At 45.2% G+C, this 144,179-nt stretch overlaps 2 protein-coding genes across 6 annotated transcripts; one reads left to right on the top strand and one right to left on the bottom strand.

The window, feature by feature from the left end:
• Positions 1-20,628: 20,628 nt before the first annotated feature.
• LOC143767619 (uncharacterized) lies at positions 20,629-34,685 on the bottom strand. Of its 4 annotated transcripts, none has more exons than XM_077256057.1 (7): positions 34,499-34,680; positions 33,716-33,865; positions 33,407-33,586; positions 33,200-33,323; positions 33,016-33,116; positions 32,691-32,781; positions 20,629-22,394 (listed from the first exon to the last, which is right to left on the bottom strand). In XM_077256057.1, the coding sequence occupies exon 7, from the start codon at positions 22,161-22,163 to the stop codon at positions 21,426-21,428; it is 738 nt and encodes a 245-aa protein (XP_077112172.1). In that variant the 5' UTR covers positions 22,164-22,394; positions 32,691-32,781; positions 33,016-33,116; positions 33,200-33,323; positions 33,407-33,586; positions 33,716-33,865; positions 34,499-34,680; the 3' UTR covers positions 20,629-21,425. The 4 variants fall into 4 exon arrangements, with proteins under 4 accessions (XP_077112172.1, XP_077112173.1, XP_077112174.1 ...); XM_077256058.1 differs by having other exon boundaries at positions 20,690-22,394; positions 33,716-33,931; XM_077256059.1 differs by having other exon boundaries at positions 20,712-22,397; positions 33,716-33,931.
• A 45,409-nt stretch (positions 34,686-80,094) lies between these two features.
• LOC143767597 (uncharacterized) lies at positions 80,095-123,122 on the top strand. 2 transcript variants are annotated; one of them, XM_077256018.1, is made up of 7 exons: positions 80,095-80,125; positions 111,962-112,111; positions 112,241-112,420; positions 112,503-112,626; positions 112,710-112,807; positions 114,576-114,666; positions 117,426-123,122. In XM_077256018.1, the coding sequence occupies exons 2-7, from the start codon at positions 112,040-112,042 to the stop codon at positions 118,784-118,786; spliced, it is 1,926 nt and encodes a 641-aa protein (XP_077112133.1). In that variant the 5' UTR covers positions 80,095-80,125; positions 111,962-112,039; the 3' UTR covers positions 118,787-123,122. The 2 variants fall into 2 exon arrangements, with proteins under 2 accessions (XP_077112133.1, XP_077112132.1); XM_077256017.1 differs by having other exon boundaries at positions 117,423-123,122.
• The last annotated feature ends 21,057 nt before the right edge of the window (positions 123,123-144,179 follow it).

Below are 144,179 nucleotides of genomic sequence, written 5' to 3'. Positions count from 1 at the left end.
AGCTCTCAACCCACATACACATATACTCCCCTATCCTCATTGTTCTCATTTTATGTATCAACCTTTTGTGTGGCACCGCATCAAAAGCTTTTGAAAAGTCCATATACACCACGTCCACTGTGTTTCCTAGGTCCAGTATGGAACTTACCTCTTTATAGAAGCTTATCAGATTAGTTTGACAGGAACGTTCTCTAGTAAACCCATGTTGATATTGGGTCATGAGGTTATTCCTCTTCAGATACTCCAGTATAGCATCTCTTAGAATGCCCTCCAGGATTTTACCCACAGTAGAGGTTAAGCTTACTGGCCTATCATTTCCAAGTTTAGTTTTTGTCCCTTTTTTGAATATTGGCACCATATTTGCTATACGCCAGTCCTGTGGTACAGACGTGTTACTATGGAATCTTTAAAGATTAAACATAATGGTCTATCAATGACTGTACTTAATTCCTGTATCCAATCCGGGCCAGGGGATTTGTCAACTTTAGTGATTTTTAGACGTCGCCGTACATGCTGCTGGGTTAAGCAGGTGACATTTAATGGGGAATTTTTGTTATCACTGATCATATTGTTCGTCATGGGATTTTCTTGTGTAAATACTGTTGAAAAAAATTCATTTAGCACATTGGCTTTTTCCACCTACCAAATACCACCTTTGAGGTCCTTGCTTTCAGCTTGCAGCCTAATACCCGGAAATCGTTTTTTAGGACCTTCCACCTACCTCTAACTTAGTCATTTGTGCCAATGTGCACCATGACCACTGGGTCCTCACCAGCCCCCCCCCCCCAGTAATCTGTCAACCGATCAGTGATGTGTCGGACTCGATCGCCAGGTAGGCAGCACACTGTTCGACGATCCCTGTCTTTGTGACAGTTTGCCCTATCTGTTACCCTAATAATTGAGTCCCCCACTACCAGCACCTGTCTGGCCTGCCCTGCTCTCCTATTTCCCCCTTACTGGAGCAGACACTCCTCCGGCTTTCAGAGGACATGCCTGGATGCAGCAGTGCTACCCCGGCACTGACGCCCCCCTCATCTGCCAACTTAGCAAACTTATTGGGGTTTGGCATTTTGGCACCTTGTTGACAAACTTCTCCTGGCGAAGCTGCACCCGGAAGCGATATGCATGGGGTCCTTCCTTACATCCCCGTTCCCTTGGGGCGAAATGTTGATTTTGGCTCTTACATGAGCCTTCCCTCAGCAGACCAGGTGGCCATTATCATTGGCATTTGATTCTATACTCCTGCACTATCTCGTCCAGCAAGCAATTTTATCCTGCTGCTCTGTCAGGTTGAATACTCCTGTCTTTCTCTGTCCCATAGGACCTGGCATATGGCCATTGAAGCCTAGGGTAATATATATTGATATTGTGGTTATATATCTAGAGAAATCCTTTTTCAGTGCATTGTCCAACATTTTCAGACATATCTCTGCATTTCAAGTGATAACTATACTGTGGTATGTGCATCTACTTTGCATGTTGTTTTGTGGACAATTGATACGGATACAGGTCTTCATAGCAAGTGCCTCAGTCTTTCACCAGGTTCTCTTGCTCTATTGCATAGCTTGGCTCTATATATGTCCCACATTGTTTACATATAGGGGTGTTGTATTATTGTCATGCTTCTACACATGGTTTTAAGTGTTTTTAATTTTGCTATGTCTTTAGGTGTCTAAATAAAGGTGAAATTTTGAATATTTATACTATTGTGTCATGTGTGCACACCATTATTCGTTCTGTCTTCTTTTCTCCATTTTACAAATGGGAAACCTCATCGTTACTTAAAATCTTTGTTTTTCAAGGATAAAAGGTGTGGTTTTAAGTGTCTTCTTCTTTGGATGGTTATCCAGCAGAGATCAGGATATAATTGGAGTCCCTTGAAAGTCAATTGTATGGAGAGTGCGGGCTTTAGACACTATGGCCTTCTGTAAGGCTACTTTCACACTAGCGTCATGCACTGCAGGTCGCTATGCGTCGTTTTGTTGAAAAAACGCATCCTGCAAAAGTGCTTGCAGGATGCATTTTTTCTCAATTGACTTGCATTAGCGACGCATTGCCACACGTCGCAACCGTCGTGCGACGGTTGCGTCGGACCGTCGCCATCAAAAAACGTTGCTTGTAACGTTTTTCGGTGCGTCGTTCCCGTCTTTTCCGACCGCGCATGCGCGGCCGGAACTCCGCCCCCGCCTCCCCACACCTCACAATGCGGCAGCGGATGCGTTGAAAAACAGCAACCGCTGCCCCCGTTGTGCGGCGCATTCACTGCTAGCGTCGGTACGTCGCAACGACGCAATTCGTCGTGTGTCGTCCGACGCTAGTGTGAAAGTAGCCTAATTGAAAGTCATATACACAGCAGATCACATCACGCGGTTGAGCCTGAAAGCCACTAGGGTGGAGTGCTCTGTGTGCTTTGTTTAGTTTTTTTTTATGGGATGCAGGTTGACACAGAATGGAGTTGAACACCAATTCCCGTGTTGTATGATGATCTTCAGGTCTTGTAGCCTCAGGAATGCCTCTCACCCTTATGTTTTTGCTCCGACCCCTATTGTCCAAGTGCTCAAGATGTTTGTTTCATCCAGAGTAGAGATGGTGAACCCAAACAGTAAAGTTTGGCATCTATACCAAACACCTACTGTTCGGGCACGGACACTGAACATGGACTTCACTAGGAAGTCTGTGTTACTGTTTGTGTTCGGCCCACCGAACACTGGGTGTTTGTTGTGCTGTCATGTGCATGACAGCACGGCAAACACTGCTTCTGATCGGCAGTAATATCATCATGGCCAGTCAGATAGCCACAGTTCCCATGCTGGCAAATGACAGCATGAGCCCGCAGCTGTGATCGGAGGTATAAAGTTTACCTCCGGTTACTGGTGTCGGCTGATGGGACTACTGCTCCTATCAGCTCCCGCTAATAACTGTGATAAATAATTTAAAAGAATGGTGTGGGGTCCCCCCATTTTTGACAACCAGCCAAGCTAAAAGCAGACAGATGGGAGTTGGCATTCTCAGGCTAGTAAGGGGAGATGGATATAGCCCCCAAACCTAAAAATAGCAGCCCGCATCTGCCCAGTAAAGGGGCATCTATTAGATACGCCAATTTTGGCGCTTTGCCCAGCTCATACAACTTGCCCTGTAGTAGTGACAAGTGAGGGTTCATATTTGTGGGGTTAATGTCAACCTTGTATTGTCAGGTGACATCAAGCCCATGGCTTAGTAATGGAGAGGCGTCTATAAGACGCCTCGCCATTACTAATCCTATAGTTATATGGTAAATAAAGACACAGCCAGAATAAAGTCTTTTATTTGAAATAAAAAAAACACACTTTTCCGTTTTTATTTGAAAGTAACAAACAGTTATACTCACCTAACGCCTGATTCCACTTAATCCCTTGTCTCCTGTAATAAAACAAAAATAAAAAACAACAATATCTCTCACCTCTCAGTTGTTCTGTCCCACGCCGTAATCCACTTCTGGGGATTTATAGTTTTCAACCTGGACAGTGCCAAGATGCGATCGTCTAGGCTGGGAACCACTGGTGAATGAGCTGCTGCGAGCACAGTATCGGTGACCAGCAGTGACATCATAGAGTGCGGTGACCTCAGTGAGATGCCCGCTTGCACAGTGAGAAAGTCTCAACACGGTGCAGAGGCGAGTTCACCGCAGTTCAATTTCACAGCAATTAAATTCCGCGGTGAATGTGGCCTTCTGATTTTCCACTAAAACCCATTTTTATAACAAATGATTTTGAGGAGCAAACATTCCCTGCGGAGGCTGCCACACAGTTTTTGCACAATCTACTTCAATGCTGGAAGATCGATTTCACACAGGACAGGATCCTATCTATTTAAATGACAAGTTCACTTTCAGCAGCAGCACTAGCGCATGAGCGACCTCTCTGCACTGTGACAATAGCGCCAGCAAAACAAGATGTCCGCTTTTTATATGGCCAGGGACATGTGACTTTGGTAGCCAATCACAGACCTTGTGTCATGAGTTTGTGGATAATTTCTGCGCCGATTGACTGACGAAGTCAACACAAAGTTAAAGGAAAAAAGCACAAGTCGTTCCTCTAACTTCTCCACAGACCCTCCCCTCATCAAACGAGTCTCCCTGTGCCCCTCCCTCATCTTCCAGCAACACTATACTAGACAAAGTTATAACAAAAGCATTAGTGGAAACGCAATGATTTACCGAACTGTGACCGAATTTTGACAACTTTGAGTAAAAATGCTCGTGAAGTGAGCACGAATCTCAATGTGGTACATTTGTGCCGAATTTGCGATTGGCAAACGTTTTCTGAACAAGTTCGCTCATCTCTACACCGGACACACACGGTAAAACTGCGGTGATCAGTTTCTTGTTTCTCGCACATATATTGATAACATAAGATGAGTCAGAGGAACCCTCCTACAAAACGTGAGAACAAAGTCATTACTACAGGACTGTGTGAGAAAGGGATTTATTCCCCAAGAAACGCTGGGGCCACAAATGAGAGAATCCGGGCCCCATGGCTGGATACTCCAGGCCCCCTGTGTGTTGGGACCAGATGGGGTCTTTGTCCCTGTAGCTTCTCTACTCGGTATAATGAGACTCTGATCTTGGTCATATGAAGAGGGTTGGAGTAAAATAGAAGCTGCCTAAAAATGAGACCTTGTCTGATCTCTGTGTCCTGTGTAAGAACTATGGAGATAGCGCTATTCTTCTGTATAATGGGGCATGGTGTTGGGGCCCTAATATTTCTGTACAAGGGTCTCTGTAGAGATAATCTGACCCAAGCATTTTGGATTAGGAGAAGGGAAAATGGAATTGGGGACATTTTATCGTAACTGCCTTTAAAAAAACAAAACAAATAAAAAACTGTAATAAAACATAACTGATTAATAAAAGTGTTTTGTTCCTCCCCATTTTGACTGTAGGAGTGGAAAAGAGTGAGGCTGAAGATGCTTTATCTCCAGAAGTCTACAAAAGAGGGAGGATTGGCAATGCCGAATGTCCTTGTCCATTTTGGGAATGGGAGTTAGGAAAAGGGGTAGGAGGACATTTTGGGTTTTGTTTCGGGGGTGGAGACAAGAGATGCAATATTTGTTCATATAATGTAAATATATGAATACATTTAGAATCCAGAGATATTTGGACAGTCACTGAATCTTGATTTCAGCTCAGCAGGCCACCAATTTAGATTTAACATGAAACAACTCAGGTACAATTGAAGTGGAGACTTTCATTTTTTTTTAAACAGAATTTTTATTGAATTTTCCAAAACAATATACAAATAGTATAAGCCAAAAAGAAGATTTTTGTGACATATTGTTATTCATGATAGTAGTTAAAATGTTTTGATATAACTCTCATTTAATTGTGGAAATAAAATGGAAATTTGGCAAAAATTAGCAAAATGTAGAAATTTTCAAACTTTGAATTCTTATGCCCTAAAATCAAAAAGATGTCTCACACAAAATAGTTCATAAATGACATTTCCCACATGTCTACTTTACATCAGCACATTTCTGAAACAACATTTTTTTCTTAGGAAGTTATAAGGGTTAAAATTTGACTCTTTCTCTCTTTTTTTTTTTTTTATTTCTCCTTTTTCCAAAAAAAATTAAAAACCATTTTTTTTAGGGATCAGCTCACATTTGAATTGACTTTGAGTCGCTTATATGACAGAAAATACCCCAAAAAGTTACTCCATTCCAAAAACTGCACCCCTCAAGCTGCTCAAAACCACATTCAAGAAGTTTATTAACCCTTCAGGTCCTTCACAGGAATTTTTGAAGTGTTGAAAAAAAATAAACATTTAACTTTTTTGCCACAAACATTTTTACCTTAGAATCCAAATTTTATATTTTCACGAGGGTAACAGGAAGAAAATGGTCCCCAAAATGTGTTTTCTAAATTCTCCTGAGCATGACAATACTCCATATGTGTGTGATGCGGCTGCAATGCAGTATAGCACGACCTCCACCAGGGGGTGCTAGTGAGGGATAAGAGGTTGCACACTAACAGCGTAGCAACACTGAGCAGCCACACAGGTGTCACAGGTAACGAAAGAGTGGTTAGATGAGCAAGGTCAGAATATGTCAGGTACAGAAGTACCAGAGGTCACAGCAATGCACATAGTCAGAGACAAGCCAGAAGTCAGAGCAAAACGGGGGGCGCGGTATGCAAAACGTCAGAGGTAAGACGAAGTCGGGGTACAAGCAAGTGAGTCAAAGCCGGTGTGGGAATGTGGTATCAGAGACGGAAAACAAGAGGTGGGGTACAGGGATCAGGCCAAGTCATACACTGTAAGGAAACCATCAGACGTACACTAAGTCAAGGATAGGGAGCGAGTCTCACACAAATATGAGAAGTCAGAGGCAGAAGGATCACCAGGGAATATGGGTCAGCTGTTCTAGCCTGGAAGGATGAACTTTCACTGATGCTGGCCAACAGACTGCAGAGGACAGAAAAAGCCCAGCCAGCTCCAAAACGAGGCAGAGGGGATTAACCCGCGCATGACCAGTCCAAAGAGAGGATGGCAGAAAACAAATCCCGGACCAGATCATGACAGTATCCCCCTCTCAATGGGGGTCCACAGGACCGCCAGGCTTCCCTGGACAACGAGCATGAACGGCCCAGACCAACTGATCCACATGAACTGAGCGCACTGGCACCCATGACCGGTCCTCAGGACCGTAACCCTACCAATGGACCAAGTACTGAAGTGAACGGCGGAGCATACGAGAATCCACCACCCGTTCCACCTCATACTCAGTCGGGGCATTCACCAAAACAGGTGGCAGGTGCGAGGGAGACTCACCTGAGGAAGGCACCGATGGCTCCAGAACCGCCTTATGGAACACATTGGTTATCCGCAACGACGGAGGCAAGCGTAGGCGAAAGGCCACAGGATTAATGAACTCTAAAATTTCATAAGGGCCAATAAACTTGGGACCCAACTTAGCAAAGGAAATCCTCAATCTTATATTCTTGGTGGATAACCATACCTTATCTCCTACCTAGTAAGCCGGCCCCACAGAACGTCGTTTACCAGCAAAAAAATTATATTTGCCCTGAGCCTCCTCAATGTTTCTCTGAATCTCCTTCCAGACCTCCCTCAACCGCAGAAAGGCTGAATCAGCCCCTGGACACCACTAATGCAGTTGTGAAAACTCACGAAAGTGAGGATGAAACCCATAGGCTTAATAAGGTTGAGACCCAACTTCGCAGAGGAACTCCTCAATCTTATATTCTTGGTGGATAACCATACCTTATCTCCCACCTGGTAAGCCGGCCCCACAGAACATCGTTTACAAGCAGAAAATTTATATTTGCCCTGAGCCTCACCAATGTTTCTCTGAACCTCCTTCCAGACCTCCTCCAACAGAAAGGCTGAATCAGCTCCTGGACACCCCAAATCCAGCTGGGAAAACTCACCAAAGTGAGGGTGAAACCCATAGTTGCAGAAGAATGTGGATGTACCAGTGGACTGATTGACACGATTATTGAAAGCAAATTCCGACATGGGTACCACAGAGCACCAATCATCCCATCTAGATGTGGCAAGACACCGCAATTTCTGTTCCAAAGACTGATTGGTCCTTTTAGTCTGACCGTTGGTCTCAGGATGGTACGCTGATGAAAAGGTCAGCATGATACCCAGCCTTTTATAAAGAGCCCTCCAGAATTTTGCCACAAATTGCAGCCCTTTATCAGACACCACACTGAGAGGCACACCATGGACAACATGCTCAATGAATAGTTTTGATAGTCTCAGCATTAGGGAGGCCCGCTAGTGGTACAAAATGCGCCTGCTTACTGAACCTATCAACAACTACCCAGATCATGGTTTTGCCATTAGAGGGGGGAAGATCTGTGATAAAATCCATGGACAGATGAGTCCACAGTCTACCTGGAATTGGCAATGGCATCAATTCTCCAGCCGGCCGGTTACGGGTTTTTTTTGCAAGGGCACAAGTTTCACAGGAGGACACAAACCCAGTGATGTCAGAAGCCAATGAGGGCCACCAAAACAGCCTAGTGATGGCTTTACGCGTGTCTGAGATTTCAGGATGCCCACTCAAAGCCGAGTCATGGAACTCCCGAAGCACCCTTAATCGATGCTGAACAGGCACAAAGAGCTTATTATCAGGTATTGACGAAGGAGCAAGAGATTGGGTCTCAGGAATCCCTCGTTCCAATGCCGAGGACACTGCAGCCACCAACACTCCGCGTTGAAGAATGGAGGAAGGAGGTTCAGGAGGTGATATTGGATCTAGGCTTCGAGATAAAGCATCAGCCTTCACATTCTTGGACCCTGGTGTGAAAGTAATAGAAAACTGAAATCGGGAAAAAAAGTGACCACCGACCTTGCCTATCTCGGAGTTAAACGTTTGGCGGACTCGATGTAAGACAGGTTCTTGTGATCAGTAATGAAAGTGATATGATGGACAGCCCCCCCAAAAAATGCCTCCATTCTTCAAATGCCAATTTAATAGCCAATAACTCCTGGTTACCTACACCATAATTCCTCTCAGCAGAGGAAAATTTTTCGAAAAGAAGGCACAGGGTCTTAAGTTAGTCAACGTGGTGGGTCCCTGAGACAACACAGCCCCCACTCCCACCTCTGAGGCATCCACCTCTACGATAAATGGTTTATACAAATCAGGTTGAACCAATACAGGGGCAGTCATGAAACAGTTCTTCAAGGAAGAAAAACGCCTCCACAGCTGGAGCTAACCAGATCTTGAGATCAGCCCCCTTACGAGTTAAATCCTTGAGGGGTTTGAACACCTGAGAAAACCCCTTAATGAATTTTATAATAAATAGCGAAACCCAGAAAACACTGAAGACCCTTGAGATCTCTGGGTTGCACCCAATCCACAATAGCCTGTACCTTCCTAGGGTCCATGCGAAACCCCTCAGCAGACAAAATGACCCCAAGAAAGGACAATTCTTGAGCAAAAATGCACACGTCTCTTGTTTAGCAAATAGTGAGTTCTCCCTAAGCCTCTGAAGAAACGCCCGGAGATGGCCCATCTGACTGTTTGTCAGAAGAATATATGAGGATGTCATCCAAATAAACTACCATGAAACGCCCAATGAAATCTGAGAAAACATGATTCTTGAAATTCTGGAACACTGCTGGCGCGTTAGTCATGCCAAAGGGCATAACCAATTTCACAAACAAACCCTCAGAGGTGAGAAATGCAGTTTTCCACTCATCCCCCTCATGCATAGGAATGAGATTGTATGCTCCTCTGATGTCCAACTTAGAAAACCAAGCAAATAAGGCAGCACACTGCAGCTCTGAAAACTGCAAACATGAAACACGAAAATTGAACTGCATTACTGCACTAGAAATATGAAAAATGAGAGCGTTTAGCGCATAAAAATGGCCAATTTTATGTGTACCTGGTAGCCACTTTCCGGCATCTCTCTTATACAAGGTCCTACGCTTTCCTTTCCTCGCTGAGAATAAAGTCTCCATGTCAATGGGTACCTATGAAAACCTCTTCTTAGACTAACATTCTCTCTCTCTGTGGAGGGGTAATGGACCTGCTGCAATTAAAACTCCTGTGGCTAGGAGGCGGAGTGCTCGGTCAGAAGGCTAAATAATACATTTGAAAAAACTGACCGTCACATCCAAACATAGACTAAGTGTGAACAGGTGCTGAACCTAGAGTCACCAACTCTTATATAGTCAAGCAAATAAGGCAGCACACTGCAGCGCTGAAACATGCAAACATGAAACCCGAAAATTGAACTGCATTACTGCACTAGAAATATGAAAAATGAGAGATTTTAGCGCATAAAAATGGCCAATTTTATGTGTACCTGGTAGCCACTTTACGGCACCTCTCTTATACCAGGTCCTACGCTTTCCTTTCCTCGTTGAGAATAAACATCTCCATGTGAATGGGTACCTATGAAAACCTCTTCTTAGACTAACATTCTCTCTCTCTGTGGAGGGGTAATGGACCTGCTGCAATTAAAACACCTGTGGCTAGGAGGCGGAGTGCTCGGTCAGAAGGCTAAATAATACATTTGAAAAAACTGACCGTCACATCCAAACATAGACTAAGTGTGAACAGGTGCTGAACCTAGAGTCACCAACTCTTATATAGTCAAGCAAATAAGGCAGCACACTGCAACACTCTCATTTTTCATATTTCTAGTGCAGTAATGCAGTTCAATTTTCGTGTTTCATGTTTGCATGTTTCAGCACTACAGTGTGCTGCCTTATTTGCTTGACTATATAAGAGTTGGTGACTCTATGGACACTGAGGAGGAGTCCTCGCACATTATTGACCCAGCTAAAATCATCACACTTGCTCCAGTATCTATGACCTCTTTACCTCCGGGTAAGACTTTCGTTTCTGAGAGGAACAGGAGACGTGTGTTACTCTGGGGACATGCTTCCAAGCTAGCGGGACATGTCGGTTTCAAGAAAACTCTTAATATCTAATATCTCGTTACTACTGGTGGCCGACTCTTTTGAAGGATATCCAAGCTTTTGTGGTCTCTTGTACTTCCTGTGCCAAGAACAAAGTACCCAGGCGGCTTCCTTCCGGGCTTCTTCCTCTTCCAGTGCCTACCGCTCCGTGGCAACATATCGCAATGGATTTCTTAACTGATCTGCCTCGTTCCTGTGGTTGTACCGTCATCCTCATGGTTGTGGACCGTTTTTCTAAAATGGCACATTTCATTGCTCTTCCTGGTCTGCCTTCGGCTCCTGAACTGGTGAAGATTTTTGTTCAACATATTTTTCGCATTCATGGTCTTCCACAACACATTGTTTCTGACCGGGGAGTTCAGTTCACCGCTCGTTTCTGGAGATCTCTCTGTAAGTCATTGAACATTTCGCTTGATTTTTCTTCGGGCTATCATCCACAGTCCAACGGCCAAGTGGAGCGTACCAATCAGATCCTGGTTACTTATCTCCGGCATTTCTCCAACACTCATCAAAATGATTGGTCTGACTCACTACCATGGGCCGAGTTTTCTTATAATAACCACACCAGCGAAGCTTCAACCAAATCTCCATTTTTCGTTGTCTACGGACAACACCCTGGTCTTCCTCTACCAGTTCCTCCTGTCTCTACTGTGCCGGCGGCAGATCTTCTGTCTAGAGAATTCTCCAGGGTTTGGCAGGAGACCAAGTCTGCTCTCGAACTAGCTCAGCATAGGATGAAGAGGCATGCATATAAAAGGCGTCTCGATTCTCCTGTGTTCCATCCTGGGGATAAGGTCTGGCTTTCTTCTAGATTTATTTGCCTTAAAATCCCTTCACATAAACTGGGTCCCCGTTATATTGGTCCTTTCGAGGTTTTGGCACGTATTAACAACGTTTCTTACAAACTTAAGTTACCTGCCTCTCTTCGTATCCCTAATTCCTTTCATGTATCTCTCCTTAAGCCTGTAGTTTTTAATCGGTTTCATACCTCAACTCTTTCTTCACCTTCGCCTGTTTCCGCAGACAATGTTTTTGAGGTTACGGACATTTTGGCCATGAAAAAAAATAGAGGTAGAACTTTGTTTTTGGTCGACTGGAAGGGTTTCGGTCCTGAGGAGAGATCCTGGGAGCCTCGGGAGAATATTCAGGCTCCCCGAATTTTAGTTAAGTTTCTTTCTGGCCTAAAGAGGAGGGATGTAAAGACGGGGGTACTATCATACCGCTGCTGCCGCCTCCTCGCTCGCTCCCGGCCTCTGCTTCTCGTGCGCGTGCGCATACCAGGTTCAGTGCTGCGCGTGTGCACTTCTGATCTTCTGTTGGCGCTCCTCTTCGTCTCCTCTATGGTCCTGGAGGACTAGTATCTGGAAGTAGGTCCTCCTTATTGTCCTCTCTATGGTTCTGGAGGTCTGTTACCCGGAAGTGCTACCCTGCCTTTAGGTATTTAAACTGCTTCCTGCCATCCCTCTGTGCCTGGTTATCATTTGTTCCTTCAGGTGTTCCTGGCCGCTCTTAGTCTCTGTGAAGTTTGTTTTCCCTCTGACTTTGGGTTTATCCTGTCTTTCCTGTATCCAGCTAGCCTCTGCGTTTCCTCAGTTCCTCCGCCAGTCCCTGTACTGCTGCAGTTTACCCATCAGTCCTGTTTTACCCATCAGTCCTGTTTCTCTGCAGTAATCACCTTTCCTGTGGTCCTACTATCTCCGCCTCTTCTTGGTCTTCTCCCGTCCTGGTCCTCCAGCTTCCGTGGCAATAGTCCCTCACGGGCCTGCCCCTAACTCTCCCTGTATAGGGGGCAGTCTATCTGGTCAGCTCGTCCGTTAGGGGTTCGTCGCCGCGGTCTAGAGGGTCCACTCTAAGTTTTTCCTCTTTGAATCATCACACTTAAATAGGACTGCACTCGGGTGACATCTGAGTGCAGCCTGATTCTTACAGCATAACAATAGCTTCCTCCAATGAGCTGGGAGGTGGATGGAGAGCCAGAGCGTCCTTCCGGTATTCCGACAGTCCACTCCTGAACTGACGTCTCAGTGCGGAAACATACCAGGACACCTCAGTGGACCATCAATGGAACTCGGAGCTGTACCACTCGGCTGAGTGCTTACCCTGAACCAGACCCAAAATGGTGTCCTCTGCCAACTTGACACGGTCCGGTTCGTCATAGATAAGTCCTATCTACTGACATCCGTTAAGGAGCAGTAGGGGGCAGCGAGAAAGCCCAAGGTTGGGGACCCTCCCTAAGTAAGGAGATAATAATCCCTACCCGCTGAGTCTCATCCCAAACGATCGGGGTCTAAGAGAAAACAATAATTTACAACTATACCTGAAAGTACGAAATTTATCTTTTTTGCTAGTAAAGGTGTCAGGAAGCTTAACCAAGGGTTTGGGAGAGTGCAAAACAACATCTACTGAATCACCAGGTCAACTAACAGCATGAGGGGTGGTTCCCTGCATAATCTTAGCAGTCTCTGTCAGCTTTTGTCTTAAGTGAGTATGAGATGTGGCAAGGGTCCGATGTTCCACCGAAAAATCCCGTATCATGAGATGTAAGATGAAGTTGGGGTACAAGCCAGTGAGTCAAAGCCGGTTGGGGAATTTGATATCAGAGACGGAAAACAAGAGGCGGGGTACAGAGATCAGGCCAAGTCATACTCTGTAAGGAAACAACCAGATGAACACTAAGTCTCACAGGGTATACGGGTCAGCTGCTCTAGCCTGGAAGCATGAACTATCACTGCCGCTGGCCAGCAGACTGCAGAGGACTGAAAAAGCCCAGCTAGCTCCAAAATAAGGCAGAGGGGATTAACCCCCGCATTACCAGTCCAGAGAGAGGATGGCAGGAAAAAAATCCCGGACCGGATCATGACAATGTGGAGGAAAACTGCTATTTGGGCGCACAGCAGAGCTTGGAAGGGAAGGAGCACTATTTGAGTTTGTGAATGCAAAATTTGCTGGAACAATTAGCGGACGCCATGTCGCATTTGGAGAGCCCTTGATGTAACTAAACAGTGAAAATCCCCCACAAGTGACACCATTTTGGAAACTAGACACCTCAGGGAAGTGATCTAGATGTGTGGTGAGCAAATTGAACTCTCGAGTGCTTCACAAAAGTTTATAACTTTGAGCCGTGAAAAAAAAAAAAATCACATTTTCCCCACAAAAATGTTACTTTAGCCCTAAATTTTTCAGTTTCATAAGGGGAACAGGAGAAACTACACCATACAATTTGTTGTGAAATTTCTCCTGAGTACTTCGATACCCCATATGAGGAAGGACGTTTTTAATATAAAACTTGCTGGAATCATTAGCGGATGTCATGTCCCATTTGGAAAGCCCCTGATGTACCTAAACAGTGGAAACCCCCCACAAGTGACCAAATTTTAGAAACTAGAATGCTAAAGGATGTGTGGTGAGCACCTTGAACACCAAGGTGCTTCACAGAAGTTTGTAACGTTGAGCTGTGAAAATAAAAAATAAAATTTTCCTCACAAAAATATTATTTTAGCCCCTATTTTTTATTTTCACAAGGGTAACAGGAGAAATTGCACCATTCAATTTGTTGTGTAATTTCTCCTGAGTACGTCGATACCCCAAATGTGGGAGAATACTACTTTTGAGGCACAGTGCACAGCTCAGAAGGGAAGAGGTGCCACATTGTATTTCAGATTTTGCTTCAATGGTTTGAGGGTGCCATGTCACATTGCCAGAGCCCCTGAGATGCCAGGACAGAAACTCCCCATATTACAAACTACACTTCCTAATGAATTCATCTATGGGTTCAGTGATCATATTGACATTATATGTGCCTCACAGAATTTTATACCATTGAGCGGTGAAGAAAGAATAAATTGCATTTTTACTACTAGAATGTTGTTTTAGCCCCAAGTTTTTCATTTTTCAAAGGGCTAATAGAAATTATTTTTACAACAAACTGAGGTCCATTTTTTCCAGAGTGTGCCAATACTCTACATGTAATTGGGAAATATTTTTCAGGCACAGTGAAAAGCTCAGAAGCGATGGACCGCATACTATAATGCAGACTTTACTGTTATGGTTTGTGGGTGCCATGACCCTCTAGGAGAGCCCCTGAGTTCCAAGAAAATTAGAACCCCCAGGGCCGTATTTGCCACTAGGCACTTGAGGGCACGTGCCTAGGGCGGGGACAATGCAGGGGGCGGCACCTGAGCAAGGTTTGTTTTTTTTTGTTTTTTTTTATAAGTCCTGGGTGACCTCCCAACTGACCAACCCCCGCCAATGAAGTCGATACTCACCTTGCTCCAGAGATGCCTGGTCTCGGCGTACACAGCTCGTCCTGAATGAGCGGTCACGTGGTACCGCTCATTAAGGTCATGAATATGCGCAGTAATGAGCGGTATCACATGACCGCTCACGCAGGAAGAAGGTGCTGCGCCAGGAGTCGGGACAGAGCGAGAGGGATGTCGGCGCGGCCGCGCGATGTGGGACAGGTGAGTATGAGGGACGGAGGGATGAAAGAGGACATAAGCCGGCATCCCATGCAAGATGGGAGCAAGAGCGGGAGCGGTGGGTGGAGAGATAAGCCATGCATTCAGGGGGGGGGAATATGAGCCATGCATTCAGGGGGGGGGAATATGAGCCATGCATACAGGGGGGGGGATATGAGCTGTGCATTCAGGGGGGGGGGAATATGAGCCATGCATTGAGGTGGGAATATGAGCCATGCATTCAGGGGGGGATATGAGCCATGCATTCAGGGGGGGAATATGAGCCATGCATTCAGGGGGAGGAATATGAGCCAAGCATACAGAGGGGGAATATGAGCCCTGCATTCAAGGGGGGAATATGAGCCATGCTTTCAGGGGGGGGGGGGAATATGAGCCATGCATACAGGAGGGGGGGAATATGAGCCATGCATACAGAGAGGAATATGAGCCATGCATTAAGGGGGGGGATATGAGCCATGCATACAGGGGAGGGGAATATGAGCCATGAATTCAGGGGGGGGAATATGAGCCATGCATTCAGGGGGGAATATGAGCCATGCATTAAGGGGGGGGATATGAGCCATGCATTCGGGGGGGGGGAATATGGGTGAAATGGGTGTGGTCAGAGGCGTGGCCTAAAATTTGCCGCGGCGCACTACACGCCCCGCAAACTTTATGCCTCCTTCCCTTCTTCAAAAGTTGGGAGGTATGGTACCGCATTTGCCAGATCATGGCAAGTACCGCAAATCCCATAGGGAATGAATGAGGCCGAACGCAGTGTTGCCGTAAGTGATCCGTTATGCGGCAGATGCAGAAAAACTGCCGGATCTGCTGCAAAAGGCGACTTTCACATTAGCGATTCTTGCCAAAGTCACTGCCGATAGTGTCATACTCTCCAAAGGGGGAGGCAGCACTAAAAGTGCCCAGGGCAGCAGTGTAGTGATCATGTTGATTCCACACGTGTGTCACAAAATTTTATATCATTGGGCAGTGAAGAAAAAACAACTACATTTTTACCACCAAAATTTTTTTATCCACAGGTTTTACATTTTCACACAAGAAGTGAGTAAAAATGACACCATAATTTGTACTGAACGTGACAATACCCCAAATGTGGTTGTACAGTACTACATGGTCATATGGAGAGACTCGGGAGAGATGGAGCGCTATTTGCCTCATGGAGCACAGATTTTTCTAGAATAGTTTGCAGACTCCATATACAGAGCCCCTAACTGCTAGAAGAGCAGAATCCCCCCTCAATTGACCCCATTTTGGAAATTATACCCCTGTGGGAATTTATCTACAGGTGTAGTGACGATTTTGACTCCATTCACTATAATGCAGCAGCAGAGTTATTCTGGACTCCGTCTGGACTCTGTTCAGCATTGTCTTCTTTTCAGTAGTGCACAAAACTGTGGCCGATGGCACTTTTATACAATCCTAAAAAGACGGACACCGCTGGTCCACAGTGCCTCCATCTGCCTCACTTTAAGGAATATTCCACCTGGGTCCCATCTGAGTCACATATTTCAGGGATTTACATTGGTGTAAGCGCTCAGCACAGAGTGCAGGATAAATGTGAGCCGATCCTTACTGCGATCTTTTTGTCTTTTTGAGACAAAATGAACAAAACAGCAGGTGAAAAATTGTTTTTATTTATTTTTAACAAAGTTTCTTGTGCGGTATAAGTGATTAGGCAAATTTGTTCTTCGGTTCAGTGCGATTACAGTGATATGAGATTTATATTTTTTTTTGTTTGGCTGCTGTCACACACTAAAAAACGCTTTTTATTTCAAAAACTAGTTTCTCCATTGCAATATTTTGAAGGCTAAAATTTTTCCATATTTCGGCCCACAGAGTGATGTGATGGCTTGTTTTTTGCAGGACGAGTTGACGTTTTAATTACATTATCAGACACGTGACACTGTTTGATTGCTTTTTTTGGGAGGAAGAATGAACAAAAATCAGCAATTCAAGAATTTTTATTTTGTAACATTTGTTATGTTGTTCCTCGTGTGGTAAAATTGTAAAGTCAGTTTTATTCTTTGGGTCAGTACAATTACAGCGATACTACAGTTTTATCTTTTTTATGTTTTGGCGCTTCCACATAAACTATTTTAAAGAAAAAATAATTATGTTTGGATTGCTTTATTTTGAGAGCTATAACCTTTTTACTTTTACTGCTGATGGAGCTGTATGATAGCTTGTTTTTTTGCGGGCAAGATGACGTTTTCAGCAGTACCATGTTTATTTATATTTGTCTTTTTGATCTCGTTTTATTCCACTTTTAGTTCAACGGTATGATAATAAAGCATTGTTTTTTGCCTATTTTTTACGGTGTTCACTAAAGGGATTAACTAATGGGACAGTTTCATAGGTCTGGTCGTTCTAGACGCGACAATACCAAATAAGTGTACTTTTATTGCTTATATATATTTCTTAATACAAATATTTATTTGTGGGTACAATATATTTTTATTTTTCTATTATTTTATTATTATTATTCATTTTTATAGCGCCATTTATTCCATGGCGCTTTACATGTGAAATACGGGGCAAATATAGACAAATACATTAAACATGAGCAAAAAACAAGGCACACGGGTACATAAGGAGGGAGGACCCTGCCCGCGAGGGCTCACAATCTGCAGGGGATGGGTGATGATACACTAGGAGAGGGCAGAGCTGGTTGTGCGGCGGTTCAGTAGGTTCAGGATCACTGCAGGCTGTAGGCTTGTCGGAAGAGGTGAGTCTTCAGGTTCTTTTTGAAAGTTTCTATGGTAGGCGAGAGTCTGATGTGCTGGGGTAGAGAGTTCCAGAGTATGGGGGAAGCACGGGAGAAGTCTTGGATGCGGTTGTGGGAAGAAGAGATGAGAGGGGAGTAGAGAAGGAGGTCTTGAGAGGATCGGAGGTTGCGTGTTGGTAGGTACCGGGAGATCATGTCACAGATGTATGGAGGAGATAGGTTGTGGATGGCTTTGTAGGTCATTGTGAGGGTTTTGAACTGGAGTCTATGGGCAATAGGAAGCCAGTGAAGGGCTTGGCATAGGGGAGAGGCTGGGGAATAGCGGGGAGACAGGTAGATTAGTCGAGCAGCAGAGTGTAGGATGGATTGGAGTGGTGCCAGAGGGGAGTCCAGAGAGTAGGAGGTTGCAGTACTCGAGGCGGGAGATGATAAGGGCATGCACTAGTGTTTTTGTGGTGTCACAGTCAAGGAATGCGCGGATCCGGGAAATGTTTTTGAGTTTGAGGCGGCAGGAGGAGGCAAGGGCTTGGATATGTGGCTTGAGAGGGCAGAGTCGAGGATCACCCCGAGGCACCGGGCGTGTGGGACTGGGGAAAGTGAGCAGCCATTGACATTGATGGATAGGTCTGCTGGAGGGGTAGAGTGAGATGGGGGAAAGATGATGAATTCTGTTTTGTCCATGTTCAGTTGTAGAAAGCGAGCAGAAAAGAAGGCTGAAATAGCAGACAGACAGTGCGGGATTTTGGTATGTAAGGAGGTGAGGTCAGGTCCAGATAGGTAGATCTGCGTGTCATCAGCATAGAGATGGTACTGCATACCGTGGGATTCTATGAGCTGTCCCAGACCGAAGGTGTAGATGGAGAAGAGTAGGGGTCCTAGAACAGAGCCTTGAGGAACACCGACTGACAAGGGGCGAGGTGAGGAGGTGGTGTGGCGGAGGGAGACACTGAATGTCCGATCTGTCAGATATGATGAGATCCAGGAAAGGGCCAAGTCTGTGATGCCAAGAGATGAGCGGATTTGTAGCAGAAGGGAGTGGTCCACAGTGTCAAAGGCAGAAGACAGGTCCAGGAGAAGGAGGACAGAGTAGTGTCGTTTGTTCCTGGCAGTTAGTAGGTCATTGGTGACTTTAGTTAGGGCAGTTTCAGTTGAGTGATGGGAACGGAAGCCAGATTGTAATCGATCAAAGAGGGAGCAGGAGGAGAGGTGAGAGGACAGTTCAAGATGGATGTGTTGCTCCAGCAATTTGGAGGCATAAGGAAGAAGAGATATCGGGCGATAGCTAGACACAGAGGATGGGTCGAGGGAGGGCTTTTTGAGGATGGGTGTGATCTTGGCATGTTTGAAGGATGAGGGGAAGACACCTGTTGTGAGTGAGAGGTTGAAGAGGTGCGTTAGGGTTGGGATGAAGACCGTGGAAAGGTTAGGGATGAGGTGAGATGGGAGCCGGTCGAGCGTGCAGGTGGTGAGGTGTGATCTCGACAGGAGGGTGGAGAGCTGATCTTCTGTCATGGTGGAGAAGCTGGTTTTGGAGGAGCAGGGGTGAGCAGCTAAGAGGGGCAGTGGGCCAAAGCTTTCTCTGATCGTATCGATCTTCTGTTTAAAGAAAGAGGCAAAGTCTTCAGCAGAAATGAGAGGGGAGGGAGGGGGTGCAGGGGGACGGAGTAGAGAATTGAAAGTGTTGAAAAGCTGTTTAGGGTTGTGAGACAGGGAGGATATGAGAGATGAGAAGTAAGTTTGTTTTGCGGCAGTGAGCGCGGACTTGAAGCTGGCGAGGGACTGCTTGTATGCGGTGAAGTGGTCAGCAGAGCGGGATCGCTTCCATCTTCGCTCAGCGATCCTGGAAGCCCATCTCAGTTCTTTAGTCAGGCTGGTCAGCCAGGGCTGCCTGTTGACTGCACGAGTTTTGCTATGCATGAGCGGGGCGGCCGAATTGAGTGTTGCTGTTATTGTGGCGTTATAAAAAGCAGCAGCAGCATTTGTGTCATGAAGGGAGGCTATGTCGGTAAGAGGGAGAAGGGACTCAGAGAGTGATTGTAAGTTGAGATGTTTGAGATTTCAGTGAGGGAGTTTGTGGAGTGGGGGTTGCACACTAGGAGAGGAGAGGGAAGAGAATGTCAGTAGGTTGTGGTCAGACAGGGGGAGGGGTGAGTTAGTGAGATTAGTAAGGGAGCAGAGGCGGGTGAAGACGAGGTCCAGCGTGTGGCCATCTTTGTGAGTGGCCTCAGAGGACCATTGAGTGAGGCCAAAGGAGGCAGTCAGTGATAAAAGTTTAGAGGCAGCTGAGGTGGAAGTGTCAATCGGGATGTTGAAATCACCCATGATGATAGTGGGGATGTCAACAGAGAGGAAATGAAGTAGCCATGTGGTGAAGTGGTCGAGAAAGGTGGAGATGGCTAGTTCTGGGGGGCGGTAGATGACAGCCAGCTGGAGGTTGTAGGGGGAATAGATGCGGATGGAGTGCACCTCAAATGAGGGAAGAGTAGTGGAGGGTGGTAGCGGGATTGGAGTGAAGGAGCAGGTGTCAGACAGGAGCAAGCCAACCCCTCCACCACGTTTGTTGGTGGAGCGAGAGGTGTGAGAGAGGTGGAGACCGCCGTAGGAAAGCGCAGCTGGAGAGGCTGAGTCAGAGGGGGTGAGCCAGGTTTCCGTGATGCCAAGGAAGGAGAGTTTGTTGGTGATGAAGAGGTCATGGATAAATGGCAGTTTGTTGCAGACGGAGCGTGCGTTCCATAGTGCTCCAGGTAAGGGGACCGGGGGAGTGGGGGCTGGATGAATGGGTATGAGGTTGTCATGGTTGGGAAAACGTGCGGAGGATCGAGGTAGGGGGTTAGAAATGAGCGTGGGGATGTGTTGAGGTGGGCCGGGATTTGGGGATACATCACCGGCAATGAGGAGTAGCAGACAGAGCGTTAGAAGGTGGGAGCTGATAGAGCTGATTAGAGATAGATATATATATATATTTTTACCATTTTTTTTAAACTTTATTTTATAACTTTTTCACTTTGTCCCACTATAGGACTTTCATTTTTTTTCCATGCTAATCACTTGTATAGCATGTGGATGCAGGAGCATCCCTATGCTATGTAAACTGTCAGCACTGCTCTGACAGACAAAGTTGCCGATTATGCTGTGAGCATGATCAAGCAACTTTGCTAGCTCTGGTGATCCTTATGTCATCGTGACAACATTGGGTCACCATGGCAACGATCGGGAGCCCGAAATGACATTGTGGGGTCTCTGCTCCAAGGGCAGAGGGGCTGTTTACTCTCTGCCTGCTCCTGAAATGATGTGATCAAGTTCGATCACATTACTTAGAGGATTAAAGTACCGGGAGTGGTGCGGGACTAATCCTTGCACTGAATGTCGGGTGTCAGCTGTCAGAAACAGGTGACTCCCAGTGTTGATCGCGTGCACAACCCGTGTGGGTACAAAATCACCAGGTCCCATAGGTCCCAGATCAATATGGGCCAGATCACAGGGACGTATGGATACGTTCAAGGTGGGAAAGGGGTTAACGAAGCCAAACATGAGGAATGACAAGGGATTGCCTTAACACTTTAAGAAAACACAATTATTGGTTAAAACATCTCGAACATTCTGAACATGGAACAGGCTTCTCCCCTGTGTGACGCCTCTGATGTTTATTAAGAGTTAATTTCCGTGTAAAACATTTTCCAAATGACATGAAAATGGCTTCTCTCCTGTGTGAATTATTTTGTGACTAACAACATCTGATTTCTGTTTAAAACATTTCCCACATTCTAAACATGAAAATGCCTACTCCCCTATGTGAGTTTTCTGATGACTAAGGAGATTTGATTTATTCACAAAACATTTCTCACATTCTGAACATGAAAACGGCTTCTCCCCTGTGTGAGTTCTCTGGTGATCATCCAGATACGCTTTTCGGTTAAAACATTTCCCACATTCTGAACAGGAAAAAGGCTTCTCCCCTGTGTGAGTTCTCTGGTGATTAACAAAACTTGATTTCTGGTTAAAACACTTCCCACATTCGGAACAGAAAAAAGGTTTCTCCCCTGTGTGAGTTCTCTGGTGATTAACAAAATTTGATTTCTGGTTAAAACATTTCCCACATTCTGAACAGGAAAAAGGCTTCTCCCCTGTGTGAGTTCTCTGGTGATTAACAAAACTTGATTTCTGGTTAAAACACTTTCCACATTCTGAACAGGAAAAAGGTTTCTCCCCTGTGTGGGTTCGCTGGTGATTAACAAAACTTGATTTCTGGTTAAAACACTTTCCACATTCTGAACAGGAAAAAGGCTTCTCCCCTGTGTGGGTTCGCCGGTGATTAACAAAGTTTGATTTCTGGTTAAAACATTTCCCACATTCTGAACAGGAAAAAGGCTTCTCCCCTGTGTGAGTTCTCTGGTGTCTGACGAGATTACATTTATGTTTAAAATATTTCCCACACTTGGAACAAGAAAATCTTTTCTCCGTTGTGTGAATTTTTTGATGTTTAAGAAACGAATTTTTGAGGGGAAAAAATATTTCCATATACTGAATGTGAAAATGACTTGTTTTCTTTGGGAGCAGATTGCTTTTTAATGCTTATTTTGTAACTTTCATTTTCCTTAGTAGTCACTAATAAATCAGAAGAAATGATCTGTTTCAAAGGATCAGATGACAGAATGGCATTCACTTCAGTTGCATCCTGTGGGATTTCGAGATCATCTGATTTAAAAATTGAAGATGTCAGCTGTTCTTCTGACCTCCTGGTACACTCATCTGCTAAGAAAAAAAACAATTATTTGTGAATAAAATATCCTTGAATTTTATATTTTTGAAAATTTCTACTTAAGCTGACTGTAAAAATGGCAAGGTAAAAATACTGAATTATTGACCAAGAGAATGACAGTTCACAGTCTAATAGAAAAACTTAAGAGGATTAACCAGTTGAGCATGGTTCAACTGTTTGTTCATTCTGCCTCCCAATTATGGAATAAAAAAACACCAAGATTTTATGTATGAAGAAAAAAGGTACTCTAGCGTAGAAAAATATGAAACTTTGTCTGTAATGAAAAAAAATCATAAAAACAGGCACAATGCGGACAACATATAGATCCCAGAGAGCTACCAACCAATGCATTTTAACACTCCGGTCTTAATCATGAACCATGATTAAGACCGACGTGTCGAAATGTGTCGGTTGGTTGCTCTCAGGGATCTATATTTTGTCTGTATTGTGCCTGTTTTTATGATTTTTTTTCTGACTAAAGATGACGTTTTATATTTTTCTACACTGGGGTACCTTTTTTCTTCATTCTTTGGAACTTGCACGCCCAAGCCCAGACCTCTCCGTGCGCAGAACTCATTCTTGGAAAGAGACTGAAAATGGTGAGCTGACTTTTCCCATTCCCTATTCCTTTTTTCATACATAAAGATTTTAAGTAGGTGTAAACTATACCAATAACAACTTCTCATCTCACAAAAAAACATGTCCCCACTCAGGTGCATAATCTGTTAGAGGAAAAACAGGTGTCCACATTATTAGTGCCTCAAAGACTCTTGAAGAGCAACATAGCTTCCGTAAACCAATACAGAAAAATCTGCACTTTCAAAGTCAAATCTAACCCTCTCTTCTGAGCCATGCAATGTGTCTAAACCACATTTGGCATCAATATAATGAGAAGAACCCACTTAGTTTTCAATGTGCATGTCTCCTGGAGCTCAATCTGGGCACTATATGCTGGGTATTAAAATGGCATATTTGTAATTTTCACTCTCCAACATCCACTGCGAGATAATTTCCGCAAAGTGCCTGTAGAGTCAAAATAGTCATTACTCGTATAGATTAATTCATAGAGGGTTATAATTTCCAAAATGGAGTCACTTTATGAGGATTTCTACTCCTCTGGATTTCTGCCATTTTGTTACATTAGGACTTCCGCAAATGGTGTGTCCCATTTTTTCTGGAATCTGCTATCGCGACATCTGCTTCTGTCACCAATCGCCATCTTATTCATTCTGTGCGCAGCATCGATGATGGAGGAGACGTTAGAAACAGAAGCTCTGGGTGGCACAGGTGTAGAAATCCAGTAAATATCTACAGTAGATATGCGCTACATACACAAATGACACTGATATATGAATTACTGAACGTCTACATGTATGGCTGGGTAGAGTAGCCTAGGGCACATGTATATGTAAGAAAATAGGTGCGTAGAATGCTGTAACACACAGGAGGCAGAACAAGGGTTAACAGGTTTCTTTATAATAAACAATGGGGAAAAAGCAGGGGGGTAAAATATGGATTCACGGGTGCAGGGAAGAACAGTAAAGAGGAAACAACGGTTCAACCTATCAGTCTCTGGGTCCTGGAAGAAGGTGGATGGAAGATCCCTCGGTGGTGGCGCAGGCGGCACGAGATGTCTCCTATCCGGTCTCATAGAAAAGAAATGCACTGTCTCTGCATGGTGACAAGTCCTCTGGGTCTTTTGCCGCGTGGTCTCCTGGTCCGGGTACGAGATGCTGTACGGGGCAGGCACGCGACACAGCGGGTGAAGCAAACAGTTCAACAGTCAAGGCCACAGGTGAAGCACCCAGTTCAGCGACCGCAGCTGCAGGCGCAGTCCAGCACTCAGCATCCACTGCAGGAATATTACTGAATGGGGCCTCCGCGAGAGTCAGCGGAATGGTGTTGTGAACCCTGTCTCGGTTACAGTGGGGTGGGGGTCTCTCCGAGCTGTGCAACATTCGTCTGGATAGGATTGCTAACCTGGTAAAGCGGCCTGGATAGCCGGAGTGGTTCAGTCGAGAGGGTGTCAACCATCTCTGTACTCACACGCTGATTTCCCGCCCAAAGTCCCATCTTTTTGCGCTCAGTTCTATTTAAGCCAGACCCGCCCCCCTCTGTCAGGTGTCCTGGACTGCTCCCGTCAGAAATCTCTTCCCCCAGGAATAATGGTGACAGCCCCGACAGTTCCAGTCCAGACACGCAAAAGGGACCGTTAGCCCGGTCCACCTCCCTACACTCTTCCACTCTTTTTGTTTACCATTCCACGGGCGAGGTTCTTTGAGGAGTGCGTGGCTGTCTTTTCTCCTTGTGTATGTTTTGCTGCCAGATAAAATGTTCTTGATCATAATGATTGGGAGGCTTGCCAGCCGTTGTTCGTTCAGAGCGCCTCAGATTAGAAGAAGTAATGGAATCCTCTTGTGGAGCAGAATCCAACCATAGGGAGCGAGTCATAGATGAGCCTGTGTTCTCTGATTCTAACCTCTCGGAGGTCCCGGAGCTTAATTCATCACCCTCTTCCTCTTCTTCTGCCCAAATTGTCTCAGGGGGCTCAGACCCTACTTCCACTGGTACAGCATGTTTCGGGAAGAGTTCGAGTGGGTGCATTCTATTTTCCCTCAAGCTGAACGTTATATACAGGTCCCTCAGGACTAAGTTTCCTCTTCACCTGGTACAGGTCTTTCTCCCAATGATTTTCTAGTTTGTCCCAAGGACGTTTCTCCCGCACTAGGACACGGTCCACAACTTGAATCTCTTTTCCTCCAGATGGGGTCTTCTCCACATACTCTAACTCCTGTAGTCTAGTCTGTACCAACTAGTGTAAGGTTGGTAGGCGATGACGATGTTCCCGAGCCCAGAAGGACACCCCCTCCGTGGGTAGTCCTCTTCTGGATCCAATGCCAACTCAGTGATTTCTTTTCCATCTCGACCAAACAGAAGAGAGTAAGGTGAATATCCTGTGGTTCGATGTTCTCGATGATGGATTGGTGTGGTGCAGGACTTGTCGATCCGGTACATGAGATGTAGCTCATCCATTACTTTCCCTAAGAAACAGGCTCTTTGATCAGAGTGAATCCTCTTCAGACATCCATAGAGTTGGATGAAGTACTTTCAGATTGCGTACGCAGCAGATTCTGCTGTCTGATCCTGAGTTTGAGTCACCACAGCAAACTTTGTAAAGTGATCCACCATCACCAGGCAGTGCTCATAGCCCTGATGGGCTGGGCCAATGTTCAGATAGTCTATCATCAAGAGTTCTAGAGGGTCGTAGGTTACAATGGACTGGATAGGAGCTCTCTGTTCCGGTGGCTTAGCCAGTTCACATGTCCGACACGTCCTTCCACTTTTGTTTTCAACTGGAGGTGGTAGATGAACCCTTTTAACCATTGGAAGGTCTTTTCTGGGCCAAAGTGGGCCCCTTGCTCGTGTGCGGCAACATCAATCTTGGGTAACAACGTTGTAGGGGACTACGACTTGCCATGTCACTCACCTCAGTCTGTAGTTGTACTTTTCGATATAGTAACCCGTTCTTCATCCGAAGTTGTTCCCACTCTCAAATCATCCATAGTGCCTTTGGAGATAGAGTACATCTTTCTGCCGAGCTGGGGAGTCTTTGTGAAGCCACACACCATCTCAGCAAAGCTAGTTCACTATCTTCCAGTTGAAGTTGAACTCACTCATCCAGTGATCGTCCCAGAATGCCTTCCTGGGCGAAGTGTGTATTTGTTCCTGCGTTGCCATCATTGTCCTGGTGGGTCTCAGGATCTTAGGGATTTCTTCATCTTCCAGCTCTTCATCTCTGTCCTGCCCAGTCTCGCATTTTTTAGGTTGTTGTCAGTGCACACCAACAGTTCAGAGCCAGACAAATACTCCGCAAATCTCTCCGTCATAGCCCACACCAACGCCAGCAGCTCCAACTTAAAGGAGCTGTAGTTGTCTAGATTACGTTTGGAATTGTGAAGGGACAGGCTCGCGTAAGCGATCACCCTCTCTTTTCCGTTCTGCATCTGCTACAATAAAGCCTCAAGTCCCAGCAGACTCCCGTCGATGTGAAGAATGAACGGTTGGGAGAAATCTACATAAGCCAAGACAGGAGCTTCCGTGAGTGCTCTCTTGAAATCCCAAAAGGCCTCTTCCTGAGACTCCTTCCAACAAATCTTCCAATTCTTGGCACTCGAAGGTACCCCTTTCAACAGCTCCATTAAAGGTTTTGCTCTTCGAGTGAAGTTCTTCACAAAGCGCCTGTAATATCCGGTCAATCCTAGGAAAGGCCCAGACATCCTTCAAGGTCTCTAGAGTGGACCAGTCTTGAATCACGGCAATCTATTATCTGGATGGCTCCACTTCTTCGTCGGAGACAACAAGACACAAATACTCAATCTGCGTGTGGAACAAATGGCACTTCTGGGGCTTCACTTTTGGTCATTGTCTCAGAAGACGGCCCAACACTTGTTCTAAGCACTGCAGGTGTTCCTCAAATGAAGCCGCATAGACTATAATGTCGTCCAAGTAGATGAGTGTGGATTCAAAGTTCAAATCTCATAGACACCTCTCCACGAGACGTTGAAAAGTTCCAGGAGCGTTGGCTAAGCCGAACGGCATTCGATTGAACTCAAACAGGCCCATGGGAAGAATAAAGGCAGTCTTCGCTTGATCTTGATCCGACATGGGTACTTGCCAGTAGCCTCTGGCGAGGTCCAATGTAGAGAAGAATCTGGCTTTTCCCAATGCAGATAGGGACTCTTCAATCCTGGGCAATGTGTATGAGTCTCTCATGGTACAGGCGTTGAGCTTTCGATAATCCACACAAAAATGCAAAGTACCAACTGTCTCCTGCACTAACAAAATTGGGGCAGCACACAGACTCTGGCTTTCCCTAATTACACCCGCCTGCAACATCTCGTTCAACATGGTCTTCACTTCCTGGTATAGCTGTGGGGGAATTAGTCGGTAACGCTCTCTTATGGGAGCGATGCTCCCAGTTCGTATTTCATGTGTAATGGCTGTGGTGCGGTCAAAATCATCTTCGTGGAGAGCGAAAACATCTTCATACCTCCCCAACAGAGCTTCCACCTGCTGCACCTGGGTGTGCATGAGTTTAGCCAGCTCGGCCCGCATCAGTTCCAGTATGGGTCGACCCTCTTTGATGTGATGAGGCTCTGGTATCGAAATGGAGTTTACGGACACAGGCCAGGGATCCCCCTGGTTGTATTTCCAGTTGTACCGTTTGGGGGGTATTATCTCTTCGGGTGGACTCACTACTCGGGCTATCACACTTTTAGGAACGATGGTAATGTCCTGATCTCCTAAATTAATGCATCGTACAGGAACAGTCCCTTCTCGTACAATGGCTAACGTTTGCGCCACTAGGAGTCACGTAGGTAATTTTTCTGAAAGAGATGGTTCAATTTGGACTTCAACCCTCTCCAAGGGGACACGGGCACGGATGGGTAAAGACAGTACCATTTGTCCTGGTGGAAGAACAAGTTTGTTGGAGACAGGGACGATCACTTTTCCCAACACTCCTCCCTTATGGCCAGACTCTTGTACTTGTGCCACTTGTGCTAGTTGTTGAAAGATTCTTCTCTGGGGGTATGCGGGCCCCACCGTTTTAGAGTCTCATTAGAGGGCTCACCGATGAGAAGGCTTCCGAACTCCTTTAGCACATTCATCCCCAGGGTTACGGGGTGTCCGTTATTCACTTCTCCCTGGTTCAGTACCACACCTTTCCGTCCAGGTCTTTCCCACAAATGGACACTTGCATCCATACCACCCTTGCAATCGGAATGGGCAGTTGCTTGGCCGCCATTAACTTTATCACAGGGCCTTACTCCGGTTGTTTCGCTCCGGGAAAATGTTGCCAGAAGTAAGCCTCTGACATCGTTGTCACCTGCGAGCCCGTGTCTACTAGGCATTGCACTGCACGACTGTCCATCTCAGCCCATATCAGACGGCATGTTGATACTAAACTTGCGGGACTTCCACTACTCTTCCTCACTTGTTCTTGCTCTGGGCGGCGTCCCTCGGCTCGGAGCCCTCTAGTTTAACGGGCCGCAAGATGTCCCTCTTCCTCGGCGGGTGTTTCAGCTCTCTCCGCAGTTGAAGCAAGCGAGGAGTCTCGGCCGGCGAACCATTTTGGAGTCATGGCGAGGTTCCTGGTCTTCTTTGCCCCCCTGGTAGGTTGTTAGGAGCCTCCACTTTCTTCTTGATGCCGGCCAGTTCTCCCCTTATACTCATAAGTTCTTTCCTTAGTTCTTCCACCCATTGGGGTTCAGTAATTGCATTTACGGACACCTCCACGCTCTGAACCTTCCCCACCGTGATTTACTTGCACAAGCTCTCGCAGGGCTTGTTTTGTCAGCGCGTCTCGTAAACCAGTCACTAAGAGGTCTCGTAACATTATGTCCGTGAGACCTACTCCCATACCATCCTTTCTAACAATTGCAGTGTGTAACTCCTGCAATGCATTCATATATTGGGTTACAGTCTCCCCCCTCTGCATTCTGCTAAAGAGACGTGTCCTCAGTTCCCCTACGTCTGTGGGGTCTCCGTGAGTCTCTTCTAGAATTTATTTATCTCGGTCTCTGGGGGTCCGCAACATCACTGAATCCCTGGCTTCCCCATCCAGTGCCATGATTGCCACCTCAGCCTCCAGCGCTGGGGTCATGGGGGTGCATTCTCATCATGCCCCTAATGCGCTCAGTCCAGCTCCACAGCATAGTGTTGTTCCCCGTGAATTTTGGCAAATTACTCAACATGGCTCCCAGTGAAATACTGGCCCTGGGGCTACCCCCAACTGCTTGGACTGCCGCCTGCATGCTGTTGGACTGCATCCTGCCGAATACGCCAAGTGTAGGAAAATAGCAGGTGCGTACAATGCAGTGACACACAGGAGGCAGAACAAGGGTTAACAGTTTTCTTTATAATAAACAATGGGGAAAAAACAGGGGGGTAAAATATGGATTCAGGGGTGCATCAAAGAACAGTAAACAGGAAACCACGTTTCAACTTATCAGTCTCTGGGTCCTGGAAGAAGATGGCTGGAAGATCCCTCGGTGGCGGCGCGAGATGTCTCTATTCCGGTCTCGTAGAAAAGAGATGCACTGTTTCTGCATGGTGACAAGTCGTCTGGGTCCTTCGCAGCATGGTTTCCTGGTCCGGGTACGAGATGCTGTACAGGGGCAAGCACGTGGCACAGCGGGTGAAGCAAACAGTTCAGCAGTCAAGGCTGCAGGTGAAGCTCACAGTTCAGCAGCCGAGCTGCAGGCGCAGTCCAACACTCAGCATGCACTGCAGGAATATTATTGAGCGGGGCCTCCGCGAGGATCAGCAGAACGGTGTAGTGAACTCCGTTTCGGTCACAGTGCGGTTTGGGCGTCTGTTATGAACTGGTGGTTTAGGAGCAACATGGGACGTGCTCTGGAGGAGGTGGTACCTGTACTGACCGCAGTTCCTGAGCTTAACACAACACTAGAAGTAGCCGTGGGATGTTCCTGTCACTCCCTAGACACCTCGTCACAGCCGGAGGACTAACTACCCCTAAAGATAGCTTTCCAGTTTCTATCTTGCCTCAGAGAAAATTCCCAAAGGACAGACAGCCCCCCACAAATATTGACTGAGTGGAGAGGGAAATGACATACACAGAATGAAACCAGGATGTAGCAAAAGGAGGCCACTCTAGCTAGATAGATAGAACAGGACAGAATACTGTGCGGTCAGTATTAAAAACTAGAAAAATCCACCACAGAGTTTACAAAAATCTCCACACCTGACTAAAGGTGTGGAGGATAAATCTGCTTCCCAGAGCTTCCAGCTTAACTGAATAAATCCATACTGACAAGCTGGGCTAGAAAAAACATATAATGTGCTGAACGATTAAGTCCACAAAAAGTGGACTGCAAAAGAACAAAGCAAGGACTTATCTTTGCTGAACTGGTCAGAATATCAGGGAAATCCAAGAGAGATGTGAATCCAACCAGGAACCATTGACAACTGGCACTAGCTGAAGGATAGAGCCAGGATAAATAGCCGAGCCAGAAAGACGATCAGTGGAAGCAGCTGCTGACTGCTAAATCCAAGGAGCAGCAGTTCCACTTAAAACCACCGGAGGGAGCCCAAGAGCAGAACTCACAAAAGTGCCACTTACAACCACCGGAGGGAGCCCAAGAGCGGAATTCACAACAGGCGTCCCTCTGGTCTGTGCAACATTTGTCTGGATAGGATTACTAACTGGGTAAAGTGGCCCGGATAGCTGGCGTGTGTAAGTCGAGAGGGAGGAAACCGTCTCTGTACTCAGACGCTGATTCCCCACCAAAAGTCCCATCTTTTCGTGTTCAGCTCTATTTAAGTCGGACCCGCCCCCCTCTGTTAGGTGTCCTGGCCTGCTCCGGTCAGAAATCTCTTTCCCCAGGAATAATGGTGACAGCCCTGACAGTCGCAGACCAGACACGCAAAAGGGACCGTTAGCCCAGTCCTCCTCCCTACATACATTTGATCAAATCGATGATGAAGCCGTACCGTGTCCTGGATTTGTACTAGTGAGCAGCGTTCCAGCCGGCTGCGTTTATCCTACCACCTGCTTGAAAAGGAAAAAGCTGACGCCTTATGTCTGCATGATGTCACACTGCTCTCTTCTATTGCAAAGAAGAAGGGATCCCTGACGCAGGATACTGAAGCCTCAGAAACGCATTGGATAATATCACTATTTTTTGCAATAGAAGAGAGCCCGCAGTGTAGTGACTTTATGCAGACACAGGGCGGCAGATTTTTTCTCTTCAAGCATGTGGCAGGATCAACACAGCCTGCTGGAACGCTGCTGATTCTGCATCATCCAACATAGTATAAATCCAAGACACAGTATGGCTTCATCATCGATTTGATTACCTCCTTAAGCGTACGTGTGCCCCTGACTACTCTACCAAGCCATACACAACATAGACGTTTAGTAATTCATATAACAGTTTCATTTAGTGTATTTAGCACATATCTATAGTATTTATTAAAGGGGTTGTCCAGTACTAGGACAAGCACTTCTTAAAGTAAATGTTTGTCCCCGATAAAATAATAAAGCTTAAATCCACCTGCCTTGCTGGCTCCGTTCCAGTGGTGTTGGCACTTGCTGCACCGGGATTGTGATGTATTGGAATGACAAGTGATGCCCAGCACCCAATCAGCGCTGGCGTAACTGTCTCCACCTTCAGACAAACTGAACATGAAGAAGTTCGGGATGAGCTGCAGCTCTGTCTTCCTCTTCATCTTCAGTTTGTCCAAAGATGGAGACAGTGACGCCACCGCTGATTGGGTGCCGGGCATCACGTGTCACAACACCACATCACAGTAGACAACTCCTTTAAATGTATATTATAGCCATCAACCACGCACAGCTTAGCGATATATCCTGGCATAGGTGTAATGTGTTTTAGAGTTTGGAGTCCTGGGTTCAAATCCGACCAAGGACAACATCTGCAAAGAGTTTGTATGTTCTCTCCGTGTTTGCGTGGGTTTCCTCTGGGTACTCCGGTTTCCTCCCACATTCCAAATACATACTGATAGGGAATTTAGATTGTGAGCCCCAACAGGGACAGTGATGATAATGTGTGCAACCTGTAAAGCGCTGCGGAATATGTTAGCGCTATATAAAAATAAAGATTATTATTATTATTATTTTATGTAGTTTATCACAATCCTGTTTCAAGTTAGTCGGTTTAAAAAAAAAAAATTGAAAACTCAAGTTAGGGGAAACTCTGTTGTTATTTTACAGAAATTCACACTTGGCCCTTAATGTTGTCGATCATAAAAGTGAAGTTTGGCCAGAAAGACAGGACCTGGTCTTGTAGGGACCATATGAGCACATTCAGCAGCACAGAAGGGAGAGAAGGTAGATTCATCCAATAAGATATCAGGGTTCTAGAAAGCCAACAGCATCATTACCCTCCACTTTCTCTTACAGGCCCATCATAATATTTTTCTTTAAGTGATTTTCTAACTTGTCAGCAGATTCTACGTACACTGTCATTTGGCTTTGTAGTTTACAGATCTGGGCAGGTAACAGTCAGTGTCTTCTAATCCCAGAGGGTAGGTGGATCCTCCAGGTTGTAAGTTCTATAGAAAAGGGCCTTCAATGCCCAAAGTCATTAGAACAGTTTTGGGTGGAGGAGAATGTTGTGGTGTAGAGGCAAAATGGTGATCACACGTTTGTGATACGACCGGACTACACGACCGATAAAGCAGCCATAGCCGGTGACTGAGAAGAATCTGTAACTTCTCTGCATTTAGTGGTTACTACTCACCTCGGTAGTCATATGTAGGAGTCTCCTCTTTACACCGCTCATCACTCCTCACATATGTCTCTGTAGTATTAATATGGGTCAGATCTTCACCCTGAAACAAATATTGTAAAAATCAGACAGATGGAGAATTCACATCTATGATCAGCTCTAATCCTGCCATCTCCACCGTTCTCATTACACAAGTATAAAACATATAATACTGGTGGATAAAACAAGACTGAGCACAAGACCTTCACAGCAGTCTACACATCATAGGAGAGATCTCATGACACACAGCAGTCTACACATCATAGGAGAGATCTCATGACACCTTCTCTCCATCTACCTGATCATTCTGAGGAATGTTGGGATCCTCTTGTTTACAGTCCTGTGGAAGAAGAAGAGGACGGGGACATCTCTCTGGTGTTGTCCTCTTACTGGATAGATCTGGAGGAAACACATACAGGGACTGAATTAATTATTTACATACAGATAATTATAGGCCGTGTGTATTTAGTCCTGTCTATTACCTGGTGATGTGAGGGGCTGGGGAACCTCAGTCATGACGTCCTTGTACAGATCATTATGTCCTTGTAAATACTCCCACTCCTCCATGGAGAAATAGACTGCGACATCCTGACACCTTATAGGAACCTGACGCATACAATGTTACCGTCATCCCCCCGATCCCTTCGTAGCGTTAATGTATATTGTCCCAGAATTCCCAGCAGTGTCACCTCTCCAGTCAGCAGCTCAATCATGTTGTAGGTGAGGTCTAGGATCTTCTTATCACTGATGTCCTCATGTATCAGGGGGTGAGGTGGAGGCCCCGTCATTGGGTTCAGGGGTCTTCCCCATCCCTCAGACACAGGGCCCGGACAGCGCTCACTAGAGGTCTTCTTCACCACTGTGTAATCCTGGTTATGGAGAGACACATTAATAAATCTCACTATAGACATTTCCAGAGTCTTCGCCTCTCCAGTTCTGTCCATCTGTTATTCCCATAGATAAGAATGATGTAATGTGACGTCATCAGAATCTCTCACCTCTCCAGTAAGCCGGAAGAGGATCTCTAGGGTGAAGTGTAATATCCTCTCCGCCATCTTGTCTCTGTCCATATCCATACTTGAGGGGTAATCGAGAAAAATTCTCTTATATAGAAGATCTTCACTGAGAGGATCCGATATTGTAGAGGCCTGAATGAGAAGAAGAGGAGCCGATGTTTCCAGGAATCTTCTTGTGGGAATTGGCTGCGATATCCCCTGTGCAATATATTTCTAGTATTAATGCGCCAGTAATGGGGAATTGTAAGAACGCTAGAGGAACTTCAAAAGGTGGACCCGCTAAACCATGACAGCGAACCCCCCAAGGGCAAGTGGACCCGGTGGACCACCCCCTATACAGGGAGCGTTCGGGGCAGGCCCAAGGGAGACTACTGTCGTGACAGCTAGTACCTGAAGGGGAAGTGTAGAGAGAGAGTAACATGGCACAGAAATACGGACAGGCCGGAGATCAAGATAAGATCAGAAGGAGTACCAGGAAGACCGCGGGACTGGGATGCAGACAAGAACAGTAAAGAATGCTGGAATATCAGACACAGGGAGTGATAGTAAACGCAGGGAAGATGGAAAGAAGGGAACACAAACCAGAGAGTAACGGAAGCCACTGGGAACCAGACAGGTGGAATGTGTGGCGCAGGAAGAGCCGAGCATGCAGGAAGAGCCGAAGACCGGAGGCGAGCAGGGACGCGCCGGGATGCCGCAGCGTGGCAAGTATGAGACACATGCGGCGAGGCAGGCTGGAGCATAACAGGAATCTCCACCACCTACCTCCACCTGCACACCACATAGAGATTAATGGAGCCTCCAGCAGCAACCTTCACCCGCAGAGCCGCACTCCACATATATGGCCACTCTGTGCACACAGGACCTGTGATGAGGTCAAAGGAGGGGAGGAGTCAGGGGTCACATGATCAGGGGCCTCAGTGTATGCAGGACTCTGCTGTGCTGACAAGTATTCAGCTCCTCTGTTGGTGCTGCTCCTTTAAGAACAAGTAACGTTACAAAAAGTAGAACATTCCCCCCATTACGTGATTGGATCCTCCCAGATTTTAATGATATTACAGACGGGAGATTCCAAGAGCGCTGGATTCAGGGGTAATCCTAGTGCTGACTGAGCCGTGCGCCTCCATCTAAGAGAGCGGCCACAACCCCAGACGATGCAGCGGCCGGAGCAATGTTACTGATGGAGGGAATTTCTGAGAGCAGCAAATTAATAAGAATGTTTTACCGGAACCTCCTGGGGCATCAAGGAGAACAGTCTCCCATTTCCACCTGGAATCTGAGCCATAATTGCCAAATCCCCCGATCTGTGGTCATCAACCAGAAGAGACTTATTTACTGGGACAAATCCCCTCACCTTTCCCAAATCCTGGCTTTTCTCTCCCAGAATATCTCTGCCCATAACACACAGGCTGGTGGAGCTGGTGCCGGTGACCTGATGCTATTAGAGGGTCACTACTGACACATTGGCTCCTTTCTTCTAGAGTCAGGAGGACTGTGCTGGATCTGTCGGCAGTGACATTTATGGCTAAGTCCGGATGACCTCTCCTGTGCTCTCTATGGATATCTCCTCTAGGATATTCTGTGTATTTGTCCCACAGAGCCCGGGGATTGGAAGGTGCACAGGTTGGAGTTATTATAGGGAGCAGGTTAGAAGATGAGGAGGAAAGCGAGTGAGGGACGTCTCCTGCAATGTCAGGTCCCAGTGTGGACCATCCTCCATCAGACCACGCTTTGGGCATGGCCTCCCTGTAAGTGTTTGTTGGTTCAGCTGTACGTACAGAAGACGCTCGCTCTCCACCTTGGCATACAGATCTACTATACATTGATGAGAAAGTTGCCTCCATTGTTGTCTGATCATTATTTGGTAGTTGTAGAAGTCCATAGCTGATATGTTATTGGTTGGTTTATTGGTTGGCCTCGCAGTGTTGGGATCAGTCTGTTAGATTATAGTGATCGCCATCTTGGCCATTCCACAGTATTTTAGGATATTGCAGAGCATTATATGATCTATATGTTTCTATAATATGCTGAAGACTTTCGTTTTGTCGCTGAATAATTATATCTCGGCTTAGAAAGTCCCGTCCAACCATTACAATAGCTCCTTCACTAACACTGGGGGAAGTAAATCTCCTTTTGTGTTCACCAGCCAGTGTCTTGTCTGCTCTTATTACAACCTGATATTCCGCACTTGGCATTCTTTCTAAGGCTGTTTAAGGGATCCAAGGAGTATCGTTTCTCCTTGCGGAGAGTGACATGTTAAGCATGCTGAGGTGAGGAGACTTAAAGGGAACCTGTCACCTCGTTTTTTCGGTATGAGATAAAAATACTGTTAAATAGGGCCTGAGCTGTGCATTACAATAGTGTAGTTTGTGGACCCCGATTCCCCCCCTATGCTGCCGAAATACGTTACCAAAGTAGTCGTTTTCGCCTGTCAATCAGGCTGGTCAGGTCGGATGGGCGTGGTGTCTTCCCCCAGATCTTGCGTAGTTTTCCGTTGGTGGCGTAGTGGTGTGCGCATGTCCAAGGTCCCGAATCCTGCACAGGGGTGTGAAAATAGCAGCGATGTCCGTTATTCCATTGGTGGTCGGTGGGCGCGGCCATCTTGCTTTGGCCGCGCGTGCGCAGAAGCGGCGCTCTGCTGGCCGCGGCTTCAGGAAAATGGCCGCGGGCATCCGCGCGTGCGCAGATGGCTATCGCGGCGGCCATTTTCGAGAAGCAGAGTTCGCATCTCGGCTTCACGAAAATGGCCGCCGCGATAGCCATCTGCGCACACGCGGATGCCCGCGGCCATTTTCCTGAAGCCGCGGCCAGCAGAGCGCCGCTTCTGCGCACGCGCGGCCAAAGCAAGATGGCCGCGCCCACCGACCACCAATGGAATAACGGACATCGCTGCTATTTTCACACCCCTGTGCAGGATTCGGGACCTTGGACATGCGCACACCACTACGCCACCAACGGAAAACTACGCAAGATCTGGGGGAAGACACCACGCCCATCCGACCTGACCAGCCTGATTGACAGGCGAAAACTACTACTTTGGTAACGTATTTCGGCAGCATAGGTGGGGAATCGGGGTCCACAAACTACACTATTGTAATGCACAGCTCAGGCCCTATTTAACAGTATTTTTATCTCATACCGAAAAAACGAGGTGACAGGTTCCCTTTAAAGCCGCAATGCTCCTCTGGGAAATATGCAAATTGTTTCTTCAGAGAGGAAGAGGACAAGAACTCTAGTGCCACCTATTGGAAATGGCAATCCTAAGTCTGGGATCACACACAGCGAGATACGGCCGAGTCTCACAGGTTAAAACCCAGCTCTGGCACCAGCACTCCGGAGTGGAGTGGGCAGCCACATAGCAATACATGGAGCCGCACGCTCCGCTCTGGAGTGCTGGTGCCAGAGCTTGTTTTTAACCTGCGAGACTCGGCCGTATCTCGCTGTAGTGTGACTCCAGCCTAACCCATTAATGAGCCTTGTCACATGACTTAGGATAAAAGCCAAAGCAGAATCTCAATTTGCAGACACTGTGTTTCGGGGTACTGCCCCTCATCAGTGCAAAGTGGAGATCTGGTTTGGCTGAGTGAGAGGTGTCTGACCAGGATCCAAGAAGTATCATTTCTCCTTGCGGAGAGTGACATGTTAAGCATGTTGAGGTGAGGAGACTTAAAGCCGCAATGCTCTGGGAAATATGCAAATTGTCTCTTCAGCGAGGAAGAGGACTAGAACTCTAGTGCCACCTATTGGAAGTAGCAATCCTAACATAATAATAAATCTCATATGTTTCCCTTATTATTTCCAGTAATTGTATTATTACACAGGATTTTTATTATGTTACATCGGCTCATCTTCTCATTCAGGTCTCTACAATATCGGATCCTCTCAGGGAAGATCTTCTATATAAGAGAATTTTCCTGATTTACCCATCAAGGATAGATATGGACAGAGACAAGATGGCGGAGAGGATATTACACCTCACCCTAGAGATCCTCTTCCGGCTTACTGGAGAGGTGAGAGATTCTGATGACGTCACATTACATCATTCTTATCTATGGGAATAACAGATGGACAGAACTGGAGAGGTGAGGACTCTGGAAATGTCTGTAGTGATATTTATGAATCTGTCTCTCCATAACCAGGATTACACAGTAGTGAAGAAGACATGTGCCCAGTGGCAAGCGGTCAATAATAGCTTGAAATGCCTCTAATGAAGACCAATCATCATCTACACCAATCTGTCAGGCCTTGAACATTCCCTGAGAGATCCAAAGTCTGAAAACAGGGTGTGACAGACCAGGGGAGAATTTCAGAGAGCCCATAATTATACTAGGCAATAAAGGAGAAGGTATGGGAAGAAGTTTGCGTAACTCTGGTCTGGAGCAGCATTATAATGTAGTACTAATTATAAGATGAGATTTCAATGTAGTTTGGGAAATGGAAGGTTATCAGAGTGACCTCTGAAAAGTTTTGTTCTATTTGTACTTATGGCTTCCCCGAAGTGTGCCTGCACCAATCTCACCTCTAGACATACAGTATGAGCAGACAGATAACACTGCGCAACAAATTTCAAGGAAGTTCTTGTCCCCTGAGAAAATTTTATTGTATCTCATAGATTTTGATAAGCTGAACACGAATATGTGCTTCAAAAGTCTGTATCATGTAAGGTTTTTAACCCTTTCATGACCGGAGCTTTTTTCGATTTTTCATTTTTGTTTTCGCTTCCCTTCTTTCCAGAGGCATAACTTTTCTATTTTTCCATCAATATGGCTGGTTGTGGGCTTATTTTTTGTGGGACTGTAATGCCCACAGGGTGTGACAAGGTATAGTGGACTCACTAGACCACTGATAGTGCAGTGGCGGCTGTATACCCAATACTCAAAAGACAGGAGAGTGGATCTCAAACCAAAAGATATTTATTAACAAGGTAAAAACAAAAAGGGAAAAGGTGTCAGAGGGAAAAAACCTCTGGACCACAACACTGAACCACGTAGTGGAGCACTGGGCAAGGTGTACCCCTATACAGGGATTCCCCCGTCACAACACCAGGTGGCCTGAATGCTGCGAATCCAGGACCAGAGGACGACCCGTACTGACAAACTAGCAACACTGTAGAATACTTGGACCTGCTGGTGGAGAGAATCCCAGAAACTCAATGAAATCCAGAAAGGTTGATCCCACCGGTAGCAACTTGAAGTGGGAACCGGAGAAACCAGAGAAGCTGAGGCAACAATCCAGAGAATTAACACGTTGCCCAGGCACCTCCCTTAAGGGGAGGGTGCTTTTTATGCACAGAGCATCATAGCACAGACAGCCATAATAGCGAACAGGTGCCCTGCTGTTTCAAGTATGTGCAGGAAGCGGGGCGCGGCTCCTAAGAGTATTTCCAGGAGACCTGCCAAGAGGATGCAGGTTCTTAGCAGAGAAAGGAGCCACTGATCGTCTGGAGCCACGGACAGGGTGAGTAAGGCTGTGTGATAGGCGCCGGTCTCCCTGCGCAGCGGAGACTGGACCTGCGGCTGAGGGCATGACAGGGACGAGCTATCGTTTTTACAGTAATGATACCACTTTTGTGCAGATACTTTCTTTTTATCGCCTGTTATTGCATTTTAATTCAAAGTCGCGGAGACCAAGAAAGCGTAATTCTGGCGTTTTGATTTTTTATTCTCGGTACGCCATTTAGCGATCAGGTTAATCCTTTTTTTTTTGATAGCTCGGGCGATTCTGAATGCAGTGATACCAAATATGTTTAGGTTTGATTTTTTTTATTGTTTTATTTTGAATGGGGCGAAAGGGGGGTGATTTGGACTATTTTTTTTTCATATTTTTAAAAACATTTAACACAACGTCATTGCCTCTGCTACATAGGAGCAATGTTCAGATCGCCCCTGGGTAGTAGAGTTACAGCATTGCTTTGAGCATCGACCACAGGGTGGCGCTCACTGCAATCTGGCATCAACAACCATAGAGGTCTCAAGGAGACCTCTGGTTGTTATGCCAACGCACCGTTGACCCCCGATCATGTGATGGGGGAAACCGGTGCGCGGATTTCCAGCCGGTTGGCAGGAAGCACTTGTTAGATGCCGCTGTTAGAGTTTGACAGCGGCATTTAACTAGTTAATAGGCGTGGGCGGATTGTGATTCCACCAGCGCCTATTGCGGGCACATGGCACATAATAAGTGCTTGCATATGTGTAGATCAGCGATTTATGTTATTTCAGTGGAAAATTCAGAATATACTGTTTCAGAAAAAGTTCATATATGAGTTTTTAGAATTATAGAAGAATATTATGTTTCGCATCATTTCTCAAAACTCTCACATGATAGGAAAAATCTGAAGAATCTGAAATCAGCATGAAAAAATCTATCCGGAACACTCAAAATTGTCCAAAGGACAAAACCTTTGTAACACAGTGTAAGGCTGGTTTCACATTTGCATTTAAAAACGCAGCGTTTTAAAAAAAACCGCATGTGGTGAAAAAACGCATGTAAACGCGTGCAAACGCTGCGTTTTTTAGACGCATGCGTTTTTGCATGCAGAAAAAAAAACGCGGCGTTTTGCCGCGTTTACATGCGTTTTTTCCTGCATTTGCGTTTTTTAAACGCATGCTGAGAAGTGTGTGACAGCTGCCAATCATCAAAATCAACTAGAAAACCCACTATAAACAGAAATAGCTAGGGTTAGGGTTAGGATCCCTAGTAACCCTAGGGATCCTAACCCTAACCCTAGGGATCCTAACCCTAATCCTAACCCTAACCCTAGAGATCCTAACCCTAACCCTAGAGATCCTAACCCTAACCCTAGGGATCCTAACCCTAATCCTAACCCTAGGGACCCTAACCCTAACCCTAGGGATCCTAACCCTAACCCTAAGGGTTAGGATCCTAACCCTAAGGGTTAGGGTTAGGATCCCTAGGGTTTGGGTTAGGATCCCTAGGGTTACTAGGGATCCTAACCTTAGGGTTAGGGTTAGGATCCCTAGTACCCCTAGGGTTAGGGTTAGGGTTTTCTTGTTTTTTCTTGTGTTTTTCTATAGAAACGCATGCAAACGCATGTGCTTAAAAACGCATGCGTTTACATAGACAGCAATACATTTTTTTGCCGCGTAAAAACGCATGCGTTTTTTTGCGGCAAAAAAACGCCGCTAGAAATTACTACAGGTTGCATTTCTGCAACAAAACGCAAGCATTAAAAAACGCATGCGTTGCCAAAAACGCGTCAAAACGCATGCAAAAAAATGCATGCGTTTTTAATGTTAAGTATAGGGAAAAAAAAGCATGCGTTTTTTAGCGCTAAAACGCAGCTGCAAAAAACGCAAGTGTGAAACCAGCCTAATAAATGTTTATATCCGGAAGGCCCGATCCACCTCAACTTTTTGGTCTACATAGGAGGGATCGCTGGAATCTAGCTGGTTTATTAGCTCATAGGAAACCTATTTGCATGGACACTATAGCTTTGAAAAAGGAGCTAGGGACTTTAATAGGGAGAGTTTGAAAAAGATATACAGTGAAGGAAATAAGTATTTGATCCCTTGCTGATTTTGTAAGTTTGCCCAATGACAAATACATGAACAGTCTATAATTTTAAGGGTAGGTTAATTTTAACATCGAGAGATAGAATATCAAAAATAAAATCCAGAAAATCACATTGAATAAATTTATTTGCATTTTGCAGTGAGAAATTAGTATTTGATCCCCTACCAACCATTCAGAGTTCTGGCTCCTACAGACCAGCTAGATGCTCCTAATCAAGTTGTTACTTGCATTCAAGACAGCTGTCTTACATAGTCACCTTTATAAAAGACTCCTGTCCACAGACTCAATCAGTCAGACTCTAACCTCTACAACATGGGCAAGATGAAAGAGCTTTATAAGGACGTCAGGGACACGATCATAGACCTGCAGAAAGCTGGAATAGGCTACAAAACTATAAGTAAGATGCTGGGTGAGAAAGAGACAACTGTTGGTGCAATAGTAAGAAAATGGAAGAAATACAAAATGACCGTCAATTGACATCGATTTGGGGCACCATGCAAAATCTCACCTCGTGGGGTATCCGTGATTATGAGGAAGGTGAGAGATCAGCCTAAAACTACAAGAGGGGAACTTGTAAAAGATCTCAAGGCAGCTGGCACCACAGTCACCAAGAAAACCATTGGTAACACATTATGCCTTAAAGGTTTACAATCCTGCAGTGCCCACAAGGTCTCCCTACTCTAGAAGGCACATGTACTGGCCCATCTGAAGTTTGTCAATTAACACCTGGATGACTCTGTAAGTGATTGGGAGAAGGTGCTGTGGTCAGATGAGACTAAAGTTTTGCTCTTTGGCATTAACTCAACTCGCCGTGTTTGGAGGAAGAGAAATCCTGCCTATGACCCAAAGAACACAGTCCCCGTTGTCAAGCATGAAGGTAGAAACATTGTTTTGGGGGTGTTTCTCTGCTAAGGGCACAGGACTACTTCACCACATCAATGGGAGAATGGATGGAGCCATATACCGTACAATCCTGAGTAACAACCTTCTTCCCGGGAAGAACATTAAAAATGGGTCATGACTGGGTTTTTTAGCAAGACAATGACCCAAAACATTTTGCCAAGGCACCAAAGGAGTGGCTCAAAAAGAAGCACATTAAGGTCATGGAGTGGACAAGCCAGTCTCCAGACCTTAATCCCATAGAAAACTTATGGAGGGAGTTGAAGCTCCGAGTTGCCAAGCGACAGCCTCAAAATCTTAATGATTTAGAGATGATCTGCAAAGAAGAGTGGACCAAAATTCCTCCTGACATGTGTCCCTCACATTTACATAAAAATGATGATCATAATTACTAGTACAATCATGTCAATCAAGATTACAAAATAATGTTAATACTAATCAAAATCAGTAACTAAATATTTCCACATTTTTCAGGAAAAATAGAACCGAACCTATATGCTTTTAACCCAATTCTAGCAAATTAATTTTTACATCATGACAAACACATTACATCCACCCAGGGTCCCTGACTTCACCAATGTATTCATTCAGTAAGCAGGAAAGTTTCTCATTTACATATAAACAAAGAAAATCACACTTTGGGTAACCCACACATTTGTATTGCGTGCTAATACTGTACATTAACAAACAAACATTTACTAAAATCATTTCTTTTTAATGTATACGTATTTCAAAACCCAATATGCACGGGAGCTCCCAAAAATACAAATGTGAAAAACTCAAGAAATAAAAGTCAAATAAAATATCATCTAAATGTAGGTAGATGGACTCCTGTTTCAGCACTGCAGAAACAACTATTTATTGTGCAAAATGTTAATTAAATGGCCAAGGTCTCTTCTTTCACTCCTGCAAACAAACAAAAGGTTAATTACACCCCCCCACTCCCCAATCCAACATATGGACTGAAAGGAGAAAATAGTCCATTTTAAAACCAATCACAGTACAAACAAAATTTAAAGAATTAGCTCATAAAAAATTAAAATAAAAAATACCACGTGGATTTTTCTTTGGCTGTAAGGCAATTTAACAAAGGATATCCATGACAAATACACAAAGAACATACGGTGACAAAAACGTAACACAAATAAGTCATTAAGTCATCTATTACTTTAGTCTACCCCCAGTATATCACCAGTCATCTCAGACTAGTTCAATGTCTGTAATTTCACTCCCTCTTTTCCTTGTATGTCTCTCTCATATGGCTCTCACATACAGAATCATCTTGCTTCTGCGGTCTGTCAGTTGAAAGGTATTACAAACCCTCAAATGAAAAGTGCACATTTATGCATCACCAAGACTGTTAAATATTAATTATTAATTGAATAATTCTTATTATCAATTCTGTACTGAGCACATTGCCTCTCGCTGACATTACAAAAAGCTATTTCTGTGTATGTACCTCAGAGTATAGGTCAACACCATATAAAGGGGAACACGTGGTCTGTGGGACATATAAATAATGTCTCTTAGGAGGGTGTGGGGCTTTTTGTCACGTGGGGCTGTCACCTCCTGCCTTCACCATCATTCTCCATGGACATCAGACAAGTCACACAAGGAAGCAACAGCTGGTAACCATGATGATTTTAGATTTCACACAGACGGCTTTTACCATTCAGAACTTTGGGAAAGATGAGTAACAAACGCTGATATTTACACATGGACAATCTGTTCGTAACTATTTCATCTATTTTTATGTTTTGCTGCAATTTGGTTTTTCTGTAGATAATTCAATAAACCACAACATATTTTATGAGAATATCAAGACATTTTTTCTTTAAGAATAACGCACCTGGTAAAGTCCTGATTAAATAAATGTGCGAAAATAAGCATATTTAACAAAGACCAAACCCAAATCATATATCAGCCAGCGCATACGTCATAGTACGCTCACAGGAATATTTCTCTTATATCTCAGCCAGCGCATACATCATAGTATGCTCACAGAAATATTTCTCTTCATACAAGCTTTAAAACGAAAACAAGCATCATTAGACATCAAACGTGGCAAAACTGTTCAAACACAATTGTAACACCCCAGGTATCCGGTTGTTACAGTCGCATTTTTTTCTTCACAGGGAGAGTGATGCCATGCTTGGAAGAGAGGAAGGATCCCTTTAACAGGTAACCAGCACATGCAACACTGTTCTGACTCCAGGCCAAGAGGGGAGAGCTCGAGACCCGGTTTCAGGGGAGCTTCCCCAGATATATATATTCTGGCCTGGGGGAGGAGTTAGTCAGTCTGTAGCAGACAGTGAAGAGTAGTCTGTGAGAGAAGAGTGAATAGAGAGGAAGCAGACAGAGAGAGTCTGAGAGAGGAAAGCTGGGACCGTGCAGACCCGTGGTTCTGCAGCTCCTGGAAGGAGAGAGAACAGAGCAGTCTGTAGGAGACTGAAAGGGGAAGAGAAGTACAGGAGAAGTAAAGAGCTGGAGGGCAGCTACGACTGAGCTTCCTCCACGCTGAAGCGCAGAATTCCAGTAGCCGGAAGACTGAGGTTGTGGGGGTAACTCTATGCTTCAGAAATTGGCAGACAGGAGATTGCAGGTCACCTGTCCACCATTAACACCCAGAGGCACAGTAACAGATAGAGGTCGGAGTCATCTGGGAGACACCTGTAAAAAGGCTTGAGTTACCTGCCATGCGGGTAGTGTCCTACCAACAAAGGGGACAGAGAGAATGTGAGGACCTTGTGTGAGGCCTAAGGCAGCAAGGGACTACAACACAGCGCAGAAGGGAAGGCTTCCAACCCCCCCTGGCTAGGGGGATTCCTGAGTCACTTCCAAGCCTGCCGGACCATACCAGTACCTGTGATCTGGTACCCTGGTCTGTGGCCACCTTGCAACAGGAAAAAGGTAAAGAGTAATCATCAAAAAATATTAAGCTGCCTAAGTGGTGCTTCCAAAGAAATCAAACATCAAATAAAGTGGAAAGGAAGCTATATGCCATAAAAGTATTTCAATTTTATTAATATTTCATTATGACAATGAAAAAAAGTTTAAAAGAATGTAGAAAAGAGGACAGTATTTATTTGCCATCAATGATTTGCCTTTCCACTTTAGCTCTGATTATCTGGGCCCTTTACTATTGGATCATCTCTTCCTAAGGAGTAACAGCCTCTGACAGTTTTAGTTGCTGACATATTGATTTGAGCATAGGGACACTTGTCACCTTTTTGCTAGTGAACAGGATAATATTAATTCTTGGATTAGGAATGTGTGGATAACATTTTTGGAAGCTGGTTTGCTCCTTAATATTTTTGATACTTATATATTCCTTCTCCCTTATTGGCAGAGTTTCATAAAACCTCTGTATATGTTATATAGCATATTATATCATTATATTACTGTATTCTCAAAGGTGGTTGCTTTTGTTGCACTGTTGTCCCCTTTTCTACATTCTTTTAAACTTTTTTCATTGTCTTAATGAAATATTAATAAAATTGAAATACTTTTATGGCATATAGCTTACTTTCCACTTTATTTGATGTAAAAAGGTAAAGAGATTGCAACCTTGTGTCTTCTAGTTCTTTCCGGCACTACACCATCTTTATCTACTACGCCAGGAGCCCTGGGTATCCAGCTTCACCTGTGGGAAGCCATACCATCCCTCCTGCCATAACATCACCCCAGTGGACCCCTTTAAGCAGTGTCAGTCATCCCTGACGACCGAGTGCCACAGGTGGCATCACAAACATTCTCATTCCTAAAAACCCCTTTAAAGTCCTTTCCTTTAATTTGGATGCTCAGGGTCACGGACTGGGTCGCTGCCACCGTGACCATCCCTTTAATGACGACCGGACCCGGTACCGTGTACCCCTAGGCCTGGCGGGCACTCCACAATTCTCATGGAATGTTCCACAACTTTCATCTTAAAATCTGCAATTAAATTAGTCCATGAGGGAATAAGGACATGATATTGGAGGAGTGTAAGGGGCTGTTACAGTAGGGGCTTTGTATGCCTCCATCAGGTGCCCCATCTCTATCTTTCCATCCCCCTATCTCATTTGTCACCAGCCTCCTTGGTGGGGCTGTCTGCAACTTCCCAGTCTTCTTCAGATCATTCCATCTTCTCAACAGGTCACTAGTAGAGATCCCACCTATCTCCTGGAATGGAACTTCACTAGCTATCAGATCACAAAACAACTCCTTCATGCTCTTTCTAATGTATCCTCTTTTCTCCTTTCTTGACCTACTCTCTCTCCTGTGCAATTTTTGGACACTTTTGCTTTCTCTAGAGCAGATAACTGGGAGATTAAACTGCATGCTGTATAGACAGTAGTAGAATTTCCCATAAGCGCACTGAACATAGTGAATAATGAGGATTTGTAAGCAGCTGGGACACCTTCTATGAACTTATTCTTCATCATTACTGTCAATATTGCAGCATCTGATCCCTTCCAATCCACAACAACAGCCAGCAAAATGAGCATTCAAATCTGGCAAAGGATTGCGACTTATACCACCTATGCATGCGATTTCTCTCAGTCTCTGAACTCCGTCTACAAGAGACTCCCATCGTGTTTGTGGTGTTAATTCAATAGGAGAGTCATACACTTGTGCCACAGAATCCCTCACCAAATGCAATAGGGAAAAATTCTCTGCAGTGTCCCTTGCACGTCTCATTTTTGGACGTACCATAGGATCAATACAAATACTACCAATTCCTACTGCTTCGAGTTCAAAATTATCGTATCGACTCTCTGATCTCATAATCTGAGAATCCATGTTAATAAATGCTCTCCTGCTTGCTGCCTGTACCTGGTAGCTAATTCTGTTAACTCTCCTGCTGTATAATTCCTACATTCCTCTGTCATTGCGGCTTGTGCTCCAACAGCGGCATTTCCTGCATCCATCCTATCGCCACTATGCTGTGTGACTTCTAGTTTTTGTTATTACAATAGATCTGACATGACATTTGTCTCACTGTCAGAGTCATCCCATTCTAGCAAATCTGACCATTTCTCATGTGTAATCATGGTTGTAATTTGTGCAGTATGAATAGCTGACACTGGCTACTGTCTCCTCCTGTGCCTAATCTTATTCACATTTTTACCACATAAGCTTCAACACTCCTTTGCATATTGTCATGCTGTTTCACTTGGTCTCTCAAGGCTGATTGCAAGCTGATTCTTTGCTCAATAGCTGTATGCAGCTTTAAACACAAGTCATCAATCTCCTCCTGCAAACTTTGAAGTGCCTGGACACAGACCCATCCAATCTCTGTAGCTGTTTTTTGCTCCTTTGAATCATACCTTAAGAGATCAAATTTTGCAGCCACATCCTGGGGATTTGGTAAATGCTGTCCCTCCATATACTTGTTACATTCCTGTGATATTGGGGTCCATGGTCCTGATAACACCCATTCTGGCAAGGATCTGACACTCTCAACTGCTTTCCTATTCTTAACAAACTTATTCAATTTTTCAAACATTTTTATTTAAAACAATCCCACTTCTGACACCACTTTGTTTTGTTAAGGATTCAAGAGACAAAGTGAGCAATAAGGGAGTAGACAGTAAAAACTTAGTGGGGTTTAGGTAACATAAAGCAACCCCACTGATGAGAAACACATATCTGTCCTGGTCAGGACACGCGCAACAGGTAAAGAAATAAAGTGATCAGTGCTATAGGGGGAAGGGCCATATGTACTGACTAAATTATAATATATAAGTTGGCCAAACAAAATACATCCTTCAAGCAGCAGAGGGCTCCCCTCTGCCCTGCCAGTCTCACACCCGCACTTCAGTGTCACCATGTCTCAAGGTATGACGATCTTTTAACTATTATTAGTATTTATCCTGGACCTGCTGACCTGTATAATAACCTTTGATTATGCTGCTTGGAGGATGTATTTTGTTGGGCCAACTTATATCAATTTAGTCAGTACATATGGCCCTTCCCCCTATAGCACTGATCACTTTATTTCTTTACCTGTTGCGGGTGTTCTGACCAGGACAGTTATGTGTTTCTCATCAGTGGGGTTGCTCTATGTTACCTAAACCCCACTAAGTTTTTACTGTCTACTCCCTTATTGCTCACTTTGTCTATATATATTTATCTATGTGATTCATAATAAAATATTTCGTACTTTTTCAACAAACCCCTATTTTTTGTATGGATTCTTTATAGGGTTATATTACTGACCAAACATTGCTTTGGTTGTATACTATATATTTATCCATCTTTTAGTTTTTCTTATTGGTATTTATCCCCTTAAATAAATTTGCGTATGTGGGTGTGACCTTCCATTGCGGTACCAAGTCACTGATGGTAGAATTCTCCTTGGAATGTAAAGAAATTACTATAGAAGATAAAGAATGGGCATTCATATAAAAAGTCTCTCTGATGTTCAGAAAGTCTAAAAATCCATATTCAGATATTTCTTGAAACACATAAGACCAATATCATGTGGTGTATTCGAGTGCAGTGAGGCAACGTCCAGTGTCATGAAAACATAAGTGGGTTTCCATTCAATATCCTGCAATATTTGAATTAATGAGAGGAATCCCTGAGATGACTTCCAAGGTCAAGATCATGGATTTGCATAATTGTATCTGTTTATTCTGATAGATTGCTTGTAACAAACACTATAATAATTTGTCTCCCAGAGAGATTGTTAAGGTTTTTATGGATCTTGGGTAGGTGATAAAAAGGAGGTTGATGGATTTTTAACGGATAGGAATCTCATCTCCGTTTGACTTAGTACACCCTTCAGAAACGCTTTGGTAATTAGAGCATTATATTCCGGAATTGCATTAGTAATTGCGTCAGAGGTTGTTTTAACATAATAATTATCTGAGAGGCTTCGTAGTGCTTCCTTACGATGATCCTCATGGTTCTGTATAACAATACCACCATCCTTATCAGCCGATCTTATTACAATATTTTGGTTCTCATTTAATGACTGGAGGGCTTTCCTTTCTCCTTTAGTCAGGTTATGTGTGTTTTTTTTATTTTATTTATTGGATTTCACTTAATAGATTTCTTAAGGACTAGGTCATTGAAAGTGTTACGGTGATGACCTTTATTCTCTGTGGGATAAAAATTGGACTTCCCTCTTAGATCTATATGGTAACCAGTATTATCCTGTCGTATGGAAAGAATGGATTTTGATTTTTCACTGTCAATAACAAAGTGTTGTGTCAGTGTCATTTTCCTAAAGAATACTTGTAGGTCAAGAAAAAAGTCAAAATCTTGAGGATTAAAAGTAGGGGCAAAAGGAGAGACCTTTAGATAATAATGAGGATTCTACAGTCCTTACATATCCTGATATATTATATATATTAGAAGGATAAATTATTTGTGGTTGGAAGAGCGTGTTATTTTCCCTTTCTTTTGTTCACTTTCTTCCTCCCCTAGATCCCTTATATGAATTTTTATTTTTTCTGACTTTAGGAGGAAAAAATGATTTATTTGATCCTTTTCGGGAGAGAGTGCCTGGGGTAGAAAATGCAACCAGGGCATTTGTTCCTACAGCTGTATTGTCTATAGCAGGGGTCCCCAACCTGTAGCTTGGGAGCCACATGTGGCTCACGGTCTCATGAATTGTGGCTCGCGACTGTCTGCCAGCTTGGTGCATTAGCTCCAGTTATAGTAAACTGGGATGAAGAACACATCTCAAAATGGTGAATTTTGTGAGTAGCCCTGCATAGTAGTGCAGATCTGGATGTACATTTACTGGTCTTAGGGATTTAGAGATGTTTTAGGTATGGTACGCAAGAAGATGCTACTACCAGTTAGAGGAGGTGCTCAAAGCTGGATGTGACAGTGTGTTGGGAGTCATTGATGGGAGAATACTGAATGGGGGTATTGTGAGAACCCCGGGATCTCAGTTTACTGCTTTGGAGGGATTTCTGTGCAAAAGCTTTGGTTATCATTATACCTGTAATGGGGGCTTTGGTTGACACTACTTTGAAAGGGGTGGGAGCTGGATATGGCTCGTGACCCTCTCTCAGTGCTGAATGTGGCTCGTGACCCTCTCTCTAAGCTGAATGTGGCTCTCAAGGTCAGAAAGGTTGGGGACCATTGGTCTATAGTAATCCTGTCATTCCCACAGGTTGATGTCTGAGTGGAAACCATGTCAGGTGTGGTGTCATAAATGGAAAAAGTTCATGAGAAAGTCCGTAAAACAAAGATAAATTATGGTTCATGAAAAAATAATAACCGCTTACATTACTTATACTAATTATATTAAAAGTACTTATGAGGAGGAAGAGGGGAAGGGGGATAAATTATGTTAATGGGAGTGTAACTACAGACCGTACTGTAGCAATTTAGTGTACTTCTATGATATTTAGCTTAGCAGCACAAGCATATTGTGATTCTGTATGTTCATGTATGTTAAAATCAATAAAAACAGGTTTGTTTGTTTTTTAAAGTACTTGTGAATTATGTGAGGTCACCTAAAAGAATGAATAAAAATGTATGTGAAATGAATGAAAAAGTTCTTGCCATTAAATAAATTATTAATAAAATGTTTTATTTGTAGTGAATGGGAGTGAGTGAAAATGAGGGAGGTGTTGTAGATGAGGTGAAAAATGAGATATAAAGAGCGTTGGCTGATCACTCAGGCTACAGAACGGAGGATCCATTGGAGGAGCGCTCTGGATGCCGGGGACAAGGAAAAACACTGGGGGAACGAACAATACACACAGCAATTTGTGGCAGGCGTGTAGTATATAATATAGTATACATAGGGATATGAAAAGAATAATTACCCGGTTTAATATAAACAAACTATGTGTTATTATAGTAGAAATGTATTAAAACTGTATTATAAATAAGAGTGATAAATATGACAATGACATTTATGAATGTATTAGAAGTATGTTAAAAATATTAAAATAATTAAGATCCCCAATGAATAGATTAATAAAATGTATGATGAATATGACAATAAAATGTTATAATAAATAGTACAATTTATGAAATCTAAAAGGTGGTCGCAAAAATACATCTGTAAGGCTATGTTCACACGCTGCGGTTTTTGCTGCGGATCCGCAGACGTTTTCCATGCAGGGTACAGTACAATGTTACCCTATGGAAAACCAAATCCGCTGTTCCCACTTTCCTTTTTTCCGCTGGAAAATCCGCGCTGATTTTCTGCGGAAAAAAAGAAGTAGCATGTCACTTCTTTCTGTGGATTCCGCAACTGTTTTCCACCTGCACCAATAGGAAAGTGCAGTTGGAAAACCGCAGTGGAATCCGCAGAAGAAATCGCACAAAAAACCGCAGGGAAATCCACCGCGGTTTTGCACTGCGGGATTTCCAAATCAGGACCTAAAAAATCCGCAGCAAAAAAAGCATGGTGTGAACAAGCCCTAAATCTGTAATTTCATTGAGTCCATGTGGAGTAAGGGTGTTTAGTTTACAAATCCAAAAGATTTCTTTCCGATTTAGTTGTCCAATGCAATTCTAAACCTGTGCGGGTATCTCCTCTATGGGGAATATTTTCAGTTGTGTTTGGTAATCCAGTGGTGTGAAAGCCCATGTTTGAGAAAACCCTATTGTATATTGGAACGGTGTGAGTTCATCCATTTGTGGAGGGGTTGGGTAATCCTTCCCACATATAAATTCTGTAATTTGCATATAATCACATATATAACATAACTGGTGGAACATGACATGGGACTTTTGATTAGGAATTAAGACCATGGCAAATCTCGTGACAACATAGACAATTTTTCAGATTTCATGTAATGATTTTATTCGGAAGACACAACTTGCAAAAGTGTGAGATGAGTCACACCTATACAATACCCTCAGGGATTCAGTGGAATATAGCACGGAAAGTCTCCCAATAAAATAAAACTTAACTTTCAATCACTAGGATAAAATGGACAAACTAACATGACACAAATAACACATGTCAGTAAAGTGCTCCTGCAAACCAGTGCTCAAGATAAAAAATTGGTTTGATCTCATGTCAGGGAGAGACTAGGTGAGCGAGAGCTCATAACCCGGGCCCCTGCAGTTTCCCTCAGACTAGGGAAATCCTGACTGACCCTCTACCTGGAGTTTACACTGAAGGTGTGCATGTCCAGGCCTCGAACCTCACCCTGTCTCCTGAGCTCAGCCCTAGGCTGAAACCTTCGCCCACCACCCAGTGAAGATGTTATTCCCCAATACCCACAGTTAGCACAGACAAGGATAAAGGAAAATATACACCACGCCGCAGTCACTCAGGAATACACTATAAATGTGCAGGGCAAAATAAATACAAATATAGGAAGGAGTAAATAAGACAAAGGAAAATACACCACCAGCAACGAATCTCCAACCACCAGCTCTCCTCACCAGACCGAGATAACAACGCACAAGACAGAAGCTATAATCAGCGACGCCCAAAGATCAGGAGAACTATTTAAGGGCACTGGGCATGGCCCAGCTTCCAATCCAAGGATTAGGTAAATTAACCCGAAACAGCTAGATAAAATCTAGCAGACGCCAATGAGCAAATAGTGGTCAAAAGCGGAATTACCGCTGTCTGTCGGACGACCTGGTCTGAACAGCATCCGACATGACAATAACCCGCCTTCTACGAGGGACCCCAGGGCCCTCACGGCTAATAGGACCCGGCCCATAACCACGCCAATGTACCAAGTACTGTAAAGTGCGACGCACTACACGAGAGTCAACCACCTTGGAGACTTCAAACTCCAAATTACCATCCACCGAGACTGGAGGTGGCATAGGCGCCGCATCCACAGAACCCACCACCTTCTTTAGAAGAGACCTGTGGAACACGTTGTGTATCTTATACACCGTAGGGAGCTCCAATCGGTACGCTACTGGGTTAATGACGGCGGTGACTCTAAATGGACCAATAAACCGTGGACCCAATTTAAAGGGATGGTATTTTGAGTCTTATGTTTTTTGTGGATAACCACACCCAGTCATCCACTCTCAGGTCCGGACCTGGCACACGCCTACTGTCAGCCACACGTTTGTACCTAGCACCCACACTCAACAGGCGCTGTTTAACTCTCCTCCAGACTGATGACAATTGTGTTCCTAACTGGTCCTCCTCTGGAACGCCGGAAGAGCCCCTCTGACTCAAGGTACAAAATTGAGGATGTAGCCCGTAAACAAAAAAACGGAGACTCCCCAGACGACTCCTGGCAGTGATTATTGATGGCAAACTCAGCCAAAGGAAGAAAGGTAGACCACTCCTCCAGGTTATCAGAGACAAAGCAGCATAAGTACTGTTCCAAATTTTGGTTCATACTCTCAGTCTGACCATTTGACTGAGGATGAAACGCCGAAGAATGAGATAACTTGATTCCCAGCCGTGAGCAAAACGCTCTCCAAAATTTTGCCACAAACTGAGACCCCCTATCAGACACGATGTCAGACGGAACCCCATGAAGTCTGACCACCTCCTGCACAAATACTTGGGCCACAGTCTTAGCGTTAGGCAACGCAGGCAAAGACACAAAGTGCGACATTTTAGAAAACCGATCAACAATCACCAAGATGACCGTGTTTCCAGCTGATGAGGGCAAATCAGTGATGAAATCCATGGAGATTTCCGTCCATGGCTTACTAGGTACCTCAAGAGGAAGTAGTGTGCCAACAGGACGGGAGCGGGGCGTCTTAGCCCTAGCGCACGTGGTACAAGCTGACACGTATGAGACCACGTCCTGTCGGATCTTGGGCCACCAAAACTGACGTGACACCAACTCCAAGGTGCCTCTGACCCCTGGGTGACCAGCCAGGACAGCATCATGATGCTCTGCCAAAACCTTTAGGCGGAGATGAAGCGGTACAAAAGATTTGTTGACGGGAAGCTCAGATGGTACCTCCTCCTGAGCCTCGGCAATCTCAGCCTCAACCTCGGTAGTGAGAGCCGAAACCACAACACCCTTTTGGAGGATGGGTACTGGTTCTTCCCGAGGTTCTCCCCCCGGAAAACACCTGGACAGAGCATCCGCCTTAGTGTTTTTAGACCCCAGTCTGTAAGTGACCACAAAATTGAACCGCGTGAAAAACAATGCCCAGCGAGCCTGCCTGGGGGACAGACGCTTGGCAGACTCCAAATACAGCAGATTCTTATGATCGGTAATAACAGTTACCTGATGTACCGACCCCTCCAAGAAGTGTCGCCATTCCTCAAAGGCCAACTTAATTGCCAACAACTCCCTGTTGCCGATATCGTAGTTACGTTCGGCGGACGACAGTTTCTTGGAGAAATAGGCACACGGACGTAAACCACTCAAAGATGAGCCTTGAGATAGTACCGCCCCCACACCTACCTCAGACGCATCGACTTCCACAACAAAAGGTTTTGATACGTCTGGCTGCACAAGAATGGGGGCTGAAACAAAACTGTTCTTAAGAAATTCAAATGCGCGCACAGCGGCCTCAGGCCAAACGGAGAAATTGGTACCCTTTTTAGTCATGTCAGTTAGCGGTTTAGCAATGATGGAAAAATCCTTGATAAATTTCCTATAGTAGTTAGAAAACCCAAGGAACCGCTGAAGTGCTTTCAGGTTATCAGGACGTTCCCAACGCAGCACCGCCTGCACCTTAGCGGCGTCCATTTTAAAACCAGAAGCAGACACAATATAACCCAAGAAAGGCAACTTTTGAACAGAAAATACACATTTTTCAAGTTTAGCATACAGTTTATTCTCTCTGAGAAGCTGTAACACCTGCCTGACATGATCTAAATGAGTATCACGGTCGCAAGAATATATGAGATAATAAAGATTATTATTATTATTATTATTATGAGAATGTCATCTAGGTACACGATAACGAATTTCCCCAAAACATGCGAGAACACATCATTGATGAAATGTTGGAACACTGCAGGTGCGTTAGTCAACCCAAACGGCATCACCAAATTTTCAAAATGACCCTTAGGGGTATTAAAAGCCGTCTTCCACTCCTCACCTTGACGGACTCTTATGAGGTTGTATGCCCCCCTGAGGTCAAGCTTGGTAAACCACTTAGCAACTGCCACCTGGTTGTACAAATCTGGTATCAGAGGCATAGGGTATGGATCACGAACAGTAATCTGGTTCAACTCCCTGAAATCCAAACACGGGCGTAATCCGCCATCTTTCTTCTTCAAGAAGAAGAACCCTACTGCCACCGGCGAGGATGACGGCCTGATGTGCCCTTTGCTCAAGCTTTCAGCAATGTAATCTTTTAACGCTTGTCTCTCCAGACTGGAGATGTTAAACATCCTTGCTTTAGGCAATTTGGCCTATGGTTTAAACCTGATAGAACAGTCATAAGGACGATGTGGCGGCAACTCTGAACAACCCTTCTCAGAGAACACATCCACAAAATCCTGAAGTGACTCCGGAACGCTTGAAGTCACTGCAGCCACACATGTGGCCAGGCAATTCTCCTGGCAGAACTCGCTCCACTGAATTATGTCCTGAGTTTTCCAGTCAATTACCGGGTTGTGCATAGACAACCAAGGAAAACCCCAAACCACCTGAGCAGGAAGATTCCTGAGCACCTTACATGTAACCCGCTCAGAATGTAGAACTCCAATGTGGAGTTTCACCTCAGCCACAAATTCAGTAATCTCCCCCTGAGAGAGAGGAACAGCATTGATGGTGACCACGCGGATAGGATGAGACAGTTTTTCAATCCTAAAACCTGCTGTGCGCGCAAACTCCTCATCAATGAGATTTGTGGCTGAACCACTATCCACAAAAACAGTAATTGGCAGCTCACTGCCAGCAACAAAAACCTTAGCAGGGAGCATGCACTGAGAAACCACCATGGAGGATATACATAAGCTCAGACTGGTCTCCTCCACACCCTCTGAGCTTAGAAGTTTTCCGCCGTTGCGTTTTTCTTAGGCAGCAGAGGACAGATGTTAATAAAATGACCCGTTTTACCACAGTAAAAACAGGCTCCCTGCTTCCTGAGCTCAGGGACTGGACGCTTCACATGTGACACCCCTGCGATTTGCATAGGCTCCGTGGGCTCACCTGCAGCAACCACACGTGAACCTAAACCCTCTCCCATAGGCGGTGTCACATGCTCCCCCTGACGCAAACGGCGATCAATGCGGACAAGCAGACTCATGGCGGAATCTAGAGAAGCAGGAGTCTCGTACATCAGAAGGGCTTTTTTAAACCCTTCCAGAAATCCCATGTATAAACTGACTCCGCAATGCTGGATCATTCCATTGTGTATCGATCGCCCAGCGACGAAATTCAGAACAGTAATCCTCTGCAACTCGCTCCCCCTGGCGAATAGAGCGTATCTTAGATTCTGCTAGAGCCATTTTGTCAGGTTCATCATAGATTTTCCCAAGACAGGAAAAAAAACTCTCCACAGAGTCAAATGCAGCAGAATCAGATGGCAAAGAAAACGCCCATGCTTGGGGATCCCCACTCAACAATGACAACACCAGGCCCACACGCTGATCCTCATTACCAGAAGATATCTGGCGCATACGGAAATATAGTTTGCAAGCTTCACGAAAAGAAACAAATTTACTGCGTTCCCCAGCAAATTTTTCAGGCAAAGGAAATTTAGGCTCAGCAACTCTTCCTGTTGCTCCAGCTTGCACATTAGACACTGCTAGTCCCTGTTGCTGTACTGCCCCCCTTAACTCCGTGACCTGTAGGGACAGCGCCTCCAACTGGCGGGTTATGGAAGTCATGGGATCCATGACAAAACACAAAAAAAAGAAACCCCCTTTTTTTTTTTTTGTGTTGTTGGGCCGATTATAATGTCAGGGAGAGACTAGGTGAGCGAGAGCTAATAACCCAGGCCCCTGCAGCTTCCCTCAGACTAGGGAAATCCTGACTGACCCTCTACCTGGAGTTTACACTGAAGGTGTGCATGTCCAGGCCTCGAACCTCACCCTGTCTCCTGAGCTCAGCCCTAGGCTGAAACCTCCGCCACCACCCAGTGAAGATGTTATTCCCCAATACCCACAGTTAGCACAGACAAGGATAAAGGAAAATATACACCACGCTGCAGTCACTCAGGAATACACTATAAATGTTCAGGGCAAAATAAATACAAATATAGGAAGGAGTAAATAAGACAAAGGAAAATACACCACCAGCAACGAATCTCCAACCACCAGCTCTCCTCACCAGACCGAGATAACAACGCACAAGACAGAAGCTATAATCGGCGACGCCCAAAGATCAGGAGAACTATTTAAAGGCAGTGGGCATGGCCCAGCTTCCAATCCAAGGATTAGGTAAATTAACCCCGGAACAGCTAGATAAAATCTAGCAGACGCCAATGAGCAAATAGTGGTCAAAAGCGGAATTACCGCTGTCTGTCGGACGACCTGGTCTGTACAGCGTCCGACATGACATCTCACCAATAGGAATGGACAAACGTCCACAGAAGCTTCCTCCTGCTGTCTTCTCTAGATAAGAGGGGGAGGGGGTATAGGGCTTTACTGAACTCCCTGTCATGCCCCTTGTATAGCTCCTGTCCTAACAAGGACAGGCCCCAAGTATGCCCTGTTAGGGACAACCACCATCCACTAAATGTAAAATAGGTCCCCCTGCGCATTTCCTCCCCCGTCATGGGGATTCATCAGAGGAGTTAATTAATAGTGGGACATGGAGTATACAGAAAACTAGTTGTCCGTCATCTAGGTAACCCCGCAGTGGCCGGGTACCTATCAATAAGTGTGACTGTTTGTGTCACTGTCACGGGGAGACTAGGTGGGTGAGAGCTAATAACCCGGGCCCCTGCAATTTCCCTCAGACTATGGAAATGCTGACTGACCCTCTACCTGAAGTTTACACTGATGGTGTGCATGTTCAGGCCTCGAACCTGACCCTGCCTCCTGTTACAACCCTAAGCTGAAAACCTCCGCCCTCCACCCAGTGAATGTAATGCACCAATACCCACAGTTAGCACAGACAAGGATAAAGGAAAATATACACCACGCCGCAGTCACTCAGGAATACACTATAAATGTGCAGGGCAAAATAAACACAAATATAGGAAGGAGTAAATAAGACAAAGGTAAATACACCACCAGCAACGATACTCCAACAACCAGCTCTCCACTCCAGACCGAGATAACAACGCAAGACAGAAGCTATAATCGGCGACGCTCAATGATCCGGAGAACTATTTAAAGGCCATGGGTGTCATGATCTCAATGGCAAGAGAACATAGCATCAGCATATACAGGAACTAGCTCTTGGAAGATGGGAACTGAGCTGACCATGAACTAAACCTACCGCACAACTAGCAGTGGCCGGGTAGCATGCCTACGTTGATTCTAGATGCCCAGCACCAGCCGGAGGACTAAATAAAGCTAGCAGAGGAAAATATTAGTCCTAGCTCACCTCTAGAGAAATACCCCGAAAGGAGACAGAGGCCCCCCACATGTATTGGCGGTGAGTTAAGATGAAACAACAAACGTAGTATGAAAATAGGTTTAGCAAATTTGAGGTCCACTTACTACATAGCAGAAGACAGAAAGGACACTTTCATGGTCAGCTGAAAACCCTATCAAAACACCATCCAGAAATTACTTTAAAACTCTGGCATTAACTCATAACACCAGAGTGGCAATTCCTGTTCGCAAGAGCTTTCCAGACACAGTAACGAAACTACAGCTGTGAACTGGAACAAAAATGCAAAAACAAACATGGACAAGAGTCCAACTTATCTAGTAGTTGTCTAGGAGCAGGAACAAGCACAGAGAGGCTTCTGATAACATTGTTGACCGGCAAGCAACTAACAGAGCAGCAAGGTTATATAGCGACTCCCACATCTTGATGGGAACAGGTGAACAGAGAAGATGAGGACACCAGTTCAATTCCACCAGTAGCCACCGGGGGAGCCCAGAATCCAAATTCACAACAGTACCCCCCCCTCAAGGAGGGGGCACCGAACCCTCACCAGAACCACCAGGGCGATCAGGATGGGCCCTATGAAAGGCACGAACCAGATCAGAGGCATGAACATCAGATGCATTCACCGAAGAATTATCCTCCTGGCCGTATCCCTTCCACTTGACCAGATACTGGAGTCTCCGTCTGGAAACACGAGAGTCTAAGATTTTCTCCACAACGTACTCCAACTCACCCTCAACCAACACCGGAGCAGGAGGCTCAACGGAAGGCACAACCGGTACCTCATACCTGCGCAATAATGACCGATGAAAAACGTTATGAATAGAAAAGGATGCAGGGAGGTCCAAACGGAAGGAAACAGGGTTAAGAATCTCCAATATCTTATACGGGCCGATGAACCGAGGCTTAAACTTAGGAGAAGAGACCCTCATAGGGACAAAACGAGAAGACAACCACACCAAATCCCCAACACAAAGCCGAGGACCAACACGACGGTGGCGGTTGGCAAAAAGCTGAGTCTTCTCCTGAGACAACCTCAAATTGTCCACCACCTGCCCCCAGATCTGATGCAATCTCTCCACCACCGCATCCACTCCAGGACAATCCGAAGATTCCACCTGACCAGAGGAAAATCGAGGATGAAACCCCGAATTACAGAAAAACGGGGACACCAAAGTGGCAGAGCTGGCCCGATTATTGAGAGCGAACTCCGCCAATGGCAAAAAAGCAACCCAATCATCCTGGTCAGCAGACACAAAACACCTCAGATATGTCTCCAGGGTCTGATTAATCCGCTCGGTCTGGCCATTCGTCTGAGGATGGAAAGCGGACGAAAAAGACAAATCTATGCCCATCCTAGCACAGAATGCCCGCCAAAATCTAGACACGAATTGGGTCCCTCTGTCAGAAACGATATTCTCAGGAATACCATGCAAACGAACAACATTTTGAAAAAACAGAGGAACCAACTCGGAAGAAGAAGGCAACTTGGGCAGAGGAACCAAATGGACCATCTTAGAAAAACGGTCACACACCACCCAGATGACAGACATCTTCTGTGAAACAGGCAGATCTGAAATAAAATCCATCGAGATGTGCGTCCAAGGCCTCTTAGGAATAGGCAAGGGCAACAATAATCCACTAGCCCGAGAACAACAAGGCTTGGCCCGAGCACAAACGTCACAAGACTGCACAAAGCCTCGCACATCTCGTGACAGGGAAGGCCACCAGAAGGACCTTGCCACCAAATCCCTGGTACCAAAAATGCCAGGATGACCTGCCAACGCAGAAGAATGAACCTCAGAGATGACTCTACTGGTCCAATCATCAGGAACAAACAGTTTATCAGGTGGGCAACGATCAGGTCTATCCGCCTGAAACTCCTGCAAGGCCCGCCGCAGGTCTGGAGAAACGGCTGACAATACCACTCCATCCTTAAGGATACCTGTGGGCTCAGAGTTACCAGGCGAGTCAGGCTCAAAACTCCTAGAAAGGGCATCCGCCTTAACATTCTTAGAACCCGGTAGGTATGACACCACAAAATTAAACCGAGAGAAAAATAATGACCAGCGCGCCTGTCTAGGATTCAGGCGCCTGGCGGTCTCAAGATAAATCAAATTTTTGTGGTCAGTCAATACCAACACCTGATGTCTGGCCCCCTCAAGCCAATGGCGCCACTCCTCAAAAGCCCACTTCATGGCCAAAAGCTCCCGATTCCCAACATCATAATTCCGCTCAGCGGGCGAAAATTTACGGGAAAAGAAGGCACAAGGCCTCATCACGGAGCAGTCAGAACTTTTCTGCGACAACACTGCCCCAGCTCCGATCTCAGAAGCGTCGACCTCAACCTGAAAAGGTAGAGCAACATCAGGCTGACGCAACACAGGGGCAGAGGAAAAACGGCGCTTAAGCTCCCGAAAGGCCTCCACAGCATCAGGGGACCAATCAGCAACATCAGCACCCTTCTTAGTCAAATCGGTCAATGGCTTAGCAATATCCGAAAAACCAGCAATAAATCGACGATAAAAGTTAGCAAAGCCCAAAAATTTCTGAAGACTCTTAAGAGAAGAGGGCTGCGTCCAATCACAAATAGCTTGAACCTTGACAGGATCCATTTCAATGGAAGAGGGGGAAAAAATATATCCCAAAAAGGAAATCCTCTGTACCCCAAAAACACACTTAGAACCCTTCACACACAAAGAATTAGACCGCAAAACCTGAAAAACCCTCCTGACTTGCTGGACATGAGAGTCCCAGTCATCCGAAAAAATCAGAATATCATCCAGATACACAATCATAAATTTATCCAAATAATCGCGAAAAATATCATGCATAAAGGACTGGAAAACTGACGGAGCATTTGAAAGACCAAAAGGCATCACTAAATACTCAAAGTGGCCCTCGGGCGTATTAAATGCGGTCTTCCACTCATCCCCCTGCCTGATTCGCACCAAATTATACGCCCCACGAAGGTCAATCTTAGAGAACCACTTGGCCCCCTTTATGCGAGCAAACAAATCAGTCAGCAACGGCAATGGGTATTGATATTTAACAGTGATTTTATTCAAAAGCCGATAATCAATACATGGTCTCAAAGAGTCGTCTTTTTTTGACACAAAGAAAAAACCGGCTCCTAAGGGAGATGACGATGGACGAATATGTCCCTTTTCCAAGGACTCCTTTATATATTCTCGCATAGCAGCATGTTCAGGCACAGACAGATTAAATAAACGACCCTTTGGGTATTTACTACCTGGGATTAAATCTATGGCACAATCGCACTCTCGGTGCGGAGGTAACGAACCAAGCTTGGATTCTTCAAAGACGTCACGATAGTCAGACAGGAACTCAGGAATTTCAGAGGGAATAGATGATGAAATGGAAACCACAGGTACATCCCCATGAGCCCCCTTACATCCCCAGCTCAACACCGACATAGCTCTCCAGTCGAGGACTGGGTTGTGAGATTGCAGCCAAGGCAATCCTAGCACCAAATCATCATGTAGATTATACAGCACCAGAAAGCGAATAATCTCCTGGTGATCCGGATTAATACGCATAGTTACTTGTGTCCAGTATTGTGGTTTATTATTAGCCAATGGGGTGGAGTCAATCCCCTTCAGAGGAATAGGAGTCTCCAAAGGCTCTAAATCATACCAGAAGAAAAAAAAATGAGACAAAACCAGCTCACCTACTAGGCATTTGTTGTGGGGAAGCCCGGATGACGTGCAGTCTTCACGTGAGGCAATAGAACAAATAGAGGAGAAAATCCAGCTTCCAAAAATATCAAAATTTATTAAAGATAAAATCCAAAGTCCAAAAACATGGTTCACAGGAGAAGAAATAGCAGCAAGCTACATGTTTCGAACAATAAAAAAAAGAAAAGAAGAATTTGAAAAAGAACTTATTGTTCGAAACATGTAGCTTGCTGCTATTTCTTCTCCTGTGAACCATGTTTTTGGACTTTGGATTTTATCTTTAATAAATTTTGATATTTTTGGAAGCTGGATTTTCTCCTCTATTTGTTCTAAATCATACCCACAGCGTTTGGCAAAGGACCAATCCATAAGACTCAAAGCGGCGCCAGAGTCGACATAGGCGTCCGCGGTAATAGATGACAAGGAGCAAATCAGGGTCACAGATAGAATAAACTTAGACGGTAAGGTGCAAATGGAAACAGATTTACCAAGCTTTTTAGTGCGCTTAGAGCATGCTGATATAACATGAGTAGAATCACCACAATAGAAACACAACCCATTTTTCCGTCTAAAATTCTGCCGCTCGCTTCGGGACAGAATTCTATCACACTGCATACTCTCTGGCGACTTCTCAGTGGACACCGCCAGATGGTGCACTGGTTTGCGCTCCCGCAAACGCCTATCGATCTGAATAGCCATTGTCATGGACTCATTCAGACCCGCAGGCACAGGGAACCTCACCATAACATCCTTAATGGCATCAGAGAGACCCTCTCTGAAAGTCGCCGCCAGGGCGCACTCATTCCACTGAGTAAGCACAGACCATTTACGGAATCTTTGGCAGTAAATTTCCGCTTCATCTTGCCCCTGAGATAGGGACATCAAAGTTTTTTCTGCCTGAAGCTCCAAATGAGGTTCGTCATAAAGCAACCCCAAGGCCAGAAAAAACGCATCCACATTGAGCAACGCAGGATCCCCTGGTGCCAATGCAAAAGCCCAATCTTGAGGGTCGCCCCGGAGCAAGGAAATCACAATCCTAACCTGCTGTGCAGGGTCTCCGGCAGAGCGAGATTTCAGGGACAAAAATAATTTGCAATTATTTCGAAAATTCTGAAACCCGGATCTATTCCCCGAGAAAAATTCCGGCAAGGGAATTCTCGGCTCAGATACAGGTGCATGACAAACAAAATCCTGCAAATTTTGTACTTTCGTGGCGAGATTAATCAAACCTGCAGTTACACTCTGAAGATCCATTACAAACAGGTGGACACAGAGCCATTCAAAGATTTAGAAGGAGAGAAAGGAAAAAAAAAAGGCTGCAGCATAGACAGACTGGCAAGAGGTCCAATTAAGAGCACACTCAAGAGGAAAAAAAAAAAAAAAAAAAAATCTCAGCAGACTTCTTATTTCTCTCCTTTCTCAGCCAAGGATTTTAACCCTTTAGTTGGCCGGTCAAACTGTCATGATCTCAATGGCAAGAGAACATAGCATCAGCATATACAGGAACTAGCTCTTGGAAGATGGGAACTGAGCTGACCATGAACTAAACCTACCGCACAACTAGCAGTGGCCGGGTAGCATGCCTACGTTGATTCTAGATGCCCAGCACCAGCCGGAGGACTAAATAAAGCTAGCAGAGGAAAATATTAGTCCTAGCTCACCTCTAGAGAAATACCCCGAAAGGAGACAGAGGCCCCCCACATGTATTGGCGGTGAGTTAAGATGAAACAACAAATGTAGTATGAAAATAGGTTTAGCAAATTTGAGGTCCACTTACTACATAGCAGAAGACAGAAAGGACACTTTCATGGTCAGCTGAAAACCCTATCAAAACACCATCCAGAAATTACTTTAAAACTCTGGCATTAACTCATAACACCAGAGTGGCAATTCCTGTTCGCAAGAGCTTTCCAGACACAGTAACGAAACTACAGCTGTGAACTGGAACAAAAATGCAAAAACAAACATGGACAAGAGTCCAACTTATCTAGTAGTTGTCTAGGAGCAGGAACAAGCACAGAGAGGCTTCTGATAACATTGTTGACCGGCAAGCAACTAACAGAGCAGCAAGGTTATATAGCGACTCCCACATCTTGATGGGAACAGGTGAACAGAGAAGATGAGGACACCAGTTCAATTCCACCAGTAGCCACCGGGGGAGCCCAGAATCCAAATTCACAACACATGGGCATGGCCCAGCTTCCAATCCGAGGATCAGGTAAATTAACCCTGGAACAGCTGGACAAAACCTAGCCAACGCCAATGAGCAAATAGTGGTCAAAAGCTGAATTACCGCTGTCTGTCGAACGACCTGGTCTGAACAGCGTCTGACATGACAGTACCCCGCCTTCTACGAGGGACCCCAGGGCCCTCACGGCTTATAGGACCCGGCTTGTCTGGATGGCGACGATGAAAAAACCTGACCAGCCGATCCGCATGAATATCCGAGGCTGGTACCCAGGACCTCTCCTCAGGCCCATAACCACGCCAGTGTACCAAGTACTGTAAAGTACGACGTACTACACGAGAGTCAACCACCTTGGAGACTTCAAACTCCAAATTACCATCCACCAAGACTGGAAGTGGCATAGGCGCCGCGTCCACAGAACCCACCACCTTCTTTAGAAGAGACCTGTGGAACACGTTGTGTATCTTATACACTGTAGGGAGCTCCAATCGGTACGCTACTGGGTTAATGACGGCGGTGACCCTAAATGGACCAATAAACCGTGGACCCAATTTAAGGGATGGTATTTTGAGTCTTATGTTTTTGTGGATAACCACATCCAGTCATCCACACTCAGGTCCGGACCTGGCACACGCCTACTGTCAGCCACACGTTTGTACCTAGCACCCACACTCAACAGGCGCTGTTTAACTCTCCTCCAGACTGATGATAATTGTGCTCCTAACTGATCCTCCTCCGGAATGCCGGAAGAGCCCCTCTGACTCAAGGTACAAAATTGAGGATGTAGCACATAAACACAAAAAAACGGAGACTCCCCAGACGACTCCTGGCGGTGATTATTGATGGCAAACTCAGCCAAAGGAAGAAAGGTAGACCACTCCTCCTGGTTATCAGAGACAAAGCAGCGTAAGTACTGTTCCAAATTTTGGTTCATACGCTCAGTCTGACCATTTGACTGAGGATGGAATGCCGAAGAATGAGACAACTTGATCCCCAGCCGTGAGCAAAATGCTCTCCAAAATTTTGCCACAAACTGAGACCCCCTATCAGACATGATGTCAGACGGAACCCCATGAAGTCTGACTACCTCCTGCACAAATACCTGAGCCAGAGTCTTAGCGTTAGGCAACGAAGGCAAAGGCACAAAGTGCGACATTTTTGAAAACCTATCAACAATCACCAAGATGATTGTGTTCCCAGCTGATGAGGGCAAATCAGTGATGAAATCCATGGAGATTTCCGTCCATGGCTTACTAGGTACTTCAAGAGGAAGTAGTGTGCCAACAGGACGGGAGCGGGGCGTCTTAGCCCTAGCGCACGTGGTACAAGCTGACACGTATGAGACCACGTCCTGTCGGATCTTGGGCCACCAAAACCGACGTGACACCAACTCCAAGGTACCTCTAACCCCTGGGTGGCCAGCCAGGACAGCATCATGATGCTCCGCCAAAACCTTTAGGCGGAGATGAAGCGGTACAAAAGATTTGTTGACGGGAAGCTCAGATGGTACCTCCTCCTGAGCCTCGGCAATCTCAACCTCGGTAGTGAGAGCCGAAACCACAACACCCTTTTGGAGGATGGGTACTGGATCCTCCCGAGGTTCACCCCCCCGGAAAACACCTGGACAGAGCATCCGCCTTAGTGTTTTTAGACCCCGGTCTGTAAGTGACAACAAAATTGAACCGCGTGAAAAACAATGCCCAGCGAGCCTGCCTGGGGGACAGACGCTTGGCTGACTCCAAATACAGCAGATTCTTATGATCGGTAATAACAGTAACCTGATGTACCGACCCCTCCAAGAAGTGTCACCATTCCTCAAAGGCCAACTTGATTGCCAACAACTCCCTGTTGCCGATATCGTAGTTACGTTCAGCGGACGACAGTTTCTTGGAGAAATAGGCGCACGGACGCAAACCACTCAAAGATGAACCTTGAGATAGTATCGCCCCCACACCATCCTCAGATGCATCGACTTCCACAACAAAGGGTTTAGATACGTCTGGCTGCACAAGAATGGGGGCTGAAACAAAACTGTTCTTAAGAAATTCAAATACGCGCACAGCAGCCTCAGGCCAAACGGAGAAATTGGTACCCTTTTTAGTCATGTCAGTTAGCGGTTTAGCAATGATGGAAAAATCCTTGATAAATTTCCTATAGTAGTTAGAAAACCCAAGGAACCGCTGAAGTGCTTTCAGGTTATCAGGACGTTCCCAATGCAGCACCGCTTGCACCTTAATGGCGTCCATTTTAAAACCAGAAGCAGACACAATATAACCCAAGAAAGGCAACTCTTGAACAGAAAATACACATTTTTCAAGTTTAGCATACAGCTTATTCTCTCTGAGAAGCTGTAACACCTGCCTGACCTGATCTAAATGAGCATCACGGTCGCAAGAATATATGAGGATGTCATCTAGGTACACGATAACGAATTTCCCCAAAACATGCGAGAACACGGGCGTAATCTGCCATCTTTCTTCTTCACGAAGAAGAACCCTGCTGCCACCGGCGAGGATGACGGCCTGATGTGCCCTTTGCTCAAGCTTTCAGCAATATAATCTTTTAACGCTTGTCTCTCCGGACCGGAGATGTTAAACATCCTTGCTTTAGGCAACTTGGTCCCTGGTTTAAACCTGATAGAACAGTCATAGGGACGATGTGGCGGCAACTCTGAGCAACCCTTTTCAGAGAACACATCCACAAAATCCAGAAGTGACTCCGGAACGCTTGAAGTCACCGCAGCCACACATGTAGCCAGGCAATTATCCTGGCAGAACTCGCTCCACTGAATTATGTCCTGAGTTTTCCAGTCAATTACCGGGTTGTGCATGGACAGCCAAGGAAAACCCAAAACCACCTGAGCAGTAAGATTCCTGAGCACCTTACATGTAACCCGCTCGGAATGTTGAACCCTAATGTGGAGTTTCACCTCAGCCACAAATTCAGTAATCTCCCCCTGAGAGAGAGGAGCAGCATTGATGGTGACCACACGGATAGGATGAGACAGTTTTTCAATCCTAAAACCTGCTGTGCGCGCAAACTCCTCATCAATGAGATTTGTGGCTGAACCACTATCCACAAAAACAGTAATTGGCAGCTCACTGCCAGCGATAAAAACCTTAGCAGGGAGCATGCATTGAGAAACCACCATGGAGGATATACATAAGCTCAGATTGGTCTCCTCCACACCATCTGAGCTTAGAAGTTTTCCGCCGTTGCGTTTTTCTTAGACAGCAGAGGACAGATGTTGACAAAATGACCAATTTTACCACAGTAAAAACAGGCTCCCTGCTTCCTGATCTCTGGGGCTCGACGCTTTACATGTGACACCCCTGCGATTTGCATAGGCTCCGTGGGCTCACCTGCAGCAACCTCACGTGAACCTAAACCTTCACCCACAGGCGGTGTCTCATGCTCCCCGACGCAGACGGCAATCAATGCGGACAACCAGACTCATAGCGGAATCTAGAGAAGCAGGAGTCTCGTACATCAGAAGGGCTTTTTTAACCCTTCCAGAAACCCCATGAATAAACTGACTCCGCAATGCTGGATCATTCCATTGGGTATCGATCGCCCAGCGATGGAATTCAGAACAGTAATCCTCTGCTACACGCTCCCCCTGGCGAATGTAGCGTATCTTAGATTCTGCCAGAGCCATTCTGTCAGGTTCATTGTAGATTTTCCCAAGAGAAGAAAAAAAAACTCTCCACAGAGTCAAATGCAGCAGAACCAGATGGCAAAGAAAACGCCCATGCTTGGGGATCCCCGCTTAACAATGAGAACACCAGGCCCACACGCTGAGCCTCATTACCCGAGGAGATCGGGCGCATACGGAAATATAGTTTGCAAGCTTCACGAAAAGAAACAAATTTACTGCGTTCCCCAGCAAATTTTTCAGGCAAAGGAAATTTAGGCTCAGCAACTCTTTCTGTCGATCTAGCTTGCACATTAGATACTGCTAGTCCCTGTTGCTGTGCTGCCCCCCTCAACTCCGTGACCTGTAGGGACAGTGCCTCCAACTGGCGGGTTATGGAAGTCATGGGATCCATGACAAAACACACACAAAAAAAAGAAACCCCTCTTTTTTTTTTGTTGTTGTTGGGCCGATTATAATGTTACGGGGAGACTAGGTGGGTGAGAGCTAATAACCCGGGCCCCTGCAATTTCCCTCAGACTAGGGAAATGCTGACTGACCCTCTACCTGAAGTTTACACTGATGGTGTGCATGTTCAGGCCTCGAACCTCACCATGCCTCCTGTTACAACCCTAAGCTGAAAACCTCAGTCCTCCACCCAGTGAATGTAATGCACCAATACCCACAGTTAGCACAGACAAGGATAAAGGAAAATATACACCACGCCGCAGTCACTCAGGAATACACTATAAAAGTGCAGGGCAAAATAAACACAAATATAGGAAGGAGTAAATAAGACAAAGGGAAATACACCACCAGCAACGATACTCCAACAACCAGCTCTCCACTCCAGACCGAGATAACAACGCAAGACAGAAGCTATAATCGGCGACGCCCAATGATCCGGAGAACTATTTAAAGGCCATGGGCATGGCCCAGCTTCCAATCCGAGGATCAGGTAAATTAACCCTGGAACAGCTGGACAAAACCTAGCCGACACCAATGAGCAAATAGTGGTCAAAAGCGGAATTACCCCTGTCTGTCGAACGACCTGGTCTGAACAGCGTCCGACATGACAGTCACTACCTATGGGTAATCATTAGCAGATTGTTATAAAAAATCCCCATTTATATCCTTCACAAGCATGGTCCGACGTCACACCACCCCTATACGATTCCCTACAACCAATTGAGGGATTTTCAACCATCACGTGATGTACCCGGTTGTTCACAGCTGTTCATTACCAGGTTGTCAATGCAGTTTCGGCAAGGGTCAGAAAAATATCTCCCCCATGTTGGAGTGCAGGTAGAATGTGATCGCGCTGCGTTCCAGCAACTGGAACGCATAGTGGCTGGAAGTGATGTGCCATCTTATCTATGTCACTTCCGGTTTCCCATCAGCTGAAACGCAAACAAAATGTAACTGCGCCACGCTCCAAAGGTTGGAGCGCAATATAGCTTGGAGTTACAGTTCCAGGTAAAATATAGCAGCGGTATTAGTTAAAAGCAGGGAGAGTGAAATGTGGACAGTGATAGTCAAAATGTTTATAACCAGGTGAGCAATTCTCCACCTATATTGGCACATAACCTAGGTATCCCCACCCCCTTACTGATCACATGAGGAGGAGGGGAGGGAGATTTTTTCCCGCACTTAAATAAAAAACTCCTATAGGAGATAATGAGTCCACAAGTCGATAGCCCCCATATACATAGCCCAAAGTTTCCTTTCCAACAGTGAAATCGGTGCTTAGTTGAAAGAGATATGGAGGGTAATGAAAGTAAGTGAATAATGATCCAGTTCCTGATTGTCATAATAGACATTGTAGTAATATTCTGTTTTAGTTGGCGGTCCCCTAAATTTGGTACCCGACACACAGTAGGGCATTAAGGCTGATTATTCACAATACATCAGAAATAAAAATTCTTTGGGATGGGTGAGGAATGGACAGTAGGTACGGAAGTTAAGAGAGCTCATCAAATAGGTAACCAGAGTAGGGGAAGGGGGAGGGAAATACCAATAGGGAAGAATAATTTTTAATTCTTTGCCACGTATAATTAGAAGTGAGGCAAAGAGAGCGGGGAGGGAGCAGAGAGAGAGGTGGGGAGAGGTGGGAGAGAGATCCTTAAAGGAAGCACCCGTAGTTTAGCTGCTCATTCAAACCCCGAAGGTGGCAGGTGTCCAATGAAAATATCCATTCGGTCTCCCTTTGTAGAAATGCAGCGCCCCAGAGTCCTGGTCGTTGCAGTACTGTGGCTCCGCCACTAAGGGGGGCTATGGTACGTCCGATGGCACTGAAGGAGTTCATCTGACCAGGTATCACAGACACCAATACATTTCACAGCCGGGCCTCCAGGGGGAGCTAAGGGTTATATTCATTAGGCCACTCCCCACCATTGTGGGTAAACTGGGAGTCAGGCAGGAAGTTAGAAAGCTGACTGGGTTGGAATCAGGCAACACCTTGTGGCAGGGGGTGTTGTAGGAGAAGATTCGGTAGGGTCCCTGTCAGGGGTGGGATCCTGACAGAGGCCTGGCTACAAGAAAGAATGTAACGGGACCGTGCCTGCTCAGCATAGCGGCGGTGCCCAAGGAAGCATAAGAAGCGAGATAGATTGTGCTGAGTGAGAAACGAGATCAAAGCAAGGAGGAGAATACCAGTAGGAGTCGTGCTGTGAGACCGAGGCAACATCCTACTGAGGCGCACAACCGGCGGCCGGAACGCCGAGGGAGTATTACAATATTCAGCTTCAGGCAATACTCTAAACCAACGGCAGGACAGTCAGTCTAAGGCGGGCTGTCTCACCCAAATCACCTATGCAGTCTTGGGGGGCAACTTGTGGAGAGGGGCGACTCTAGGGTCCCGGAAGAGCTCCGAGCCTACCCGTCATACGGGTGCCGTCCTAACCGTAACATCAGGGAGGGACGGAGGATTAGCAGAACATCATCTAATCGAGTTGTGAGGGAACTTAAGAAACGGACACAACAGTTGTGGGGACTTTCCGTAAGCACAGCAGGGAAGGACCACAACACCTAGCGCTAGAAGGAAGGCACAGATTTCCACCTGTTAAGAGAACTCTGGAGGTGCCATTGGACCGGCCGGACTTGCGCAGCCTGGTTATCCGGACTGAGGACCCAGAGATCCTCAGTAATGAGGTAAAGAGACTGCAACCTGGTGTCCTCGTTATTTACTGCACCGCACCACCACTACAACACTACCACCATCCATATCTATTATTCACTGTACGCCCCTCGGCAGGGTCACGGACCGAGGCCTAGCCACCGTGACAACCCCAGAGCAGAGACTCAGAGGCCCGGTACCGGGTACCCCTCGGCCCTGCGGCAGTGGGGGGCGCTACAACTTGGCGTCACGAACAGGATCTACTTAAGCCTGAAGAATCGGGTCATGTGTGCTTTGGAATTGTGATTTATTATGCTTGGACTGTGACTTATTGCAAAGACTGTGTGTTGCCAGTTGCCGCCAGAAGTTCCCGCCAAAACCGCCGCCATTACAGCGCTAAGGAGAGCGCAGGAGAAGAAGAAGGGCGTGGAAGTGGGCGTGAACAAGCTGAAGAGCGCGAAAGACAATGGCCGCCCAGTCTAAATATCTCGGCCCCTTGAGGACGTGTCCGTCAGCAGCCGAGATCCGCCTCCTGATCCTCAATGGTGGGCAGAGAGAGAGAAAACGAAACCGCCCACGAAGGAGAAAGCGGGAAAAGGACCAGGAAGAAGAATTCAGCGACATGGAGGACGCCATGGCCAGCCGCCCGGAGCCGGAGCGTGGGGTCGGAGCCGAGGACTCCCCCAGCTACCCGGAGAGGCACCGCAGCCAGACCTCCATAGTTGACGCTGACCTCCTGCAGACCGGAGCGGACGAGCTGATCCACCAACTCCCGCAGACGCAGCTGAGCACTGAGGCCGGGTGGAAGAAGACCATCATCGGGAGCCTCACCAGACATCTGTCGGTAGTCTCGTCTGGTCCGGAGCAAGAAAGAAGTTCCAGCGCTCCGAAGCCAGAAAGCAAGGCCCTGCCGGAAAGCGAGATGCTGCGAGCAGAGATGACAACGTCACAGCACGAGGCCCTGCAGCCAGCATTCCAGACCCCAGCGGAGGCAGAGCAGACCGGCACCGGAGGGACCGCATCTGAAGCAGGTATGAAGGACGACCTTGCCCTGACGACCGACACCACTCCAGTGATTGCTAGTGCCACAGCTGCTGACTCCGTTCCAGTGACTGATTTTGCAGCAGCCGCTACCTCTGCTGCAGCAAATGCCCCTACTCAAGCTGCGCAGACCTCCATCGCTGCGCATGATTTAACTGTACATGAAAGACGGATTAACGGCGTTTGTCCAGCACTGGGTGTAATCCTGGACCTCACTTTGCCCAGGCCAAGAAGGGTTAAGTGCCAGGTGCAGCCCTGGAAGCCGTCCAACTAAACCTCGGAAACCTGAAACTGTACATAGTTAACTGTTTGTTTCCCTGCTTTTTGCTACTTTAAACCCGACCTGGGTTATTCTTAAAGGGATCCCTTTGTTTACCCGGGATCCCTTCTTCTGCTTTTTGTTTTGTTTCCTGTTTATTCATCACTGAAAGAACTGCTGGATCATGAACAGTGCATGATACAAACTGCTTGTAAATAGTTCGCACCTTATTAAAGGTGCTCCCTACTGGTTTTACTTAAAGAGAGACACTTTGCGAAGATACCGCACCGGAGCTTTTGCTGAGTATGGACTGGTAGCTTGAGAAGATGTGCTACCTTATAAAGACTTGGTCCCCTCTTAAAGGGGATGTTCACGTATTGCTGATGAACCGTATTGCCTTAAGACAGTTGGGTGGCAATAATGTCCTGGAAAAAGGAAGTAATAATGTTGATATGAACACGTTAAATGTACCTAACTAGTTAAATGTGAAAAGTGTTTGATAATGTTGATGGAAGAACGAGGACAGGAAAGTGAACCTCTAGGGGTTAGTGGTGAGTCCTCTTAGGAGCCAGATAGAGGTGGCTCAGTGATTTCAAACAGAAGGTAAATGTTATGTTCTATACTGTGTATAGTAGTTGAAAAGGCAGTAGGCCCGGGCTGAAAGGGGCGGTCCTGTAAGGAAAGGAGAGGCAGTAGGTCTGGAGCCGTTAGGACAGGCGGTCCTGCAGATTTAAAGAAGGGGAATGAAGTTAATTGCCTTATAATGTGTTATAAGAAGGTCTTTAGTGGATTCAGAGTGTACATCCTTAAAGGCAACGTTGAATTAATGTCTAAAAATTTTGCACTTAGTAGAATACCCGGTTGGGTAAAGAGAGTTATTTATAGAAAAGTTATTTAAAAGTATTTAACCATGTTTGTAACGTTCAAGTGTCCTCACCTCCCATAAAGGGAAGCTCTGTTCAAGTATACTTATTGTTATTGCACTCAACAAAATTGTATGTCTTTTTGCTAACCTGTATTGTTGTTTTCTTCCCAGTCCAGGAGTACTGGATTTAACCGGGGGGGAGTGCAGCGCCCCAGAGTCCTGGTCGTTGCAGTACTGTGGCTCCGCCACTAAGGGGGGCTATGGTACGTCTGATGGCACTGAAGGAGTTCATCTGACCAGGTATCACAGACACCAATACATTTCACAGCCGGGCCTCCAGGGGGAGCTAAGGGTTCTATTCATTAGGCCACTCCCCACCATTGTGGGTAAACTGGGGGTCAGGCAGGAAGTTAGTCAGAAAGCTGACTGGGTTGGAACCAGGCAACACCTTGTGGCAGGGGGTGTTGTAGGAGAAGATTCGGTAGGGTCCCTGTCAGGGGTGGGATCCTGACAGAGGCCTGGCTACAAGAAAGAATGTAACGGGACCGTGCCTGCTCAGCATAGCGGCGGTGCCCAAGGAAGGATAAGAAGCGAGATAGATTGTGCTGAGTGAGAAACGAGATCAAAGCAAGGAGGAGAATACCAGTAGGAGTCGTGCTGTGAGACCGAGGCAACATCCTACTGAGGCGCACAACCGGCGGCCGGAACACCGAGGGAGTATTACAATATTCAGCTTCAGGCAATACTCTAAACCAACGGCCGGACAGTCAGTCTAAGGCGGGCTGTCTCACCCAAATCACCTATGCAGTCTTGGGGGGCAACTTGTGGAGAGGGGCGACTCTAGGGTCCCGGAAGAGCTCCGAGCCTACCCGTCATACGGGTGCCGTCCTAACCGTAACATCAGGGAGGGACGGAGGATTAGCAGAACATCATCTAATCGAGTTGTGAGGGAACTTAAGAAACGGACACAACAGTTGTGGGGACTTTCCGTAAGCACAGCAGGGAAGGACCACAACACCTAGCGCTAGAAGGAAGGCACAGATTTCCACCTGTTAAGAGAACTCTGGAGGTGCCATTGGACCGTCCGGACTTGCGCAGCCTGGTTATCCGGATTCCGGACTGAGGACCCAGAGATCTTCAGTAATGAGGTAAAGAGACTGCAACCTTGTGTCCTCGTTATTTACTGCACCGCACCACCACTACAACACTACCACCATCCATATCTATTATTCACTGTACGCCCCTCGGCAGGGTCACGGACCGAGGCCTAGCCACCGTGACAACCCCAGAGCAGAGACTCAGAGGCCCGGTACCGGGTACCCCTCGGCCCTGCGGCAGTGGGGGGCGCTTCAGAAACATTTTATCAAAATCCAATAATAAACAAGAAAAAGAGAGCCATTATACTGTATGCACACCACCAGAAGTTATAATGAATCAAACAAGCTTTATTGGTGACATATATAAAAACAATTAAAACCATACATACAAAACTCCCTCCATATACGTGTGCCCAACACTGCCCAATACACAATATTCATACATCAAATATGGCAGATAATCAAATAGTATACACATATAAATAATTACTGGCAAAAGCCGCCCTGTCCTGATCAGCAAAAGATATATCTGTCGATAGCAAAACTCTGTCAGGCTGCAGCTTACCCCCAGCAAATAGTCCTCCTGGTATGTAATGGGTAGGGCACAAGCAAATACGGCCAAATAATTACCCCAAATAGGAAGAGGGAGCACGGCTGTCACCTGTCCTGAGCATAAGAGGGGAACATGCTGCGGCAGCTAGAGGGTGATCCAGACAGAAAGCTCACAGAATATGGAGAAAATATAGCAAGAACTGGGCAGCCAGCAAGTGAAGGGCAATGGAGGGAGAGCCCAACGCGTATCGCTGTTCAAGACAGCTTTGTCTTGCCCATTGACCTTGTCAATGCCCATAAATCGTATAACCCTCGTATCACCCCCATGCATTCCATTAACATGCTTGGCAATCGATGTGTTCCTCTGGTTCCTTATGTCCCCCAAATGTTCCTCTACTCATCTTCTAAACTCTCTTACAGTTTTCCCAATGCATGTGATGCCACATTCGCACACAGCCCTGTAAATGATCCCTTTGATCTTACAATTAATAAATTCAAATAATTGTAAATGTTTCCTGTGTGTTTTCATTAAAGAACTCTCTTCCGACCTAGACAGATTCACATGCCACACAGTTGCCACACCTGAAACATCCAGTCGGTTTCCTGAGTAGCCATGTTACCATTTTCAGTTGGTCAAAGTGTCTGTGCACCAGTCGATCACCCAGGGTCTTACACCTTCTCTAGGTGATTTGTGGCTCCTCACCTACAATGTCCTTAAGGTCCTCATCCATTTTAAGACTACCCCAGTTCCTCTTTAGAATTTGTTTGACAAATGGGGCTCCATTGTCAAAGGCACATACCAGTCTTGTTTTTCCCATAGTTCCCACTTCCCTGTTACGTGGTGTTAGAAGGATACTTCTAACATGTCTGCTTGCATAATGAAAGGCCTCCCTGAGCACCAGGTCCAGATACCCCCTAGATGAGAACCTAAGTCTGAGGTCATCCGCTTTGTTTTTAAACTCCCTCATGTCGGAACAGTTCCATCTGAGTCTTAGATACTGTCCTTTGGGTATGCCCTTTTTCAACGGGTAGGGGTGAAGGCTCTCCCATCTTAATAGTGAGTAGGTGGAGGTAGGTTTCCTGTAGACAGTAGTTTCCATATTTCCCCCCTCCCTCGACTTTGCGATATTCACATCCAAAAATGGTAAATTATCCTCCTTGATTTCAGAGGTAAATCTTAACCCAATGTCATTGTTATTCAGACATGTGATAAATCTCTGGAGGATGGTGGAGGATCTTTCCATCAAAACAAAACTAGTTATTGTGGAGCATAGTATGTACCCCTAGTACCCAAAAAATGTTTCACCTCTGAATTCCCTGGGAGTGTGGAATCGAGGAGTATAGTGCCTCCACATCAATACTCGCCAGGAACGACCCTGGTTCCATAGATATCCCCTCCAATCTATGGAGGAGGTCCATAGTGTCCTGGACATAGGATGGGAGTGAGGTAAAAAATGGTCTGAAGATATTGTCAAGGTAAATACCCACATTTTGACCAGTACTTCCTATCCCAGACACGATGGGCCTCCCCCTGAGAGGATCTGTTCTTTTATTCGGAAGACATTTAGCGAATCTTCCATCTTCTTTTTTTATCTTTCTTGGTGCTAGGACATTTTCTAATGTTGAGCTCTATTTGAAAGGTCAAAGGGGATTGCTAGGTAATGTTTTTCCCACTCCAGCTATCTGACATGCTCATGATGCTCGTGCAGAGTACGGGAGTAACTCATATATCATCCAGGTAAACTACCGCAATCTACCCACCAGTGAGAAAACATATAATTTATGAAATTTTCAAAGACTGCCGGAGCATTGGTTAATCCAAATGGCATCACCAGATTTTCAATATGACCCTCATGTGTATCGAATGTGGTCTTCCATTTGTCACCATGGCGTATACATATAAGGTGATATGAACCTCTCACGTTGAGTTTGTGAAATCATTTATCTCCAGATAATTGGTTAAACAGGTCAGGTATAAGGGGTGAAGGATAGGGATTGTGAGCCGTGATTTTATTAATCTCTCTAAAATCCAAGCATGGACGCAGTCCTCCATACTTTTAGCAAAAAACCCTCATGGCGACTGGAGAGATGGATGGCCGTATATGAGCCTTAGGCCAGGGTCACACTAGACCGTAATACGGACGAGTGCTATGCGATAAAAAATCGCATAGCACTCGGCCCAATGTTAATCTATGGTGCAGCTCCCATCATCCGATATTTTCTCCACCGTATTTCGGATCCGAGGGAACTCGCAGCAGGCTGCGATTGTCAGCGTATCTCGGCCGAGACTCGCCAATGCAAGTCTATGGGTGCGAGAAAAAATCGGATTACACACGGACCATGCGTGTGCATTGCGAGAAATACGCAGCGGTGTTCTATAGAAAAGCCGGTAATTCAATTGCCGGCTTTGCATTTCTCCTTCACAAACCCGACAGGATATGAGACATGGTTTACATACAGTAAACCATCTCATATCCCCTTTTTTTTTGCATATTCCACACTACTAATGTTAGTAGTGTGTATGTGCAAAATTTGGCCGCTGTAGCTGCTCAAATAAAGGGTTAAATGGCGGAAAAAATTGGCGTGGGCTCCCGCGCAATTTTCTCCGCCAGAATGGTAAAGCCAGTGACTGACGGCAGATATTAATAGCCAGGAGAGGGTCCATGGTTATTGGCCCCCCCGTGGCTACAAACATCTGCCCCCAGCCACCCCAGAAAAGGCACATCTGGAAGATGCGCCTATTCTGGCACTTGGCCACTCTCTTCCCACTCCCTGTAGCGGTGGGATATGGGGTAATGAAGGGTTAATGCCACCTTGCTATTGGAAGGTGACATTAAGCCAGATTAATGATGGAGAGGCGTCAATTATGACACCTATCCATTATTAATCCAATTGTTGGAAAGGGTTAAAAAACACACACACACATGATTTAAAAGTATTTTAATGAAATAAACACAGCGGTTGTTGTAATAATTTATTGTTCTCTCAATCCATCAGGAACACCCTCGCTTGGAAAAATAATAAACGCACAAGATACATACCTTCTGGTGAACCGTCTCGTCCCACGAAGTAATCCATCTGAAGGGGTTAACTAATATTACAGGCAGGAGCCCTGCTAATGCAGCTGTGCTCCGTGCCTGTAATCCCCGGGTGCTGAAAGGAAAGCAGTGATCTGTACTTACATTGAGTCGCGGTGATGCGCCCCTGCTGGATGTTCTCATGAACTGCAGCCTGGGAACTTTTCCCCAGGCTCCAGGTCATATGAGGACATCCACCAGGGGGCGCATCACCGCGACTGAAGGAAATGTAGGCAATGACCTATAGTTACCTTCAGTCGCGGTGATGCGCCCCCTGGTGGATGTCCTCATATGACCTGGAGCCTGGGGAAAAGTTCCCAGGCTGCAGTTCATGAGAACATCCACCAGAGGGCGCATCACCGCGACTGAATGTAAGTACACATCACTGCTTTCCTTTCAGCACCCGGGGATTACAGGCACGAGCGAGTGGATTATCGCAGCTCTGCCTGTAATATTAGTTAACTCCTTCAGATGCATTACTTCGTGGGACGTGACAGTTCATCAGAGAGGGTATGTATGTTGTGTGTTTATTGTTTTGCCAAGCGAGGGTCTGAAAATGGAATGAGAGAGCAATAAAATATTAAAACAACCGCTGTGTTTATTTCATGAAAATACTTTTTAATCATGTGTGTGTGTGTGTGTTTTTTAACCCTTTCCAACAATTGGATTAATAATGGATAGGTGACATAATTGACGCCTCTCCATTATTAATCTGGCTTAATGTCACCTTCCAATAGCAAGGTGGCATTAACCCTTCATTACCCCATATCCCACCGCTACAGGGAGTGGGAAGAGAGTGGCCAAGTGCCAGAATAGGCGCATCTTCCAGATGTGCCTTTTCTGGGGTGGCTGGGGGCAGATATTTTTAGCCACGGGGGGGCCAATAACCATGGACCCTCTCCTGGCTATTAATATCTGCCCTCAGTCACTGGCTTTACCATTCTGGCGGAGAAAATTGCGCGGGAGCCCACGCCAATTTTTTCCGCCATTTAACCCTTTATTTGAGCAGCTACAGCGGCCAAATTTTGCACATACACACTACTAACATTAGTAGTGTGGAATATGCAAAAAAAATGGGAATATGAGATGGCTTACTGTATGAAAACCATGTCTCATATCCTGTCGGGTTTGTGAAGGAGAAATGCAAAGCCGGCAATTGAATTACCGGCTTTTCACAGATATCGCGCTGAATGAAATATAAATACAGAATATATATATATGTGTCTCAATGACATATATATATACTGTATATATGTTTTCCCGAACATTTGAGCACATAAATCCATTAGATGTCGGTTTTGCAAGCTTGCGAGAAAATCTCGGCATACGGATGCCATACGGATCATTTGATGCGAGGAAATCGCATCCTCGCACTGCACACGGATCACTGTTTTTGAAACATTTGTGCGATTCTCGGCCGTGAAAAACGGACCGTTTTTTTATACGTTAAGTGTGTCCCCGGCCTTAGGGCTTGTTTCCATTTGCGAGAAACACGTCCGTGTCTCGCATGTGGAAACCAAGCTCTGGTGCTGGCACTTGGGAGCGGAGCGTGCGGCCGCATAGGAACACATGGAGCCGCACGCTCCGCTCTGGAGTGCCGGCACCAGAGCTTGGTTTCCACATGCGAGACACGGACGTGTTTCTCGCAAATGGAAACAAGCCCTTAGCCAGACACTGGAAAGGGATAAATAATAAGATTTCGTCATTTTAGCTCTTGGTGTGGAGGCGATAGCACAATCATATGCCACCATATAGTCGACGTCCGGTAACTGGTGATACCTCATGTGTGGGGTCTATTTGTCTCCAGAGAAATCCCACGTTACATTCCACACATAACACTGTGTAGAGAAGGCGGCGCGGGGTAATTGTGCCAGTAGTGAGGGGGAATAATGGCGGGAATGTCACTGACTGAGGAGAAGTTTCCATGTAGGGTCTGCACTACAGATATCATTCACTGAGGCCCCTGATCATGTGACCCCTGACTCCTCCCCTCCTGTGACCTCATCACAGGTCCTGTGTGCACATAACAGCCATATATGTGGAGTGCGGCTCTGCAGGTGGAGGTAGGTGCTGGAGATTCCCCATTACTGAGTGTGGGGGACATTAACCCCTTCAGCACTGAGACTCTTTTGGGGCTTTTGTTGACACTTTATAAGAATCATTGCGGTTCTGTTTCCTGTAATAGATACATACGACCCAACTATGGAGGACAGGAAGTGAGGGAACAGATTGTACTTTTAGTACAGGCCCTTTGTTGGTCCCACACAGTGTAATGCCCCTTATGCAGTATATATGATGCCTCACACAGTATAATGTCCCCATTATCCCCCTGTAAGCAGGTGACCGGATACAACACACAAACCGCAAGTAACCAATATAATTATTTATTTCCCTGATAATGGGAATTGTGATCACTATGGCAACAGTGAATAATGCAAAACAGGGTGATTACGAGGTGAAATATACAATATCATAAATACAATGAATTCTCCGGCTCACTCTCACTGTAATAGCAGCCTCTAACCACATGTTACTTTAGCTACTGATGAGGGTCATTTTTCTGACACATATGGTCGACAACACTGTCTCTTCTGCAAACACAGGCCAAAGCGGTGTCTCTACCTCTTCCCATTAGGCCATAAGTCCTCCTAACAAAGTCTACCAAGGCTCGCTGGGTCGCCTTCACTTCAACCAGCTTTCACCTTGTCTGTTGTACTACCCTGGACCAACACCTGTACTGACGTCAGTGCTGGAAGCAATGGCCCGGCTCACTCGCACCTCCTGCTCTTTACTGCAGGCGTATACTACTGAGCGGAATCTCCACACAGATCATTGGCACATCCGTCTCTTATACCAGAAGTAATAAGAGCTAGGACTCTGCTCTCGCCTTGCATAGCCAGCACTCTGGGTCTTGACCGCCGCAGGTCAGGTTCTTAAGCTTTGGCTGGCGTAGTATGGAGTCTGGGGCTCGTCTGTTCCCGCCTGGGTTCTGTCGCCACAACCAGCAACCACCATGGCCTGGTACCTCAAATTCTTCTGGATTTTGGGCTATGGCCTTCATAATAACAGCAAACTATGTTGTCAAGGTCACCTGACCTGGTCGTTCTTCCTGAAACTCTCCCTTTTTCCTATTGATTCCGCAGGGTCCCGTCTGGATGGCAGATGGCAGTCTTTTTGCACAAATGCCGCACAGCCCTGAGGAATTGTTCTTGTTATGAACACTATTTTACACCACTTCTGCAGTATATATGATGCCCCTCACACAGTATAAAGTTTCGCTAGTACTGGCATCTCTCACACAAAAGATATTTTCACACTACTGCCATAGTATATTCTTCTCACAGTACCACCATCCCACCACACACAGTAAAATTTCATAGTATCACCAGTCTATCACACACAGCATAATCTTCCCACACTACCGCCATTCTCTCCACACAGTATGATGTTTCCATAGTATCATCATCCCATCACACACAGTATAATGTTCCCACAGTACCGCCATCCCCCTACATAGTATAATGTTCCCACAATACTGTCTTCCCACATTTTCTAATGTTCCTGTCACGCTGCAGCAATGCAGGTATGTGCAGACCCCATGAGGGGGAGTGGGTGAGAGCAAAAGAGGTCGCACTTGCCGCACCGTAGCACAATGCATGCTGCACCACGCCACCAGATGGCGACAGAGAGGGGTCAAAATGAGCCAAGTCGGTAACGGTCGGTAAGCGTATAGTTTAACCCCTTTACCCCCAAGGGTGGTTTGCACGTTAATGACCAGGCCAATTTTTACAATTCTGACCACTGTCCCTTTATGAGGTTATAACTCTGGAACGCTTCAACGGATCCCAGTGATTCTGACAATGTTTTCTCGTGACATATTGTACTTCATGATAGTGGTAAAATTTCTTTGATATTACCTGCCTTTATTTGTGAAAAAAATGGAAATTGGGCGAAAATTTAGAAAATTTCGCAATTTTCCAACTTTGAATTTTTATGCAATTAAATCACAGAGATATGTCACACAAAATACTTAATAAGTAACATTTCCCACATGTCTACTTTACATCAGCACAATTTTTGAACCAAGTTTTTTTTTGTTAGGGAGTTATAAGGGTTAAAAGTTGACCAGCAATTTCTCATTTTTAGGCCGGGGTCACACATGCGTGTTTTACGTACGTAAGAGCGCAAAAACTACGTACGTAAAACTCGCATTACATACGGCACAATGCTTCTCAATGGGGCTGCTCCTATCAGCCGTATATTACGGTTCAGTATTATACGGCTTTCTACGGCCGTACAAAGTCGCAGCATGCTGCGTTTGTCAGCGTATTGCGCAAATAATACGCCAATGAAAGTCTATGGGGGCGAGAAAAATACGGATTCCACACGGACCTGCAGTGTGACTTGCGAGAAATACGCAGCGCTGTTAGTGAAAAGTCGGTAATTCAATTGCCGGCTTTTCAGTTCTCCTGCACAAACCCGACAGGATATGAGACATGGTTTACATACAGTAAACCATCTCATATCCCCTTTTTTTTGCATATTCCACACTACTAATGTTAGTAGTGTGTATGTGCAAAATTTCAGCGCTGTAGCTGCTCAAATAAAGGGTAAATGGCGGAAAAAATTGGCGTGGGCTCCCGCGCAATTTTCTCCGCCAGAATGGTAAAGCCAGTGACTGAGGGCAGATATTAATAGCCAGGAGAGGGTCCATGGTTATTGGCCCCCCCGTGGCTAAAAACATCTGCCCCCAGCCACCCCAGAAAAGGCACATCTGGAAGATGCGCCTATTCTGGCACTTGGCCACTCTCTTCCCACTCCCTGTAGCGGTGGGATATGGGGTAATGAAGGGTTAATGCCACCTTGCTATTTGAAGGTGACATTAAGCCAGATTAATAATGGAGAGGCGTCATTTATGACACCTATCCATTATTAATCCAGTTGTTGGAAAGGGTTAAAAAACACACATACATGATTAAAAAGTAGTTTAATGAAATAAACACAGCGGTTGTTGTACTAATTTATTGTTCTCTCAATCCATCAGGAACACCCTCGCTTGGAAAAATAATAAACGCACAAGATACATACCTTCTGGTGAACCGTCTCGTCCCACGAAGTAATCCATCTGAAGGGGTTAACTAATATTACAGGCAGGAGCCCTGCTAAATGCAGCTGTGCTCCGTGCCTGTAATCCCCGGCGAATGAATGAAATGTAGGTCATTGACCTACATTTCCTTCAGTCGCGGTGATGCGCCCCCTGGTGGATGTCCTCATATGACCTGGAGCGTGGGAAAAAGTTCCCAGGCTGCAGTTCATGAGAACATCCACCAGAGGGCGCCTCACCGCGACTCAATGTAAGTACAGATCCTGCTTTCCTTTCAGCACCCGGGGGATTACAGGCACGAGCGAGTGGTTTATCGCAGCTCTGCCTGTAATATTAGTTAACCCCTTCAGATGGATTACCTCGTGGGACGAGACGGTTCACCAGAAGGTATGTATCTTGTGCGTTTATTATTTTGCCAAGCGAGGGTGTTCCTGATGGATTGACAGAACAATAAATTAGTACAACAACCGCTGTGTTTATTTCATTAAAATCCTTTTTAATAATGTGTGTGTGTGTGTTTTTTAACCCTTTCCAACAATTGGATTAATAAAGGATAGGTGACATAATTGACGCCTCTCCATTATTAATCTGGCTTAATGTCACCTTCCAATAGCAAGGTGGCATTAACCCTTCATTACCCCATAGCCCACCGCTACAGGGAGTGGGAAGAGAGTGGCCAAGTGCCAGAATAGGCGCATCTTCCAGATGTGCCTTTCCTGGGGTGACTGGGGGCAGATGTTTGTAGCCACGGGGGGTGCAATAACCATGGACCCTCTCCTGGCTATTAATATCTGCCCTCAGTCACTGGCTTTACCACTCTGGCGGAGAAAATTGCGCGGGAGCCCACGCCAATTTTTTCCGCCATTTAACCCTTTATTTCAGCATCTACAGCGCTGAAATTTTGCACATACACACTACTAACATTAGTAGTGTGGAATATGCAAAAAAAAGGGGATATGAGATGGTTACTGTATGAAAACCATGTCTCATATCCTGTCGGGTTTGTGCAGGAGAAATGAAAAGCCGGCAATTGAATTACCGACTGTTCACAGATATCGCGCTGAATGAAATCTAAATACAGAATATATATATATATGTGTCTCAATGACATATATATATATATATATATATATATATACTGTATATATGTTTTCCCGAACATTTGAGCACATAAATCCATTAGATGTCGGTTTTGCAAGCCTGCGCGAAAATCTCGCAGTACGGATGCCATACGGATTACATACGGAGGATGCCATGCGCAAAATACGCTGACACACCCTGACTACGGATCACTATTTTGGGAACATTTCTCCGTATTACGGCCGTAGTACGGACGTATAATACGTGGCGTATTGTCTTACGCCATGTGTGACTCCAGCCTTACAACACCATTTTTTTTTTTTAGGGACCACATCTCATTTGAAGTCATTTTGAGGGGTCTATATGATAGAAAATAACCAAGTGTGACACCATTCTAAAAACTGCACCCCTCAAGGTGCTCAAAACCACATTCAAGAAGTTTGTTAACCCTTCAGGTGTTTCACAGGGATTTTTGGAATGTTTAAATAAAAATGAACATTTAACTTTTTTTCACAAAAAATTTACTTCAGCTCCAATTTGTTTTATTTTACCAGGGGTAAGGGGATGTGTCCACGTTCAGGAAACGCTGCATGTTTGACGCTGCGCAGAGCCACAGCGTCAAACACGCAGCGTCCAGATGTTACAGCATAGTGGAGGGGATTTTATCAAATCCCTTCTCCACTATGCGTGGTAACACGCATCCGGCGGCCCTGCGATTCCGGACATGGGGTGCGTCTTTTAAGATCGCAGCATGTCCGTGTACCTTGCGGCGATGCTGCGCCGCCGCAAGGTAAATCACAGGGCCCTATGTGTGGGGTGCGATGATGCCGGATGTGTGCAATGAACACATCCGGCATCATCGGGTCACAGAAGGGGGCGGGGCTTAGGGCGGAGCGGGTTTGCCTCTCCGTCCAAACTGCCGGCCATCCTGAAGGTGGACACATACCCTAACAGGAGAAAATGGACTCCAAAAGTTGTTGTACAATTTGTCCTGAGTACGCCGATACCCCATATGTGGGGGTAAACCACTGTTTGGGCGCATGGCAGAGCTCGGAAGCGAAGGAGCGCCATTTGACTTTTCAATGCAAAATTGACAGGAATTGAGATGGGACGCCATGTTGCGTTTGGAGAGCCACTGATGTGCCTAAACATTGAAACCCCCCACAAGTGACACCATTTTGGAAAGTAGACCCCCTAAGGAACTCATCTAGATGTGTTGTGAGAGCTTTGAACCCCCAAGTGTTTCACTACAGTTTATAATGCAGAGCCGTGAAAATAAAAATTATTTTTTTCCACAAAAATTATTTTTAGCCCCCAGTTTTGTATTTTTCCAAGGGTAACAGTTGAAATTGGACCCCAAAGTTGTTGTCCAATTTGTCCTGAGTACGCTGATGCCCCATATGTGGGGGGAACCACCGTTTGAGCGCATGGCAGAGCTCGGAAGGAGCGTCATTTGGAATGCAGACTTAGATGGATTGGTCTGCAGGCGTCACATTGCGTTTGCAGAGCCCCTAATGTACCTAAACAGTAGAAACCCCCCACAAGTGACCCCATATTGGAAACTAGACCCAGCCAAGGAACTTATCTAGATGTGTTGTGAGAACTTTGAACACCCAAGTGTTTCACTACAGTTTATAACACAGAGCCGTGAAAATAAAAAATCTATTTTTTCCACAAAAATTATTTTTTAGCCCCCAGTTTTGTATTTTCCCAAGGGTAACAGGAGTAATTGGACCCCAAAAGTTGTTGTCCAATGTGTCCTGAGTGCGCTGATACCCCATATGTTGGGGTAAACCCCTGTTTGGGTGCACGGGAGAGCTCGGAAGGGAAGGAGCACTGTTTTACTTTTTCAACGCAGAATTGGCTTGAATTGAGATAGGACGCCATGTCGCGTTTGTAGAGCCCCTGATGTGCCTAAATAGTGGAAACCCCCCAATTATTATTATTATTTTTATTATTATTATTATTTATTTATATAGCACCATTAATTCCATGGTGCTGTACATGAGAAAGGGGTTACATACAGAGTTATAGATATCATTTACAGTAAACAGGTTTACAGTGACACACTGGTACAGAGGGGAGAGGACCCTGTCTGTTATGATCCGGTGGTAGGATCACCAAACTGACCTGATAGGTAAACCTGAATAGTAGGACAAGCTCCGGGGATGTGGGAACTATACCGGCCGCAATTCTGATCCTATCCACACACACTAAAGGCAGCCGTGGAGCGTTACCTAAAAACCTAGACGCCTCTTCACGGCCTGAGAAACTAGCTACCCCTAGAGAGAAAGCAAAGCCTCACTTGCCTCAGAGAAATAACCCCAAAGTTTAGGCAGCCCCCCACAAATAATAACGGTGAGTTAAGGGGAAAATACAAACGTAGGAATGAAAAACACTAAATAGACAGAAGATAGCAGGGATCTGTGCGGTCGGTACAAAAGCTATCAAAAACTATCCACGCAGAAAGTGCAAGAACCCCCACACCGACTCACGATGTGAGGGGCGCACTCTGCTCCCCAGAGCTACCAGCAAGCGAAAAATGACATATAAGCAAGCTGGACTGAACACATCATATACTGAGAAACATATTCAAGGAAACAATGAGCAAAAAGAACTAGCAAGACTTAGCTTCTCAGAAATAGACAGGTCACCAGGAAAATCCAAGAGAGGTCAGAACCAGTACTGAATACAACGACAGCAGGCAACAAGTAAAGGTCCAGGTGGAGTTAAATAGGAACCAGCATAGCAGGAAATGAGGCAGCTGAGCCCAGCTCCAGACCCGCAGTATCGCTAAAGGCCACCAGAGGGAGCCCAGACAGAATTCACAACACCTGTCCTTGCGGACTTACATTCTATGGGATAGTGGGGAAGAGACAGAAGGTAGGGGTGAGGCGGCGGCTCTGGCGGTGGTGAGGCGGCGGCTCGGTTATTGTAGGCTGTAGGCTTTCCTGAAGAGATGTGTTTTCAGGTTCCGTCTGAAGGATCCGAGGGTGGTGGATAATCGGACGTGTTGAGGCATGGAATTCCAGAGGATGGGGGATATTCGGGAGAAATCTTGGAGGCGATTGTGTGAGGAACGAATAAGTGTGGAGGAGAGTAGGAGGTCTTGGGATGAACGAAGATTACGTGAGTGAAGATAGTGGGAGATTAGTTCAGAGATATAGGGAGGGGACAGGTTGTGGATGGCTTTGTAGATCAGTGTTAGTAGTTTGAACTGGATTCGTTGGGGGATTGGGAGCCAGTGGAGGGATTTGCAGAGGGGAGAAGCAGGAGAGTAGCGAGGAGAGAGGTGGATTAGGTGGGCAGCAGAGTTGAGGACATACTGGAGTGGTGCAAGAGAGTTAGCGGGGAGGCCACAGAGGAGGGTGTTGCAGTAATCGAGGCGGGAGATGATGAGAGCATGCACAAGAGTTTTGGTAGATTGTGGACTGAGGAAGGAACGGATTCTGGCAATATTTTAGAGTTGGAGGTGGCGAGAGCTTGGACGTGAGGTTTGAAGGACAGGGCAGATTCAAGAGTTACCCCGAGGCAGCGGATTTCAGGAGCGGGAGAGAGCGTGATGCCGTTCACCATAATAGATAGATTGGGTAGGGGGGATACGTGAGGTGGGGGAAAGATGATGAATTCGGTTTTGTCTACATTGAGTTTTAGGAAGCGAGAGGTGAAGAAGGAGGATATGGCTGACAGACACTTCGGGATTCTGGACAGCAGGGAGGTGACATCTGGGCCAGAGAGGTAGATCTGAGTGTCGTCTGCATACAGGTGGTACTGGAAACCATGGGACTTTATGAGTTGTCCTAGGCCAAGGGTATAGATGGAAAAAAGTAGGGGTCCTAGGACAGAGCCTTGAGGGACTCCAACAGAGAGAGGGCGGGATGAGGAGGTAGTGTGGGAGTGGGAAACGCTAAATGTGCGGTTGGATAGGTATGAGGCAATCCAGGACAGGGCGAGGTCTTTGATGCCAAGGGAAGAAAGAATCTGTAGCAGTAGGCAGTGATCGACTGTGTCGAAAGCAGAGGACAGGTCAAGAAGGAGGAGGATGGAGAACTGTCTTTTAGCTTTGGCTGTGACTAAGTCATTAGTAATTTTTGTCAGGGCAGTTTCGGTGGAGTGGTGGGGGCGGAAGCCAGATTGGAGGTTGTCAAGGAGAGAGTTAGATGAGAGGTGGGAGGAAAGTTGACCATGGACATGCTGCTCAAGGAGTTTTGAAGCAAACGGGAGCAGAGATATGGGGCGATAGCTGGGCAAAGCAGTTGGGTCAAGGTTAGTTTTTTTGAGGATGGGTGTGATGGTGGCATGTTTGAAGGCAGACGGGAAGGTACCAGAAGAGAGCGATAGGTTGAAGAGATGGGTTAGGGCTGGAATAAGCGTGTTAGTGAGGTTGGGGAGCAGGTGGGAAGGCATGGGGTCAAGTGCACAGGTGGTGAGGTGTGATTTGGAAAAGAGGCGAGTAAGCTCTCCTTCAGTGATGTTGGAGAGGGAGGTTATTAGGGAAGGGCAGAGGTCTGGCATATGGAGTGGTTGGGGTGGTGGACAAGTAAAGGTTTGCCTTGTTTGGTCAATCTTGTTTTTGAAGTAGGTGGCAAAGTCCTCGGAAGAGATGAAGGGAGTTGGAGGTGGCAGTGGTGGGCGGAGGAGGGAGTTAAATGTGCTGAACAGTTGTTTTATAACTGAAACCCTAATTTAAACACATCCCTAACCCTAACCCCAACAGTAACCCTAACCACACCCCTAACCCTGACACACCCCTAACCCCAACCCTATTCCCAACCGTAAATGTAATCCAAACCCTAACTTTAGCCCCAACCGTAACTGTAGCCTTAACCCCAGCCCCAACCCTAACCCTTGCCCTAACCCTAACCCTAATGGGAAAATGGAAATAACTACATTTTTTAAATTTTTCGCTAACTAAGGGGGTGATGAAGGGGGGTTTGATTTACTTTTATAGCGGGTTTTTTAGCGGATTTTTATGATTGGCAGCCGTCACACACTGAAAGACGCTTTTTATTGCAAAAAATATTTTTTGCGTTACCACATTTTGAGAGCTATAATTTTTCCATATTTTGGTCCACAGAGTCATGTGAGGTCTTGTTTTTTGCAGGACGAGTTGACGTTTTTATTGGTGACATTTTCAGCCACGTGACTTTTTTTATCGCTTTTTATTCAGATTTTTTTGAGGAAGAATGACCCAAAACCAGCTATTCATGAATTTCTTTTTGGGGGAGGCGTTTATACCGTTCCGCGTTTGGTAAAATGGATAAAGCAGTTTTATTCTTCGGGTCAGTACGATTACAGCGATACCTCATTTATATCATTTTTTTATGTTTTGGTGCTTTTATACGATAAAAACTATTTTATGGAAAAAATAATTATTTCCAGTCCACCACCTGACAGCACCATTGGAGGACGTCCTTCTTATCCGCAGTGGAACAGGAACCACAAGTTAAAAGGACCCTCCCCACTCCACCCACCAGTGTTTTTCCTGTCCCACTGCGGATAGGAACTGCAAGACGTAGCCTCCGACGGTGCTGTGCAGATGGTGGGGATCGGGGGGCCCAGCCTTTCCCTTCCCCGCCGCAAGATATATGCGGCTGATACCTGCGATGGGGGGTCCCTCAGCCTCCCCAGTGTAGCGCTGCTCCTGGGGCTAAGGTCCGTTTCTCCAGGCTGGGGCTCTCGGTCCGGGCGCTGTCTGCTGGAGCGGCGGCCGTTCCCGCATGCGGCCGCGGCCATTCTCGGCGAGGGTTCTCTGTGCGGCGGCCGCTGCCGGCTCCAGGACACGCGGCCGCGTCACTTCCGGTCGACGGCCGCGTCACTTCGGGTCGCGGCGAGCATGGGACCGGGGGACGCCAGCGGCGGCGCCGGCCATCAGGAAGGCCCCTTTCAGCACGGTCGACCGCGCGGGGCGCGGTAAGGAGGCAGGATCAACCAGGTAAAAACCTATATAAACATATTATGGGGGTCGTTATTCCGCCGGCTATCCTGACAAAGGTGTACACGGCTATATTGTGTTATTATCCTCATGGAGGACACTACCAGACCTGAGGGGACTGACCAGCTTCAGGGGCACGAGAGTAGGCTATGTAAAAGCCATACCACAAAGCCCACCCCTCCCCCCTGCTCCTCTACTTACAGCCACGTATGTCTATTTACCCTAGGCTGAGCCTCCCATCCCCACAACTGAAAGGAAAAAGTCGGGGAAGAATAAATGCCCGATTTGTGCCACTAAGTTTCCAGAAAATTGGCGGAAACCATTGTGCAGATCGTGCACATCCAAAATTGTGGGTGATGAGCAGACGGCACTACTATCCAACATGAGGACCATGATTCGACAGGAGGTTCAGGCTTCTATCTCAAACTTGAATCTTTCCCAGGCTCAGTCAGAACCGCAGACTTCACGGAAAAGGCCAAGGGAGTCTAGCCCCTCCTCCGAGGGTGAGGTTTCGGAGGGTTCTGACCAGGAAGAAAGAGACGGATCTGTGGGCAAGGGGAAGAGATATCTCTTCTCCGCAGCAGACACAGATGAACTTCTTTATGCTGTACGTAACACCATGCAGCTACAAGATACACCAGAGGAAACCTCGATCCAGGACGAGATGTTTGGCGGATTACATGCCCAGGTGACAAAAGTCTTCCCCGTCAACAACCACATCCGTTCCATGATCCTGGAAGAGTGGCAGGAAGCGGAGAAGAAGCTAGTGATTCCCAGGGACTTTAGACTTCGTCTGCTCTACAACCCTGAGGACATTAAAGTGTGGGATGAAGTTCCCAAGATTGATGTCCCACTAGCAAAGGTGGTGAAGAAGACCTCAATTCCATTTGAGGACTCTTCCGCATTAAAAGATCCTATGGATCGTAAAGCAGACGGTTTGCTAAGGAGAACTTGGGAGTCCTCCGCGGCAATAATACGGGCCAATATAGCGGCAACCTCCGTAGCCCGGTCAATGCACTTATGGATTGACGATTTAGAGGATCACCTCAAAGCCAAGACTTCCAGAGAGGTTATCCTTAAATCATTGCCATTGCTCAAACTCGCAACAGGCTTTATGGCAGACGCTTCTGCCGAATCTGTACGGTTTGCGGCTAGAAGCGAATCCCTGTCTAACGCGGCCAGAAGGGCCATATGGCTAAAGACCTGGTCGGGGGATCTCCAGTCGAAAAATAAATTGTGTGGAATCCCATTCTCAGGAAATAAAGTATTTGGACCAATTCTAGACAATATTCTAGAAAAGGCCTCAGATAAAAAGAAGGGTTTCCCTGAGGAGAATACCAAAAAATATCAGCCCTTTCGTAGGTCCCGACCTGGTCAGAGGACAGACTACAAGGGGAAAGGGAAGACTGGGAGGTGGTCTTATCCCAAGGGTGGAAAAGGTAGAGACTCCATCTTCCCTAGTGCAGGTACACCAAAGTCAAATAAATGACATAAAGGTGGGAGGTCGATTACAGAAATTTCTAGGGGGTTGGCAGAAGGTGTCCCAGAACCCTTGGATTCTACAAGTAATTACACAGGGATACAAATTAGAATTCTCCGGCAGTCCCCCAGAAAGATTTGTAGTAACCCGACCTTGCCCGCTCTCCGACTTCTCCATGTGGGCAAACATCCAGGAGCTGTTGGAATTAGAAGCGATTGTGCCAGTTCCCATCTCAGAAAGAGGCGAAGGCCATTATTCCCATTTATTTTCAATAAAGAAACCGTCCGGGGACTCCCGGACGATTATAAATTTAAAACCATTAAACAAATGGGTCCGGTACAAAAGATTCCGGATGGAATCTATAAGATCCACGACGCCTCTAATAGACAAAGACATGGTAATGTGTACCCTAGACCTAAGCAACGCATACTATCATGTCCCGATACACATCTCCTACCAAAAATTCCTGAGGTTTGCCATAATGAACAGGGGGATTGTACATCACTTTCAGTTCAGATGTCTCCCCTTCGGGCTTGCTTCAGTGCCCAGGATCTTTACCAAGCTGATGTCGGAAGTGGTGGCCTATCTGAGGAATCAGAATGTGACCATAGTCCCATACCTGGACGACTTCCTGATAATGGCGAAATCACAGAAACTCCTCAAGATAGACTGCACTTTCACCCTTTCCATCCTACAGGAGCTGGGGTGGATTGTGAACTGGAAAAAGTCCTGCCTGGTCCCAAATTCCAGAATAAAATTTTTGGGGGTGATCTTGGATTCCAATCTAAGAACATCTTTTTTACCAGAAGACAGACAAGAGGCCTTGATCAGGCACATCCATCAATTCAGAAGAAGTACCCCCTCCATAAGAGAGGCAATGAGGATACTCGGCTTCATGACAGCAGGCATACCCTGTGTGAAATGGAGCCAATTCCACTCGCGGGAGTTGCAAAGAGAAGTCCTAGGATCCTGGAACAGGAAACAGCGTTCCCTAGACAGGAAGATGCTTGTGTCTCCGTCGGTGGAGAGATCCCTAACCTGGTGGACCACACCGAGGAACCTGAGAGAGGGAGTACCGTGGGTACTCGATCCCTGTGTTACGGTTACCACAGACGCCAGTCAATACGGATGGGGCGGTCATATAGGAAGAACATACTACCAGGGAGAATGGACTCCTCAGATTGCGGCAAGATCATCGAATTTCAGAGAGCTGTATGCGATCTGGAAAGTGTTGGGCCAGGCCCAGTCATTGGTCCGGGACAGACACGTGAGAATACTGTCCGACAATGTCACAGCAGTGGCATTTCTGAGACACCAGGGAGGTCCGAGACATCCACCACTGCAACACTTAGCAGACCAGATTTTCAGGTGGGCAGAAAGATCTGTCAAATCCATCTCGGCAGTTCACCTGGAAGGTGCCAAGAATCAGCTAGCAGATTTCTTGAGCCGAAAGTTGGTACATCCCGGAGAGTGGGAACTGAACCCGGAAGTATTCAGCGGTCTATGCCAGAAATGGGGCACACCTCAGGTGGACCTCTTTGCCACCAGGTCAAACGCAAAAATCAGAGCATTTTTTTCTCTGAATCCTCTAGATGGAGCCACAGGAGTAGATGCCTTGTCTCAGTATTGGGGAGAAGGTCTCCTGTACGCATTTCCACCTCTTCCTCTGATACCGAAGACACTCAGGAAGATACGAGACGAGAGAGCAACCGTAATCCTGGTGGTTCCTTTTTGGCCGAAAAGAAGCTGGTTTTCTCTACTGTCCAGGATGTCAACAGAAGAACCAGTCTTTCTACCGAACAGGCAGGACCTTCTACTTCAGGGTCCGGTGTTCCACAAGAATCCAGACTCTCTGCACCTATCTGCTTGGATCCTGTATGGCAAACCCTAAGATCCAGAGGCCTGTCAGAGGAAGTCATTACCACACTCCAGGCAAGCAGAAAGCCGGTGACTTCGGCGATTTACAACAAGATCTGGAAGCGGTATTGTTCCTTTCTGGGAAAAGGTCATGTGGATACTTCAAAACCAGATATCCCTAAAATCCTCGATTTCCTGCAACTTGGATTTGACAAGGGCCTTCGGCCTAGTACTCTAAAAGTACAGATTGCAGCACTTAGTGTATTTTTTGATACATCACTAGCCTCTCATCCCTGGATAGCGAGATTTTCCAGGGCCACACAGAGAATGAGGCCACTTGTGAGGAAATCAACTCCTCCTTGGGACCTAAACCTGGTCCTTAACACTTTGTGTAAAACCCCTTACTTACTGTCAGAAGATATGGACAGAGCCAGTCTCTCCTTTAAAACCGCCTTCCTAATTGCCATCACATCGGCTAAAAGGCTAGGGGAGATGCAGGCTCTTTCTATCCAGAACCCATATCTTCAAATCTTTGACGACAGAATAGTCTTCAAACATAACCCAGCTTTCCTCCCCAAAGTAGTATCATCTACCAATATAAATCAGGCGATAATCCTTCCTTCTTTCTGCCAACACCCTAAAAACGCAAAAGAAGGGGTCTACCATAACCTTGACGTTAGGGAGACTGTTCTAAAATACCTGGGGGCGACAGAAAGCTGGAGACGGGACACTAACTTATTTATACAATACGGTGGTCCAAATTGCAAGGCAGCAAAATCAACCATTGCTAGGTGGATTAAAAACATGATTAGCCTAGCATATACAAACCAAGGGAAAGATCCCCCGGACACTCTTAGGGCCCACTCAACACGAGCCATTTCTACATCATGGGCAGAGAAGGGGGGTGCCTCAGCTGAGCAAATCTGTAGGGCGGCGACTTGGACTAGTCTTTCTACCTTTGCTAGACACTATAAATTAGATGTCGTATCAGACCAATTAGCCTTTGGTAGAAAAGTCTTACATGCAGTAGTCCCACCCTTGCTAAACATCCTTTGGTATTCTCCAATGGTGCTGTCAGGTGGTGGACTGGAAAACGGTAATTAGTTCTTACCGGTAATTGTATTTCCAGGAATCCACCTGACCGCACTACTAGTTCCCTCCCACTGCAAACTTTTACTACTGACTAATGTGATGTAACATTGGTGTGTAATTGTAAATAAACTCTCTTTTTTGCATCCATCCAGATGTGGTACTTAGAAAATCACTGGTGGGTGGAGTGGGGAGGGTCCTTTTAACTTGTGGTTCCTGTCCCACTGCGGATAAGAAGGACGTCCTCCAATGGTGCTGTCAGGTGAATTCCTGGAAATACAATTACCGGTAAGAACTAATTACCGTTTTTTGCATCGCTTTATTCTGAGGACTATAACTTTTTCATTTTTTCTTTAATACCGCTGTATGGCAGCTCGTTTTTTGCGGGACAAGATGACGTTTTCAGCGGTACCATGGCTATTTATATTCGCCTTTTTGATCGCGTGTTATTCCACTTTTTGTTTGGAGGTATGATAAAGCGTTGTTTTTTGCCACTGTTTTTTTTTTTTGTTTTTTTTACGGTGTTCACTGAAGGGCTTAACTAGTGGGAAAGTTTTATAGGTCAAGTCCTTATGGACGCGGCGATACTAAATATGTGTACTTTTATTGTTGTTTTTTATTTAGAGAAAGAAATGTATTTATAGGAACAATATATATATTTTTTTAATTTTTGGGGGGATTGTTTTTTCATTTTTTTTACACATGTGAATATTTTTTTTTTTACACTATAACATTGCCCCCGGGGGGGGGCAGCATGTTATAGTGTAAGATCGCTGATCTGACACTTTGCTGTGCACTATGTCAGATCGGCCATCTGACGTGCACAGCTCCTGGAGGCTTCCCGGCGCCTGCTCTGAGCAGGCACTGTGAAGCCACCTCCCTGCAGGACCCGGATGCAGCCCCGCGGCCATTGTGGATCCGGGCCTGCTGCAGCGAGGAGGTACCTATGAAAAACCTCTTCTTAGACTAACATTCTCACTTTCTGTGGAGGGGTAATGGACCTGTTGCAATTAAAACACCTGTGACTAGGAGGCGGAGTGCTCGGTCAGAAGGCTAAATAATAGGTACCCATTCAGATGGAGACGTTTATTCTCAGCGAGGAAAGGAAAGCGTAGGACCTGGTATAAGAGAGATGCCGTAAAGTGGCTACCAGGTACACATAAAATTGGCCATTTTTATGCGCTAAACGCTCTCATTTTTCATATATCTAGTGCAGTAATGCAGTTCAATTTTCGTGTTTCATGTTTGCATGTTTCAGCGCTGCAGTGTGCTGCCTTATTTGCTTGACTATATAAGAGTTGGTGACTCTAGGTTCAGCACCTGTTCACACTCAGTCTATGTTTGGATGTGACGGTCAGTTTTTTCAAACAGACTATGAGACCAGGCATCAGCCTTAATGTTTTTAGAACCTGGCCGAAAGGTGATAGAGAACTGAAATCGAGAGACAAAAAGTGACCATCTTGCCTGTGTCGGAGTCAGTCTTTTGGCCAACTCAATATAAGCCAGATTCTTATGGTCCGTAATTACAGTGATTTTATGGACAGCCCCCTCCAAAAAATGTCTCCATTCTTCAAAAGCCAATTTAATGGCCAACAATTCTCGATTTCCCACAACATAATTCCTTTCTGCGGGAGAGAATTTCCTAGAGAAGAAAGCACATGGTCTTAAGTTAGTTAGAGTGGCAGGCCCCTGGGACAACACCGCCCCCACCTCAGAAGCGTTCACCTCTACAATAAATGGTTCCCATGGATCTGGTTGAATCAAAACAGGGGCGGACATGACCTTTTTTTTTAATGCCGAAAAGGCCGCTACATCAGAAGCCGGACAATTCCTAACATCAGACCCTTTCTGAGTTAAATCTGTGAGGGGTGTGACAATCTGCAAAAAGCCCTTTATAAATTTTCGATAATAATTTGCAAATCCTAAGAAACGCTGGAGAACCTTAAGATCTTTAGGTTGCACCTAATCAACAAGGCCTGAACCTTTCTAGGGTCCATACGAAACCTCTCAGCAGACAAGATAAACCCCAGAAAGGACAATTCCTGAACAACAAATAAACATTTCTCAGGTTTAAAAAAAGACAGTTCTCCCGGAGCATCTGGAGAACTGCACGAAGATAACCTATGTGATCCTGTTTATCCACTGAGTACACCAGAATATCATTGAGATAGACTACCATAAAGCGCCCAATGAAGTCAGAGAAGACATGATTGATAAAATTCTGGAAAACTGCTGGCGCATTAGTCAGACCGAAAGGCATAACCAAATTCTCAAACTGTCCCTCTGAGGTGAGAAAAGCAGTTTTCCACTCATCCCCCTCACGTATACGGATAAGATTGTATGCCCCCCGGAGGTCAAATTTAGAAAACCACTTGGCCCCAGACAGTTGGTTATTCAAATCAGTGATAAGCGGGAGAGGATAAGTGTTCCTCACAGTAATCTTATTTAGCTCTCAGAAATCAAGGCATGGACGCAGACCACCATCTTTTTTTTTTTTTTTTTTTAGCAAAAAAGAACCCAGCCGCCACAGGGGATACAGAGGGGCGAATGTGCCCTTTACGAAGACTCTCAGAGATGTATTCTTTCATGGCAGATCTCTCAGGACCAGATAGATTGTATAAACTGGTCTTGGGCAACTTAGCATTAGAAACCTGGTCTATACTACAATCAAATGGACTGTGTGGTGGTAAAGCCTCAGCCTCTTTTTCCGAGAACACATCTTCAAAGTCTCTCAGGTACTCCGGAATACCCTCGAGACTGATGGATGACATGACACAGAAATAAGGCAACATTTAGAATAATTAGGTCCCCAATTTACAATATTCCAGGACCCCCAGTCTCTAACCGAGTTATGTAGTTGCAACCATGGAAAACCTAACACCAGTCCGGCCGGTAGATTGTCCAGGACAAAGAATGACATACGTTCCTGGTCTAATGCCCCCACCTTGAGGGTAAACTCCTCAGAGATTAAATTAAAACCATTCTTTGTGAGAGGCGAAGAGTCGATAGCCACAAGTTTAATGGGAGTCTCCAACCTAACTGTCCCTAGCTTACAGGTGGCCACCAGTTTGGAGTCAATCAGGTTCATGGAGGACCCGCAGTCCACAAAAGCCGAGGTAACAAAAACACAGTCCATAACAGCAAGTTCCACTTTCAACAATATTTTTGAAAATGAAGAAAAAGGTACCTTCGAATCTGAGTGACCACCACGACAATCACCCAGACTCAGTCGCTTGTTAGTCGGTGAGCAGGAATGACAGTCCATTTTCCAAAGTTTGGGATCTCCACAGTAAAAACAGAGCTTGCCAAGTCGCCGATGTCTCCTCTCCTTTTCTTTGAGAATGATGGCTCCCACTTCCATGGGCTCAACACTTGGCAAAAACTCTGGCTTACCAGGAAGGAAAGGAGCCTCCCATTGCATGACTCCTCTCTCTCGTAACCTCCGATCCATGCGGACAGCCTGAGTCATGGCCTCTTCCAAGGAGCTGGGAGGAGGATGGAGAGCCAGAGCGTCGTTTAACTATTCAGACAGTCCCCTCTGGAACAAACACCTGAGAGCTGAGTTGCTCCAGGAAACCTCTGAAGACCACCGCCGGAACTCCGAACAGTACCACTCGGCTGAGAGCTTACCCTGAGAGAGCCCCACAATTATTATTATTATTTATTATTATAGCTCCATTTATTCCATGGCACTTTACATAATAAAAACAAGTACAATAATCTTAAACAATACAAGTCACGATAGGTACAGTAGGAGAGTGGACCCTGCCCGCGAGGGCTCACAATCTACAAGGGTGGGTGAGGATACAATAGGTGAGGGTAGAGCTGGTCATGCAGCGGTTTGGTCGACTGGTGGATGCTGCAGGTTGTAGGCTTGTCGGAAGAGGTAGGTATTCAGGTTCTCTTTGAAGGTTTGGATGGTAGGCGGGAGTCTGATATGTTGTGGTAGAGAGTTCCAGAGTAGGGGTGATGCGCGAGAGAAATCTTGTATGAAATTGTGGGAAGAGGAGATAAGAGTAGAGAAGGAGATCTTGTGAGGATAGGAGGTTGCGTGCAGGTAAGTACCGGGAGACGAGGTCACAGATGTATGGAGGAGACAGGTTGTGGATGGCTTTGTATGTCATGGTTAGGGTTTTGTACTGGAGTCTGGGCAATGGGGAGCCAGTGAAGGGATTGACAGAGGGGAGAGGCTGGGGAATAGCAGGGGGGCAGGTGGATTATTCGGGCAGCAGAGTTTAGAATAGATTGGAGGGGTGCGAGAGTGTTCGAGGGGAGGCCACAGCAGGAGGTTGCAGTAGTCAAGGTGGGAGATGATGAGGGCATGGACTAGGGTTTTTGCAGATTCTTAGTTAATGAATGTACAGATCCGCAAAATATTTTTGGAGTTGAAGGCAGCAGGAAGGGGAAAGGGCTTGGATATGGTTTGAAGGAGAGATCAGTGTCCAGGATTACGCCGAGGCAGCGAGCTAGTGGGACTGGGGAGAGTGGGCAGCCATTTACTGTAATAGATAGGTTCATTGGGGGGGGTCGCGCAAGATGAGGGAAAGATGATGAATTCTCTTTTGTCCATGTTAAGTTTTAGAAGTCTAGCAGAGAAGAAGGATGAAATAGCGGACAGACATTGAGGGATTCTGGTTAGTAGGGTGGTGATATCTGGTCCAGAGATGTAGATCTGTGTGTCATCAGCATAGAGGTGATACTGAAAGCCGTGAGATTGTATGAGCTGTCCCAGGCCAAAGGTGTAAATGGAGAAGAGCAGTGGCCCTAGGACTGAACCTTGCGGGACTCTGACAGATAGTGGGCGAGGTGAGGAGGTGGTGTGTGAGTGGGAGATGCTGAATGTCCGGTCTGTTAGGTATGACAAGATCTGTTATGCCAAGGGATGAGAGGGTCTGTAATAATAGGGAATAGTCCACTGTGTCAATGGCAGAGGACAGGTTCAGGAGGACAGAGTAGTGGCGCTTGCTCTTGGCGGTTAATAGGTAATTGGTGACCTTAGGGCAGTTTCAGTGGAGTGGTGTGACCGGAAGCCAGATTGTAAGCTGTCCAAGAGGGAGCAGGAAGAGAGATGGGAGGACAGTTCAAGATGGACGTGTTGTTCCAGTAGTTTTGAGGCATAGGAGAGAAATGATATAGGGCGATAGCTAGATACAGAGGATGGGTCAAGAGAGGGCTTTTTGAGGATAGGTGTGATTGAGGCATGTTTAAATATTGAGGGGAAAACACGAGTTGTTAGTGGTAGGTTGAAGAGATAGGGTTAGGATGAAGACTGGCGAGGTTCGGGATGAAGTGGGAAGGGATCGGGTCAATGCACAGGTGGCGAGATGCAATCTTGAGAGTAGAGTGGAGAGTCGATCTTCTGTAATGGTGGAAAAGTTGGTTTTGGAGGTGGAGGGCTGGGCAGTTGGGAAGAAGGGCTCTGGTGGTTGTCGACCAAAACTGTCTCTGATGTTATCAATCTTCTGCTTGAAAAATGAGGCAAAGTCTTCAGCTGAGATGAGTGGGGAAGGAGGAGGTGCTGGGGGGATGGAGGAGAGAATTGAAGGTGTTAAATAACTGTTTAGGGTTGTGAGACAGGGAGGATACGAAAGATGAGAAGTATGTTTGTTTAGCTGTGGCGAGTGTGGCCTTGAAAGTAGTGAGGGACTGCTTAAATGTGATGAAGTGCTCATTGGAGTGGAATCTTTTCCATCTCCGCTCTGCAGCCCTGGAACCTCGCCTCAGTTCTTTGGTCAGGCTGGTGTGTCAGGGCTGTCTGTTGATTTTGCGAGCTCTGGTATGTGTGAGAGAGGCAAAAGATTCCAAAGCTACAGCTATTGTGATGTTATATAGAGCGGCATCCGCATTGTGTAGGGAACTTATTTCTGTAAGAAGGAGAAGGGATTCAGAGAGTGAGTGTAGATCGAGGTGTTTAAGATTTCTGAGAGGGTGTGCAAGTTTGTGGGTTGGGGGTTTTAGACAAGGAGTGGAGAGTGTTGTGAACTCCGTTTTCAGGCTCCCTCTTGTGGTCACAGATGGTATTGTGTGACTTTGGTTTTTTGGCTCCCCCTGGTGGTTTGGTTTATTATCCTGCGGGTCTGCTGGATCAGCTGCCTCGTTATTCACCAGGGAGGCTCCTATTTAGCTCTGCTTCACTTCTACTTGTTGCCGGCTGTCAATGTATTCAGTGCTATTCTGATTACTCCTGATTATCTCGTTTTCTGCCTCTTCAGGATAAGCTAAGTTCTGTTTGAATATTTTTTGCTCATCTGCCTGCAATATGATTTCTGTGTATGATGAGTCTAGTCCAGCTTGCTAACATGTGATTTCTTTTTGCTGGTAAGCTCTGGGGTACGGAGTTGCTTCCCCCGCACCGTTAGTTGGTGCGGGGGCTCGAGAAATCTCTGCGTGGATATTTTGAATAGGGTTTTTTATTGACCGCACAGTTTCCTTCCTATTTTCTGCTATCTAGTATTAGCGGGCCTCATTTGCTAAATCTGATTTCATCTCTGCGTTTGTGCTTTCCCCTTAACTCACCGTTAATATTTGTGGGGGGCTATTCTATATCTTTGGGGTCTTCCACTGAGGCAAGTGAGGACTTACTTTCCCTTCAGGAATAGTCAGTTTCTCAGGCCGTGACGAGACGTCTAGGATTTTTTAGGTAACGTTCCACGGCTGCCTATAGTTGTTTGTGGATAGGATCAGGTTGCGGTCAATCTAGTTACTACTTCCCCAGAGCTAGTAGTCTGTTCAGTTACTTAGCTAGTCCGACCTGCGATCCTTGCCACTAGGATCATAACAGGAGAGGGAGGAGAATGTGAGTAGGTTGTGGTCAGAAAGAGGAAGAGGTGAGTTAGAGAGGTTACATAGGGAGCAGAGGCGGGTGAAGGTGAGGTCCAGTGTGTGGCCATCTTTGTGGGTGGCTGTAGAACAGTGATTTTCAACCTTTTTTGAGCCGCGGCACACTTTTTATACTTAAAAAATCCCGAGGCACACCACCAACCAAAATGGCACAAAATGGTGCGTCCAGGTTTGAGATGAAAGTCTGCAGTCATTCTATGTGACTGCAGGCTTCTGAATTCTCACAGCGCAAGCACTGCACACTTTCAGGATTCTCCCTTGCCGGTGGCCAGAGTGGACGGTCATGACAGCACAAGTATGTGATTTGGATACTTCTGGTCACATTCTAACTAGACGTGTCCGGCCTCAGTCAATTCATTTTCATTGAATAAGGCCACACATGTCTAGTCAGCACGTGACCGCATGTATGTAAATCACCAACATCAGAGAATTATGATAGCAGTGTGCACTGTGAGAATTCAGAAGTCTGCAGTCACATAGTATGACTGCAGACTCATCACAACCTTGGACATCCCCTTTAATGTTCCTAACAAATAAAAATGAGAATTAGTATCACAAAAAAAACACATTTACATCCAGGTACCTGATAGATGACGTTGTTTGTGGAGTCGCCTCTTTCTTTTCATCTTCACCTTGTCCAGATGCCATGATGACTCTTCTCATCCACCGGCAGAGCTCGTTTCTGCAGACTTCCATCTTCTCCTGTCTTCTGCAGCACATCCCGACACAACACCCTTAAAGATAGCAGTGTTATTATAATGCTCCGGAATAACAATATCTGCCCTAGGCTGAGCCTCTGAGTAAATAATTGCCCCTCACTTTATTCCCAGCACATAATATGACCCTCACTGTCCCTCTTATAGTACATGCCATCCACACTACCCTCTCTCTCTTTTCCATACTTCACACTGCCTTCTCATACGGTGTCCCTCATAGAGAGCCCAGTCTCTCTACTGTGCCCCTTCATTACACTCCTCCTACTTGGCATACTGTCTCCTCCTGGCTGTTACCCTCACACTACTCAGTATCTATTATGTGTCCACTCACACTTTCATCCCCCCATACTGTCTGCACACATTTCTAATAGCCTCCTCCTGTACATCCCCCCCCTGCTAACATACCCCTTTGCTCTCTCCATATTTCCTCCTCACACATTCCCCCCTCACACATTCCCCCGACTCCCCATACTGTCCTCACACATCCCATCACCGTTGCTCCCAGTACTGTCAGCACACATTTTTCCCCTTGCTACTGTGTCCACCCCCATCTCCCCACTCACCCCCACAGAATATATCCACTGCCCTTCCGATAGAATAAATCCATCCCCTTCCACAGAATAAATGCACCCTGCCCCACACATGCTAAATAAATTCCAGCCCCCCCCCACGTACACACTGAATAAATCCCCCCACACACTGAATAAATCCCCCCACACACTGAATAAATCCCCCCCCCACACTGAATAAATCCCCCCACACTTAATAAATCCCCCCACACACTTAATAAATCCCCCCACATACTCCCCATAAACCCACCCCACGCTGAATCTTCGGTGTCTTCAGCTCCACAGCACAGGAGCACTTACCACCAAGTCTCTTCTTTCTCCTGCGCGCCGGATAGTGACGTCAGCAGCGTGATCACATGACTTGATCACGCTGCTGGCGTCGCTCTGACCCGGCAGTCAGAGCCTCAATTGTACTCGCAGCTGGTAGATGTCTGCGAGTACAATTGATCTCCGGGAGCCGGCGCGCTGCAGCTTCTCTGTGCCGGCTGTCAGCTTGACAGTCGGCACAGAGAACAGCTGACTCCCGTTCCCCGCGGCACACCCGACCATGTGTCGCGGCACACTAGTGTGCCGCGGCACACTGGTTGAAAAACACTGCTGTAGAAGACCATTGAGTGAGGTCGAAGGAGGAAGTGAGAGATAGAAGCTAAGTGGCAGCTGAGAGGGAAGTGTCAATGAGGATGTTGAAGTTACCCAAGATGATAGTGTGAATGTCAGCAGAGAGGAAATTGAGTAACCAGGTGGTGAAGTGGTCAAAGAAGGTGGTGTCTGACCCTGTGGGACGATCAATGACAGCCAGTTGGAGATTGGAGGGGGAGTAGATGCGCACATTGTGCACCTCAAAAGAAGGGAGGGTAACAGGGTGGTAATTGGATTGGGGTGAAGGAGCAGTTATCTGACAGGAGAAAACCAATTCCTCCACCATGCTTGCTGCTGGGGTGGGGTGTGTGAGAAAAGTGGAATAAACCATACGAAAGTGCAGCAGGAGAGGTTGTGTCAGAATGGTGAGCCAGGTTTCGGTGATGGCGAGGAAAGAAAGTTTGGTAGTAACAAAAAGATCATGGATGTAGGAAAGCTTGTTGCAGACAGAGCGAGCATTCCATAGAGCTCCTGTTAGTGGGCAAATGGGTATAAGGTCAGAGAGGTTATTGAAATTTGTGATAGAGCGTGGATGGGAGGTAGAATAGACTGTGGGGATGTGGTGAAGAGGATCAGGATTTGGAGAGATATCACCAGCAGTGAGAAGGAGCAGAGAAACTGTTAGCAGGTGGGAGCAGGTGAGAGCATGAGGTGGCTGTCTGTGTTTGGAGACAGAGGATTGTATGTTGAGGAACAGTACAGAGGAGGAGGTGAGATGGATGGGGAAGATTGAAGAGGAGATGACCAGTTCCTTACTAGGTGTAGGGATTAGGGGGGTTAGTAGAAAGTGAAGGATTATAGGGGTGAGAGTGAAAACAAACAGAAACATTGTTTACAGTGACTGTATCCAGTTACCTTCAGTTACCTTCTGGTTTTAATTCTGATCTTCACACTTGTATGATACACTTATAGGATACACACCGCAGACTAAAGTCTTGGCAGACTTGAGCTATGTAATATGAAAATATATGTGCTACAAAGTGCATTCAGGTGTGAAGCAGAGAGGAGTGGTCTCTGTTCATCTTGGCCAGAGGATTAAGAGTGGACCAGATGCACATAATCAAGCCAAAGTCAAGGTCATAAATAACAAGGTCATAAATAACACTGGGGTAAAGCTGAGGTTAGTTGAAAGACATACCATGTGAATACTAGGGACAGAGGTAAGAGTCTGTGTGGAAAGTTGGGTGACGTACCAGGTGGGGATTATATGCACTTCATATAGACAGACAAAGCAGGAGAGCTGGGTGGATGAGTGTTGTGAATTCCGTTCTCGAACTCCCTCCTGTGGTCATGAATGGTACTTCGGCGAGTTCTGTCCGTGGACTCCCTCTGGTGGCTGTGAGTGGAACTGCTGGTTCTGAGGTTGCTTCATCAGCTGCCCTCGTTTGCGGCTAGGCTGGCTTCTCTATTTAACTCCACTCAGATCGTTACTCGATGCCAGCTGTCAATGTATCAGTACTGGTTCAGATCTCTCTCGGATCTTTCTGATGACCTGTCTACTCCAGCAGAAGCTAAGTCCCTGCTAGTTCATTTGTTGTTCATTGTGTACTGAATATATTTCTTAGTACTTGCTAAGTTCTAGTCCAGCTTGCTAACATGATATTGCCTTGCTAGCTGGAAGCTCTGGGATGCAGAGTGGCACCTCCGCACCGTGAGTCGGTGCGGGGGTCTTTTTGCACACTCTGCGTGGCTTTTTGTAGTTTTTTTGTGCTGACCGCATAGTTCCCTTTCCTATCCTCAGTCTATTTAGTAAGTCTGGCCTCCTTTGCTGAAACCTGTTTCATCCCTGTGTTTGTGACTTTCCTCTTAACTCACAGTTAATATATGTGGGGGGCTGCCTTTATCTTTGGGGAATTTCTCTGAGGCAAGGTAAGGCTTTATTTCCTATCTTTAGGGGTAGTTAGCTCTTAGGCTGTGAAGAGGCGTCTAGGGAGAGTTAGGTACGCTCCACAGCTATTTCTAGTTTGTGTGTTATAGGATTAGGGTTTGCGGTCAGCAGAGTTCCCACTTCCCAGAGCTTGTCCTGTCTTCTAGTTTAACCATCAGGTCATTCCAGGTGCACCTAACCACCAGGTCCATAACAGATGAGCATACCAGGTGGGGATTATATGCACTTCATATAAACCGACAAAGCAGGAGAGCTGGGTGGATGAGCATACCAGGTGGGGATTATATGCACTTCATATAGACAGACAAAGCAGGAGAGCTGGGTGGATGAGCATACCAGGTGGGGATTATATGCACTTCATATAGACAGACAAAGCAGGAGAGCTGGGTGGATAGTGTCCTCTGTCAGTCTAACACGATCCGGTTTGTCATATATCAGCCCCAGAGCATCAAAGAACCTATTGACAGACATTCTTTCAGGGGCGGTCGGAGGTAAGGAAAAAAACCCCGACTGCGGACCCTCCCTAAGTAAAGATATAACTACCCCACCTGCTGATTCTCATCCCCTAAAGATCGGAGTCTAACGGAAATTAATAGTTTGCAACTCTCCTTGAACAAGTGGAATTTTTCCTTCTCACCAGAGAAGGTGTCAGGTAGTTTAACAGAGGGTTCAGGAGAGTGCAGAGAAACATCAGTCATCTCACCTGACCTACTGACAGAGAAGAGGAAACACCCCGGACTATCTTAACTGTCTCTGAAAGCTCCCTCTGCACTTGCTTCTGAGAGGTAGTCAAGGTCCTCTGCTCCATGGATAATGTCTACATCATCTGTGTCAGGTTAGTTATTTGATCCGCCAAGGTATGCAGCGAATCCATGACCAGAAAGAGAAAAAAAAAAGTGCGAAATCTCATTTAAATGTTTCAGGTTAGTGATAATGTCACGCTGCAGCAATGCAGGTATGTGCAGACTCCACCAGGGGGAGTGGGTGAGAGCAAAAGAGGTCGCATTTGCCGTACCGCAGCACAGTGCACACTGCACCGTGCCACCAGATGGCAACAGAGAGTGGTCAAAACGAGCCAAGTCAGTAACGGTCGGTAAGCGTATAGTTTAAAAGGGAAAACAGAACTCGTAGTCAAAATACAAGCCGAGGGTCAGAACCAGCCAGGAGCAAAGGTATCTGAGACGTGAGACAGAGAACGGAGTCAGAGTAAGCCAGTAGGTCAAAAGCCAGACAGACGTGTGGTAACAAAGACGGGAGACAGGAGACGAAGTCAGAGTTCAAGCCGAGTCAAAAAACGGGGATACACACCAGAGTCACACTAGATCAGGTACAGGAGACAGGTCAGGCACCGGTAAGGGAGGTCAGAGGCAAAAGGAACACTGGGGTTTAACAGGTTAGCAGCCCCAGCAAGCCCAAAACTATCACTGACACAAGCTGCCAGCAAGAGCACCAAGAAATAGCCACTCCCAAATCAAAGAGAGGCACAAATAGTTAACCCCACCATGACCAGGTCGGAGTAGGAGAAACAGAAAGCAAACTCCGACCTGGATCATTACTCTACCCACAGTACTGCCCCCTACATGCAAAATATGGTACCATCCACTCCACCAACAACCTCACATGTAATTAATACTCACTTAGCCTCATTCTTAAGGTACCGTCACACTAAGCAACGTCGCCAGCGATCTGTGACGTTGCAGCGTCCTAGGGAGCAATATCGCTGTATTTGACACGCAGCAGCGATCAGAATCCCGCTGTGAAATTGCTGGTCGCTGCTAGAAGGTCTGCACATTATTTGGTCGCTAGGTCGCCGTGTATCGCCGTGTTTGACAGCAAAAGCAACCATACCAGCGATATTTTACACTGGTAACCAGGGTAAACATCGGGTTACTAAGCGCAGGGCCGCGCTTAGTAACCCGATGTTTACCCTGGTTACCAGCGTAAAATGTAAAAAAAAAACAAACACTACATACTCACATGCTTCCCCCGGCGTCCGCTTCCCACACTGACTGAGCGCCGCAAATTGAAAGTGAAAGCACAGCACAGCGGTGATGTCACCGCTGTGCCCTGCTACTGCCGGCGCTCAGTCATTACAGGAAGCGGACGCCGGGGGACGCATGTAAGTATGTACTTACATTTTACGCTGGTAACCAGGGTAAACATCGGGTTACTAAGCGCGGCCCTGCGCTTAGCAACCCGATGTTTACCCTGGTTACCCGGGGACCTCGGCATCGTTGGTCGCTGGAGAGCGGTCTGTGTGACAGCTCTCCAGCGACCACACAGCGACGCTGCAGCGATCGGCATCGCTGTCGCTATCGCTGCAGCGTCGCTTAGTGTGACGGTACCTTTAGTGCAGATACTAATGAACCCAGGATCTATGAGATATTTACCATACAATAGTTGGATAGGCAGGAATTTCTCATTCGTAAAGGTAGCCCACTTGGTCACTATGATACCCATGAATTGTAAGGGCTCATGGGGTTTGGTATTGGTCATCCTCTCCTTCCCATCATCACAATTTAAGCAATTTCCACACTCCCATGACGGTGATACCATTGAATAGAATAGTCAATCGGAGTCAAAAGCACCTGATTCACCATTCAGTCTTTGCTTGTCAGTCTGTGACTCCGTGCACTGCTGGCACAATGATGTCACTACGTCACACCTGTAGTATGGAGCCTCAGTGCTCACACTTGACAGACTGGAGCAATTCACCTAGGGAACAGGGTTGGGTGAGTAGTGTGTCTATTTTTTTTTTTAAATATCAGGAATTGTGGGGGCTTAGTATTAAAAGAAGAGCTCTTGGGACTCTCATACTGAATGTGTGGCTGGTAGGGGCCATTATACTGCGTAAGGGGTTGTGGTGGACAGTAAGGGCCTCCATACTGACTGGGGGTCCGTATTTTCTGTAGCAGGTTGTCGTGGCCGTAATACTGTGTGAAGTGCTGTGGGGGCTGTCATACTGTGTGGGGTTTGTGGGGGCCATCATACTGTATGGGAGACCTCATTCTGAGCTACATGGGCACACAGGAGAACAAATTCCTTGTGATGAGTCAGATATAAAGTGAGAAATACAGACCTTTGGTATATATTGATTGCAGACTTGAATTGATATGGTGTTGTGTGCCAGGAGGGAGACACCAGATAGTACATTCTGAAGGAAAGCAAAGATATAATGGCAGCAGAGATCTGGATTCTAGGCAGGGAGCCTAGCGGAGACAAAGAGTAGGGGGAGGTTCTTAGCTCAGGTTTGCTGGACTATTGTGGCTTTTAACTAAACTTATGTACCGCCACATGTAACCGGAAAGTTCCTGACTCTGCATAATGCAGAAGAAGCATTCATAAAGTGTTACGACTGATATGTCATGTATATACTTCTCATCAAGTTCTTCTTAAGTAAAGAAAAGTTTATTTTTTAACTTTTGGTCTCCCTCATTCATCTCCATACCATTTGGTCCTGCCAAGTGCAACAGCAGCATGTAGTCTGCGGAGTTGGGAGATATGACTCCACCAAATATACACTGCACAAAAAAGTAAAGGGAACACTTAAACAACAGAATATAACTCCAAGTAAATCAAACTTCTGTGAAATCAAATAGTCCACTTAGGAAGCAACACTGTTTGACAATCAATTTCACATGCTGTTGTGCAAACGGAATAGACAACAGATGGAAATTATTGGCAATTATCAAGACACACTCAATAAAGGAGTGGTTCTGCAGGTGGGGACCACAGACCACATCTCAGTACCAATGCTTTCTGGCTGATGTTTTGGTCACTTTTGAATGTCGATTGTGGTTTCACACTCATGATAGCATGAGACGGACTCTACAATTCACACAAGTGGCTCCGGTAGTGAAGCTCATCCAGCATGGCACCTCAATGCTAGCTTTGGCAAGAAGGTTTGCTGTGTCTGTCAACGTAGTGTCGAGAGGCTGGAGGCGCTACCAGGAGACAGGCCAGTACACCAGGAGACAGGGAGGGGCCCTAGAAGGGCAACAACCCAGAAGCAGGACCTCTACCTCAGTCTTTGTGCAAGGAGGAACAGGGGAGCACATCCAGAGCCCTGCAAAATGACCTCCAGCAGGCCACAAATGTGCATGTGTCTGCACAAACGGATACAAACCAACTCCATGCACCACGTCCACAGATGGGGGTTGTGCTCACAGCCCAACACCGTGCAGGACGCTTGGCATTTGCCACAGAACACCAGGATTGGCAAATTCGCCACTGGCACCCCTGTGCTCTTCACAGATGAAAGCAGGTTCACACTGAGCATATGTGACAGACGTGACAAGAGTCTGGAGACACCGTGGAGAGCAATCTGCTGCCTGCAACATACTACAGCATGACCAGTTTGGCAGTGGGTCAGTAATGGTGTGGGGTGGCATTTCTTTGGCGGGCCGCAGAGTCCTCCATGTGCTCGCCAGAGGTTGCCTGACTGCCATTAGGTACCGAGATGAGATGCTCAGACCCCTTGTGAGACCATATGCTGGTGGGGTTGGCCCTGGGCAGGACAATGCCAAACCTCATGTGGCAGGAGTGTGTCAGCAGTTCCTGCAAAATGAAGGCATTGACGCTATGGACTGGCCCGCTCGTTGCTCAGACCTAAATCCGATTGAACACATTTGGGACATCATGTCTCGCTCCACTCAACAACGTCACGTTGCACCACAGACTGTCCAGGAGTTGGCGGAGACCATCTGCCGCCTTATCGGGAGCATGCCCAGGCATTGTAGGGAGGTCATACAGGCACGTAGAGGCCACACACACTACTGAGCATCATTTCCTTGTCTTGAGGCATTTCCATTGAAGTTGGATATCAGCCTGTAACTTCATTTTCCACTTTGATTTTTAGCATCATTCCAACTCCAGACCTCCGTAGGATATAAGTTGTGATTTACGTTGATCTTTTTTATGTTTTATTGTTCTCAACACATTCCACTAATAATGAATAAAGATTTACAACTTGAATATTTCATTCATTGATATCTAGGATGTGAGATTTTAGTGTTCCCTTTATTTATTTTTTTAGCAGTGTATATATATATCTATATATTTTTATTTATTTTTCCTTTAGGTTAGGGGGTCCAATTCCAGCTTTTGCTTTGGGACCTGTGATTTCTATCTACACCACAGTGTATAGGGTATAATAAAATTGTTATGGACGTGACTTTACTATCATTGTGCAGTGACTTTGTTTTCCATACAGTGAAAGATATTTCTTGTTGCTAAAACTGATTTTTTTTTTCACTTTTAAACCTTTTTTTAAACATCACTCATTAGTGCGATCATACATCGCTCCGGTGATGCACTGTACTACTGTAGTGCCGTGTATCATCACTGCCTGTCAACGTAATACTAACGGCCCCATACTCATGAGATAAGTGTTGGCTGAACGGTAATTTGTCAGACGGCTATCTCTCCCGACTCCCCCATACACACATATATTCCAGCTTTCCTGTGAGAGAGTCGTCTCCAGACTCCTCTAGCGAAGTATTATCTACAGGAAGAACAAATGGATTAGCCTTTGAAATTCAGGATGCCAGATCCTTCTATGGCCTGACATAATCTGTCGGGAGGCTCCCAAATACATTATATAGTCGATCTAACCCCCCAAAATCAGTGCTTTCATTCAACTTTAGTCTAACGTGTATGGGGGTGTAAGATGGCCGCTGGACGAGTCCTAGAGGGGAAATATGTGTCATTGCGGCTATTAGCTGCGGTGATGTGAGCTCGGAAGCACGCTCCAGCACATATAGTGCTGAGAGAGTTATTAAGCCATTTCAGCGCCGGGTTTTACGAGCAGGGTTTTACGAGATGGGTGGGAATAACTGATCACATATCCCAACCCCAAGGGCGCAGTTTGGCAGATAAACTGGACGCCGAGTCTCTCATTCAGTGTCTGGAGATTCTGTGTGTTGGTCTGTGCTAATGGAGAGCCTGCTAGGGCTGGGTCTTAAGGGGGTTGTCACGGCAGCAGTGACTCGGTCCGTGGCCCTGGGCATCAAATAAAAATGATGATGATGATGCAAGGGGAAATAAAGTTTATGAGGGATAGTTCGTGACGCCACCCGCGGTGCTTGGAAATAGGGAAATAGCCAATGCTGCGGTTCAGGTCCTCTGGGGCAGATGATGACGCAGCAGAGATGTTTCAGCTCTCCACAGGTAGAGCTAGGATTCAGGTTAGTAAGGTGTTAGTCAGTGATGGTGAATGTTGTGATGCAGGTCAGGTGACGCAGTAATAGATCAGAGAACACAGCAGGGTGCAGTTTCCACACTTTTACTCATAGTTCTTAAAAGCAGTCCCAGCTGGGTGCTGTGTCCTCCGGGCCTGTGGTCGAGAGAGCTCTCAGGTAATTTGGAGAACACTTTGCTAGAACCCCCTTCTTGTGTTCCTTCGCTGGCCGTCTCACTGTGCTGACTACCGCCTCTCCTGCCCTGCGCCTTCACACACAGTGTCCCAAGCCAGCAGCCTCGGATCCTGTTGGGCGATGTCCTCTTGGTCCCCTTGATCCTATATAGCTGCCTTTTCAGCTGTCTGTGGCCTAAAATATATAGGTTTTATTACTAGATGTAAAGAAGAAAACTAAATGCTGTAAAATAATAAATCTCATATGTTTCCCTTATTATATTATCTCCAGTAATTGTATTATTACACAGGATTTTTATGATGTTACATCAGCTCATCTTCTCATTCAGGTCTGTACATAATCGGATCCTCTCAGTGAAGATCTTCTACATAAGAGAATTTTCCTAATTTACCCATCAAGGATTGATATGGACAGAGAAAAGATGGCGGAGAGGATATTACACCTCACCCTAGAGATCCTCTTCCGGCTTACTGGAGAGGTGAGAGATTCTAATGACGTCACATTACATCATTCTTATCTATGGGAATAACAGATGGGCAGAACTGGAGAGGTGAGGACTCTGGAAATGTCTGTAGTGAGATTTATTAATGTGTCTCTCCATAACCAGGATTATACAGTAGTGAAGAAGACATCTAGTGAGCGCTGTCAGGACCCTGTGTCTGAGGGATGGGGAAGACTCCTGAGCCCAATCACAGGGCCTCCACCTCACCCCCCTGTACATGAGAACATCAATGACCAGAAGATCCTAGAACTCACCTACAAGATGATTGAGTTGCTAACTGGAGAGGTGACACTGCTGGGAATGCTGGGACATTATACAGTAATGTTATGAAGGGATCAGGCTCATAACAGTATCATTGATGTGTCAGATTTCGATAAGGTGTCAGGATGTCGCCGTCTATTTCTCCATGGGGGAGTGGAAGTATTTAGAAGGACACAAAGATCTGTATAAGGACGTCATGATGGAGGTTCCTCAGCCCCTCACATCACCAGGTAATAGACAGGACTAAATACACACGGCCTATAATTATCTGTATGTAAATGATTAATTCAGTCCCTGTATGTGTTTCCTCCAGATCTGTCCAGTAAGAGGACAACACCAGAGAGATGTCCCCGTCCTCTTCTTCCACAGGACTGTAAACAAGAAGATCCCAATGTTCCTCAGGATCATCAGGTAGATGGATTGCAGGTGTCATGAGATCTCCCCTATTATGTGTAGACGGCTGTGAAGGTCTTGTGTCCAGTCTTGTTTTATCCACCAGTATTATTTTTTATACTTAGAATCATAGATTCAGTTATATTCCATTACTCCTCAGGTTTCCATGTGTAAGGCTGGTTTCACACTTGCGTTTTTGTAAACTGCGTTTTAGCGCTAAAAAATGCAAAAAAAACACATGCTTTTTTTTCCTATACTTAACATTAAAAACGCATGCGTTTTTTCACGCGTGCGTTCATTTGCAGAAATGCAACCTGTAGTAATTTCTAGCGGCGTTTTTTTGCCGCGAAAAAACGCATGCGTTTTTTCGCGGCAAAAAAATGCATTGCTGTCTATGTAAATGCATGCGTTTTTAAGCACATGCGTTTGTTTGCGTTAAAAACGCATGCGTTTTTATAGAAAAACACAAGAAAACACAAAAAAACAAGAAAACCCTAACCCTAACCATAGGGATCCAAACCCTAACCCTAAGGTTAGGATCCCTAGTAACCCTAGGGATCCTAACCCTAACCCTAGGGACCCTAACCCTTAGGGTTAGGATCCTAACCCTTAGGGTTAGGTTCCCTAGGGTAATGGTTAGAGTTAGGGTTAGGATCCCTAGTAACCCTAGGAATACTAACCCTAGCCCTAGGGATCCTAACTCTTAGGGTTAGGATCCTAACCCTTAGGGTTAGGGTTAGGATCCCTAGGGTTATGGTTAGGGGTAGGGGTAGGGTTAGGGTTTGGATCCCTATGGTTAGGGTTAGGATCCCAAGGGTTATGGTGAGGGGTAGGGTTATGGTTTGGATCCCTAGGGTTAGGGGTAGGGTTTGGATTCCTTTATCACCTTGATGGTGGGGGGTGGCTTATCAGTGACCTGGTGACCAGGACATTCTAATAAAAAGCTACCCCTAACCCTAACCCTAGGGATCCTAACCCTAACCCTAGCTAATTCTATTAATAGTGTGTTTTCTAGTTGATTTTGATGATTGGCAGCTGTCACACACTTCTCAGCATGCGTTTCAAAAACGCAAACGCGGGAAAAAATGCATGTAAACGCGGGAAAACGCAGCGTTTTCCCGCGTTTTTTTGGGGGGGCGCAAAAACGCATGCGGCAGCGTTTGCATGCGTTTGCATGCGTTTTTTCACCACATGCGTTTTTTTTTAAAATGCTGCAGATCAAAACGCAAGTGTGAAACCAGCCTAAATTAGAAAAAGGATGATCCCTATACACTGTGACATCCATTCAAATATTTGTAGAAAGTTATTAAGTCTCCTCTTAGGCTATGTGCACACGTCAGGATTTCTGGCAGAAATTTTCCTGACAAAAACCGGACATTTCTGCCAGAAATCCACATGCGTTTTTACCGCGATTTTACCTCATTTTTTATGCGTTTTTTGTGCGTTTTTTTCCAAATGCATAGAATTGCGGGAAAAACGCAGAAAATCTGCAAAATGAATGGACATGCTGCTTCTTTTACCGCAATGCGTTTTTTTCGAGGTTTTTCCTGCTTTTCAATGTTTTTTTTTTTTTTTTTTAAAGTGCCCAGAACTGGATACAGTATTCCAGAAGAGATTTTACCAAGGAGGAGTAGACGAAAATAATTACTTGACGTGATCTAGACTCTATGCTTCTCTTAATACATCCCAGAAGTTGTATAATGAGAAAAGTGGAGATGGCAGGATTAGAGCTGATCATAGATGTGATTTCTCCATCTGTCTTTGACTTTTACAATATTTGTTTCAGGGTGAAGATCAGACCCATATTAATGCTACAGAGACATATGAGAGGGGTGATGAGTGTCGTAAAGAGGAGACTCCTACATTTGAATATACAGGTTAGTAGTAACCAATAAATGTAGAGAATTAACTTTCTTCTCTGTCATCGGCGATGACTGCTTTATTAGTCATGACGTCTTTCTGTAACACAATTGTGCAATCACCAGTTATTCTCTAGACCACAACATTCTCCTCCACCAAACTCAGTTCAAATGACTTTGGACATTGAAAGCCCTTTTCTATAGAACTTACAACCTGGAAGATCCACCTACTTTAATTAGAAAATGCTGCACGTTACCTGCCCAGATCTGTAAACTACAAAGAATACTTAGAATGTGCTGACAAGTTAGAAAATCACTTGAAGAAAAATATTATGATTGGCTTGTAAGAGAAAGCGGAAGGTAATGATACTCTTGGCTTCCTAGAACCCTGATATCTCATTGGATGAATCTACCTTCTCCCTCTTCTGTGCCTCTGAATGTGCTCATATGGTCCCTACAAGACCAGGCCAAATCTTTCTGGCCAAACTTCGCTTTTATGGTCGTCATCAACATTAAATGAACAGTGAGGCCAAGTGTGAATTTCTGTACAATGATAACAGAGTTTCCCTTTATCCTGACTTTTCAATTTCTTTTAAAACTATTTTCAAACAGTATAGTGATAAACTACATAAAACACATTACACCTGTGCCATGATATATATCTAAGCTGTGCGTGATTGATGGCTGTAATATACATTTTTTCACACCAGCAGTAGATGTGTTGGCATGGCTCTAGCCCTGGTTTTATGGAATCCGCCAACGTCATAAATTACATTATGTTTTCGAGCCTAAGGATTTGAGATTACTTCACAATCTCTCCCGATATGGGGACCACTAAATAATTTCAGAACTCAGTAGCTCCAATAGTCCACCATAAATAAGTGCAACTCCGGTTTAGTGATGGAGCTCCCCCCTCAAACATATGTTGTTGTTGGGTATATAATGTGTTTTTTTTATTCTATGTATTTTTTTACAGGTTTATTTTGTATGGTATTTTGATGATGGTGGGATCGGCCTGCCTCACTTATGTGGGAACAACAACCAGATAGCCTGTAAGGTCTCCATTACTTCTTCCAAATGCATCATATCTAAATTTAAGACACCTCATCTCTGCACTATTATAAAAAAATCTCTATGAATGTCTATTATTTCTTCTTGAAACTCATCTGACAGAAAATATTGGCCCGTACGATAGTTTAGATTGCCATGAGCCACCAAGCTACATACTCTAATTACCCAGAGAGTTTTCACCAGGATAATAGGATACCAATGGACCTTACAAATTATTTTCCAATGTCTCTTGAATCCAACAATACCTTATAAATGGTTTCATTCTACTTTCTGGGCACATGGCAGGGTTGAGAATGGAAGGACTGCCATTTAGGTATTTGATCTCAGATCTTGCTGGAATAGTTTAGAGACACAATTTTTACTGTTAGTACTGTTAGTGATCACCTGGCAGACCAAAAGATGGCCATCACAAACAGGCTTGGCACTGTCTACTTTGTTTTCCAGATCCCAGGGATTGCCTTCCTCATCATCCTACATGGATATGGACTTACAGAGAGGCCACTAGGAATGGGCCATGGTGTTTCCTGCTATTCTGTGGTGTCAGATGTTAAGAAGAATAGTCAAGTAGTTGGGTCAGAACCAGGAGGGCAGAGAAAGTACAGAATCAGAAGACGCAAGTGTAGTCAGTAAACATGCTAAAATCACAACAGGAAACAAATACACCAGAAGGGAGCTGAGCACTGAGGACTGAACCAGAGGAGAACAAGGCTGTATCTGGCAGCTTCTGGCAATATGCCTCAAGCTTTAGTAGGGTTTGGTGCTTTATAATTGGCTTAAGCAGGTAGCAGATTGCTCCAGCTGGACAGCACACAAATCCATACTGCCAGATTTGATGGTACTACTGGTCTCAGGCACCCTTAGTGGCTGGAAAAATCCAGCGCCACCCAGAGATTCTGTTTTCAATGTCTCCTCTATTACCAGCAATGCCTGCACAATAAATAAGGCGCTGCCTGGTGATGGAATCAAACATTGCAGGAACAGATTGCAGTGGAGAGGGGACACACAATTTGCAGATGCCCCAATATAACAAAATTACAGAAAACAATCTACAGCAGTAGAAATCCACATAAAGTGACTCCATTTTGAAAATTATAACCCTCAGTAAATTATTCTATGGAAGTAGTGACTATTTTGACTCCACAGCCACTTTACGTAAATTAGCTCGCACTTGATGTTGCAACGTGAAAATTGCACATTTGCCATTTTATTATCCAACACATAGTGCCCAGATTGTGCTCCACACACCGTAAATTAAGTGGGTTAATTTCATTATAATAATGCCAAATACAGTATATGGATGCTAAATGTGGTTTGGGCACACTGCAAGGTTCAGAAGCTAGTGGAAATTTGACTTTATGAGAGTGGATATTGCTGGATTAGTTTATGGAAGTCATGTTGCTTTCAAGCTTTTGAGCCACTAATAATGTGGAAACTTTTTATTGGTATAATATTCACCTATATAGCACTGATTGGTGGCTTTTTATTCCATGTTTTGGAGGCAGAATGAACAAACCGTTGAACACCATGATCCACTGGTTCATTCTATGAGGCTTTCGATTAGACTGTGAACTGTCATTGTCTTGGTGAAGAATTCAGAATTTTTAAAAAGCTTGTAATTTTTAAGGACAGCTTAAGTAGAGATGTTCAAAAGTATAAACTTTGAGGATATTTTATTCAAAATTAATAAATGGTTTTATTTTTAGCAGATGACTGTACAAGGAGATCAGAGGGAACACTGACAATCACCCAGGATACAATTGAAGTGAATTCCATTACTCCAGATATACCATCATCCCTTCACAGCAAAGATTTGTCTACTGATTCTTTGAAGCAGGTTCTGTCTTCTGGATCATTAACAACTACTAAGGACAATCAAAGTCACAATATAAGAATTCAAAAACTAAGTGATACTAAAGGAAATAAGCCATTTTCACATGAAAAAAATCACACAGCAGAGAATAGATTTTCATGTTTAGAATATGGGAAATGTTTTAACCAGAAATCAGTTTTGGTTAAGCACAAAAGAACCAACACAGGGGAGAAGCCTTTTTCCTGTTCAGAATGTGGGAAATATTTTAATCAAAAGTCAGATTTGGTTAAGCACCAGAGAACTCACACAGGGGAGAAGCCTTATTCATGTTCAGAATGTGGGAAATGTTTTATCCAGAAATCAGACTTGGTTGTGCACCAGAGAATTCACACAGGAGAGAAACCTTTTTGCTGTTCAGAATGTGGGAAATGTTTTAACCGGAAATCAAATTTGGTAAAGCACCGAAGAACTCACACAGGGGTGAAGCCTTATTCATGTTCAGAATGTGCCAAATGTTTTAACTGGCAATCAGATTTAGTTGAGCACCATAGAACTCACACAGGGGAGAAGCCATATTGCTGTTCAGAATGTGGGAAATGTTTTAACCGGAAAGGGAGTTTTGTTATACACCAAAGAAATCACACAGTGGAGAAGCTTGTTTCATGTTCAGAATGTGGGAAATGTTTTAACCAGAAAGTGCTTCTTGATAGCCACCAGAGAACCCACATAAAAGACAAGCCTTTTTCATGCTCAGAATGTGGGAAATGTTTTAATCAGAAAGTGCTTCTTGATAGCCACCAAAGAACCCACACAGAGAAGCCTTTTTCATGTCCAGAATGTGGAAAATGTTTTAAGCAGAAAGTGCGCCTTGATAGCCACCAGAGAACCCACACAGGGGAGAAGCCTTTTTCATGTCCAGAATGTGGGAAATGTTTTAACCATAAATCAAGTTTTGTTAAGCACCAGAGAACTCACGCAGCGGAGAAGCCTTTTTCCTGTTCAGAATGTGCAAAATGTTTTAACTATAAATCAAATTTGGTTAAGCACCAGAGAACTCACACAGGGGAGAAGCCTTTTTGCTGCTCAGAATGTGGGAAACGTTTTAACAATCAATCAAATTTTGTTAGACACCAGAGAACTCACATGGGGGAAAAACCTTTTTCCTGTTCAGAATGTGGAAAAAGTTTTGTGGAGAAATCATCTCTTCTTAGTCACCAAAGAACTCACATAGGGAAGAATCCTTTTTCATGTTCTTAATGTGGGAAATGTTTTACACGGAAATCAACTCTTAATAAACATTAGGGAAGTCACAAGGGGAGAAGCCTTTTACATGATCATAATGTTGTAAATATTTTAACTGAAAATTGTATCTCTTTAAAGGGGTTGACCACTACTAGAACAACCCCTTGTCATTCCTCATGTTTGGCCACATTAAAATAAAAACACTCACTGTACGAGAATGATCAGTACTAAATATGTTGAACAGCCATGTTGGACTGAGCTGCCATCTTGGAAAAACTTTTGCTAACTTTGCAGCTAATGAGATGCTGTTATGGGAGGTCTAGCCAGAATGGAGACATAAAATTACAGCAGAGCCATTAGCAGATATGGTTGGCACACACAAAGGTTAGTAGGAGTAGTTGCAGGGGATTCTGAGAGGAAAAAAGTGGTGTGATATGGTAGTAAGTAGTGTCTGTGACAAGGACAATACAGTTGTCAGTATGTGAAGAGTTATGTGAGTAACGTCATTAGTTAAAAGGGACATGGGGATTTATGGATTGTAATGGAGTTTGGTGAAATACTCCTAAATATTGTCATGTTGTATTATCACTTCCTTTGTTGTTGTAAAATACGTCTTTCCCTGCAGTATGAGGACATCATGCATATGCCTTTTGTCGCAATATGTAGTTGCTTTGTCTAACCATAAATAAAAAGCCCAAACGAGGCCCTAGATATATTCAGGAGTAGAAATCAACAACATAGCCTACAAACATTACTCCCATAAACAAAATTTCAGTATGAAATACAATATCTTTATTTCAACAAAACATGTAAAAACATGTAAAAAGAAGACTTTATGCAGAGAAAAATCATCGGGTAAGTATATAAAACACATTCAAATCTGTTCCATAGTATAGATTAGTAAAATCCTTTACATGTATATAATTTTAAGTGGAAAGCCTATCTGGAAGAAGTATTATAATTACCGAATTACCGTATATACTCGAGTATAAGCCGACCCAAGTATAAGCCGAGGCACCTAATTTTGCCACAGAAAACTGGGTAAGCTTATTGACTCGAGTATAAGCTGTGTGTGGCTCCTAAGGTCTCCTAGTTGTATGTATGGCTTGGCATCCTCCCCCTTGTATGCATGGCTTGGCGTCCTCCCCTGTCCTTCCCTTGTATGCATGGCTCACGTCCTCCCCCTTGTATGCATGGCTCGGCATCCTCCCCAGTCCTCCCCCTTGAATGCATGGCTTGGCGTCCTCCCTTGTCCTCCCCCTTGTATGCATGGCTCGGCGTCCTCCCCTTGTATGCATAGCTCTGTGTCCTGCCCCTTGAAAACCAGGGGAGAAGTCCTGAGGAGATAATTTTGACATGTTTTCACCACTTTAATATCTCTTTAACAGTAAGAACATGGAGGAGGCCAGGAGCCATTTGGTGAGCTGCATGTCTTGCTACATGTTCATAGACTTACCAGTGGAAATGCCAAACTTCACATGCCAAAAATGCAAGCTTGTGTCCATGTTGGAGGAAAAGTTGCAAAATCTAGAAGAGAGGTTAGCTACATTGAAAATTAAGGAAGGTGAAGAGTTCTTAGACAGAGCAGAATTATCTCTTCATGTTACAGAAAGAGAAGAAATTTGAAGTGCACATGAAGAAACAGAGAAATGGAAGCATGTGACACAGAGAAGTACCAGGATCGGGAGGCAGTCAGCACCCATACTGCTCAGGAACCAGTACCAGGCTCTCACGCAGGAGAATAATGAAGAAATACATCAAGATAAGACTTTACCCACAAAGAGCAACCTTCTACGCCCTCAGAGTCCTCCTGGATGGAGAAAGAAAAATGTTGTGAAGAAGAAACAGAGAGTTGTTGTCATGGGTATTCCCTATTGAGAGGAACAAAGGCCGCAATCTGCAAACCGGATATAACCTCAAAAGAAATGTGCTGTCTCCCAGGTGCAAAAATTAAAGATGTGTCTGACTGGATATAAGGACTCTTCAAACCTACAGATGACCCCCCATTCCTGCTAATCCATGTGGGAACAAATGACACCGCAAGAAAGGATCTGGAAACCATCTGCAGTGACTTTGGAAATTTAGGTAAGAAATTGAAAGAACCGGGAGCTCAGGTGGTCTTCTCTTCCATCCTCCCAGTGGATGGCCATGGAGCACGGAGGTGGAGTAAGTTTCTGCAGGTGAACAACTGGCTATGTCGATGGTGCCATCAGCAAGGATTTGGATTTCTGGATCACGGAGTGAATTACCTATACGATGGACTGCTTGCTATAGATGGAGTGCACCTTACGAAGTCTGGAAAACATGTATTTGGAAGTCGCCTTGCTACACTCATCAGCTTTAAACTAGAACAATGTGGGAAGGGAAGCAAAAGGCCAGAAAAAGCCATACACCTGACAAATACTGTTGAGAACTCTGCTATTAGAAGTGGAAAGGAAGAACAAAGACAAAAAAAATCAAATTAAAAATAAAAATGGAGGAGGAGAAACTAATCACAAACTAAAATGTTTCTATACAAATGCTCAAAGCATGTGCAACAAACAAGGAGAATTGGAACTACTAAGGCTACTTTCACACTAGCGTCGTGCACTGCACGTCGCTATGCGTCGTTTTGCAGAAAAAACGCATCCTGCAAAAGTGCTTGCAGGATGCGTTTTTTCTCCATTGACTTGCATTAGTGACGCAGTGCGACGCATTGCCACACGTCGCAACTGTCTTGCGTCGGACCTTCGCCACCAAAAAACATTGCTTCTAACGTTTTTTGGTGCGTCGTTCCCGTCTTTTCCGACCGCGCATGCGTGGCCGGAACTCCGCCCCCGCCTCCCCGCACCTCACAATGGGGCAACGGATGCATTGAAAAACAGCATCCGCTGCCCCCGTTGTGTGGCGCATTCACTGCTAGCCTCAGTACATCGCAACGACGCAATTTGTCGTGCGTCGTCCGACGCTAGTGTGAAAGTAGCCTAACACAGGAGAATAAATATGATGTCATTGGAATCACTGAAACTTGGTGGGACGATACGCATAATTGGAATACAAGGCTAGAAGGATACAACTTATTTGCAAGAAACAAACTTGATAAACGAGGAGGAGGTGTCGCATTGTATGTTAGAAAAGCATATATCTGCACAGAGATTGAAGCTTCAGAAACTGGGAGTTCTGTGGAAACTGGGTAAGAATACAAGGAGAGAACAACAGAAAGGGCACCATTGTAGGCATTTACTACAGGCCGCCTGTGCAAGCTGAAGATATGGATAAACTTTATGCATCAAATTCAAGTTCTCCAAAAAATATGACATAGTGGTCATGGGAGATATCAACTATCCAGACATTCTTATCCTCTCTTGCTGACAACTTTAACAAAAGGTCGGAGAGAAAACAAGGGGATCTGCTACCTTGGATCTAATCTTTATAAACAGGAAGGAAATGGTTGAGGAGATATGAGCAGCTGGGACCCTAGGAGGTAGCGACCGTGCTATTTTAGAATTTTGGATAACTAGAGGAGGAAGACCTGTGAAGACTTAGACTTCAAGGTTAGATTTCAGAAAGGCAGATTTTAAGGGACTCAGAGAATCGGAGGGATCCAATGGCTGGATATCCTTAACCCCTTCACGACCTTGCCCTTTTCCGTTTTTGCTTTCTCGTTTTTCACTCCCCTCCTTCCCAGAGCCATAACTTTTTTGTTTTTCCATCAATATGGCCATGTGAGGGCTTGTTTTTTGCTGGACAAGTTGCACTCTTGAACGACATCATTGGTTTTAGCATGTTCCAAGTGCGGTGAAATTACAAAAAAAGTGCAATCCCACATTTGTTTTTGGTTTGACTTTTTTGCTAGGTTCACTAAATGCTAAAACTGACCTGCCATTTTGATTCTCCCGGTCATTACGAGTTCATAGACACCAAACATGTCTAGGTTACTTTTTATCTAAGTGGTAAAAAAAATTCAAAACTTTGCTTTAAAAAAAAAAAAAAAAAGTGCAATTTTCCTGAAGAAGCGGTCTGTGAAACGCGCGTCGGGGCAGAGGGACGCCGAGGAAAGCCACGCTATATTGCTCTGGTAAAGTATTTTGTTTATTTGGTCTTAGTGGAGCTTTATTTGCACAATAATTGTTTCAGCAATTAGCCCATGCATTTCATCTATGCTGTCATCACTATTATACAAAGATAGTCTAAGTATTAGACATCAGTTCATTATATTGCCAGCATTTACTATGGCATCTTATTAATTTAATTTAGCATTAAAGCATAAAGTACATCTAAATGTAATTTAGCTCCCCTCTACAATTGTGCACACAATTATACCTCAGAGTTATAGAAAATTGGTGGCTTTCCTATGGTGCTTTAGTACCTCTTTTAACCCCTTAATCCCGTATGACGTACTATCCCGTCAAGGTGACCTGGGACTTAATTCCCGGTGACGGGATAGTACGTCATACGCGATCGGCCGCGCTCACGGGCAGCTGACATCCGGCACTATGTGCCAGGAGCGGTCACGGACCGCCCCCGGCACATTAACCCCCGGCACACCGCGATCAAACATGATCGCGATGTGCCGGCGGTATAGGGAAGCATCGCGCAGGGAGGGGGCTCCCTGCGGGCTTCCCTGAGACCCCCGGAGCAACGCGATGTGATCGCGTTGCTCCGAGGGTCTCCTTCCTCCCTGCAGGTCCCGGATCCAAGATGGCCGCGGCATCCGGGTCCTGCAGGGAAGGAGGTGGCTTACCGAGTGCCTGCTCAGTGCAGGCGCTGGTAAGCCTGCAGCCCTGTCAGTGAGATCGGTGATCTGACAGAGTGCTGTGCACACTATCAGATCATCGATCTGTGATGTCCCCCCCTGGGACAAAGTAAAAAAGTTTAAAAAAAAAATTTCCACATGTGTAAAAAAAAAAAAAAAAAAAATCCTAAATAAATAATAATAAAAAAATATATATTATTCCCATAAATACATTTCTTTATCTAAATAAAAAAAAACAAAACAATAAAAGTACACATATTTAGTATCGCCGCGTCCGTAACGACCCAACCTATAAAACTGCCCCACTAGTTAACCCCTTCAGTAAACACCGTAAGAAAAAAAAAACGAGGCAAAAAACAACGCTTTATTACCATACCGCCGAACAAAAAGTGGAATAACACGCGATCAAAAAGACTGATATAAATAATCATGGTACCGCTGAAAACGTCATCTTGTCCCGCAAAAAACAAGCTGCCATACAGCATCATCAGCAAAAAAATAAAAAAGTTATAGTCCTGAGAATAAAGCGATACCAAAATAATTATTTTTTCTCTAAAATAGTTTTTATCGTATAAAAGCGTCAAAACATTAAAAAATGATATAAATGAGGTATCACTGTAATCGTACTGACCCGAAGAATAAAACTGCTTTATCAATTTTACCAAACGTGGAACGGTATAAACGCCTCTCCCAAAAGAAATTCATGAATAGCAGGTTTTTGGTCATTCTGCCTCACAAAAATCGGAATAAAAAGTGATCAAAAACGGTCACATGTCCGAAAATGTTACCAATAAAAACGTCAACTTGTCCCGCAAAAAACAAGACCTCACATGACTCTGGAGCAAAATGTGGAAAAATTATAGGTCTCAAAATGTGGAGACGCAAAAACTTTTTTGCTATAAAAAGCGTCTTTTAGTGTGTGACAGCTGCCAATCATAAAAATCCGATATAAAAAACGCTATAAAAGTAAATCAAACCCTCCTTCATCACCCCCTTAGTTAGGGAAAAATAATAAAATTAAAAAAATGTATTTATTTCCATTTTCCCATTAGGGTTAGGGCTAGAGTTAGGGTTAGGGCTAGGGTTCGGGTTGGGGCTAAAGTTAGGGTTAGGGCTAGGGTTGGAGGTAAAGTTAGGGTTAGGGTTGGGGCTAAAGTTAGGGTTAGGGTTTGAATTACATTTACGGTTTGGATTAGGGTTGGGATTAGAATTATGGGTGTGTCAGGGCTAGGGGTGTGGTTAGGGTTACCGTTGGGATTAGGGTTAGGGGTGTGTTTGGGTTAGGGTTTCAGGTACAATTGGGGAGTTTCCACTGTTTAGGCACATCAGGGCTCTCCAAACGCGACATGGCGTCCAATCTCAATTCCAGCCAATTCTGCGTTGAAAAAGTAAAACAGTGCTCCTTCCCTTCCGAGCTCTCCCGTGCGCCCAAAAAGGGGTTTACCCCAACATATGGGTTATCAGCGTACTCGGGACAAATTGAACAACAACTTCTGGGGTCCAAGTTCTCTTGTTATCCTGGGGAAAATTAAAAATTTGGGGGGCTAAAAATCATTTTTGTGAGAAAAAAAAGAATTTTTATTTTCACGGCTTTGTGTTATAAACTGTAGTGAAACACTTGGGGGTTCAAAGTTCTCACAACACATCTAGATAAGTTCCTTGGGAGGTCTAGTTTCCAATATGGGGTCACCTGTGGGGGGTTTGTACTGTTTGGGTACATCAGGGGCTCTGCAAATGCAACATGACGCCTGCAGACCAATCCATTTAAGTCTGCATTCCAAATGGCGCTCCTTCCCTTCCGAGCTCTGTCATGCGCCCAAACAGTGGTTCCCCCCTACATATGGGGTATCAGCATACTCAGGACAAATTGGACAACAACCTTTGGGGTCTAATTTATCCTGTTACCCTTGTGAAAATACAAAACTGGGGGCTAAAAAATCATTTCTGTGAAAAAAAAATATATATATTTTCACGGCTCTGCGTTATAATCTGTAGTGAAACACTTGGGGGTTCAAAGCTCTCAAAACACATCTAGATATTTTCCTTAGGGGGTCTACTTTCCAAAATGGTGTCACTTGTGGGGGGTTTCAATGTTTAGGCACATCAGGGGCTCTCCAAACGCAACATGGCGTCCCATCTCAATTCCAGTCAATTTTGCATTGAAAAGTCAAATGGCGCTCCTTCCCTTCCAAGCTCTGCCATGCGCCCAAACAATGGTTTACACCCACATATGGGGTATCAGCGTACTCAGGACAAATTGCACAACATTTTTTGGGGTCCAATTTCTTCTCTTACCCTTGGGAAAATAAAAAATTGGGGGCGAAAAGATAATTTTTGTGAAAAAATATGATTTTTTATTTTTACGGCTCTGCATTATAAACTTCTGTGAAGCACTTGGTGGGTCAAAGTGCTCACCACACATCTAGATAAGTTCCTTAGGGGGTCTACTTTCCAAAATGGTGTCACTTGTAGGGGGTTTCAGTGTTTAGGCACATCAGGGGCTCTTCAAACGCAACATGGCGTCTCATCTCAATTCCAGTCAATTTTGCATTGAAAAGTCAAATGACGCTCCTTCCCTTCCAAGCTCTGCTATGCGCCCAAACAATGGTTTACCCCCACATATGGGGTATCAGCGTACTCAGGACAAATTGTACAACAACTTTGGGGGTCCATTTTCTCCTGTTACCCTTGGTAAAATAAAACAAATTGGAGCTGAAATAAATTTTGTGTGAAAAAAAGTTAAATGTTCATTTTTATTTAAACATTCCAAAAATTCCTGTGAAACACCTGAAGGGTTAATAAACTTCTTGAATGTAGTTTTGAGCACCTTGAGAGGTGCAGTTTTTAGAATGGTGTCACACTTGGGTATTTTCTATCATATAGACCCCTCAAAATGACTTCAAATGAGATGTGGTCCCTAAAAAAAAATGGTGTTGTAAAAATTAGAAATTGCTGGTCAACTTTTAACCCTTATAACTCCGTCACAAAAAAAAATTTTGGTTCCAAAATTGTGCTGATGTAAAGTAGACATGTGGAAAATGTTACTTATTAAGTATTTTGCGTGACATATGTCTGTGATTTAAGGGCATAAAAATTCAAAGTTGGAAAATTGCGAAATTTTCAAAATTTTCGCCAAATTTCCATTTTTTTCACAAATAAACGCAAGTTATATCGAATAAATTTTACCACTAACATGAAGTACAATATGTCACGAGAAAACAATGTCAGAATCGCCAAGATCCGTCAAAGCGTTCCAGAGTTATAGCCTCATAAAGGGACAGTGGTCAGAATTGTAAAAATTGGCCCGGTCATTAACGTGCAAACCACCCTCGGGGCTTAAGGGGTTAATGGAATCTGCACTTTTCTTGTGGTCTATTCATGTTGTATGTTGATTCAGTTTTTAATTTTTTGGTTTAATAAATTATATTTTATTTAACAAGCACCACCTGTTTTGGAGTTTGCTATTTAGTATGAATGCCAAAAGAAAGTGATCTATGCATTATATATTCAGTGGTACTTGTCTCCCCGGTAAAGGGACATTACACTGAGGGCAACTTTTTGTGGGTCCCTGGAGATCAAGTCTGGAGAACCATTTAGCCCCAGACAATTGATTAGATAGATCTGGAATAAGGGGAAGAGGGTATGTGTTTTTCACAGTTTTTTTGTTAAGTTCTCAAAAGTCGAGGCAGGGACGTAGGCCACCATCTTTCTTCTTAAGGAAAATTATCTGGCAGCCACTGGAGAGATGGAAGGACGTGTATACCCCTTGTGGAGGCTTTCTGCAATATACTCCTTCATGGCCAAATGCTCAGGATTGAACAGATTGAACAGACGGACTTTAGGCAACTTAGCCCCAGGAACCAATTGAATTGCACAATCAAAGGGTCTATGTGGCGGTAAAATCTCAGCCTTGCTTTTAGCGAGCACGTGTCATGGTGAGGACGTGGTTAATGTCCTGTTCTCAGGGTTAATGTTGTTAGCCTCTCTTTCAAGATGGGAGGGCTATTTATACTCACTCCTAACTTGGTATCCTTGTCAGCTATAAGTTTACTTCAGTCTGTATGCTTGACCTATGGAATGTGTGCCGGCTTGCAGAGTGTTCTTGCTTTCCGTGCTTTACTCTGTTTGTTTTCCTGGATTACTGACCCCTGACTTGGCTTCTGACTATTCCCTGACTCTGCTGGTATCTCCTTATCTCCTGGCTATGAGCTCTGCTTGTTTGACTATTCTTTTATGCTTGTCCTTTCTCTGTTCCTGGCATCTAGCTCCACCCCATGATCTCCTCCCACTCTGTCACATGTCTAAGGTCCTGTTGTTTTACCTGATCAATCTGTCACATGTAAGGTCCCGTTGGTGATTAGGTTAGTAACTCGGCGTCTAGTCCATCTCCGTTGCTGCTGGATGCAGTTTCCCCTGCAGCAGCAATACCCGGGCGTCGTGACAACACGTCTTCGACGTCTTTCAGGTACTCTGGAATACCCTCCAGACCGACAGACGACACAGAGACAGATCTGACAGGTTCAGAAAAAATGCAGATTTATAACATTGATTGAAAGTTAGGCCCAAATTGAACACTTTCCCGGTCTCAAAATTGATGATGGGGTTGTGACGTTGCAACCAAGGCATCCACAACACCAACCCATCAGGCAGCTTTTTCAAGACAAAACAGCTTATTCTTTCAACAAGAAGAGAGCTCACCTCGAGTGAAAAAGTCCGACACAGAGAATCCCTTCCTTGGTGAGGGGAGAAGAGTCAATAGCCACCACTTTAATTGCAGCTTTAAGTCTGACTGTCCCTATCTTGCATTGAGAAAGCAACTGAGAGTCGACCAAGTTGACGGACGAACCGCAATCAACAAAAGCTGTAGAAGAGGAAGAACAGTGGTCACCCAGAAGTTCCCAGTGCCTAAACTCAGAACAGAACCACTCGGCCGAGTGCTTCCCCTGATAAACACTCATCACCATGTCCTCAGCCAGACGCAAACGATCAGGTTCATCACAGATATGCCCAAGGGCCTCAAAAAAGACATCCACCGACAGTCTCTCAGGGGTTGTGGAAGGGAGAGAAAAATCCCAAGCCTGCTGGGTTCCCCTTAATAGAGATATTATGACCCTCACCCTCTGACTTTCATCCCCAGAAGAACAGGGTCTTAATGAACAAAATAGCTTACAACCCTCCTTAAAGGCTCTAAATTTCACTTTGTCCCCAGAAAATATATCCGGCAGCTTAACTGGAGATTCAGAAGGAATTAAAGTAACATCTCTAGCCCCTGCCCCCTGAACCCCCGATGACAGAGCTCCTTGCACCGTATCAGATACCAGTTGCTGAGTATGAGCAAGAGCTTATTGCTCCATCATAGTCAATTTCTGCATCATCTGAGGTGCTTCACCTGCTCAGAAAGGGTGTGCATGGGGTCCATACTACCCCCAGGAGACTATGATGGGCAGTTATAATGTCAGCAACACCGTGACTGATAAAAGCTCACTCAGTACACGTGTTCCGCTATGTCCTGGATGAGCGAGGCAGTGCAGCACATGGAAAGCTTACCGGGATGGAGCGCGACTGGTAACGTGCAGGACCTGCGGCACATGACTGAAGGGGGTGGAACCGGGGAGGAGCAAGTCGCAACGCTCCCAGAGAAGACAGCGGAGGACAGCGGGCACCGACAGAACAGGAGAAGGTCAGGAGAGCCGAGGTCAATACCAAGAGGTCAGTGAGGTACAGGAGCGAGGTACAAAGAGGAATCAAATACAGGCCAAGTGTCAAAAATCAGAGAGGGCAGCGAAAGTACTAGGGGGACAGGCAGAACAGGTAGTCCGAACAGAGCAGAAGTCATAAACCAGGCAAAACGAATGAGCAGTACCGACTCAATAGACAACAGCAAAACTGGGGGACATAATTGAGTCAGTAACAGGAAAACACACAATAGCAGGCACAAGCACACAAGGGTCAAACTACTCATCTGTGGGCAGAAGTATAACTGACAAAGACCAGAGCCCAGCTGAGGCCATTTAGAGACCTAACACAGCCAGAGACAGGCTGAAAAGTTTTAACCCCTGAGGTCCCAGCCAAAACTTCCAAACAAACCATGACAGAATTAAAATCATATAAAACCACTTAAGTTAAAAAGTATATCATCCATACATGCTCTGGCAAAAATTAAGAGACCACTGCATCTCTTTATACTGCAGGTATATTTTTGAGTAAAATGTAAATTGTTATTTTATTCTATAAATTACTGACAACATGTCTCCGAAGTTCCAAGCAATACATTTTGTATTTTGTATTTTTTTCTGAAAAAAACCAAACAGTGCTTTCAGACCTCAAATAATGCAAAGAAAACAAGTTCATAATCATTTAGGAAGAACAATACTAATGTTTTAATTTAGGGAGCCTTCAGAAATCAATATTTTGTGGAATAACCATAATTTTTAATCACAGCTTTCATGCGTCTTGGCATGCTTTCTACCAGTCTTTCACACTGCTTCTGGCACAAAAAATTAAGTAGTTCTTCTTTGATGGCTTGTGACTATCCATCATCCTCTGTCTTGATCACATTCAAGAGGTTTTCAATGGGGATCAGGTGTGGAGATTGGGCTGGCCATGACATGGTTTTGATGTGGTGGTCTCTTAATTTTTGCCATAGCTGTATATACTGGATGACCCCAAAAGGGGTCAGAGAAAAGGAACAAAGCTATTCTGTTCATTAAGGCCAAATGGTTGAATAGTTTTCAATGTCCAAATCCTTTTGTTTCTAATTGTGCCAATTTTTAGCTGGTTTTGCCACACTGTATCGTAGGAGTAGTCATGTCAGTCCCTTGAATTTTGGATTGCAGTCATGATAAACCTTAAAGTGTTTGGGAATAGATTTGAGTGTGGAGATCTAGTTGTGAGTCAAACATAAATCTTAGGACATGGGCAAGTAGCGTAATAAATGACCATCCTAGTAGTGCAAGTGATATCATGTTGTATATCAAAACTTTTTGCTCAGTTGAGTCCGAGAATACATTAGTTCTTTAAATATTTGAACACACTACACACTTACCGTATGGTGTTCAACCAAGAGGAGGGTGTGCATTTTCCCCCAAAAAATGGCCATTTCGTTTGTATAATGATTGCTAACCAGGTGGTCCGAATATGTTTTGACTGATGAAACGTAATACTAGGGGGTTTAGTAAATATTGTGATAAAGTCAAAGCTAATAAAATAAGCCACAATCTTTCTAGGCATTATCTCATCGTGCATAATTGTGAATGATGGTTTGTAATAAATCGTATTACATTTGATGGTGATGATAGACGAGGGGTATATAGGAATTGTTCTCTAGATGTATTCCTAGCTCTATTATAAGCTCTCTTTATGCTTCTATGACTATAGCCACAATCATAAAGTCTGGATTTAAGAACTTTAGTTTGTGTTTCAAAATCCGCCTCAGTTCAGCATAATCGTTTAAGGAGCAAAAATTGACCCAGTGGAATCGATAAGGAAAGTTGGATGAGATGAAGAAAAGTGCAGTAGAGCATTTACTGATGTGGTTTTTCTGTAAATGTCAGTCTGCAACATATTCATAGTGTCTCACATAATTATAATGTTCAAAAAATCAATCATTTGTGAGCCAGGTTGATATGTCAGATGTGTGTTTAGGCAATTGTTGTTAAGAAATTACATAAAGCTGTGTAACTCCTCGAACGAGGACACGGTCCATCCACATGCACTGATCTGACAGGAAGTGACCTCTCTCCCACAGCCTCAGGAACAGGCTGGCATACAAGGGTGCATAGGCAGCCCCATAGACATGGCCTGGAGATGCAGGTAGAAGGACCCCTTGAAAACAAAGAAATTATGTGTCAAACTAAATTCCAATAATTGAAATGTATATTCAATAACTTGGGGACTCATGGTGGATGATTGTAAAAAAGGATTTGGTAGCTCTGATGCCATCAATATCTCTCTAATATTAGTGTATAGTGACTCCACGTCACCAGGAGTGTATTTGCATCAATGTGAAGTTCATCAATTTTTTTGAGTGAGTCACCAGTATCACGAATAAAAGATGGTAATCATTCAACTAGAGGCTGAAGTTTGGTATCAATGAATTTACTTGTGGTCTCCAAATAATTACCCCTAACAGAAATGATTGGTCTTCCAGGTGGTGTTTTCTCGTTTTTATAGATTTTTGGTAATATGTAGAGGCTGGATATACACTATGTTCCAAATTATTATGCAAATTGCATTTAAGTGTCATAAAGATTTAATTGTTTCGCTTTTCAAATAAACTTGTGGATAGTATTGTGTCTCAGGGCTCAATAGGTCACTAAAATCAATCTTAAACACATGTGATAATTATTTTTCCAGGTGATTCAAATTAAAGGAAAACTACTTAAAAATGATGTTCCACATTATTAAGCAGGCCACAGGTTTCAAACAATATGGAAAATAAAAAGAATCTTTCTGCTGCTGAAAAGTGTTAACTAGTGCAAGGCCATGGACAGGGCATGAAAACATTAGCTATTTTATGAAAACTTAAGAGTGATCATCATACTGTGAAGAGATTTGACTGAAACAGAGCGCAGACAGAGTTCATGCAGATAAAGGCATAATGAGGAAGGTTTCTGCCAGACAAATTCATTGGATTAAGAGAGCAGCTGCCAAAATACCATTACAAAGCAGCAGTTATTTGAAGCTGCTGGTGCCTCTGGAGTCCCTCAAATCTCAAAGTGTAGGATCCTTCAAAGGCTTGCTGTGGTGCATAAACCTACTATTCGGCCACCCCTAAAGAGTGTTCACAAGTAGAAACGGTTGCAGTGGGCCCAGACAAATATGAAGACTAATTTTCAAACAGTCTTGTTTACTGATGAGTGTCGAGCAACCCTGGATGGTCCAGATGGATGGAGTAGTGGATGGTTGGTGGATGGCCACCATGTCCTAACAAGGCTGTGACGTCAGCAAGGAGGTGGAGGAGTCATGTTTTGGGACAGAATCATGGAGAAACAGCTGGTAGGGCCCTTTAAGGTTCCTGAAAGTGTGAAAATGACCTCTGCAAAGTATATAGTTTCTGACTGACAACTTTCTTCCATGGTATAAAAAGCAGAAACGTGTCTTCAGGAGCAAAATCATCTTCATGCATGACAATGAACCATCTCATGCGGTGAAGAATACCTCTGAGTCATTGGCTGCTATGGGCATAAAAGGAGATAAACTCATGGTGTGGCTAGCATCTTCCCCTGACCTCAACCCTATAGAGAACCTTTGGAGTATCATCAAGCAAAAGATGTATGAGGGTGGGAGGCAGTTCACATCAAAACAGCAGCTCTGGGAGGCTATTCTGACTTCATGCAAAGAAATACAAACAGAAGCTCTCCAAAAACTCACAATTTCAATGGATGCAAGAATTGTGAAGGTGATATCAAAGAAGGGTTCCTATGTTAGCATGTAACTTGGCCTGTTAGGATGTTTTGGAGTTAAATAGCTTTTTGTTCAGTGAATGTGACCTAATGCTGCAAATTCCACAAATGAGCATTTTCAGTTCTTTAAAACATATCAAATGTTTAGAAATTCTACTGTGCCTAATAATTTGGAACAGTGCATTTTGAGTTTTTATTCATTTTGGAGATTATACTGTTATAATTGGGAGGTTTCTTCAATAAAATTCGATGTATACTCCAATGGGTGATGACTTTTATTAGACTGACTGTCATTTACACCTACCATTTAGGAAAATCTGAGAAAAACGTCATTTGCATAATAATTTGGAACATAGTGTAGTTGGTTTGTCATATTGTAGGGCCAATGCCAATTCTTTTGTAATGATTCCGTTTTCTTTGGCTACTTTTATTATATGACAAAATTGTGTTTAATATGATAGCAGGGGATTATATGTGAGTTTTCTGTAACAATCCTTATTTTTTAGATGACGGAATGCCTCAGACTCATACATGGTTTTTGGCAATATTAGTATGTTGCCACCTTTGTCCACAGGTTTAAAAGCAACATTTTTGAGGTTATTTAGACTGTTACATTCATCTCTGCTTAAATTGTCTTTAATTGTATGAGGAATTTTCTCAAAGTCTTCGCTGACCAACTGAATGTATAAATCCACATTATGACAGATAGATTTAGGTGGACTTTTTTATTGTGCAAAAAGCTACAGATATTTGATAACTAAATAATTTACATTCACTCTCAGGACAAAAATTAAGACCCTTAATACGGACGACATTATTAGTTTCAAATAATACATGAGTGCTCAAAGTAATGACCTTGCTCCACTACTTGTCAGGTGAGAGATTTTGATGGCCTATGGAATTGACGAATATCATATTTACGTTTAATCCTTTTAAAAATTGTTACAAAGGAAGATGTTTATGGAATTTTGCTCAATGACGTAGCAGAAGATAATGATGCTGATCAATTGTGCATATTTTCATGTGTTTGTTGTTTTCTCCAATGATATCCGTTATTCGTCTGCAGGTCTTTGAGGTCTTGTGTGAATTTAGTAACTTGAATCTGCTGAATGTTTTTAACCCAAGTATTCACGTTTATTTGGCAATTAATGGATTTAAGGTCATCTGCTGATAATTCTGATTTAGCGGATGTATAGCAGCATGTAAAAGTTTGGGCACCCCTGGTCAAAATTATTGTGGAAAGTTAAGCAAGTAGGTGACATGATCTCTAAAAGGCCTAAGGTTAAAGGTGACACATTCCCTTTGGATTTTAGACAAAACAATAAATATTTTCATCTTTTACATTTCAAAATTTTTAAAATTACAAAAAGGAAAATCGGCTGATGCAAAAGTTTGGGCACCATGCATGGCTAGTACTTTGTAGCACCCCCTTTTGAAAGTATCACAGCTTGTAAACACTTTTTATAGCTACCCAAGTTTCAATTCTTGTTTGAGGGTTTTTCACCCATTCTTCCTTGGAAAATTCTTCCAGTTCTGTGAGTTTCCTGGGTCGTCTTGCATTCACTGGTATTCTGACATCTAGCAACATATTTTTAATGATGTTCAGATCAGGGGACTGTGAGGCCTGTTATGATCCGGTGACCTTGGAGCCGCATGAGAGACTTTCTCAGGAGTAGATGGTACCTGTACTGACCGCAAACCCTAAACTAACACCGCAACTAGAAGTAGCCGTGGGATGTACCTAACACGTCCTAGACACCTCGACACAGCCGGAGGACTAAATACCCCTATAGATGGAAATGGGATTTCTATCTTGCCTCAGAGCAGAACCCCAAAGGATAGGCAGCCCCCCACAAATATTGACTGAGTATAAGAGGAAAAACACACGCAGGCAGAAAAACAGGATTTAGCAAAAGAGGCACTTCTAGCTAAATAGAAAAGGATAGGACAGAATTCTAAGCGGTCAGTATTAAAATCCTAAAAATATCCACAGCAGATAATACAAATATTCTACATCTAACTAAAGACATAGAAAGTAGATCTGCATCTCCTGAGAATCCAGCATGACTGAAAAATCCAAACAAAGTCTAAGCTGGACAAAAACACAATGAATTGCACTGAATTGCAAAGCACACTGCATGTGTGCACAGAGACAAAAAAAAACCAGACACTTATCTTAGCTGAATTGGCAGCAGGGCATGAGGAGCCAGAGAGAGATGCAATCCCTCCAAGTACAATGGACAACTGGCATGGACTCATGGATCCTGCACACCTAAATACCTAATAGAGCTGCAATCAGCAGAAACACCTGCCCGGATTACAACCCCAAGACAACTGCACTACCACCAACAACCACCGGAGGGAGCCCAAGAGCAGAATTCACAACAGTACCCCCCCCTTGAAGAGGGGTCACCGAACCCTCACCAGAGCCCCCAGGCCGATCAGGACGAGCCAGATGAAAGGCACAGACCAAATCAGCAGCATGGACATCAGAGGCAAAAACCCAAGAATTATCCTCCTGGCCATAACCCTTCCATTTGACAAGGTACTGAAGCCTCCGCCTCGAAAAGCGAGAATCCAAAATCTTCTCAACCACATACTCCAACTCCCCATCAACCAACACAGGAGCAGGAGGATCAACCGAGGGAACAACGGGCACCACATATTTCCGCAATAAAGATCTATGGAAAACATTATGGATGGCAAAAGAGGCCGGAAGGGCCAAACGAAAAGACACCGGATTGATAATCTCAGAAATCCTATATGGACCAATAAACCGAGGCTTAAACTTAGGGGAAGAAACCTTCATAGGAACATGACGGGAAGACAACCAGACCAAATCCCCAACCCGAAGCCGGGAACCAACACACCGACGACGGTTAGCAAAACGCTGAGCCTCTTCCTGAGACAACACCAAATTGTCCACCACATGAGCCCAAATCTGCTGCAACCTGTCAACCACAGAATCCACACCAGGACAATCAGAAGGTTCAACTTGCCCCGAAGAAAACGAGGATGAAAACCAAAATTACAAAAGAAGGGCGAAACCAAGGTAGCCGAACTAGCCCGATTATTAAGGGCAAACTCGGCCAATGGCAAGAAAGCCACCCAATCATCCTGATCAGCAGACACAAAGCATCTCAAATAAGTTTCCAAAGTCTGATTAGTTCGCTTGGTCTGGCCATTTGTCTGAGGATGAAATGCGGAAGAAAAAGACAAATCAATGCCCAGCCTAGCACAAAAGGCCCGCCAAAACCTAGAAACAAACTGGGAACCTCTGTCGGACACAATATTCTCCGGAATACCATGCAAACGAACACATGCTGAAAAAACAACGGAACCAAATCAGAAGAGGAAGGCAATTTAGGCAAAGGCACCAAATGAACCATCTTAGAGAACCGGTCACAAACCACCCAGATAACCGACATCCTCTGGGAAACCGGAAGATCTGAAATAAAATCCATAGAAATATGCGTCCAGGGCCTCTCAGGGACCGGCAAAGGCAAAAGCAACCCACTAGCACGGGAACAACAAGGCTTGGCCCGCGCACAAGTCCCACAGGACTGCACAAAAGAACGCACATCATGCGACAAAGAAGGCCACCAAAAGGACCTACCAACCAAATCTCTGGTACCAAAAATACCAGGATGACCAGCCAACACAGAACAGTGAACCTCAGAAATCACTCTACTAGTCCATCTATCAGGAACAAACAGTTTCCCCACAGGACAGCGGTCAGGTTTGTCAGCCTGAAATTCCTGCAGAACCCGTCGCAAATCAGGGGAAATGGCAGAAAAGACCACCCCTTCCTTCAGAATGCCGACCGGCTCAAATACCTCAGGAGAATCAGGCAAAAAACTCCTAGAGAGGGCATCAGCCTTAACATTCTTAGAACCCGGAAGATACGAGACCACGAAATCAAAACGGGAGCAAAACAGGTAACCATCGAGCCTGTCTAGGATTCAGCTGCTTGGCAGACTCGAGGTAAATCAGATTTTTATGATCGGTCAAGACCACAATACGGTGCTTGGATCTCTCAAGCCAATGTCGCCATTCCTCAAACGCCCACTTCATAGCCATCAACTCCCGATTGCCGACATCATAATTGCGTTCAGCAGGCGAAAACTTACGGGAAAAGAAGGCACACGGTTTCATCAAGGAACCATCAGAATTCCTCTGAGACAAAACGGCCCCTGCCCCAATCTCAGAAGCGTCAACCTCAACCTGAAACGAAAGAGAAACATCTGGCTGACGCAACAACGGGGCAGACGTAAATCGGCGTTTAAGCTCCTGAAAGGCAGAGACAGCCACAGGGGACCAATTCGTTACATCAGCGCCTTTCTTCGTCAAATCGGTCAGGGGTTTAACCACACTGGAGAAGTTAGCAATGAAACGGCAATAAAAATTAGCAAAGCCCAAAAATTTCTGAAGGCTCTTGACAGATGTGGGTTGAATCCAATCATGAATGGCCTGAACCTTAACCGGATCCATCTCTATAGATGAGGGAGAAAAAATAAAGCCCAAAAAAGAAACCTTCTAGACTCCAAAGAGACACTTAGACCCCTTCACAAACAAAGTATTATCACGAAGGATCTGAAATACCATCCTGACCTGTTTCACATGAGACTCCCAATCATCGGAAAAAATTAAGATGTCATCCAAATATACAATCATGAATTTATCAAGATAATTCTAGAAGATATCATGCATGAAGGATTGAAAAACAGGTGGAGCATTAGAGAGCCCAAATCGCATCACAAGGTATTCAAAATGGCCTTCGGGCGTATTAAACGCAGTTTTCTATTCGTCACCCTGCTTAATACGAACAAGATTATATGCCCCCCCAAGGTCAATTTTAGTAAACCAACTAGCCCCCTTAATCCTGGCAAACAAATCAGAAAGCAAAGGTAAAGGGTATTGAAACTTGACCGTGATCATATTCAAGAGGCGATAATCAATACAGGGTCTCAAGGAGTCATCCTTCTTAGCAACAAAAAAAAAATCCCGCTCCCAACGGTGAAGAAGATGGCCGAATATGCCCTTTCTCCAAAGACTCCTTAACATAACTCCGCATGGCGGTATGTTCCGGCACAGACAGGTTGAAAAGTCGGCCCTTAGGAAACTTACAGCCTGGAATCAAGTCAATAGCACAATCACAGTCCCTATGCGGTGGAAGGGAACTGGACTTGGGCTCATCGAATACATCCTGAAAATCAGACAAAAACTCTGGAATTTCAGAAGAGGAGGAAGAGGAGATTGAAATCACAGGAACGTCATTATGAACCCCCTGACAACCCCAACTAGTCACAGACATAGACTTCCAATCCAACACAGGATTATGTATCTGCAACCATGGAAAACCCAGCACAATAGCATCATGCAAATTATGCAACACCTGAAAACGACAATCTTCCTGATGGGCTGGCGCCATGCACATGGTCACCTGTGTCCAAAACTGGGGTTTATTTTTAGCCAAAGGTGTAGCATCAATGCCCCTTAAAGGAATAGGGTTCTGCAAAGACTGCAAGGGGAAACCACAACGCCTGGCAAATTCAAAGTCCATTAAGTTCAAAGCGGCGCCTGAATCCACAAACGCCATGACAGAAAATGATGACAATGAGCAGATCAAGGTCACAGATAACAGAAATTTAGGTTGTACAGTTCCGATGCTAACTGAACTAGCGATTCTCTTTGTACGCTTTGGGCAGACTGAAATGACATGAGAAGCATCGCCACAATAAAAACACAACCTATTCTGACGTCTGAATCCTTGTTGTTCCGTTCTAGACAGAATCCTATCACACTGCATAGGCTCAGGCATCTGCTCTGAGGACAACGCCACAGCGCGCACAGTTCTGCGCTCCCGCAAGCGCCGATCAATCTGAATGGCCAGAGACATAGAATCACTCAGACCAACAGGCGTGGGAAACCCCACCATAACATATTTAACAGATTCAGAAAGACCCTTTCTGAAAATTGCCGCCAAAGCATCCTCATTCCATTTAGTCAGCACAGACCATTTTCTAAATTTCTGACAACACAATTCTGCCGCTTCTTGACCCTGACACAGGGCCAACAAGGTCTTCTCCGCTTGATCCACAGAATTTGGTTCATCATATAATAATCCTAGAGCCTGAAAAAAGGCATCTACATTAAGCAAGGCCGGATTCCCAGATTCCAGGGAAAATTCCCAATCCTGGGGGCGCCACGCAGCAGGGAGATGACAATTTTAACCTGCTGAATGGGATCACCAGAGGAACGAGGCTTCAGAGCAAAAAACAGTTTACAATTGTTTTTAAAACTCAAAAATTTGGACCTGTCCCCAAAAAACAAATCAGGAGTAGGAATCCTAGGTTCTAAAAGCGGAGTCTGAACAATATAATCAGAAATTGGCAGCAGGGCATGAGGAGCCAGAGAGAGATGCAATCCCTCCAAGTACAATGGACAACTGGCATGGACTCATGGATCCTGCACACCTAAATACCTAATAGAGCTGCAATCAGCAGAAACACCTGCCCGGATTACAACCCCAAGACAACTGCACTACCACCAACAACCACCGGAGGGAGCCCAAGAGCAGAATTCACAACAGAGGCCATTGTGAAACCTTCAGCTTGGGACTTTTGATGTCATCTATTGTGGATTTTGATGTGTGCTTAGGATCATTATCCTTTTGTAGAAGTCATACTCTTTTCAACTTCAGCTTTTTTTATAGATAGTGGAGGAGAAGGTAGGTAAAATCCAGATTCTGAGATCTTGAAGGAAAATATAGCTTTTAATGAGCCATTTAAAATACAAATTATCTTTCCAACAAGGAGCAACTCAGCGATAACTGAAGCTGTCCCTGAGTCCACGGCTACGGAACCTCCTTTATGGATATTTACTTTACCTTCAGTGTATAAAGAATTCTCTGACATCTGTGACAAGAGAGCAGATCAGCTTCCTCCACATAGGCATTATGACAGTCCCATTGAGCTGCTTCCTGGGGCAGCTATTCCTTTTGGTAACGTATACCCTTTGGCGGCACCTGAGCTTCAAGCCTTAAAGGAGTATATTGATGAAAATCTGGCCAAAGGCTTCATACGTCCTTCTTCCTCACCAGCAGGGGCACCTATCTTTTTTGTAAAAAAGAAGGATGGGTGTTGTGGATTCTGTTTTTGGGCTCCCTCTGGTGGTTACAGCTGGTACTGGGTGACTTTGGTGGGTTGCGGTCTCTGGTTTCCACCTGTCCATCAGAGGCTGGGTGTTTCCTATTTAACCTGGCTTTCCTGTCATTCCCTTGCCGGCTATCAATGTATCAGTGTGTCTCTGTTACCTTTGCTACCTGCTCCTAGGCCTTCAAGACAAGCTAAGTCTGGATTTCCCTGTTTCATGTTTGCTTTCATGTTTTTAGTCCAGCTTGCAGATATGTAATTCTCTGCTGCTGGTTGCTCTAGTGGGCTGAAATTACCACTCATGTACCATGAGTTGGCACATGAGTTCAAGTAATTTCAGGATGGTATTTTGAAGGGTTTTAAGCTGACCGCGCAGTTCACCTTTTGTATCCTCTGCTATCTAGCTTAAGCGGGCCTCATTTTGCTGAATCTGTTTTCATAACTACGTTTGTGCCTTCCTCTCATTTCACCGTCATTATATGTGGGGGGCTGCTATTTCTGTGGGAATATTTCTCTGGAGGCAAGATAGGTCTGTGATTCTTCTGATAGGGGTAGCTAGATCTCCGGCTGGCGCGAGACGTCTAGAGTCCCCCCAGGAACGTTCCCCGGCTGCTGTTAGTTGAGTGTTGAGGTTCAGGATCGCGGTCAGCTCAGGTTCCATCACCCTAGAGCTCGTCCTGTTTTTGCCCGTGTTATGTGTTTAATTCCCTGCCATTGGGAACATGACAGTATAGCCGGCCCGCAAAGTGTTAATTGTTTGGGCTGAAGCAGGAGAAAAAGAAGTGTTGAAGGGAAATTATTTTTTTTTTTTTCCCTCAGAGTTTTGCTGCCTAGCCCTTAATTGCTGTCTAGCTGCTTCTTACCTCCTCTTAACCCTTGAATGGCTCTGACCTTAGCTGTTAAACATGGATGTCCAGAGTTTGGCTTCCAGCCTGAATAATCTTACTGCAAAAGTTCAAAACATACAGGATTTTGTTGTTCACACTCCTATGTCTGAACCTAGAATTCCTATACCAGAGTTTTTTTCTGGAGATAGATCTACCTTCCTGAATTTCAGGAACAATTGCAAATTGTTTCTTTCTTTGAAATCTCGCTCCTCTGGAGACCCTGCTCAGCAGGTCAAGATTGTAATATCTTTCCTGCGGGGCGACCCTCAGAATTGGGCATTTGCATTGGCACCAGGGGATCCTGCATTGCTCAGTGTGGATGCGTTTTTTCTGGCACTGGGATTGCTCTATGAGGAACCTAACCTGGAGATTCAGGCTGAAAAGGCTTTATTAGCCCTCTCTCAGGGGCATGATGAAGCGGAAGTATATTGTCAAAAATTTCGGAAATGGTCGGTGCTTACTCAGTGGAATGAGTGCGCCCTGGCTGCAAACTTCAGAGATGGTCTTTCTGAGGCCATTAAGGATATTATGGTGGGGTTCCCTGCGCCTACAGGTCTGAATGAGTCTATGGCTATGGCCATTCAGATTGATCGGCGTTTACGGGAGCGCAAACCTGTGCACCAGTTGGCGGTGTCTTCTGAACAGGCACCTGAGACTATGCAATGTGATAGAATTCAGTCCAGAAGTGAACGGCAAAATTATAGGCGGAAAAATGGATTGTGTTTTTATTGTGGTGATTCAGCTCATGTTATATCAGCATGCTCTAAACGCACAAAAAAGGTTGATAAATCTTTTGCCATTAGTACTCTGCAGTCTAAGTTCATTTTGTCTGTAACTCTGATTTGTTTACTGTCATCCATTTCCGTCGATGCCTATGTGGATTCGGGCACTGCCCTGAGTCTTATGGATTGGTCATTTGCCAAACGCTGCGGTTTTAGTCTGGAGCCTCTGGAAGTTCCTATTCCTTTGAAGGGAATTGACTCTACACCATTGGCTATGAATAAACCACAGTACTGAACACAAGTGACCATGCGCATGACTCCCGTTCATCAGGAGGTGATTCGCTTCCTTGTACTGTATAATTTACATGATGTACTAGTGCTTGGTCTGCCATGGTTACAAACTCATAATCCAGTCCTGGATTGGAAAACAATGTCTGTGTTAAGCTGGGGATGTCAGGGGGTTCATGATGATGCACCTCTGATTTCAATCGCTTCATCTACTCCTTCTGAGGTCCCTGCGTTTTTGTCTGACTATCGGGATGTTTTTGAGGAGCCTAAGCTCAATTCGCTCCCTCCTCATAGGGATTGTGACTGTGCTATAGAATTAATTCCTGGCAGTAAGTTCCCTAAGGGTCGTTTATTTAATCTGTCAGTGCCAGAGCATACTGCTATGCGGAATTATATTAAGGAGTCCTTGGAAAAGGGACATATTCGTCCATCTTCGTCCCCTCTGGGAGCAGGTTTTTTTTTCGTGGCAAAAAAAAGATGGTTCCCTGAGGCCTTGTATAGATTATCGCCTTCTGAATAAGATTACAGTCAAATATCAGTATCCATTGCCATTATTGACTGATTTGTTTGCTCGCATTAAGGGGGCTAGGTGGTTCACTAAGATAGATCTTCGCGGTGCGTATAATCTTGTGCGGATAAAGCAGGGTGATGAGTGGAAAACCGCATTTAATACGCCTGAGGGCCATTTTGAGTATTTGGTAATGCCTTTTGGACTTTCTAATGCTCCTTCAGTCTTTCAGTCCTTTATGCACAATATTTTCCGTGAATATCTGGATAAGTTTATGATTGTGTATTTGGATGATATTTTGGTGTTTTCTGATGACTGGGAGTCTCATGTTCTACAGGTCAGGAAGGTGTTTCAAGTCCTGCGGGCCAATTCTCTGTTTGTGAAGGGCTCAAAATGTCTCTTCGGAGTCCAGAAGATTTCTTTTTTGGGGTACATTTTTTCTCCTTCTACTATTGAGATGGATCCCGTCAAGGTTCAGGCGATTTGTGACTGGACACAACCTACATCTGTTAAGAGTCTTCAGAAGTTCTTGGGTTTTGCTAATTTTTATCGTCGGTTCATTACTAATTTTTCCAGTGTTGTTAAACCTTTGACTGATTTGACTAAAAAGGGTGCTGATGTTGCTAATTGGTCTCCTACGGCTGTGGAGGCCTTTCAGGAACTTAAGCGCCGGTTTTCTTCTGCTCCTGTGTTATGTCAACCAGATGTTTCACTTCCTTTTCAGGTTGAGGTTGATGCTTCCGAGATTGGAGCGGGGGCGGTTTTGTCACAGAGAAGTTCCGATGGCTCGGTGATGAAGCCATGTGCGTTCTTTTCTAGAAAATTCTCGCCCGCCGAGCGCAATTATGATGTGGGTAATCGGGAGCTTTTGGTCATGAAGTGGGCATTTGAGGAGTGGCGTCATTGGCTTGAGGGTGCTAGACGTCGTGTGGTGGTCTTGACTGATCACAAAAATCTGATTTACCTTGAGTCTGCCAGGCGTCTGAATCCTAGACAGGCTCGTTGGTCGTTGTTTTATTCTCGTTTCAATTTTGTGGTTTCATACCTGCCAGGTTCAAAGAATGTGAAGGCAGATGCTCTTTCCAGGAGTTTTGTGCCTGACTCTCCTGGAGACTCTGGGCATACTGGTATCCTTAGGGATGGGGTAATATTGTCCGCCGTCTCCCCAGACTTGCGACGTGCATTGCAGGAGTTTCAGGCGGATAAACCTGATCGTTGTCCACCAGAAAGACTGTTTGTTCCGGATGATTGGACCAGTAGAGTCATCTCCGAGGTCCATTCTTCTGTGTTGGCTGGTCATCCTGGAATATTTGGTACTAGAGACTTGGTGGCCAGGTCTTTTTGGTGGCCTTCCTTGTCAAGGGATGTGCGCACCTTTGTGCAGTCTTGTGAAGTGTGTGCTCGGGCTAAGCCTTGCTGTTCTCGGGCCAGTGGGTTGTTGTTATCCTTGCCTATCCCGAAGAGGCCTTGGACGCACATTTCCATGGATTTTATTTCAGATCTCCCTGTCTCACAGAAAATGTCCGTTATCTGGGTTGTGTGTGACCGCTTTTCTAAGATGGTTCATTTGGTACCCTTGCCTAAGTTGCCTTCCTCCTCTGAGTTGGTCCCTTTATTTTTTCAGAACGTGGTTCGTTTGCATGGGATTCCGGAGAATATCGTTTCTGACAGGGGATCCCAGTTTGTGTCTAGATTTTGGCGGACGTTTTG

This window comes from Ranitomeya variabilis, chromosome 4 (genome assembly GCF_051348905.1).
Source record: "Ranitomeya variabilis isolate aRanVar5 chromosome 4, aRanVar5.hap1, whole genome shotgun sequence".
Lineage (NCBI taxonomy): Eukaryota > Metazoa > Chordata > Amphibia > Anura > Dendrobatidae > Ranitomeya > Ranitomeya variabilis.
The sequence above is the reverse complement of the archived record's forward strand: the minus strand, read 5'-3'. Positions and strand labels throughout refer to the sequence as shown.

Excerpts from the sequence above, each read along its gene's own strand:
- LOC143767619 (XM_077256056.1), bottom strand. The coding sequence starts at position 33,793 with ATGGATATGGACAGAGACAAGATGGCGGAGAGGATATTACACTTCACC. Across the intron at positions 33,324-33,406 it reads TTGAGCTGCTGACTGGAGAG|GTTCCTATAAGGTGTCAGGA; the intron begins GTGACACTGCTG and ends TGTATGCGTCAG. Across the intron at positions 32,782-33,015 it reads ACATTCCTCAGAATGATCAG|GGTGAAGATCTGACCCATAT; the intron begins GTAGATGGAGAG and ends TATTTGTTTCAG.
- LOC143767597 (XM_077256017.1), top strand. The coding sequence starts at position 112,040 with ATGGACAGAGAAAAGATGGCGGAGAGGATATTACACCTCACCCTAGAG. Across the intron at positions 112,627-112,709 it reads TCAGCCCCTCACATCACCAG|ATCTGTCCAGTAAGAGGACA; the intron begins GTAATAGACAGG and ends TGTTTCCTCCAG. Across the intron at positions 114,667-117,422 it reads TCCTACATTTGAATATACAG|CAGATGACTGTACAAGGAGA; the intron begins GTTAGTAGTAAC and ends TTTTATTTTTAG.